Source organism: Acinonyx jubatus, chromosome E2 (genome assembly GCF_027475565.1).
Source record: "Acinonyx jubatus isolate Ajub_Pintada_27869175 chromosome E2, VMU_Ajub_asm_v1.0, whole genome shotgun sequence".
Lineage (NCBI taxonomy): Eukaryota > Metazoa > Chordata > Mammalia > Carnivora > Felidae > Acinonyx > Acinonyx jubatus.
In genome coordinates this window covers 49,367,482-49,481,302 of record NC_069396.1, presented here as the reverse complement: position 1 = coordinate 49,481,302, position 113,821 = coordinate 49,367,482, and the positions used below count along the sequence as shown (strand labels likewise).

The 113,821-nt window shown below is 54.3% G+C and overlaps 4 protein-coding genes, 1 long non-coding RNA gene and 1 other non-coding gene across 15 annotated transcripts; 2 read left to right on the top strand and 4 right to left on the bottom strand.

The window, feature by feature from the left end:
* Positions 1-14,550: 14,550 nt before the first annotated feature.
* Positions 14,551-25,644, bottom strand: CEACAM16 (CEA cell adhesion molecule 16, tectorial membrane component). 9 transcript variants are annotated; one of them, XM_027037744.2, is made up of 9 exons: positions 24,753-25,641; positions 24,434-24,569; positions 23,346-23,555; positions 22,689-22,859; positions 21,134-21,478; positions 20,530-20,805; positions 19,208-19,486; positions 16,706-17,032; positions 14,551-14,965 (listed from the first exon to the last, which is right to left on the bottom strand). In XM_027037744.2, the coding sequence occupies exons 3-9, from the start codon at positions 23,545-23,547 to the stop codon at positions 14,901-14,903; spliced, it is 1,665 nt and encodes a 554-aa protein (XP_026893545.1). In that variant the 5' UTR covers positions 23,548-23,555; positions 24,434-24,569; positions 24,753-25,641; the 3' UTR covers positions 14,551-14,900. The 9 variants fall into 9 exon arrangements, 8 of the variants coding, with proteins under 8 accessions (XP_026893545.1, XP_026893546.1, XP_053066302.1 ...); XM_027037745.2 differs by having other exon boundaries at positions 14,551-14,782; positions 24,753-25,640; XR_008293565.1 differs by having other exon boundaries at positions 14,899-15,794; positions 15,915-17,032; positions 24,753-25,644.
* Positions 25,645-32,082: 6,438 nt separating this feature from the next.
* Positions 32,083-49,394, bottom strand: CEACAM19 (CEA cell adhesion molecule 19). Its single transcript, XM_027037742.2, is given in 9 exon segments — positions 32,083-32,937; positions 33,373-33,405; positions 33,908-33,993; positions 34,635-34,702; positions 34,704-34,745; positions 35,264-35,347; positions 37,758-37,908; positions 47,829-48,197; positions 49,091-49,394. Coding segments are annotated over 9 exon segments (942 nt in total). The 5' UTR covers positions 49,146-49,394; the 3' UTR covers positions 32,083-32,883.
* Positions 48,629-48,815, top strand: LOC113593483 (small Cajal body-specific RNA 16). Its single transcript, XR_003413659.1, has one exon. It is a non-coding gene; the product is annotated as a small Cajal body-specific RNA 16 (non-coding RNA).
* An 8,112-nt stretch (positions 49,395-57,506) lies between the features above and the next one.
* PVR (PVR cell adhesion molecule) lies at positions 57,507-74,063 on the bottom strand. 2 transcript variants are annotated; one of them, XM_053210309.1, is made up of 8 exons: positions 73,833-74,063; positions 70,243-70,602; positions 67,806-68,108; positions 66,422-66,539; positions 63,433-63,581; positions 62,437-62,565; positions 60,096-60,127; positions 57,507-59,571 (listed from the first exon to the last, which is right to left on the bottom strand). In XM_053210309.1, exons 1-8 carry the CDS (start codon positions 73,891-73,893, stop codon positions 59,500-59,502), a joined length of 1,224 nt encoding a protein of 407 aa, XP_053066284.1. In that variant the 5' UTR covers positions 73,894-74,063; the 3' UTR covers positions 57,507-59,499. The 2 variants fall into 2 exon arrangements, with proteins under 2 accessions (XP_053066284.1, XP_053066285.1); XM_053210310.1 differs by having other exon boundaries at positions 62,437-62,562; positions 73,833-74,062.
* Positions 74,064-78,906: 4,843 nt separating this feature from the next.
* LOC128313164 (uncharacterized) lies at positions 78,907-79,685 on the top strand. The gene is made up of 2 exons (XR_008293453.1): positions 78,907-79,142; positions 79,183-79,685. It is a non-coding gene; the product is annotated as an uncharacterized LOC128313164 (long non-coding RNA).
* Positions 79,686-83,020: 3,335 nt separating this feature from the next.
* Positions 83,021-93,315, bottom strand: IGSF23 (immunoglobulin superfamily member 23). The gene is made up of 5 exons (XM_015070754.3): positions 93,175-93,315; positions 89,083-89,412; positions 87,331-87,603; positions 85,188-85,341; positions 83,021-83,375 (listed from the first exon to the last, which is right to left on the bottom strand). Exons 1-5 carry the CDS (start codon positions 93,236-93,238, stop codon positions 83,342-83,344), a joined length of 855 nt encoding a protein of 284 aa, XP_014926240.3. The 5' UTR covers positions 93,239-93,315; the 3' UTR covers positions 83,021-83,341.
* Positions 93,316-113,821: the final 20,506 nt, after the last annotated feature.

Sequence of the window (113,821 nt, the reverse complement as noted above, 5' to 3'; positions counted from 1 at the left end):
CGCTTTTATACCTATGAAGTGTGTCCACATTCTCGTGTCTATTGGCCTTCATTTACATTGCCGCGTACGACTTTCTTGCCCAATACACCACAATTTGTTAATCCATTCTCCTGTTGATGAGCGTGTGTGTGGTTTTGGCTTTTTGGACAATGCCGTATGTATCTCCTGGTGCCAACGAGCACCCGTTTTTCTGCATCACCCAAGAGTGGGATTGTCGTAGGATGGGGTAGATGATGTGTATACGTCCAGCTGGGTGAGATATGGCCAGACGGTTTTCCCGTGTGATTGCCCCAATTTTCACTCCCATCTCCAATGGCTGCTGCGGGTTCCACTCGCCCTACATCCTTGCCAGCACTGGTTTTGGCCAGACTTGTAAAATATGAGTCATCCTGCACGCATGCGTGCGTGTGCGTGTGTGTGTGAAAATCTCATGGTGGTTCTAATTTGCAATTCCTGGCTCAGTAACAAGGTTGAGTACTTTTCCCTGTGTCCATTGTCTACTTGGGTCCAAGCACAACAGAATCTTTAGGACAAAAAATTCTAGAACCCTACAATCTTTTTTTTTTTTTTTTTTTTAAGTAGGCTCCATGCCCAGCGTGGAGCCCGATGCAGGGCTTGAACTCATGACCCTGAGATCAAGATCTGAGCTGAGATCAAGAGTCGGACACTTAACCGGCCAAGCCACCCAGGTGCCCCTAGGACCCTAAAACCTTAAGGGTAAAGAAATCTAGAGTCCCGGACTTTCTGGAACAAGGGCATTCCGGAATCCTGGGCCTCAGTTTCCCCATTCGTGAAATGGGGATGATGGGGGGGGGGGGGTCCTGTAACTCCCAGGGTTGGTTGAAGGATGGGATGAGTTATATGTGTGCACCTAGAATGGAACCTGGCGCCTGGTGATCGCTCAGTAATTGTGGTTTCCCCTGAGGCTGGAATTTTATATGTTTTGTTCTTTTCTGTATCCTCAGCCCCCGACACGCAGAGAGGCTCAATAAATAGTCACTGAATGAATGAGCAACTCCTAGAATCAAAGGTTCAAAGGAGCAGAGAAACTTCAGGAGCCAAGACCAACAGAATCTAGGAAGGGGGAACGCTCGGATCAGAGAGTCTTGGAAAGTAAAGAATGATAGAAATGCATTCTCTGCAAACCTAACACGCACCTGCCTTAAAGGTTCGGGATGGAGGAAGCTCCGCTGGCAAAGGCCCCCCCCCCCCCCACTCTGGCTGGGGAGGGCCTCTCTCCGGCAGGCCTGAGGACCAGGTCTTACTGGCTGCGGGGCTCTTCCCGACTCTTCATTCCCATTGCCTGCCTTCGCCTTCCCCGCAGGTGTGGACGGACCCGGGGGAAGCCACTAGGCTCCTCACTGTTAGCACAGAGGAGCCCGATGCGGGGCTCGCACTCCCCAACCGTAAGATCATGACCTGAGCTCAAATCAAGAGTCGGGTGCTTAAGGGACTCAGCCGTCCAGGCGCCCCTCCCTGCTTTCAATAGCAACCTCTTCCCACCCACCCCCACCCCCACCCCCCCCATCCCCGCAACAGGCCCTTTTCACTTCAGCCTCAAAAATAATGCCTCTTCCTCCAACAGCCAACCCAGGGCATGAGGTAGGTGTTCCAAAAACGCAGTGGGGGACGAACTCCGGCAGCTTCTCCTCCAGGAAGCTCTCCCTGATTTCTCTCGGTAGGCTGGGCCGGGTTCCCCCCTCCCCCACCTCTTGCCTGGGTTGCCTCCGCCCCCCCCCCCCCAGAGCCCCAATGGTTCTGGGGTGTCACGCCCCTGTCTCCCCTGTGTGTGAGGCTGAGAGCAGGCCCCACGCTGTATACACCCAACAAATACCACCCCAAACAGCTGGGACCTCAGGGGATGGGTGTGTCGGGCCCATCTGACTGTTGAAAAAGGCTTTCTTACAATGCTCTGAATTGTGCCTCTTCGTACTGTCCCTCTGGGGCCCAGGGATGGCTCCACTGGCTTTTCTAGGTCAACCAAGGAGTGCGCAGGGACCCAGGTAAGACCTGACGGAGCTGGGTCCAGGACCAGCCCTCCCAAAACACAGGAGCCATTGTGAGCAGCTCATGGATGTGTCGCCAGTTCCTCCCCAAAGGCTCACAAAGACCTTCTGTTTTGTTTATAATGTTTCTTGCGTGTACCTGTGTACCTATGGGTGAGACCTGAGTCCTCACCCTGGATGTGATCGCTTCCTTCCCCATCTCCCTCCTCCTTCACTTGATGCACAGAGAGGTGAGGGGGCTTTGCCTGAGGTCACACAGCCAGGGAAGGTAAAGAGGAGATAAGATTTTAAAAATCGACTTTGTTAAAGAAATCAACTTTATTGAGGTGTAATTTGCATATAGTAAAATGCACGCATTTTAAGCGTCTACGTAGGACGGGTCCTGATAAAAGTTTCTGGTCGTAGAATCATACGCAAGCTGCATACAGGACATTTCCATCATCCCAAAACCCCCTGTTCTCCTTCACAGTCAAACTCTCCCTGCATCCTCAGTCTCTGGCAGCCACTGATCTGTTTTTTATTGCTATAGTTTTTTTTTTTTAATTAGTTAAATTTTTTAAATTAAAAAAAAATTTAAATGTTTATTTCTGAAGGAGAGAGACAGAGTGTGAGTGGGGGAGGGACAGAGAAAGAGAGAGGCACAGAATCCAAAGCAGGCTCCAGGCTCTGACCTGTCAGCACAGAGCCCGATGTGGGGCTCGAACCCACAAGCTGTGAGATCATGACCTGAGCTGAAGTTGGACGCTTAACTGACAGTCACTCAGGTACCCCTAATTAAATTAAAAAAAAAAAATTTTAATGTTTATTTATTTTTGAAGGAGAGACACACAGAGTGTGAGTGCAGGGGTGAGGCAGAGAGAGAGAGGGAGACACAGAATCTGAAACAGGCTCCAGGCTCTGAGCTGTCAGCACAGAGCTTGACGCAGGGCTCGAACCCACAAACCATGAGATCACGACCTGAGCCGAAGTTGGACGCTCAACCGATTGAGCCACCCAGGTGCCCCCCTAATTAAAAATGTTTAAGTTTATTTATTTTGAGAGAGAATGAGAGAGAGAGAGAGAGAGAGAGACCACAGCAGGGGAAGGGCAGAGAGAAGGAGTGAGAGAATCCCAAGCAGGATCCGAGCTGTCAGCAAGGAGCCCAATGTAGGACTCGAACCCATGCACCATGAGACCACACGACCTGAGTGCAAACCAAGAGTCAGATGCTTACCCGACTGAGCCGCCCAGGTGCCCTCGCTATAGTTTTGCTTTTCCAGAATGTTACAGGAATGGGATCACACAGTATTAAAATTATTGAAAAATGTGCATGCAGAAAAATTCACTCTTTGATGTGCGGTTCTGTAAACGTCTCCCCTCCCCCCCCCTCTTTTGCGTTTGTAGAGCCACCACCAGAATCAAAATGCAAATGATTTCCATCGCCTCCCCCAAATCCCCTCCTCCTGGTCTTTTGTAGTCACATCTTTCCCCAGCCCGCCTCTGGCAACCACCCACCAATCTGTTTTCTGTCCCTATCGTTTGGCCCTTTTCGGAATGTCTAACAAACGGAGTAATGTAGCCTTTTGAGTTTGGCTTCTTTCCCACAGCTTGATGCATCTGAGATTCACACATGCGGTGGTGTGTATTGTCAGTGGCTTGCTGATTTTCACTGCCTGGTATCCCACTTCTGGGGGCGTGGCTGGGGGCGCCACAGTTGGCTTATTTATGTACCAGTTGGAGGACATTTGGGTTGTTTCCAGCTACTGGTGATTATGAATAGGGCTGCTATAAACATGTGCGTACAGGTTTTTGTGTGACCCTAGGTTTTTATTTCTCTTGTGTAAATTACCCAGGAATGAAATTGCTGGGTCATATGGGAAGTGTGTATTTAACCTCAGGGGAAATTGGCAAACCGTTTTCCAAGGTGGCTGCACTAGTTTGCGCTCCGGCTAGCGGCGTGCAAGGGTGCTGGTGACAGAACTACCATCTGTTTCTGGGTCTATGAGGTGGATATGAGCTCCTGGCCGCCAAGCCACAACCACTTTTTTTTTTTTTTTAAAGTATAATATATTGTCAAGGTAGCTAACACACATTGTATACAGTGTGCTCTTGGTTTCGGGGGGGGGGGTAGATTCCCGTGATTCATCGCTTACATACAACACCCAGTGCTCATCCCAACAAGTGCCCTTCTCAATGCCCATCACCCATTCCCCCTGCTCCCCTGCCTCCCCAACAGCCACTCTTGGTAAATAATCATTGTGACCAAAGTGGTCTCCACTATGGTCACCATACATGCAGCTGCTTGCAAAAAAAAAAAAAAAGAAAGAAAGAAAAAAAGAAAAAGAAATCAGTTCCTGGCATGATGCAATCGGATCTTCCAGATGTGCTTCTAGAGGAAAAAAATGCAGGGCAGGGTCAAGGTGTGTGCCACTGGCATAAACGGCGGGGGAGAGGGGGGAAGAAACATTTGCATGCATTTTCTTGTCGGTAAACAATCTCTGGAATGAACCACAAGAAACTGGAAAAAGCAGAGGCTGGGAGGGACAGGGTCAGGGTTCATGGTGGATAGGTGGCTTCTCTCTTCCATTTTGTACTTTTTGAAACTAGCGGACGTCTTACTTCTTCCATTCACTCTGCCGACGGGTATTTTAGGCCTTGCTCTGGTAGTGAACAAATAACTTTCCGGCCCTCGGGGAGTCAGAGTCCAGTCCCTGAGACAGATTGTCAATAAGACAAGGAAAATACACACAACGTCTGGTATTTGCCATGGAGAAAAACAAAGCTGGCGAGGGACGGGGGTGGGGAGTGGTTGAAAGTGTTTCTTAAGTTGAGTGGCTAAGGGAGGCCCCTATAAGGAGTGATAGTTGGGGAAAAAACTGAAGGAGGTGAGAGAAAAAGCCATGCGTGAGTCTGGGGGGAAGGGTGTTTAGACCAAGGGAACAAAAAGTGCAGAGGCCCTGAGGCTGAGGCGGGTCCCAGTGGCTGTTAGAGGGCAGTGGGCCGGAGCAGAATGAGCAGGGGGGCAGTGAGCGGAAGTGAGGTGGGGGCGGTGTTGAGCGGGTCAGGGGGGCCACCACAAGGACTTTAGCTTTTACTCAGAGGGAGATGGGAGCCGTGGAGGGTTCTGAGCAGGGGAGGGATGTGATCTGACTTAGGCTTTAACGGGGTGCCTCTGGCTGCATATGGGGGGCAAGGAGGGAGGCAGGGAGCCTGGTGGGGAGACAGTGATGGTCCAGGCTACAGGTGATGTGATGGTGGCTGGGCCGGGATGGGGCCAGCCGAGATGGGAAGACCTGGCAGGATTCAGAGGCTATTTTGACTGTGGCCCCTCAACACTTGTTCCTTCTACCGTGGTGGGGGCTATGAGGGGCAACAGAGAGCCGGGAAAGGGAGGGAAAGCCGGCCATGATCAGGGTGATCAGGGAAGACATTCCTGGAGCGGCGATGTTTTAGCACCCGAACCCCATGGGGGAGTGTTTGAAAGAGGAGAGCACAAGGATGTGTCTGAAGGACAGAAAGGAGGGCAGAGACAACAGTGGTCACTTCGCACAGGCCCTAGTAGGCCCGTGGCCTTGGTGAAGTGCCAGCATTCTTCCCGAGGGCACTGGGGAGCCATAGCAGGTCCGGAGCTGGGGATCAGGTTGAGTTTTGGGAAGACCTCTCTGGCTCTGTAGGGAGATCAGCTGTGCAGGGAGAGAGCAGGTGGCTTGGGTCAGGAAGGTAGGGGAGGGTAGAGTGAAGAGGGTCAGTGCCGAGAAGGGGGAGGGAGGGGTCCATGTTGAAACCCCCGGCCACTGTCAGCCACCGCCCCTAGGATTTCTTTTGCGTGAACTCAGGGAGACTTCACAACCATCCAGAGAAGTATCATGCCCTTTTCACAACTGGGGAAACCGAGGCTTGGAGAGGCTGCAAATTCCCGGTCCAAGGCCACGCAGGTGGGACCAGGACTGGGGAGATTTGAACCCCACCTCACCTCCATTTGCAGGGACATGGTGCCTCCTTGCCCATCCTTAGCCCTACCGGCCCATCCCCTGTCCTCCACAGCTGGGAAGTCTTGTCCTTCTGGGGAGTCCCTCGCGGCTTAGGCCACTGCCCCTCCCTCCCTCCCTGCCCTGAACCCCAGGCCCAGCTGCGGACTTTAACCCCGGGCCTCCAGGCGCCACCCCTATGGGCAAGCAAGCTCAGAGGCCAGCGGGCAAAATTCCCCTATTCCCTGTGCCAGGGGAGTTACCCAGGGTGCGGGGAGGGCGGAGGGCAGGTGTGGGGAAGGGGTGAAGGGGGAACCGAAGCATGCGCAGCTCGATGAAGCAGGGTCATGCTGCATCACTGCTTGGTGCCTCAGTTTCCCATTCCATAAATCGGGCGTATTTCCTTCCAGAAAGAGAGGAAGGACCAGCAAAGCTTTGCAAGGTCGGAAGATTCTTCCCCTTTGGTCTGAGCAGGAGACAAAGGTCTCCTCAATCCGATGGGGGAAACAAAGAGACTCAGCTGGTTGGGGGCATGTGGAGCCCTCGGCAAGTCTGACGAGGGAGGCAGAATCGGATAGAGAGGATGAATCCCAGGTCCCTGGATGAAGACGTAGCTAGTCTGGGTTTCTAGTCTGCTGGGGGAGGTAAGGAGGGTCCATGCTGACATGTAGGATGATGGTTTTCTAATCAGGTGGGGGAGACAGGGAAGCGCCAGTCTTATAGGGGAGGTAAAAGTCCTCCCGTCTGGGAGGGGTGACAAGGTGACCCAGTCTGAGCTTCCAGTGTGATGACAGAGGTGAACCTGTCTGTGGCTCTTTTCCTGGAACCCTGGGGCCCGAGCAGCCTCTGGAAATCTCACTGTTAGCAAGTTCCAGCTCCGGAGGGAGCCGGGACGGGCACAGGGAGAGGCAAAGGGCAGGTGAGATTTGCTCCCCTGACCCAGGGGCCGGGAAGTTCTGCAGGGCTGTGGACTTGACCGCCCCGTGTGGGCTCAGCCCCGGCTAGTGGTTTACTGGCACCACCTAGTGGTTGCTGTGGGCCAGGCTTCCCACCCGGAGCACCCAGAAATGGTGGATCCCCTCCCTCAGACCTGGGCACAAGTCTCCTGGACCTTGCAAAGCCCCGCCTGTGATTCTGTGGCTTCCCTACGTTCATCCTCTGTGGATGCTGGGGAGGTCTTTCTGACTCACGAGCCTACCTTGTTGCCAGTCCGCTCATAACTCTTCCATGGCTCCCCAGTGCCCTGGAAGGAAGCCCGCAAGGCTGGCCTCTCTAGCCTCTCCCAGACCACCCTGTTTCATCTGAGCCATGAGCAGCTTGTTTGACTCAGAACTTACCTTCAGGCCTTTGCATAGGCTGTTCCCTCTGCCTGGGACACCCTTCCCTGCCTCTTTCCCAGCATCCCTCCTACCGCCCTTTCGGGTCTTGGAGTAGATGCCTCCTCCTCCAGGACGCCCTCCCTGCCACCCTGGGTCGGGGTCACGGTCCCAAGGGGCTGCTGTAGTCACCGCTATGTCCCCACGGGGGGCTGGCACTAACGACATACCCCAGGGAAGGTTTGAATGAATGAATGCATGTCAGGCTGAAGGGTTTGCCAGGGTAGGTCATCGGAGAGTTTCATCAGTGGAGGGACATGGTCACTGAGGAGCCCTAAGGTTTCCTCTCAATCCTGGGCCTTTGTGCTGTTCCCTGCCTTGGAACATTGGCACCTGTTAACTCCCGCTTACTTTCTGGGTCTCCTCCTCCTGGAAGCCCTCTGTGGCCCCTGGCTGGGTCAGGTGTTCCCCCACCCAGTCTCCCGGGCTCCCCCATCCCAGCCCCGACCAGGGGCTGGGCTGTCATTGTCCGCGACCGGTCTGTACCCCCACTGCGCCCTGGCAGGACGGGGCTGGGTCCCCCACCGCCTTCTCCTCACAGCTCACAACAGAGCCGCCCCGTCTGTCAGGAGCTGGGTTCACATCCCAACGCTCCCGGTCCGTGCGGCGTCTTGGGTGAGCTCGGGCCTCCCTTGGAGCTCCAGTTTTCTCGTGTGAAACGTGGAGACAAACCTCTGCTTCCTCCCCACCCCGCCTCCCAGGGCTGTGGTGGGGCACCGAGGAGACGGGACCCTGAAGGCCTGAGTTGACCACATGCCGGGTGACTCTGGGCCACCCGCTTCCCCTTTCGGGGCCCATCTGGCCAGATGAACGGGTGGCAGGGGCCTCGTCCTGCAGGGACATTTTCGGAGGCCGGCACGGGGCTTCCCAAGGCGGGAGGGTCAGGGACAGGCAGAGGGAAGAGGCGTCTGCTGGGTTAGGGGAAAACCAGGCTTCCCCATCATAAAACGGATGACGAGAGGGAAACAAACAAAAGGCCGGCTCCACCCGGCGTGAGGGGAAGTTGGGGGAGAGGATAAGGGGCCCCTCGAGGTGGGTGAAAACCACAGTCCGCCGCTTGTGCCAACTTCCTTCATGGAGCCGCCTGTGCGCCTCGGGGTCTGGGCCCGGCTCCCGCTTCGCCGGCCTCTCGAACACCCAGGCCTCCATTCCAGCCCCCGCCCTGCCTCTGCTCAGGCCCTGAGCTCGGAGACCCCTTGACTCCTCTCTTCCCTCCGCCGCGTCCTGCCCATCAGCAAATGTTGTCAGCTTCACGTTCAAAATCTATTCTCCCCCCACTGTGTCCACAGCCTCCCCCGGCCCGCCTGCCATCGCCTCCTGTCTACCTGTTACCTGATCTTTTTCTTATATTTCTTCCAGCCGGAGGGATCCTGTTAGAACCCGAGATGGAGGCTGTCCAGCTCCGCCCACCCCCCCACACTGTGGCTCCCACTCAAGGTGACGGCCAAGGCCAAATTCTTCCCGGTGGCCCGCTACCGTGCCAGCCATATTGGCCGTGAACCTGGTTTCCTGCCTCCTGGACTTTGCATATTCTGTGCCCTCTGTTTGAAATGCTTTTCCCTGCCAACTTTCTACCTAGATCTTCTGTGCTTTCGGGTCTTAGCTTGCGGTAGGCTGGGCAATGCCCTGGAGCATCCAGAAGGAAGCGGGCACTGACACTGACTTAGGTGATAGACACACACTGTAGTGAACAAAAGAGAGAAAATCCCTGCCTCGTGGGGCTCACAGTCTGGTGGAGAAGACAGATAATGAACAGGTGAAGAAAGAAATATATCCTATAAATTTGGGCGTGGGTGTGTCATAAATGCTCAGAAGGACAAAGCTAGACAACACGGGGTATTCGGGGGGCCCCTGTGAGGAGGTGACATTTGAGCAGAGACCTGAATGGATTGATTCAGGGTAAGACCTGAATCGATTGATTGAGGGTAAGACCATTTTTGGCAGGAAGAAAGGCCAGTGCAAAGGTCCTGGGGCAGGAGTTGTGTGGTTTGTTGGAACAATAGTCAGGGGGCCGTTGTTTCCCCTTCTGAGGACTTCAAGGGCTGACACCTGTTTCTGAAGGTCACTGTGGGAACTCAGGGAGCTCTTGCCTGTGGTTGGCGGCTAAGGCGAGACCCTTTGGCTGCCCTGGTCCTGTGCAACCTTAGGGGGCTGGGACATCCTCTCTGGGCTCTGCACTGGGTGTCAGGCCTGGCTGGAGCTGAGCAGACTCCCTGCTTGGTTCCCAAAGTCTGGCCTTGGCACCCTGGTGCCGGGCACCCCGCCCCCCCAACCGCACCCCCCACCCCTTCTCCTCTTTCTTCTCATCCTTCTCCTTCTTCCTTTCTCCTCCCCTCCCTCCTCCCTCCTTCTCTTTTCCCTCCTCCCTCGGCTCGCCCTCCTCTCTCTCTCCATCCTGCATCAACATTCCAGCCCAGGGGAGAAAAACAGGGCATGTTTCCTTCCTCTCACTGGCAGGGCTCCAGACAGTGACTGGGCCATTGTGTGCTCTGGCCTCAAGGTCATTCCTGCCCCCACCCCTGCCCTCCCCACCGCAGGAGGGTTACTTGAGAAAAGGCATCTTAGGTGAGGGGGGAGGAATGGGGGCAAGACAGAGGCCGCGGCTCCCCTGGCCGCCCAGTCTGGGCCCCATCCATAGCTGTAGTGGAATCCGGGGACCCAAGCGCCATCCGGCCTTTGTGGCTTTGTGGGGGGACTTGGGGGGCTGCTCTCAACCTCCTGGGGCAGAGGAGAGCCCCAGTCTCCAGTCCGAAACCTGCTGTGTGATCCTGAGCTGGTTCCTGCCCCTCTCCGGGCCAACTCGGCCCTTCCTGGCTGAGTAGCCTCGGACAAGGTGCCTCCTTCTCTTTGTGCCTCTCTTTCCTTTTTTTGTGAACCAGTCCCTGCATCGAGGCCCTCCAACTTCCCAGGTGACAAAGATCACCCAGACTATTGATGTAAAAAATTCAGCTTCCGGGTCTCTTCCCTGGAAACACAGATTTCCTGGAGCCAGGCAGGGACCTGGGATGCGTATGTTTAATAAACAGCTAAGAGATTGGAAAAACGTGGCCCCATTTCAAAGGGAGGCTGTGAGCAGCAAGTCAGAAAATCTGTGCCGAGAGCACGTTACCCCGGGGCCAGTGATGATCAGCACCGTGATTCTGAGAGCTCACACGTGGGGCACCTGGGTGGCTCAGTCGGTTAAGCATCCGACCCTGGCTCTAGGTCATGATCACGAACTGTGAGTTCAAGCCCCACATCAGGCTCTGTGCTGACAGCCCAGAGCCTGGAGCCTGCTTCAGATTCTGTGTCTCCCTCTCTCTCTGTCCCTTCCCCACTCATGCTCTGTCTCTCTCTCTCTCTCAAAAATAAATAAACATTACCAAAAAAAAAAAGCTCATACACTTTATTATTTTTCCTTGGAAGACATTTTCAGCGATTAACATTTTCAAGAACATACATCTTACATAAAGTGCGGCAAACCTGTGCAGGGTAGGATCAATTAAGTCCCCCCAAGAAGAACGTATGACAGAAAAATTGTGATTTTTGACTTTTCCCTCTGCCTGTTGCCAAAAGCTCACACCTAGGGCCAAACCTTTCCTGCATAGACCCTTTACTCGTAGTTGACTCTTTTTCAACAACTCTAGGGGTGGGCACTATTATCCCGGTTTTATAGGCGAGGAAGAGCAACGTGCCCCCGCCCCCGGCTGCAAGTGGCCAGCTCAGCTCTGTCTGGGCGCTCACCCTCCGCTCTTGACCGGCCTGCCCTGCTGAGGAATGAGGGGGACTTACCAGCTAGCTTCTCCACCCAGCAGCTGTGGGAACTGGGGGACCCAGAGCAAGGTTTTTAAGCTCTCTGTGCCTCAGTTTCTCTTTTTTCTTTCTTTCTTTCTCTTTTAATGTTTATTTTTGAGAGAGAGAGAGAGAGAGAAAGCCAGAAGGGGAGGGGCAGAGAGATGGGGACAGAGGATCCGAAGAGGGCTCTGTGCCGACAGCAGCGAGCCGCATGTGGGGCTCGAACTCACGAACTGTGAGATGGCGGCCTGAGCCGAAGTCCGCCACTCCACCGACTGAGACACCCAGGCGCCCCGTGGCTTCAGTTTCTTCATCTAGAAGATGGACCAAGTGGCAGTAACTACTCTGAAGTGTTGCTGTAGAAATTCATTGAGCACGTGTTCGCAAAAGGACGGTCGATACTCGAGACAGAGGAGCTAGTATTGTTTTGCGGTCACTGTTCTTTCCTCGAACTGCTAACAGAAGGGGATTGGAGCCCAGGGATGCCTAGAGGGACGGGAGCTTTGGTCCTGGGGACATCCGAGCCTCCACACCCTGAGGATATGGGATCTGGAATCCGACTGACCTAGAAACCCAAGCAGCCTCCTCCTTGGCTCCCTCCACCCTGTCCCTCCCGCTGGCCTCATTCTGCATTGCACAAAGCAACCCCCAACTGAACACAACCACTGCCTTTCGCAAACCCTGAATGCTGTGGCTGTGGCAATTTCCCTTCGGGCTTAGATGAGAAAGGCTGTTTTGTCCAGTGTAGGAAGGAGTTCCAAGGTCCCGTGTGGCCCGGCCTGCCAGCTGCCCACCCGGGATCCCTTCTTCCTCTCTTCCTTGCGACGCAGGACCCTGAGGTTCTCTGGGGGCGGCGATATACCCAGGGGAAAGACTACAAGTCCCAGCCTCCCTTGCAGCTAGGGTGGCCATGTGACTAAGAGCTGGCCAATCAGATGTAAGCGGCCGGCGCCGGCCGGGACTTTGGGGAAGTTTCCTTAAAGGGGGCGCAACCTGCGTGGGGTTGCGTTTGCCCTCGGTCCCTTTCTTTCCGCGGCCGGCCTGGAACGTGGACGAGGCTGCGGCGGCTCCAGCAGCCATATTGGACCACGAGGTGACCAAGGGAATGGCAACCCCGCGTCACGAATGATGGGGCAGAAACCCAGAAGGCGCTGTGTCTCTAATGCCCCCGTGGAGCCGCGATTCCAGTTCTGAGCAATCCGCCTCTGGGAAGTCTTTCCGTGAGAGAGAAATTAGTCTTCTTTCCATGTAAGCTGCCCTCACCCGTACCAGTCTCCCTTTCATCGTGTATGTTAGCCTTCTCTCTCTTTGTCTTGTGTTATTATTTCCAGTCCCTTCCTGGCCACCGAAGAGAAATTCTAACTGGTGTCCCTGGGCTCCAGCCCTAGGTACGTTGCTCGCTCGTACGTGAACTTGGTGGAAGGGCGCGCATGCGAGAGCCATTTCCCATTTGGGGGGCTGGATAATATCAGGGTTAAGAGTGTGGACTCAAAGCCATCCACGCTTCCTAGTTGTGCCATTGCCCGGAAACCTAATATTGGAGACCACTGATTTAGGAAATAGCGTTCAAACTCCATGGAGAGCGCTCTTGGCGCCTCCCTCGGGTGGGGGCAGAGGCGTGGACGCGACTTTTGGCTCGCTCCTTCCTTCATTGGCCAGAACTTGGTTACACGGCCATTCGGAGCTGCAAGGCCCTCTGGGAAAGTGAGTATCTGACACTTTGAGTTTCTTTTACCGGAGGCGGCGACTGCCATCATGAGAGAGGAGTGGCTGCTGGGGAGCTATTCCCGGGTATTCCACACCCTCTTCCCTTCGTGTGTTTGGTTATTGTGCATCTAACCAAGAACCAACCCTCTACTGCAACCAGACCAGTCTCTCTTTTTATTGTATTTATTGTTTCCGATTTATATTTTTAACTAAGTTCTACACCCAACGTGGGGCTCAAACTTACAACCCCAAGATGGAGAGTCGTGTGTTCTACCGATAGAGCCAGCCGCCCCCCCTCCCCCCCACGCTTTGATTGTAGATATTGGCCTCCCCTGTGTCTCATCACACTTGCAAAACGTTTGCCTAGTCCGTCAACATTTTCAAAGAAGCACCGTTAGGTTTAGTTGACTCACTCCGTGTTTTGTTTTATCCTTCATCCAGTTCTGCTTTTGCCTTTTTACATTCCTTACCTTTTTTTCCCTTGGTTTATTTTTCTGGACGGCTTATTTTGTTCATCGTCAAGCTCTTTCCGTTTTAGTATTCCCAATGCATTTAAGCATTTAAGACTATCATTCCCCCTCCAAGTGCGGCTTTGGCCCTATACCACAGGTTTCTGGATCTAGTGTTTTCACGGGCATTTGATTTTGGTTGGTATTTTGCATTGTAATTGCCTCTGTAATTCAAGGTTTATTTAATTGACATCTCAGGAATTTTCTAGGTGTAAATAAACTTTGGGGGAGAGAGGGCTGTACCTACTTTTATCGCATTACTATTTTGAGTCCTATATTGACCTACCATGTAAGCTTGCGTTTGAGGAAAGGGCTCTGAGGCTAATAAAATGGTTTGAAAAAATTCTAGCCTGCCCCAAGCCCACACGTTTTTTGCTGATGGACAGACTGAGAGTCTAATGAATCCATGGCAAATGGAGGATCATAATCCAGATTTTATAACCCTCACTGTGGTGTGCGTTCACCACCCACCATCCCATCTCAACGTGGCCACCCCCAGAAAGTCTCTGTCTTGAAACTTTCTAGGAAATCTCTCTACTAGGCCTTTCTATCCCTGCCCAAACCTCTCTTGCTACCCTGAGTCTGTGATCACCACTTCTGACCAACACTGAGAGTCTCTCTCTCTCGGGACATCTTGGCTGAGTGGGGCCTGTGGCTCTGGTCCTAGTAGTCGCAGGTGTTAGAAGACACTCTCTTCCAATCCCTCACTCTCTACCCCTCACCCCCACCCCTACTCCATTTGCATTTAGAGGAGGAGGGAGATATTTTTAGGGTTGTGCAGGTGATATTTGAGACAGACATGGGGTGGGGGACAATCCCAGGACAATGAAGGCCACAAGGGAGCATCTTTGGTTAAATAGACGGCATCCCTCATGCCCCCCAGGGAATTTGGTCATTCCCTGTCCTGGCATGAGCAGCCTTGCTTCAGGGCCCAGGGGGAGTGAGTTGCAGCATAGGGGAGGGCTATGTCCCACAGAACCCTGGTGTTTGGTGTCCCAGGGAGGGGCAGTCTTTGGCCCGTTGGGAAGCAGGACCGTCAGATATAACCTGGGAGACGTGGGAAGAGCCCGAGGCCTTGACGCTGAGCAGGAGGGCCTCATCACGGTCCATTAGGCATCCCTGTGCACGCGTGCACCCACACTGAGAATAACCTCGGGTAGGAAAGGAGGCAAGTGTGGTCACCAGGAGATGGCAGGGTTGACGGTCAGAGAAGGAGAGGCTGACACATGCATGTGTTAACCAGGACATTTATGGCCTCTGTGGCTGTCCGACAACTCAGAGAAGTAGGGCCCTGTCAGTTCTAGCTCTAGCGCGGAAGCAGGAGAACAGCCGACCGTGGTCAGTCCGGCATCCTCCCTGGGAACAAGTGGTCCTCCAATCAGGGGGAGGAGAAGGGGAGGACGGCGTGAAGAGCTCTTCTCTCCGGAGGTCCCCACAGCCACAGCTGTGCTGCTACTCCAGGGCTGAGGAGGGGAGGGGGCAGAAGGGTGGAAGAGGCTGTCAGGGAGGTAGAGGACGAGCTCCCGGTGCCCCCACCCCTCGTGCTCCCCTGCCCACCCCCAGCCTCCCGCGGCCCCACGCTCAGCCTGTGCCAGGTTCAGGTTCAGGAAGGTGGCGTTGGTCCTCATGCAGGGGAGGGAGGTTGACTGTGAGAAGAGAGACAGGGTGAAAAGGATTTCCGAGGCTTCATGGGGTGGGGGGTGGCCTGCTGTCATCGAAGAGCATTCTACCTCCAGCACTGACCCAGGACCAGGGTTTGATGAAGGAAGGGGTGCCTGGCAGTGACTGATTTCCTGACCCCAGGAAGTTCACATCTGAGCTGGGAGATGCCATCCCTGACTCAGGGCTTCCAAAAATGCCTGGTCTGATGGGGGAGAGGAGGCTCCAGACTGTTGAATGACCAAGTTCCCAGTGTCTGAGAGCCTCTGGTCTAATGGGATGAAGCCTGCCTCAGGGACATGGCCTCTTGGACCTCTGGGGATGTCTAGTCTGATGGGGATGGTCCTGGTCCCTGACTCTGGGAGCCCCCAGTCTGATGGAGGAGACCTGGTCCCTGCCTCTGGGAGCTCCCAGTCTGATGGAGGAGACCTGGTCCCTGCCTCTGGGAGCTCCCAGTCTGATGGAGGAGACATGGTCCTTGGCTCTGGGAGCCCCCAGTCTGATGGAGGAGACATGGTCCTTGGTTCTGGGAGCCCCCAGTCTGATGGAGGAGACATGGTCTTTAACCCTGGGAGCTCCGAGTCTGATGTGGGAGACATGGTTCATTGACTCCGAGAACTACCAGTCTGATGGAAGAGACCTGGTCCCTGTTTCTGGGAGCTCCCAGTCTGATGGAGGAGACATGGTCCCTAACTCTGGGAGCTCCCAGTCTGATGGAGGAGACATGGTCTTTAACTCTGGGAGCTCCCAGTCTGATGTGGGAGACATGGTTCATTGACTCCGAGAACTACCAGTCTGATGGAGGAGACCTGGTCCCTGTTTCTGGGAGCTCCCAGTCTGATGGAGGAGACATGGTCTTTAACCCTGGGAGCTCCGAGTCTGATGTGGGAGACATGGTTCATTGACTCCAAGAACTTCCAGTCTGATGGAGGAGACCTGTTTCTGGGAGCTCCCAGTCTGATGGAGGAGACATGGTCCCTGACTCTGGGAGTCCCTACTATGATGGGCAAGACATGGTCTTCAACATCTGGGAATTCCCAGACTGATGGAAGAGACATGGCTCCTGACCACTGGGAATTCCCAGTCTGAGGGAGGAGACAAAATTCCCATCACCTAGAAGCCTCTATCCTAATGGAGGAGATTTTTCCTATTTCACTTTGAGAGAAAAATGTCCCCCTCTGATGGTAGAAATTCTGTCCTCACTCTTACCCTAATGCAGAGGCCGAGACATGATGCCAACTGTCTAGGATCTCCCAGTCTAAAGAGGGAGTTACGATCCACCCTCGTACTATACATCCAGTCTGATAGGGGAGGTACACTCCCATCATTAACCCACTTTCCCAATAAAGTAGCGGAGGCAATAGGTCTACCCACCTGCAGGAAAAAGGGTGCCCTACGCTCAGACTGTGCCTCCTTTCTTGAGACCTTCAGTCTGGTGTACTTATATGAGAGAGGAGGCGTGGAATCCCCCTTTGGTAGCCTTCGGTTCGATGCAGGAGGCCTATCTACCCCTAGTCTAGGCTGTCGGTTTGACAGAAGAGGCCAAAAACTCCGTTTGGAGATCCCCAAGTCAGAGGCAGGAGAGGGAGCCCCTTCTTTCAAGTCTGTTGGGGACGCCGATCCACCCTTCGTCTGTGCTTCCCTCCCCGCCCTGGAGGAGACAAAGCCCCGCTTTGGGAGCGTCTGTCTGGAAAGATACACCCTCTGCCCCCCTCGGACACACTCACGGGCCACCTGCAGCTGCACTTCCAGGGTCTCGGTCTTGCCCTGCAACGTGACGGTCTTGAGGGTGTAGCGGCCGGCATCCGTGAGGTTCAGCTTCTGCACCAGCAGTGAGCAGTTGGCGAAGCCCACCTCCCGGCCTGTGTGCGCGGGGCCTGCGATCCAGTTGCCTGACGGCAGTTGGCTGAGCAGCCGGCCGGGCTCCGAGGCAGGCCCGCGGTACCAGGCGTAGACCAGCAGGTCCTTGGGGTAGCCCTGGACGGTCAGCGTCACATCCTGGCCCTCCATCGGCCTGGTGGGCACGGGCACAATCGTCATGGCGACCGCTGCCGCTGAAGAGAGAGTGGGGGGGGCGGGGGGCTGGGTCACCGGGCCTGCACCTGGCGTGGCGTCCCTCTCCCACCCCCGCGCCCCTGCCTCCCCCGCAACTGACTGGTGCCGCCCCGTGCGGGGCCCCCGGGGAAGGAGACAGAGGAAGGAGCTGACTTGTGTGGCGGTGGAGGTGCGTTTTGTGTCCCGACAGTGCCTGCCAGGGAGCTCTGTCTTCCCTCAGGAGATTGGGGGACCCCAAGGGTGGGGGCCGTCTCTCCCACCTTAGACTAAGAATTTCCAGCCCTCGGGGGGATATCTATCCCGCTTAACTAGAAGACCCTAGAGAGTCAAACCATGTCTCCTCCATCAGATTGGAAATTCCCAAAATATAGGGGCCATGTCTCCCCTATCAGATTGGAAATTCTACAATATGGGGGGGGCATATCTCCCCTATCAGACTGGAAATTCTCGGAACATGGGGGCCCTGTCTCCCCCTCAGATAGTTGGGAGTTGTATACCCCAGGTTGTATCTCTTGTCAAACCAAGAGACCTCAGGATGTGGGGGCCATAGTTTCTTATCAGATTGAAAGATTCCAGAGGGTGGGAGGCCATGTCTCTTCCATCAGATTCGAAATTCCAGATTATTGGGCTGGGTCTCTCCAATCAGGCTGGGGACCCCAGAAGCTGGATGGGGGTATGTCTACCCCATCAGACTGGAAATTCCTAGAAAGTAGGGGGAGGCTTTACTCCCCCATCAGATTGGGAGTAACCCAAAGGTGGGAACTATGTCTCCCCCATCAGACTAGGAATTCTCAAAAAAAAAACAAAACAAAAAAAGGACCATGTCTCCTTAAGACCACATCTCTCCCATCAGAATACAAAGTCTCCCCAAGGTGAACTGACTGTCTCCTCCATCTGACTGGAAGCTCATTGAGGGTGGGTGTCATGTCTCCTCCATCATTGCTTAAAGTCCATGGAGTGTGAGACATTGCCTCTTCTCTCTGACTGGCAGCTCTTCGAATAAGGAAGTCATGCTTCCCTATTCCAGGATCATCTCTCCAAGAGCAGAGACCATGTCTCCTCCATCACATCAGAGTCTCCCCCAGATGGGGATCAGGATAGAGTCTCCCTTTCCTCTGTCTCTCCCTGGCACTTGCCACGGGGTTGCTGACAGTTCGGGAGGCCCTCGGGGGTGCTCTACCCACTCCCTGCACATACCTGCACACTTGGGCACCCCCCATCTTGGCCTGCACAGGCAGGGCTTGGGGCGGCACCTGGGGTCATCTGGTACATCTCCCTGTCTCTGGCCAAGACTAGCTACCCAGGCCCCAGGTGGGGTGGGGCAGGAGGTACACTTACCTTTGGGGATGCCATTTCTGCTTTGGGTGAAAGAGTATCCACCCTTTGGATGAGACCCAGCCTGTTAGTAGGAGGAGGGAGGAGGGAGGGAGGGAAGGACTGTTCCCACCATCCCTGGGGGCATGGTGGCCACTTGGGAAGGAACCAAGGCAGAATTAAGGAGGCCTCAGTGTTCAAAGCCACCATCCCCAGGGGATGAGAAAGTGTCCCCTGAGGATCCTGATAGCTCTGAAAACAACAGCTGTGTCTGCACTACCCCCAGCCCCCAGGTTGTTTAAGGACAGAGGCAAGACAATGCTTCCCTGGCTGTGTTTTTCCACTTGCCATCAACTGGCTGTGACTTTCCGTGTGTGTGTGTGTGTGTGTGTGTGTGTGTGTGTGTGTGTGTGCGCGTGCACGGTCCTCTGGGCCAGATAACTGGGTAATCCAGTTGGCCGCACAGGAGTTCACCTGTCTGTGTGGAGAGAATGGGTCAGCCCCAAAGCATCTGTGACCGGCTGAATTTAGAACAGGGGCACTCACAGGAAGGGACGTCTGAACATTTTCCCACCCTGCCACTGCCCGATGTGGACAGGTACACACTGAGGACTCTCAAGGGAGAGTCTGACTCATTGTTTGTTTTCCAGACGACAAGGCATGGACCGTCTCCAGCTGAAGAGGGGGTCCGCCCGATATGCCACTCTGTGACTTGGCCAAAGAATGGGCTGGGAAGCTCTTAACTCTCCAGTGATCTCCTGGGCACATGGTGCGCTAACTGTTGGTGGAGGGGCCAAACCTTCATAGTGCAACTGGGCCTCCGTGGGGAGGGGGTGGCGGTCAGGCTGGGGGCGACTCACCAGAGAGCTTGACCACCACCGAGGCGGATCCGGAAAGCAGGGTCTTGGGGTTCTTAGCAATACACGTGTACGTGCCCTCCTGGGCCGCCGTCATGCTAGTGATGTTGAGGTGGTCTTGCCCGTTCTTGAGGGCCCGCCCGTTGAAGGCCCACACATACTCGGGCTCTGGGCAGGACTGGGACACGCACCACAGGGTGAGGGACGTGTTGAAGTCCAGTTTGATGGTACAGCCCGTGCGGGTGGTGGAATCTTGGAGGATGGCCACGCGTTCTGGGCCATCTGTGGGGGGCAGGAGGGAGAGAGACGGGGCAGTAGAGCGACAGGGGAGTAGGGATGGGCACCCTGGCTTCCTCTCCACCATGCTGGGCCTCTGGGAGTGTGTGGGCCTAGCGGAGGGAGAAAGCTCTGGCTTTTTCGGATCCCACACACATCTCTAACTTGCTCTAGGATCTCGAGAATCACTTTCCCCTTTCAGGGGACCTGTTTTCTCATCTGTAGAAAGAGGATGTTGGGCCAGACAAAATTTCAAGATATTTTTGAAGTCTATGGCTCCGTTAAAAAAAGAGAAGAAGAAGAAGAAGAAGAAGAAGAAGAAGAAGAAGAAGAAGAAGAAGAAGAAGAAGAAGAAGACGACGACTAGACTATCGGTCTATCAGTTTCTCATAAGCCATTCTAAGAGTCTAGAATTCTAGGGCTCCAAGAGTCAACGTTTCTAGTCAATGCTTCTAGGTTCTAGGATTCTAAGATTCTAGAAGTCTATGTTTCTAAAATTCTAGGATTGGGTGCCTCTAAGATTTTAGAATTAGATTCTAAGATTCTAAGAATCTCTGCTTCTAGAGTTTCTAGGATTCTCAGAGTCTAGAATTCAGTGCTTCTTAAATCCAGAATTCTCTGGTTGTAGGATTCTAGGCTCTAAGTGTTTCTACATCGGCGGCCCTTGCGTACCTCTGTGATTTATTTCCCCCGGATTCCACACTGCGTATCTGCTGCCCCTGGGAATGACTCCATGCTTTGGTTGTGTTTTCTTCTTTTGTCTCCCCTCCCATCGCCACTCACTTCCCACCTCCATCTCACAACCAACCAGCCCTGTGTCTCTTCCCTGCTTGTATTGCTTCAAACTGAAGGATTGGTCCGTTTCAAGGGTGGTTTTTAGTCCTTAGGACATGGGTCAAGTGCATCCCTAAGAAAGGGATCCTTGGTGCCTCATCCCAGCTCACCTACTGACTCACTGTGTGTGCCCTTGGGCACCCTCTCCTGGCCTCGGTTTCCCCATCTATCAGGTTTGGGCGCAGGGTATCTCTAGCGGGGCCAGGAGGACTCACAGTACACGGTCAGGTTGACGGGCTCGCTGCGGCTGACACTGACCGGGTTCCAGACCTCACACTGGTAGGCTCCCGCCTCCTCTCTGCGGACGCCATGCCGGGTCAGTACCCGGCCATCGGGGGACTGGCCGAGGCGGATGGCGATGGGCAGGGCTTCGCCGTTGAAGAACCAGCGGACCTCAGCGGGGCTGGGGCTGCTGCACACCAGGCGCAGGGTGTCTCGGCGCTCGACCAGTGCCGTGTTGTTGGCCGTGACCACAGGCTGGGCCAGGATCTCTGTGGGGCAAGAGACAGAGGGGGAGGGGGCCGGGCACTGCCTGCTCCCCCGGCCACCCCCGCTCTAGGCAAGGGGCATGGCTGGATCCTGGGGGTGTCTCTGTAACCCCCAGCCAGAGGGGCAAAGAATGGGATAGGAGGCAGTCCTGGAAGCCATCCTGAAGGAGGCGAGCATTTTAATGTTATTTTATCTTTTTTTTTTTTTTAACAGTTTTCCATTTTAATTTATTTTCATTTTAATTTTTATCAGAGGGGCCGGGACGCACGTGGGAAGGCTGGCCGTGGTACAGGGGAGGCCGAGGGGGGGGGGGGGGGCGGGGCGTCTCACCATAGACCTGCACGTGTCCGTAGCCTACGTCCGTCTGGAGCTGCCTGTTGAGGGTCTGCAGGATGTAGGTGCCCGAGTGCCCGGGCAGGGCGCCCCGGATGTCCAGGCCGCCGTCGGGGCGCACAGCCTCCCGTCCCGTGTGGGCCGGGCCAGGGGTCTCGTCGCCCGTGCTCACGATGTAGCTGGCTACCAGGTAACTCAGGCTGAGCGTGGGCCCCGCGTACCAGTTGTAGGCAAGCACTTCCCCCGAAAGCCCGTGGACGGTCAGTGTGACGTTGTCCCCCTCGGCTGGCTGGGCAGGCTCGGGGGCGATAGAGATTTCGGCCCCCGCGCTCAGGAAGGCGGCTGCGGAAGAGGAGCCGGAGGGGGCGGGTGAGGCCGCCTGGCCACTGCCCCCACTCAGTGGAGGAGGAGCCGTGGCGATCTCCTGGCACGCGTGTTCCTGGTATACCAGGAGCGCCTGATCAGTGTGAGCCAGGTGTAGGGTCTCAGTCCTGCGGGACTGAGGATTGAATTCGATGGGCTCTGCCTGGGGTCTGGCCCAAAGCCTTGAGCACAAGCTCCTAGCACGTGCTCGGCCTGCCAGAACTTTGGATGTGCTGGGGGCCCAGAGGGTTTTCCTGCTGTGAGAGTCACCAAACCCAGGCTTGCACAATCAGGCTGGCTCGTCTAGGCCCTGGGCCTGGACTCTCAGTCCGGTGCTCTTCCTCCGCCTCGGCAGGTCTGACCGCAGCAGAAAGTAGGGGCGGGACGAATTGACTCCACCCTTTTCCCTCCAACCCAGGAGATAAGCCCCAAACCCGACTAGCTGGTCAGGGCTGCTTGGGTTTGAATTGTATGTGTGGTTGCCCAGAAGGGGCAGCCGTGGCGGGTTCTCGGGGAAGAAGTGCTTGCACGCCTGGCCCCGGTTTCTGGTACTTTCCAGGCTGACACATCCCGGCGAGGGGTGAGGGCTCTGGGTCTAGCACTCAGCCCTGCCACCACTGACAGGCTGAGCCCAGCCAGCGGCTTCCCCTCTCCGAGCCTCGGGTTTCTCGTCTCGGAAGAGGGGTGTCCTGAGCGGACCTCCTTTCTAGGGTGGCTGTTAACACCCAGAAAACATTTAGAGTAAGTGCTAGTGAACGTCGCTTCTTGTGACCTTCGGACGACCCTGGGAGCTTAGCCCATTTCACAGATGAGGAAACTGAGGCTGAGAAAGGGAAGGTGACTGCCCAAAGCCACGTCCGCAGGGAGAGGCAGAGCTGGGGGTCAGGGCTCACCCCAGCCACGCATTTGTAGCTCAGTCAGGGTTTGCCACGCGAGCGAGGGTGGGTCCGTGACCCCCCTGCTTTAGCCTCACACCCCGATCTTAGAAAAATCTCTGAGGTCCACCCTGCAGACTTCTCTGGGTGGCTGGCCCTGGCCGGGGCCTCTTGGAGGAGCAGACGGGGCCCTCCCTACCCAGCACGCTGGACTTCTGGCTCGCACCTTGCCTCTCCCGGACGGGGGTCCCTGCCCTTCCCCGAGGCCCCCCTCCCCGGGGCCTGCGGTTGTGGGGGGCACCGTTCTCGCTCACCGCTGAGGAAGAGCCAGCTGCACCCCGTCAGTGCCATCTTTCGCCCCCAACCCGGACTCGAAGACCGCGGCGTTGGCATCCCGATGCTCCGAGGCCCTTCCTGGTTGGGACCTGGCTCCGTCTGGCGCGGGACCTGGGAGGGTTCGGTGATTTGGAGCCGGGGGAGATCACCTGAATTTGGAGGGATCGAGTCACCGAGGATCTGGGGCCCCGTTTGGGTACCAGAGCGGGTGTGGCAGGCACCGGCCAGGGGTCACGACCCGGCCGGGCCTCCTGGGGCGCTGCCTAACCTCCTTGTGCCGAGGGCCCGGGCCCGGGGTTTGGTACCAGGAGGAGAACCAGGTCGCCAGGGAGGAGGAGGGCGGGGGAAGATTTTAGGGCAGTTCTTACCCGGGCCCTGGTGCACTTGGGGGTCACCAAAGAATAAAACCAATCAGCAGCGACTGCCTTTTTGCAGCCTCTGCGCCGTGGGTGACCTTCCGGTATCTTTTCAGGGGACTTCCTGTGAGGTGGGCACTGTTGGAACCCGCATTTGCAGATGGGGAAACTGAGGCGCCAGGCACGGGCTCTGACTTGCCCAAGTTCCTGCAGCGAGAGGGAGTTCGAACCCTGACCTGTCTCCAAAGCCACCCCGAGGGAAGGAGGCCTGGCGGCTACGCGCTTTCTTTGGGGCCGTGCTGCCGACTGGCTTCCTGCACCGGGTGAGAAGCACGCATTCTGTCTTTCCTTCTGAGGCCTTCTTTCCCGTGTCTGTCCGATGGGTCTGCGGAGCCTCTGGGGCCACAGAGGGCCCTGTTTTGACCCTGGCTCTGCACTTCCCCGAAGTGGGGCCGGAGGCAGTCCCTCGCCGAGTCTCCATGAGCTGCTCTGCAAGACACGGATGGTGGGCGCCTGGGTGGCTGGGTCGGTTGAGCGTCCGACCTCGGCTCAGGTCACGATCTCGCGGTTGGAGAGTTCGAGCCCCGCGTCGGGCTCCGTGCTCTCAGCTCAGAGCCCGGAGCCTGCTTTGGATTCTGCGTCTCCCTCTCTCTGTGTCCCCCCCCCCCCCCCCCCCCCCGCTCATGCTCTGTCTGTCTCTCTCAAAAATAAGTAAACATTAGGAAGAAAAGAAACAGGGATGGTGTAGGCCCTCCTCAGTTTTGTTGGGCGCAATTAGCGTGACGCTCCCTGTCGGGACTTGAACCAGCACCTGGCGGAACTGGGCCCCCAACACAAGGTCTGGTTGGTGTCACCGTTATTCAAAGGGCAAGGCGCTGGACCCTGAGCCTCCACGACCCTGAGCAACTTATAGAGTCCGCCGGGCCTCAGTTTCCTCATCTGTGAAATGGGAACAATGACAGTCCCCATCTCGTAGGGCCATCGTAAAGATTAAGTGAGTAAACCAGTGTGAAATGGTTGTGAAGATGCCCAGCACAGGGCAAAAGGCCAAGAAACCACTCATTGATTCAACAAATATTGAAAGGGCATCTCCTGCCTGCAGGGCACCGTTCTAAGCGCAAGTAGGTAAATTCCCTGCCCCCTTGGGGGTAAACAAATACAATACAAACTGTCCCGTGTCGGATGCACATAAGTGCGGTTGGGGCAAAAATAAAGCCGGGAAGGGGGGGTTGCGATTTTTAAGTTGGGGGTGGGGGAGGGGATCAGGGAAGGTTGTCTCTGGAAAGGTGACGGTGGCGATGCGGGGGCGGGGGGGCGGGGGGGATCTGGGGAAAGGGTGTTGTCGACAGATATGTTATTACTGATACCTTGATGGCTTCTGGGTCCCCGGCCCTTCTCGGGCCCCAGTGGCCTGCCTCCGGGCAGGGGGCCGTCCCTGTGGCTCAGCTGTCCCAGTTTGCTCCTCGGGCACCGTGTCCTGAGCTACCCTTGCAGGGCGGGGCTCTGATGGGGGGGTTGCGAGAGGTGTGGGTGCGCTGGCGCCCTGTCCCCCCCCCCCCCCCCCGCCTGCAGCCTCACCTCACCCTTCTCTGTCCTGACCCAGGCCTCTCCCCTGAGCCCCGGGACCGCGTCTCAGAGTCATTCAGGACGCCTCCCCCGAGCTGTCCCTGGGTGCCGCTCACTCACCTTGTCCCAGACCGACCTTGGCATCAGGCCTGCTTCTGTTCCTCGTCCTCTTATCAAAGGGGTTGGTGACACTGTCCCCCCCGTCACTGGGACAGAGAGACCCAGGCCTCCGTCCCCGACGCTTCCCCGCCAGCATGCCACATCCTGTGGCCCCTGCCTCTTAAATCTCTCTCCCATGTGTGCCTTTCTCTCCCTCCCTGTGGCCCCTGCCCTGGCCCAGGCACCCCTCCTGCCCTTTGTCTGGCTGCCCCCTCCCACGTCCTCCCAGGTTTCTGGCCCTGGTCTCGCCCTCCCTCCTTCCATGGTGCTCAGAACCTGCGTTACTCCCCGGCGCCCTCGGGAGAAAGCCCAGCTCCTTGGCATGGCCCGTGGGGCCCTGCATGGCCTGGCCCCTGCCGGCTCGACTGGCCTCTCGGACACCCCTTCCTCCCGGGAACTCTGTGCTCCGGTTATTCCGCCTCCCTTCTGCCCTCCCGGCCCAGCATATCCCCGCTTCCCTCTGCTCTGTTTCATTGCTTGCCCAACTCCTCCTCCTCCAGAAAGCCCTCCTGGAATCTCGGAGGGGGGGTGGTGGTGGTTAAGAGCACCCTGACCACCCTGGCTGCTCACAGTCGGGGGGTGGGCCTGTCTCCCCATCTGGACTGTGAGTCCTGGGAGGGCAGGACCTGGGTCGTTGTGGTCACCACCGTGTCCCCATTGCCGGACAGCACAGGGTGGGGCGCAGAGCGCTTGTGGAAGTGGACACCAGGGGCGGATGACAGGGAGGCCTGGGTGTCTGGTGATTCGCCATCTGGTTGAGGAGCAGGAGGAGGCCGTGGCTCTGAAAGTACTGGAACAGGTCCAGGCTTTTGTCCAGACTCTGCCATGGCTCCCGACCACTCACAGCGTCTGCTGTCCTTGCCTTTCCGGATCCGCCCCATTCCCCACCTCCCCGCCCCTCCGCTGGTGCTCCCGGACCCGAGCCTGGGTCCTTGGTTCAAGTGAGAGCTGAAGTTTCTCGAGCACCTACTGTGTGTTAGGCGCCGGGCTAGGCAGGAGGTTATGGGCATGAGTAGACAAAAGTCCCTGCCTCGGAGAACTGACCTTCTTTCTGTCTGGCGAGATAATCAGTAGGTGAATAAACACAACCACATAGAGCTTTGTATCAGGTGGGGGTAATGCCATGGGGAAAAAGAAAGCAGGGGAGGGAGTGGAGGGGGCCTGGGCACTGCCTTATGTCGGGCAGTGAGAAGACGTTGTAGGAGGTGACCCTGGAGTAGAGACTGAATAAGGGAGCCGTGCTGAATCCAGGGGAAGAGCATTCCAGGCAGCGGGCACAGCAGTGCCAAGGTCCTGAGGCAGGAGCGTGAGGAAGAGTGAGGGGGCCGCTGAAGGAACAGGGGCGGATCTGGCAGGCCTCATGGGCCGCCGGAGGATTTTGGCTTTTGCTCTGACGCTGGAGCCATGGAAGGGCTTTGAGCAGAGAACGGATGGGGGTTTGACACTTAGATGTTTGTAGAAACTTCTGGCCGCGTGTGGGTAACAGACTGGCGTGGAGGGGGTGGCGGCGGGGCTGGGAGGGGCCGAGGAGGTGACTGAGGTAGTCCAGCCGTGTCCCGTATGGTGGCCACGGGCCGCTAACTTCTCTGAACTGAGATGAGCTATGAGTAAAAGGTACCCGGGCATTTTGTCCTGTGTACGTGGCTCCCATCCTTCCTGCCGGATGGCACCAAAGCGGGCACCCGGGAGGGGGAAACGGCCGGACCGTGGGTACGTTTTACAGAGAGGCTCTTATTCAGGTTGACGGCATTGGCCTTACCCGTTACCTTGTCCCGCAGCCCCCTCCCTCCCCGCTGAGGATCCACTTTGCAGACCGGGAAACTGAGGCTCAAGGCCATTGCCTCAGGAGGCTGGAGTGGGTGCGTCTTATCACAGCAGGCTGGGGACAAGGTTCTCAGGTCTTGTCAGCTCACTTCCATCCCCCCACCCCCACCCCAAGCCCTCTTATCTGACCAGCCACGTCACTAAGTTCCCTAGGGAGCCGGCCCTGGGCCCTGTCCTTCATGGAGACCCCACCCACCGCGGACCTAATCAGTATTTGCTACATGGAAACTAGCCTGGGCCCCTTGTGGCAAGACCCTTGTCCTCTCCTTCCCCTGGCAGAGACCTTGGAGCTGAGGGGCTGGAGCTAATCCCTCAGCGAGAGGCCAAAGCGGGTTTCTGACCCCCTTCCCTCCCCTTATCTGGTGAGAGGAGGCCCAGGGTGCTGCAATATTTACTCAGGGACCTGACCTCAAGGTGTGGCTTCCTGTGCCCGCCTGGCAAGGTCTGGGCTTGGTCCGGGGGAGGCTGTCCTTGGGGAGAAAGGACCCCAGATCCCCTAAAGTCCTCACCCCCGGGGAAGAGCACTGGGGCTACCATGCAGGGGAGGGCCGGCGGGTGGATCTGAGGAGCCTCAGCCCTTTAGCGCGGCTTTGCCCTTTGTCTGGACACCCATCCCCCGCTTCTGTCCTCTCACCTCATTCACCCGGGTTTTTCCTCGTCCCTCAATCATTTCACAAATATTTATCGAGCACCGACTATCTGCCAGGCTGCGCTGGGGATACGGGCAACATCGCTTTCCTTGTTGGGCTTCATCCCATTGGAGGGAGATGAATGCTAATCGAAAAACCGATAAGTCATATCACGTCAGGGACAGACAACTGCTATAAAAAAATAAAGTAGGGCAAGAGGGTAGGGAGTGACCAGGGAGGTCAGGGAGGGCCATGTGAGCTGGGAGCTGAAGGACGTGGTGGGGTCTGTGAAGGAACATAGGGGGAAGGGCGCTTTTGGCAGTTGGCACAGCAGGTGCAAAGGCCCTGAGGCAAGAAGGTCTTTGGTAAGGGTGAGGACAGTGAGGGGGCTGGTGTGGGCGGAGCTGAGGGAGGGAGGGAGGGGGCAGAGGGACGAGGTGGTTACACGGGAAGCAGGGGACATAGGGAGTAAGATTTTGGATGCAAGGTGACCCATTATAGGCTAGTCGGGTGCATTTTATCCATCAGGAATACGGGAGGGGGGCGCGGATTTGGATTTAGAGTTAGGTAAAAACAATTGGATAACTTTTTATTCTGGAACATCTCCAGATTCCACGCACTCATCGAAAGTAGAGGGGAGAGCAATGGCTCCCTGCCCATCCCCCAGCTCCTGCCAGTCACGCTCCCCTTCCCCCACCCACCCACCTCTCGCCCCTGAGTGTTTCCTTCAAATATTCGGTCAGTATTGTTCAGGGTTCCTGTCTCTCATAAACATCATCCCTTCCTTAGCTTCCCTGGGGCATACTTTTCTTTCCTTTTTTACGATTTTATTTTATTAAAGAAATTTTTTAATGTTCATTTTTTTTTTGAGAGAGAGAGAGAGAGAGAGAGAGAACAAGTGGGGGAGGGGCAGAGAGCGGGGGAGACCCAGAATCCGAAGCAGGCCCCGGGCTCCAGAGCTGTCGGCACAGAGCCCGATGCGGGGCTCGAACCCCCCCAACGGTGAGATCGTGACCCGAGCCGGAGTCGGACGCCTTCACCGACCGAGCCAGCCAGGCGCCCCAGGGGTACGATTTTCTATAGCATCAAGTTCACCCGGTGCGGCGGTCCCCAAATCTAGTTGGAGAACGTCTTCGCCGCCCCCAGAAAGCGTCCCCGTCCCAGGAGGCAGAAATGGCCCAATCGTTTGAAATGTCTACTCCAGCGGTGGACTGCTTTCCTCAAAGTCTTCCATAGAATCCCAGCGTGCACCACAGGTGAGGATCCCCGGGTCTAAACTCCCGGGCTCCCCGCGGGCCCCCGGGTTCAGGAAGGGGCCTGCACCCCTACGGGCGGTTCGACCCCCGCGGCCAGCCCGGGGCCACCGGCTGGCCCTGCCAGCCAGTCTTCAGAGGGCGATGCCCTTTGCGTACAAACAGGTTGAGCTCGGGAGGGAAGGGTTTTCCCCATGAATCATAATCAGTCCTGGTCATGGGCCAGCCCGTTTCCTTCCCTAGACGGTCACTTCCTCATCGGTATAACGAGGAGCCACAGCCCTGAGAATGCAGTGGTGACCGGGACTCAGGGGAAGGGAGTTGCGGTCCGCCGGGAGCCCTGGTGGGCAGAGCTCGGGTGGAGAGAGAGGGCCAAGGACCCCAGGGGCTCCTCGTCCCAGCCCAGGACACTGGCTCTTCCAAACCCGACCCAGGGCCTGAAACTCCACCATCGGCATTGGCCTCTCTGCATGCCGCCTCGTGGAAGGCAGATCCCCTCGGCCGGGCCGGGCCGATCCAGGCGGCCCGGGTTACACTGGGTCCTTCTTCACGGGCCGGAATGAGTAGAGGAGAAAGCCGGATGTTAGAAAGACCCTGGTTCTATTTCCAGTGGATCCGTTTTGCGCCCTGTGTGACCTGAACGTCCTCAGCCTCGGTTTTCCCATCTGTAAAATGGGAACGGTCACAGCGCCTCCCTGAGTAAACTTGTGAGGATAAAATGAAGCTAATCAGCGTGAAGGGGTTAGCACAGTGCAGGGCATGTTATGTCGCCTCCCCCCCCCCCCCCCCGCCCCGCCCCAGGCCTGCAAGCTTCCTGAGAGGAGGCACTATGTCTGGTTTCTCTTCTCGTCTCTGCAGCCCGGGTGGGTTCATTCAACACAGCTCGGCGGACAGTAGGTGCCCGGTGAACATTTGTCGATGAATGAGTGGAGGCTGCGGATATGTAGATAACGAGGATCCGCACACATTCCCGTGTGTCACATACGTTCCTTGAGCCCTTGCCCCGTGCCTGTCCTGCTGCCTGGTGCTGGGACCCATCGGTGACCCCGGCGGCCCCGGCCCCGCCCTTCCGGTGCCTACAGTCCAGTGGAGAGACGAGTCTGTCCCTAGACGGTGACCAGCCAGAGTGGGCAGGGCTGAAGCGGATGAACTCAGAAGGAGCTGAACCAGCTGGAGGGTCAGGGAGGGCTTCCTGGAGGAAGAGGTGTCTGAGCTGAGACGTGGGAGATGAGTGGGGGTGGGGCAGGCAGGGTGGAGGCATGCTCCCAGCACAGGGAGCCAAATGAGAAGGGCCTAGAAGCAGTTCGGTCTGGTGGACTGTAGACCGCAGATCTCAGGGTGGGGGTGAGGGTCAGGGGTGCTGAGAGAGGCCGAGGGGCCTCCTGGAGCCAGACCTCCCAGAGATTTGCAGGCTGTGGCGAGAAGCTTGGACTTTAAGGGCACTGGGGAGCCATGGATGGTTCTGAGCAGGGAGAGGCAGTACTGAGTTTGGGATTCAGAAAGATCCCTTGGGCTGTCTTGTGGGGGGGAGGGTAGGAGGGGGCAGGAGACCAGGTAGGAGGTGACGGGGAGAAATATCCTGGCCCAGGGCTGGGCTGTAGAGACCCCAATCTCAGGAGGCCCTAGGAGGCGGGTTCCGGTGCTTGTCCTTCCCTGAGGGTAGAAGGCGCCTATGCTTTGGGCCTGGGCAGCTGGGTGCATTCTCAGGGCACCCAGAAGGGGGAACAAAGGCGCAGAGGCTAAGGACAGGTGCAGGGAGGTGGGGTGCGAGAGACTCCAAGCGGCCTGGGAGCTTGTCTGTGGGTCTGCACGGTCCTCTGCTGCCCCCTGCTGGTTCTGCATTGACACGGGTCCTGCCTGCAAGCCCGGTTTTAGGACGGACCCGATCAACTCACACCCCAACCGGTGATAGAAGATGACATTTCTGGGGCGGCCATGCTGCAGGGTGCACCCACGTGCACTGTCTCCACACCCCTCCCCCCGGGTCGCTGCCTCCTGTGGTCAAGCCAGACACCTGGGGGTCCCCCACTCCAGTCCCCCCCCCCCACCAGCTTTCTCGGTGCCTGCGCATTCTCCTTCGCGACGTCACTCCCCCCCCCCCCCCCCCGGAGATTGTGTTTGACGCCGCGTGTTGTCAGTTTTCTGACGGCAGGGACCTCTGTTTCGTTCTCGGCTGTCTCCTCGGGGGCTACGACCACTGCATACAGCAGGTGGTCAATAAATGTTTGTTGCACTGATGAAGCAACAAGTTATTGTTTTTAAAGGTTTCTGGTGAAATTCTTTTTTCTTAAGTTTATTTTTTAAATTTATTTATTTTTGAGAGAGTGAGAGTGTGAGCAGGGGCGGGGCAGAGAGAGGGGATCCGAAGCAGGCCCTGCACTGTCAGCGCGGAGCCTGACGTGGGGCTCGAACCCACAAACTGCGAGATCATGCCCTGAGCCCAAATCAAGAGTCAGGTGCCCAACTGACTGAGCCACCCAGGCGCCCCTGAAATTCTTTTCTTTTCTTTTTTTTTTAAGTTTATTTATTTAGCTTGAGAGAGAGAGAGAGAGAGAGAGAGAGAAAGAGAGAGGCAGAGAGAGAGAGAGAGAGAGAGCATCCCAAGCAGGCTCCATACTGTCAGCGCAGAGCCCGATGCGGGGCTTGAACTCACAACCCGTGAGATCGTGAGCTGAGCCGAAATCAAGAGTCAGCCACTTAACACACTGGGCCACCCAGGTGCCCCACAAATGAGTTATTGGCGCTTAACCGACGCCACCCAGGGTCCCTCAGGATCCTTAACTTGATCATACCTGCAAAGTCCCTTTTGCCACGTAAGGTAACATTCACAGGACATTAGGACACAGACGACTTTGAGGGGCCATTATCAGCCTACCAGTCTTTTTTCAGCTCCCGGATAAATAAATAAATAAATAAATAAATAAATAAATAAAAGCTACCGTCCGTTACGCTTTATTTGTCCTGTACCATCTACCGCTCCCATCTCCCTCAACTCACCTCCCTCCCTTTCCCTCTTCCTTCCTCTGCTCCCATCACCCTGGCCTCTTTATTGCCTCTTGAACTCCCCAGGCACAGTCCTACCTCAGGGCCCTTGCACTTGCTGCTTCTTTGCCTGGAATGCTCTCCCTCCACATCCCTACATGGCTTCCCCTCCCTCCCCCTTTAGGTCTTGGCTCATTGTCACCTTCTCAGCAGCCTTCTCTGCCCTTCCTATGTTTCAAATCACAATCCCTCGGGGCGCCTGGGTGGTTCAGTCGGTTGAGCATCCAAATCCTGATTTCAGCTCAGGTCATGATCTCACGGCCCTGGGATTGAACACTGAGTGTGGAGCCTGCTTGGGATTCTGTCCCTCGCGCTGCCTCTGCCCCTCCCTCACTTGCACGCACATGCGCGCTCTCTCTCTCTCAAAAAGTAAAATCCCAATCCCTCAATACTCCCAGCCCCGCTTCTCTCTTTATCTCCCCAGTGGCCTCATCACCATCCAACACACCACGTGTGTCAGTTACTTCGCTCGTTGACTCTCTCCCCTGCCACGGCGCCCCTCTAGAACAGAAGGGGTTGTCTGTTTTGTTCCCTCCCAAAGCTGCAAGATCCAGAACTGTGCATAACACGCGGCTTATTTATTGCTGAGTGAGTGAATAAATTAAGGGGCTACAGACTGGGCCCACATTTGGGGCCTGGGGTTGGGTGGGGGCAGAGAGGGCCTTGGTACGATTCGGGCCGGGGTGGGGGCAATGGGCAGGAATTGGCCACAGGTTCTGAAAGACGAGTCTGGAGAGGGGCGGGGTCTGCCCCTGCCTGGGCAGGGAAGGGGTCTTACCCTGTAACTGACCAGGTCTGTCGTCTGGGGTCACAGCCCGTGAGGCCGGCCCTCCCTGCCATGTGCCTTATCCTAGGGGGCCTGTGTGGTGGGGGGCTGCCTTGTCCCAAGGGGCGAGGGGCTCCAAGGACAACCAGGGAGCAGGGGTGGGGCGTCGCGAGCTGACGGTCAGAAGCCCGGCCAAGTAGGCGCCGGTGAGGTCTGGCTAGAGGCAGGCCCAAGCCCCAAGTGTCTCCCCCGCCGCCCCAGTATCCAGTGTGTGGGGGGGTACTTTTGGTTGGGACAAGGAAAGCCTGTCTTTCACAGGCACGTGGCCCAGGCCAGGTTGCTGGGAGGACCAGAAGTGAGTGTGGGTTGTATACTCAGAGGGTCCAAGAGGAACTGGGTCCATCATGATCTCTTGCCCCCTGCCCGGTACACCTGCCCAAGTCTTCGTGGGAGTCCACCTCGTTGGCCCCACGGCCCTGGCGGCCTGGTCCTGTGGGGTCTCTGGTATGGCTTTTCTGCGGGCGCCAGGTCCCAGGGGAGGGCTGAGGCCGTCGCCCTTCCAGGGCCCTGGGACCCCTTCAGGGCCTTGGCACGAGCTGGCAGTAAGGAGCAGGGTCGGGGTTCAGCAGGTCCTGGTGGGGGAGGGAGAGAAGGGGGTTGTGGGTGGGGGGGGTCAGGGTCAGGGGGGAGCCAGGCAGAGGCTGAGAGATACGCGCAGAGAAATGCACACAGACACACGGGGACACAGAGATCCAGGGGCGGACAGGATGGGACAGAGAGGGGCTGGGACGCAGGCCCAGAACGGGCTCCCCGCGGTGGGGTCTGACGCAGGCCCCGACCTGCTGTGTGACCCTGGGCACCGCCCTTGCCTCTCTGGGCTTCATTTCCTCCTGTGCAAACTCACAGCCTTGGAATCCTTCTAAGAGGGAGGAAAGTGCCTCCCCAGGAGGGGAGAGGCTGTACCGTGTACAACTAGGGGCCCTGAGAGCAGGTGGACGGTGGGTGAGGGGGCCCCTCCCGCCCTGCCGTCCTCCCCTCCCCTCCCCTCCCACTTCCCAGCTCCGCACCTGATAGTGGTGGTTCTCGGGCAGGGGCAGGGGCTGCAAGGGAAGAGCACGGGTGAGCCAGGCGCCTCCAACCTTTGACCTTTGCTGTGAGGACAGACCTGGATGCCAAGTCCTCACCGGCACCGGCGGTGGCACGTCCAGTGTTCTGTCCGTGACCCCTTTAGCGCTCGGCCTCCCGTCCACACCTGCCCTTCTGAGCTTCTCCGTTTCAGCTTTTGAAATTGCTGCTCTCGTTCAGTTCACTTTTTCTTATTATCAGCCCTTCCCACCGATAATAAGGGGAGTATCTGCTCCGTGCAGAAACTACAGCCAAGTGGCAGAGAAAATAAAGTCCCCCACCAGCCTCCGTGCCCCAGAGACAAAGGCTCTTTAGGTTGGGTCCCTTCCGGTCTCTTTTCCTGGTGGCTCGAGAGCAGGGAGCATCCCAGAGAGAGTCGCGTTCCCACGCGACTTGTGTGGGACAAGGTGCCGGGCCCCTCAGCGGGCTCCCAGGGGAGGCACCAGGTGGGCTTTGGGGGGAGGGGGCGGGGCTCACCATGGCGGTGTTCGCAGACCCCGGGTCACCGAGGGGGGACACCAGGAGGGTCGGAGATGGCATCACTTCGTAGATGTTCTCGTCACCTGAAGCAGAGGACAAGGGAGGAACCGGCTGACAGGTGGCCCACAGGCCCGTGCTGGCTGCTGTCGGCATTCATTCGTTCGGCCAACATTTGTGCAAAGCCCTCTTCTTGCCCAGCCCGGTGCTGGGGACACAGCGGTGACCGAGGCAGTGCTGGCCCTGCCCTCCTGGGGCTCACAGTCTGGTGGGGGAGCCAGGTCTGTCCCCAGAGTGGGTAGGGTGAGTGGCAGAGCCCAGGGCTCCTGGAGGTGGGTCAAGGTGGGCTTCCTGGAGGAGGGGACGTCTGAGACTGAAGAGAGAGCTACGCAAAAGCAAGAGTGAGTAGGTGCAGAGGCCTGGTGGAAACAGCCTCGTGTTTGAAGGGCGATGATATGTTTGGTCTGTCTGGATTATATATATATATATATATATATATATATATATATATATATATAGTCTGTTTTTTATTGTTTTCTTTTTGAGGCTGGGAATGTTATATGTGGGAGACGAAGCCAGGAAAGATGGTGGGGACCAGCGTATGGGGGTCTTGAGAGCCATGTTAAGGAGGCTGAGCCCGTCCTACAGACACTGGGGAGCCATGGAGGGCCTTTGAGCAGAGAGTGGCAGAGTGAGAGTTTTGGAAGAGGAGGGACTTCCGGCTTACCAGCATTGTGGTTGGGGTGCGCCTCTGGCTCCTCTGTGGTTGTCGTCCTGGGGACACACGGAGGGGGCCTGTGTTAGGGCGCTCGGGTGGGCGGAGAGAGACTCAGAGAAGCTGGAAAGCCCATCAGCCCATCAGAGAGAGAGATGGTCTGGTCCCTGCTTCAGAGTGAGTCAGGACAAGACGTGCCCCATCCCCCCTGCCCCTTCTCCCATAATCTCCAGCCACAGAGCCCTTCCTCAGTTTCCCCAGCCACTACTGTGTGCCAACGACCGATGCCACTATTTATACAGACCATCTAAATCCAGGCGCCCCTGGATACCCTTATTTAAAAAACACACTTGAGGGCGCCTTGGGGGCTCAGTCAGTTAAGCGTCCGGCTCTTGATTTTGGCTCAGGTCATGATCTCACCGATCGTGGGATCGAGCCCTGCCGTCGGGCTCCGCTCTGACCGCATGGAGCCTGCTTGGGATTTTCTCTCTCTCTGCCCCTCTCCCGCTCATTCTCTCTCCCTCCTTCTCTCTTTCTCCCTCAAAATAAATAAATAAGCTTTAGAAAAATTAAAAAAATACACTTGACATCATTGCAGCACATTCATCAACTCACTGAACAAATATTTACAGAACACAGACCGTGGGCTGGGCCCCGTTGAAGCCACTGGGGACACAGCTGGGAACAAGACCGACAAGGACCCCTGGCCTCCTGGAGCAGGCATTCTAGTGGGGAGAGAGAGAGAAGTCATATGAGTGACTGACAGTAGCAGGTCAGGGAGTGAAAAGTGCTATGAAGGAAAATGAAGGTGGAAAGGGGCAGAGGGTAGAGGGGGTGTGTGTGCAGTTTCAAATAGGATGGTGTGGGGAGCCTCACTGAGAGGGTGACATTTGAGAAAAGGCCTGATGCAGGCAAGGGAATCAGCTATGCAGAAATCATGGGAAGAGAGTTCTAACAGCTTGTGCAAAGGCCCTGAGGCAGGAGCAGGAATAGCAAAGGAAGAGCAAAGACGGGTGTGGCTGGGGCAGAGAGTGTAAGGGGGAGAGGGGGAAGAGGGGAGGTTAGAGAGGGTTAGTGGGTCAAGCTAGGTCTTGTGTCGATGGTGAGGACTTTGGCCTTGACTCTGAGGGACCCAAACTGACTGATTTTCACCAGATCTTTCTGGCTGCTGAATGGGGAACAGACTGGGGTGGGGGTAGGGGGGTGGGAGTGGAAGCAGGAGACAGAAGCTGCCATGTTGCAATGAAACTTGACTTAAGTAGAAAGTGAGGAAAATGAAAGCCAATGGTTTAAATTTGTAGCTCGATGGGGCGCCTGCGTGGCTCAGTTGGTTAAGTGTCCGACTTCAGCTCAGGTCATGATCTCATGGTTTGTGAGTTCGAGCCCCGCATTGGGCTCTGTGCTGGCAGCTCGGAGCCTGGAGCCTGCTTCGGATTCTGTGCCTCCCTCTCTCTCTGCCTCTTCCCTGCTTGTGCTCTATCCCTCTGTCTCTCAAAAATAAATAAATGTTATTAAAAAAAAAAAAAAGAAACATGTGATCACCGATTGACCGCTGAGCTGGACACAGGCCCTTGGGGGCTCCTCGCCCCCTTCCCTGTCCTGGGAATGTGGGTTCTACCTGCCTTTTCTGCTCCCAGGACATGGCCTTCAGATGGCATGTGGTGCTGAGGACACCTGCACGGTGGACGTGACTGAGCCCAGTTAGGACCTCCTCCTTAGCTGCTGCCCCAGACAAACCTCGTATCTAAGTTTTCTTTGCTTCATGAAACTGTCCCTACTGACCGGGAGTGACCTCTTTCTTCAGTCTCTCCCTCCGCTCTGTGTTTGGGGGCTGGTTTCAGATTACACCCGGGAAGCCCCCAGGAGCATTAGGGACCCACATCACCTCTTTTTGTGTCAGCTGTGAGCTAAGAAGGAGGCCTGGCAGGGATGGCTTAGGTGCCTTTAATGCCCTCCTTCCGGCCGTGGCAGACATGACTAATCGATCACAGCATCCGTTCCCACGGAACCCAGCGCGGCCTCCAACTCCTTTTCCGCCAAGCTCTCCAGGGCACCCAGTAGGCCCTCAACAGGTGTGTGTTGACTGATTCACTGAGCACAACTGAGCTGGGAGGCAAAAGCTGTTCGCCGCCCCTAAAATGGAGCATGTTGGGAGAAAGACAAGTAGAAGGATCAAGAACCAGAGACCACAGCACCTAAGAGAGAGTAGGACGAGGAGGTAAAGCGGCTGCCTTCATTTTCTGGATATTAGGGAGAGTGGAGAAATTCCTCGTCGGCAAGCAGCTCGGAACCAAGGTCACGAGAGAAAGTTCTCAAGAGACTGATTTCATGAGGAAGGAATTTTTCACAAACAGACAGTCCCCTGGGAAAGCAGGCCCTTCTCCAACCTCCCCCCCCTCCCCGGGGGCAGAGGGAGGCACCGCCTGATGCCTTTGCCTGCCCACCATCCACTCGGCTTCTTTGCCAATAAAGTGTGTTTTTTTCTTGGGGGGGGACCCCCCCCCCCCGAACCCATTTGGTCACGTGGGGCCGGGTCTGTCTCTGGCTCCAGAGCCGCACAAATAGCCCAAGTTTGGCCAATCAGGGTATTTTAGCACCTGGCCACAGCGGCTGGTCTGCACAAGGACATGTGATTTAAGTTAAGCCAGTGAGAAGCAGCCCTGAGGCTTTGGTTGGAAGTGTTAGGGACAAGGTGTGGCCTGCTTGCTGTGGTGGCCCAGTTGGTGGGATGTAAGCCTGGAGCCACTGGGAGCTGTCTCGTCACACTGCGCAAGGGGAGGGCCTGCCTGTGAACGAAGCCACCACGGAGAAAAGCGAAGTTGAGAGGTGTATGGAGAAGTCTCTTGACAAAATCGGGCCCCTGGATCCAGCCATACCTGAAGCTCATGGAGGAAAAAAAAAAAGAAAAACTTTCTAATTTTTTGTAAGCCCATTCAGAGGTAGGGTTTCTGCCCCTGGGAGTGCAGACGCCTATCTCGTACAGGCTAGAAAGATCCTTTCCGCCTCAAGAGTTCCGAGATTTGATGAGATTGTGTATGCGCCAGATGACGTGACTCATGGAAGGATCAACCAGTGGGACCCAAGGGGTGGGGAAGAAGACAGAGGGAAGGAGAGAGAGGCCTGCGGCCCCTGTACCTGTGGCTCTGGCCCCTCCAGCTTCTTGTTAACAGGAGATGGGCAATGCTCCCGATGAAGAGGGCCCCAGCGGCAAGGGATCCAATGATGATGGCAACCATGATCCCAGCGCTCATGGGCAGGTGTGTAATGGGCGGCTCCTTATGCTCTTCTGAGGGGTATGGGAGAGAGCAAGAGGCCTGTGAGATGTCCTGGGAGGGCGTCCCCCCCTCCCCTCACCCCTGCATCAGTGACTGTCTGTAGAGCACCGATACCATTTCATTTTCCCAGCCCAGAGCTTTCTCCTGCTTTCCAGAGCTGAGCATCTGACTCTCTGATTGATTCTGCTGCACATGAAACTCGGCCTCCCCAGATGCAACCCCTCGGCTCTCCCCTCCTCGAAATCTCTGCTTCCCTGAGATTTCCTCCCATCCCCGGCACATCAGAAACCCCCGGACACACTCCCCCCACCTCACCCCACCGACCTGCTTTTTCTTGCCTCAGTTGATGACACCTCCAGGATGAGGTTCTGGGCTATGTTTTGTCGGGGACATAGGGTCTCGACTCACAGGGTTCTCAAACACTAGCTGCCAGGTTTGGGACGAAGCCTACCTGACTTCTGACCCCCCCCCCCCCCCCCAACGAGGACCTCCAGCCTTTAATATCAAGCTGAGCACCTGCTATGTCCCAGCCCTTCTTGGCATCTAAGCTCGCAGACTCTGAGGTCAGAATGCTGGGGTTCAAGCCCCTGGGCAGATTACTCAACCTTCCGTGCCTCTCCCAATCTATGGAATTGGGGATAAGAAGAATATCTACCTTGTGGGGTTGTTGTGAAGACTGAATGAGTTCACACACACACACACACTGCTCTTTCAATTTTCCAACAAAGTAGATTCTGTGCCATTTTCAAGAGGAGGAAACCGAGGCACAGAGAGGCGTACTAACCTGCCTGATGGCTCACAGTAGGTGCAGTGCTGGGATTACCCCTGGGCCACCTGAGCTCCTAACGACCACTCTGTGTGGCTTCCAAAAAGGCGCCTGTGGCCCAGGAGCCCCTGAAGGGTGGGAATTAACCGTTTCAGGCTCTGCGCGAATGAAGACTGTTATTTCCAAACAGACTAGGGTGCCGTTGTATATATTTGCGTAACTAAATCCATCAATATTTGCTGATTTCATCCATTTCCCGGAAAATTGATCTCTTCCAAGTGTCCAAAGCCCATTTTTCAAATGTAATCTTCTCACCGGGAGGAAGAGGATAGTTCCTGTCTGGGCACATATGGTCGTTGCCCCCACAGCCCAGGGAGGTGGCTAAGTCAGGCCCATTTTACAGATGTGCACACCAAGGCCCAGAGGGGTTGCATTTGGGCAGAGGAGAGAAGACAGTCCGTCTTCCAGGCCCTGCGTCCGCAACTTTTGCACCTTCTCCCTTTTTTTAAAAAAATTCTTTTTTTTTTTCAAGTAGGCTCCACACCCAACATGGGGCTTGAACGCACAACCCTGACATCAAGAAGTCCCATGCTCTATGGATTGAGCCAGCCAGGTGCCCCCACCTTCTACCTTTTTGAATCCCCACAACAGCATGTGGAAATTCAGTGGCTCTGCTGAGTGACTAGGGAGGTGGGACCCAGCCCTCCCCTCCCCCCACCATTGGCTGACTCAAGGAGCCTCCCAGTTCCTGTCCTCCCCACCCCCACCCTGTTGCCCAGTCTTCTTGCAGCATCCAGGGCCCCTGCTCCTGGCTCTGCTTGCTCTGGCCTCTGCTGCCCTGTCCACCCACGCAGTCCCGTCACCCCCTGGCTCCTTTCCTCACACTCTGGGCTGTGCAGCCTTTGCCCAGGCTGTTCCCTCCGCTTGGCACACTCTTCTCCATGCTCTATACAGAACTCCTGCTTAATTTACCATTCTCAGCTCCCTCTGGAAGTCTTTTCTGACAATCCCAGGCCAAGGAGACTCTTAATAGGCATTTCCTTCATAGCTTACTTGCTTCATCATGCGACGAGTTGATTCAGGCTGGCAGCCTGGACATGAAAGAGAGCTCCCAGTACCTCCCTTCTGACCTCAGGCTGTGCTTGCTAATAGACGAAGTTCCTCTTTACAGCTTGACTCTTAACTCGGGCAACAGAGCTTGACTCTTAACTCGGGCAACAGACCCTGCATGCGAGGCATCCTGTGATGGGAACCGGAACTACCCCCTCAAGCAGTACGAACTGCCCGAGCCAGCAAGGCCCCTGTGACTGACCCCGAGGCAACGATGGACCTGACCTTGGCTGCCCACCGGCGTGTACCCACTGCCCTTCGCCCACATTTTCCTTATATAAACCTAGAAGTGTTTTCGGCACTTTGGAGACCGTGTCTGAGATGCCAGTCCGCTGTCTCCCCGGTATCGGCCTCACCGAAATCGATTCCTTTCCTGTTTCACCTCCACCTCTGCAGTGCGTTCCCTGGGGATATCCCGTCCCTTGTCGCGCGCGCAAGGGGCAGGAACAGTTCAGCCGTAAGCCAATCAGCGCTCTGCATTCCTTTGGCCTTCGTGATTGGTTCCCGTTGGTCCAATCAGAATGAGGCGAAGGGGTGTGGTTCAGAATAGGGGTGGGGAAGGGATCCCTTCTGGAAGCTGTGGGTCTTGAGGCTTGGGGACCCTGGAGTCATTTTGCTACCTGGAAGGCATCGATCATGTCTCCTCCCTGGGAAAGAGAACCCTGAGCTTTAGCTAGGTGGAGGTCTCCCCCAAACGAAGACATTTTCCAGCCTCCTTTAAAGCCTCCATGCACCGGCAGCTCATTGAAACATGCCTTAGAGCACTGTGTTGATCATTGTTGCTGACGTTGGAACGCTGGGCAATTTCACATGCAAAATTCTGTGTCCGAATTTCTCCATTTTTAAAAAGCCACGCCTCATTGTGGCTTTGCTTTGCCTTAAAAAAAATTAAAAAAACAAACAAACACGTGTATTCACTTTTGAGAGACAGAGAGAGACAGAGCATGAGCAGGGGAGGGGCAGAGAGAGGAGGAGATAGAATCCCAAGCTGGCACCAGGCTCTGAGCTGTCAGCCCAGAGCCTGATGCGGGGCTCGAACCCACGGATCATGAGATCATGACCAGAGCCAAAGTCAAATGCTTAACTGACTGAGCCACCTAGGCACCCCATGAATTTCCCCATTTCATAAGGACACCAGACGTATCCGATTAGGGCGCAGCCTGGTGGCCTCATTTTAACTCAATTACCTCTATAAAGATGCTATTTCTAAATAAGGTTATATTCTGATGTCCTGAGGGTTCGGACTTAGCGTCTTTTTGAGGCGACGTCATTCAACACGCAACATCTCCCAAGCTCCGTTCCCTGCCCTCCTGGAAGATCTTTGAGCTGTTCAGGATCCTTTCATCTATCTCTTTGCTGCTTAAATCAGCTCGAAGCAGTTTCTGTTGCTGTAGCAAGAACCCTGCCTGATTCACGTGACTGAGTGTCCTCTTTTTATAACTTGCTATATTTTCTGCCTTTTACTATAGACGGTGAGCTTGCAAAGAGGGAGGCTGTGAATCCCTGTATTTTTCCAAGTTGATTGCGACAGGATCTCTGCTGTAGTATGAACTTGCCATTCTTTTACGTAGTAGAAGGGTCTAATGCCCCTCCCTCGAATCTTCGCTAATCTTAGTGGCTTGCTTGTAATCAAAAGAATACAATGTAAATGATGCTGTGTGACTCCCCAGGCTAGGTCAGAAGAAGCCATGGAGCCTCTGCCTTGGTCTTTTGGAACACCTGCTCTCTGTTTGTTCTCCCTAAGGACCCAGCCTCCGTGTTGTGAGAGAGCCCGAGCAGTGACACTGGGGACACCACACGACAGTGATCTGGTGGATGATCCCAGCTAAGTTCCCAGCTGACAGCCCGGACGAGTCTCCACACATGTGAGTGAAGACGCTTCTGGATGATTCCAGCCTCCAGCGTTTGAGCCAACCTCTCAGCCTTTGAGTCTTCTCATCCGAGGCCCCAGACATCATGAAGCGGACAGGCTCTCCCTGCCGCGCCTTGTCTGAATTCCTAATCCCCGAAATCGTGAACACAATACAATGGTGGTGGTTCTTATACCACTGGGACAGAGCCCCACATTCTGTTTCTTCTTCCAGGAAGCAACAGTTCCAGGAACTGTTCCAGGAACTTCTTTCCAAAGTTTGCTTTTTGGTTTTTCTCTTTCCTGGTCACTGGGACCATCTATACTCTGTTCTTTAACAGAGAATCATCAGAGCCTTCTTCCACGGATTATATTTCTCCGTGTGTATCTTTTTGAGACAGAGAGAGGGAGAGAGAGAGAGAGAGAGAGAGAGAGAGAGAGAGAGAGAGAGGAGAATCTTAAGCAGGCTCCGTGCCCAGCGAAGAGCCTGACACGGGACTTGATTCCATGACTCTGGGATCATAACCTGAGCTGAAATCAAGAGTCAGATGCTCAACGACTGAGCCATCCAGGCGCCCCTCCATATGTATCTTTGATTAGATACAAATACATCTGAAAAAAGTGCTTTGAGAGGCCATTACACAAGTGGACAACAGCCAGACCGTATATAAAAATAGAATTTTGACCCACAGTCTGCAGTGCGCTGCCTAGAAAACCGACCCTCTTATAAACAGCCCAGGAAGCCAGCCTGCTTTGGGTCAGACTTAAAGGAAACAGGATTGCTATCTCCAGTGACTATCCAGGACCACAAACAGCCACTTCTGCAAGAATGGGCCTTAAATGGCCGGGACTTGATTAACGACCAACAGCTTCCCTAAGGTTCGTCCCTGCTTCTAACTTCGGACCAATCAGAGAAAGCCAAATACGCAGCCTAACCAATCGCCTTCTAGGTTCCCCGGGCCAACGGCCTCCAATCAGGGCACAGCTGAAGCCTTCTCTTTTTTCCACCACGAAGCTTTCCCACCCCCCTCTGCCTGTCTTTGAGCCTCTGCCCAAATGCAAGCGAGAGTGGCTGACCCCCTCGCTAGAGCGAACTCCGAATAAATAGCCTTTGCTTTTCTCATTGGTTTCATTCTTTGCTGATTTCCACAGCCTGGAAAGCAGCAGCTTCGCATGGATTTGCCGACCAGTCCTCACCGCGACCCATGGTGGGAGGTGTAATTGCCCCCGCTTTACAGGCATTTGGGGACCAGAGGCTCTGAAAGGTTCGGCCGTTTGACGAAAGGTGAGTACTGCCGGTGAGTATGAAACCCGTGACACCATCCACTTAGCCCTCGATGGTGGTAGTTAATGATGAGGCAGAATCAAGTCATAAAAGTGTGGGCTCCGGAGCCCGCCAGCCTGGGTTCAAGGCTTGCGTCTGCTGCTCCTTAGCTGGGTGACCTGGGGGAAGTTACTTAAACTCTCTGTGCCTCCGTTTCTCCATCTGTATAATGGGGATCGTCGTGCCGTGGCTGGGAGGACACAAAGGGTAATGCGTGTGAAACACCCTGCGCGTGTTCAGTGAAGGGGAGCTGGGCTCTGTAGTTTACTGCCTCGGGCGTCAGAGGGCCCGGAAGGCTTGGAGGAACCCGTGCAAGGTTGCTTGAAGGTCCCAAGCCCCCACGACTAGATTTACGGGGGAACGGACACCAGCTGTAAACGACCGTGATCCCCCTCTGGCTTTTGAGCCTGGGTTAGGCTGCTTAACGGCTGCTGGATCTCGAGCAACTGACTTCATCTCGCCGAGCCTCTGTTTCCTCATCCGTACACTGGGGACAGCTATAGGACCTCCGTGCCCTGGGCCTTTCTTGTGCTGTCACAGGCTGCCCTGAGCCTGTGAGTCCTCCACTTGGGGAGTTCTGCCCGAGACTCACCTCCTTAGCCTTTTTTAGCTCGTGGGCACGGTCACGTGACCCAGGCTCCCGGCTCAGGGACACGCCCACCCACATATAAACGCTCCCAGCCCCAGCACGGAGCTCTCTGTCCGTTCCTTTTGTACGCTCAGTGCCTGGAGCACAGGAGGGGCCCAATAGATGCTTGTTGAATGCATGAATGAATGCAAGCGTGAGTGAATGAATGCAGCCTGCCAGTTCCCCCCCCCCCCCCCCCCCAGCCCCCCAGACAGGGGTTCTGGGCCCCGGGCTGACACTGCGGGCAATGCTTGCTCTGGCTGGAGAGTTCCCTAAGTAGATTGCACCTTGTTTCTGGTTCTCGGCCTCCTGGGGGTTGTGCAAGCCCGCAGCAGCCTGTGTTAAGCCCCTTTCCAGCCACTAAAGGCACACAAATTCCTTGATGATTAAGAGAGATAAAGCGTGGGGATTGCCCGGGACACAGGAAGAGCTCCCCACCACGTTCCCCACCCAGGGGTTGGATTTAGGGCCACCACTGTCGTCGTATAAAAGCCCCGGCTGCCGAGGAGACCCGTCCTGCCCTGAGGACAGGCCCAAGCCCGTGCCTCATTACCTCCATCTTTTCCTTTGCTCTTCCTTTGGCCTAAGGGCTCTGCTTCCTGTTCCCTGGGCTCAGCCCTCTGGCATTTCCCACAAGGGAGTGGCTTCCACTGGGGCTGAGAAAGAACCAGGTGGCAGAGGGCCTGGGTCGTGAACTCGGACCCAGCTGGGGCCTCGGTTTCCTGCCTTTCCCAGCCGCGTGGGGGGGGGGGGGCGCGTTCGCCTCTCTGTAAAATGAGGATCATGCCAGTTCTTGTGGGAACGGAATGAAGCGAGGTCAGCAAAGGTCTTGGCTTAGATGTACCCGGCATCCAGTAAGTGCTCATAGATGAGAGGCGGAGCTACAAATACTTACGAAGTACCTACTGTGTGCTAAGCACTGCTCTGCCCTAGGGGATTCATGGTGAACAAAACAATAGATTCATATTATGATTCTTATGAGGAGAGCAGGTGTTGAGTCCTTGATCATCTGTGCAGTCCTGATCCCCAGGCCTCTGACTTCCCATCTTGTTTGTTCTCCTTGATCCCAGCCCCTTGGACAAGGGGTAGACCCTTCACTCAAGGGGAAGGAAACCCCAGGCCAGGCTGGATCAGCCAGATTTTGTCTCCGTCTCTCTGTCTCTTCAGCTCTCTCTTTTTTAATGCTTATTTATTTTTGAGAGACAGAGGGCGAGCGGGGGATGGACAGAAAGAGAGGGAGACACAGAATCCGAAGCAGGCTCCAGGCTCTGAGCTGTCCGTACAGAGCACGGTGCGGGGCTCGAACCCACGAACCGTAAGATGATGACCTGAGCCGAAGTCGGACGTTTAACTGACTGAGCCACCCAGGCGCCTCAGCTCTCTTCCTTTCCATCTCTGCCTTTTGGAAGAAGAGATTCAAAATATGCAACGAAGCCTGGGCTGACACCCGGTTTGAGGTCTGGCAGGAATCCCTAGCCATGAAGACGAGATGCGGTCAGAGGTGGCACCCCCTGGAGGAGAAGGGAGCACTTGCCTTTCCGACAACTTCTATTTCCCATCAGCTCTGTGGGGCTCCCCACCCATTCATTTATTCAACAGTGTGTCTGGCCCCGTTCTAGGCTCCCAGGAGACAGCTGTGAACCCAGGCCTCCCAGAGCCGACATTCCAGGGGCTTCCTCCGGGGTTCTACAAGGCTCCCTACACTGTGAGTCATTGGCACAGAGCTTCTGTCCTTACAACCCGCGCCTGGCCTTGAAAACACCCCCCAGCGCTGGCCTAGGGTGTCCCTCCTGCTCTCCTGCCTCAGGCGTGCTGGCCTCCTGCCTGCTCAGTGCATGAATCCCACAGCTTCTTGCCACTGGCCCTTTGCACAGACCAAACCCTCTGCCCGAACATCTCCCAAAGCTCCTTTCCCCTCGACTTAGAATTATCAGTAATGATCAAGCGTTGTCGAAGGAGCACCTTTCCGGGGTAACCTCCATACTACTGCTGTTTATAATTTCATCATCCTCGTGCGTGACTTTTCCTTCACGGTCCCTGCACTGTTCCTGATGACCTGTTTTTTTTTGTGTGTGATTATTAGTTAATATCTGTCTCTCCCGCTGGGCTGTGAGCCCTGGGAGGGCAGGGTCAGGGCTGCCTCAGTCTCCACTGTGTCCTAGCCCTGACCAGGGCAGTCCAGACGCAGAGGCGGCCTTGGGGCAGAGGCTCGTGGGGGAATCTTTGCTGAAGGAACCAGTGAATGAGCAGTTCGGCATCTCCGGAGGCAGCCGTGCATTCGAATCCCAGCCCTGAAGCTAATATTGGGGACATGCCTTAAACCACCTGAGCCTCAGCTTCCTTCTGAATACAATGGAGATTTAACCATGGGTGGGGTAAACTGGGTACCAGATCACTCCTCTGTTTAATACCCTCTAGTGGCTTCTCTCATTCTCCCCGTGGCCAACAAGCCCAGCCCCTGTGTGCCTCTCAGGCCTCGACCCCTAACACCCAACTCGCACACTGCCTTATGGCAACGGCATCCTTCTGTCTATATGCTTTGAACACACCAGGCTAGACTTGCCTCAGGGCCTTTGCACTTGCTGTTGCCTCTTCTGCCCCTCAGAAATCTGCAGGGCTCCTTTCCTTCCTTCTGCTCAAATGTCACTTCTTCAGCAAGCTTACCTGATGACCTCCCGTCCCAGATTACATCATCCTGTTTAATCTTTTTTTTTTTTTTTTTTTTTTTTTACTGGGTAAATCATAATCTCTCTGCCCCTCAATTTCCTCGTCTGTAAAATGAGTCTGATGATATTTCCCACTCACAGGCCTGCAGTGAGGATTCAATGAGTTATACATAAAGCAAGCATGTGATAAGCACCAAATAAAGTTAGCGCTATTATTGTTAATGTCTCTGAAATATGGCCTTCATTTATCATTTCCATGCTCATTATCGCCTCCCACATATGAATGGAGGTGAGGAGGTTTTCTTACTTTCTCTTCTCTGGGAGGAAATGGCTGAGCTCCCAGACTCTGGCGTTATGACTTTGTGGGATCAAGTCCCAATTCTACCGTGCTCTGTGCCTCAGTTTCCTCATCTGTAAAGTGGAAACAAAAATCGTGCCTGCCTCGTGAAGTGTTTGGCCTAGAAAGGTTTCATTCATTTATTTATTCAACAAACATTAACTGAGAATCCATGGTGTCCTCCCCCCCCCCCCCCCCCGCACCGCACTGTGGTAGAATTTGGACAATAAAAGGACCACTACGCTCTCGCTCTCTCTGAAGAAAATTCCATCCTAGTGAGACACGTTTGCAACGTGATAAGTCAGAGGACGTTATGAAAATCACAGAAGTAATGGCGTGATCAGAGTCCTCTGGGGACACAGATGGTTAATGACCAAGTCTGCCTGGGGGGGGCTGCGAAGTTCTCCTCCCCCCCCCCCCCCCCCCCCCCGCTATTGAGATGTTACTGGTATAGGACATTACACGGGGGTTTTAAAGTAAATTAAAATTTAAAGTTGACTTATTTATTTTCAAGGAATCTCTACACCCAACGCGGGGTTCACACTCACAACCCCGAGACCAAGAGTTACATGCTCTTCCAGCTGAGCCAGCCAGGGGGCTGTATCTTTTTTTTTTTAAAGATATAAATGAGTTAATATCGAGCAGTGGTTCTCAATCAGGGGTGACGTTTGGCATTGTCGGCAGGCAATTCTGGTTGTCACAGCTGGAGGAACCCTCCTGGCATCTGGTGGGCAGAGGCCGGGGAAGTCTCTGAATATCCTACAGCGCGCAGAACAGCCCTCTCCTACAAAGACTCAGCGGGTCCGAAATGTTAACAGGGCCCAGGGCGAGAGGCTATGCTCTCGCGTAAGTGTGCCCAAGTGACGAGTGCCCAGGAATTGCTGGCCATCGCCATTGTCCACGGCCCCCTCTCTAGCACTTTGCCCTGAGTGGATTGCTCCCTTAGGACCACGTACACCGTAGGAGCTCAATAAATATCCTATTAGGGAAGGCGTGGGAGCAGTAAAAGAGACAGTGTGTTCCCCAGGGCCCGGCTCAGGCTCTGGCACAAGGCAGGCGGTCAATAGATATTTTATCAGTGAGGATTAAGTGATAGCTTCAGGGCCCGGCACACAGTAGGTGCTCAATCAGTAGGCGTTGAACGGGTGAAGGAGAGAGCCAAACAAGGCGGTATGGGCACAGATCCTGGCCGTGGGAGATGTCAGGGCGCGTGAGCCTCCCCACTTCCTTGCTCGGCGGGGCAACACTCACCCTCCACCTGGACCTTGGTCTTGGCCCTCATGGTCCAGGCAGGATTGATGGTGACAGCGACCTGGTAGGTGCCGCTGTCGGTGGGCTGGGCCCGATGCAGCAGCATGGAGCCATTGGGGAAGCCAACGATGTCACGCTGCCCCATGGCACTGCCGTCCCTCTGGGGCCGCTGAAGCTCGGGGATGTAGGTGAAGAGCATCGTGCCACCGTGGGCCTCCTCCCCCAGGTACCAGTTGAAGTCCTGAAAGGTGTCTGGGATGCCCCGGACAGACAGGAGCAGGTCCTGGTTCTTTTGAGGATGCTCTGGAATCTTCTGGATGCGGAGGGCAGCCCGGGAGCCTTGGGGGACCCAGAGGGCCAGGATTGAGGCTGCGGGGGGGTTACAGGGGTGGCCTGACATCAGAGGTGTTGGGCAGGGATCATAGCATTTTCCTCCCTCTGTGTCCTCATGTGGGGACAAGGATTCTGAATGGTGTTCAGGGGAAGCACGGCTGGGGTTGATTAGTGATGTCTGCCCCGGGGTCAGGAGTGGGAACCCAGATATGAAAGCCACAGGTTTCTTATCCCATTGGCCCAGCAGAGTTTTCTGCCCTAAGGTGCTCTGTGGTCTGCTTCCAAACTCATGGACTCTCTGAATTCATTCATTCATTCATTCATTCATTCATCTAACCAATATTTACGGACATACATATTAGTTATGTTATAGTACCAATTATATATGATATGTCTAAAATTCTCTAGATTTCTAGGCACAGGGGATACAGCACAGAAACAAATACAAATTAATTCCTGTCCCCATGATGGTCCGGGGAAAGGCTCCCGTGTTGCTGAACCTGCCCGGTTGTGGGTACAGCCTTGTACCAGGCAGTCCGATCCTGACCTCAGTAAATTACCAGCAACAGTTTTTTTCTGGGGTTTGAATTTGCAATAATGGGCGTGAACATTCTAGCCGCAGCTTGATGATCACGTATGATACTGCAAATAGGACGAACACACACACACACACACACAACCCCCTCTCGCCAGCCCCCAAACAGACAGACAAAATTCCTGTCCTCGTGGTCCTGACATTCTAGAAAGTTCCATAGTTAAAATTAGGGATGGGGTGTGATTCTACAGCTCCCCATCCTCCCCAGCCCTCCCCGATCTTACTCTTAATAATGTCTTCCCTGACCATCCTTCCCTTCTTCTAAGAGGAAACCTCAGCCCCTGGGCTGAGTCCTGCCTTCCCCCCTCAGCCCTGGGGTGTGCTTCCTCCTTACCTGAGAGCAGGAGGCCCTTTGAGAAGTGGCGTTGGGCCCCCTCAGGAGTTGCCATCTTGGTGACAGGGGCCACTGCGGGCACTCAGGGGGCACTCGGCTGGCAGAAGTGGGCCAACTCAGTGGGGGTCCTGGGCGTGCCTCCCAGACATGGCCGAGGCTGACCAAGCCCCAGCACCCCCTCTCCACAGGCTCCCGAGCCTTCACCCGTGCTCCCTGGGATGGCTGCCGACACTGGTTGAACCAGTTTTCCAGGGTGACTGGGGAGCTTCCTGGGGCTTCCCAGGACTCCTCCCTTAATCCCCTCCAACCTCTCTCTTCTCCCCACCCAGTGTGACTGAGCAATCTCCCTGGGCCAGGCAGCTCCCTGCATGTAGCCCCAACATAACGCCCTCACCCAACATCCCCCATGCATAACGGTGCCCATTTCACAGAGGAGGAAACTGAGGCTCAAGGGAGGAGGCAAGTCTATCAGTAGGTGATGTGACTTCACCTGTGGCTGGCTTACTCTAAAGAAAGCTTTTAGCATGGTTTTTCAAAAGCATCATTCATCCATCCATCCATTCATTCATTCCAACACACGCTCCTTATGCCCAGCCCCATGCTGGGTGGTGCTGAGGACACAGTGGCGACTGAGACAGCTCTTGCTTTGCCCTCCGTCCACAGTCGGGCTCACAGTTCTGTGTCTGTGTTGGGGAGGGGAACAGACCCATCCCCAGACAAAGATGATCCGGAGGGATCAGCGCTGGGACAGAGGAGCCCAGGGGGCTGGGAGAGCCCAAAATGATGCCTCACTCAGCCTGAGGGGCAGGGAGGGCTTCCTGGAGGAGGAGACAACGGAACAGAATAGGAGTAGCAATGAGACAGGTGCAGTGGGGTGGGGTGAGGTTTATACCAAGCATTGTTAACAGCACTTGAAAGGGCGTGGAGGCTGAAGATTCTGGCTGGGGAGGGTCTGAGTAGGAGGGGGTGAGTCTGGAGAAGAAGGAGGGAGGGATCGATTGGAATTCTGAGCTCTGTTAGAACAGGGTCTAGGTGATGGAGGGTCCAGGGCTGTGCTGATACTGTGGCCAGTAGCCGCATATGGCAATTGAAATATGCCCTTAAATTAATTAAAATTAATGCCTCAAAAATTAGTTTCTCAGGGGCGCCTGGGTGGTTCAGTCAGTGAAGCATCTGACTCTTGGTTTCAGCCCAGGTCATGATCTCACGGTTCGGGGGTTCAAGCCCCACCTCGGGCTCCGTGCTGACAGTGTGGAGCCTGCTTGAGATTCTCTCTCTCTCTCTCTCTCTCTCTCTCTGCCCCTACCCCACTCCCTCTCTGTCTCTCTCTCAAAAAAAAATTAATTTCTCAAACTGGCCACTTTCTTTTTTTTCTTAATTTTTTTTTAACGCTTATTTATTTTTGAGACAGAGAGAGACAGAGCATGAATGGGGGAGGGACAGAGAGAGAGAGGGAGACACAGAATCCGAAGCAGGCTCCAGGCTCTGAGCTGTCAGTAGAGAGCCGGATGCGGGGCTTGAACCCCCGAACTGTGACGTCATGACCTGAGATAAAGTCAGACGCTTACCTGACTGAACCACCCACCCAGGTGTCCCTGAAATTTGTTTACTTATTTTGAAAGAGAGTGCACTGGGGGGAGGGGGGCAGGGAGGGAGAGGGAGAGAGAGAGAGAATCCCAAGTACGCTCTTCCATGCCGTGCCCAGCCCGACTTGGGGCTCGATCTCACGAAGCTGAGCTGAAATCAGGAGTCGGACCCTTCACCGACCGAGCCACCCAGACGCCTCCATCACCGGAGTTTCTCCTGCACGGGGCTGGTCTAAGGATCTGAAGGGGGCAGGGCCTCGCGAGGTTTCCGGGTCTGCGGGAAGAACAGTAAGTTGGGGTGCTTGTCGGTAGCAGTTTGCGTGTGTGTATGTGTCGCCAGACTGCCGGAGGTGAGGGCGTCCACCGGAGTCCGCAGCTTGGAGTGACAGAAAAATCTTGACTTTGAACCACCTTAGGGTGGGGTGGCCCAGCCCGGCTAAACAATCGCAGAGTCCCTGTGGCGAGCTGGTGAGCTTGACTCAGCCGGGCTCTGCTATCACTCGGCTATGGGATCTTGGCTGCAGGTGACTTCACCTCTCTGAGCCTTGGCGTCCTCCTCTGGACAGTGGGGACAAGCATCCGCACCTCACGGGGCTGCCGCGAGGGGTAAGGAGACACTCACGCAAAGAGGCCCCCAAAGCACACAACAGACGTCTGGCGGTGGTGGTGGTGGTGTTGACCTTGTCTTTGGACTTGCGCTCCTTCCAGAATTCTCCCTGCCCCTCTGTGACCCCGCTCAAGGGACGTGCATCCCCCCCACCCCCCAGGCGTTTCCAACCCCCCACCTCCCGAAAGCTCCCTGATGCCTTGAAGGCTTTGTGCGTGGTTTAGTGTCCACGGGGATTTACCCTCCGTCCTTCTGGCGGCAATTTTGAAACTTCCTCTCTCTGCTTGAGAGAGAGGTGGTTGCAAACCCGGCCGTCATTTCCAAGTGGGGCCGCCCCCCGGGGGAGACAGCTCCAAGCTTGGGCCCCCACAAGATTGCCCGAACCAGCCTCATTCTGGTAGGAATTTGGTTGCACAGCAGGAGTGGAAGTTAGGGGGTCAGAGGGATTCTGGTACCTTTTCACTGCTGACCTCTTGGAGTGAAGGCTCCGTAAGTAGTGTTGGGCGGTTCGTAAAGCAAAGCCCATTATTCTGGAATTTCCAGGTGCTGAAGCTTCTCTCTGTCTCTGTCTCTCTCTCAAATAATGACGGATTCCTTTTGCATTATGAAAAGAAAAGGTTGACTACAGAAAATTTAGACAGTATGAACGCAAAAAGAAGAGTGTAAAATTAAACCATCGTCTAACTACCCAGAGAGGTTCACCGGTTAAAAAAATACCAGAGGTCCAGATTTCTACTGTCAGCCATTCTGTCATTCTGCAGCCTTCCTCTGGGTTTTTGCCCAGTTTCAGAAGGCAGATCCCGATGGGTCCAAGTCCCCCCAGGCAGTCTCCTTCTTTCGCTGGGGATTGGTTGAGCGGTGGGCGATGCCGGCCAATGAGATCCGAGAGGAGGCTGCTGGGGAAGTTCACCCAGGACACGGTCATCTGTTTTTCCAGATCTGGGTCTGGCTGCGATGGCTGGAATGCAGCAGCCCTCTTGGCGCCAACCGGAGGCCGACGCCTATGCCAATGCGCGGTGGAAAACAGAACCAACCATAGAGAAGCAGAGCTGAGCTCCACACACGGTGCCTGGAGTAGAAACAGACAATCCAGTTCCTTGTGTTTAATCTCAGTCTGGGGAGCGGGGGTGGGGAGGGAGGGCCCTCTCCGCTCTTGGCCCCTGAAGCACCCTCACCATCCCATTTTTATGTACTGATGGAGGTTCTCCCAGTGACTGGAGTCTCCCTAGGCTCCCCTGAGCCCTTCCTACGAGGCCTGACTTTTGGACTTCCGTGTTCTTCTCTCTTTTGTCCAATTTTGGCAAGTATCCTCCTAAGTCAGTTTCACCAGAACCCGTCACCCTTGATAGCTGTTCCGTCCTCCACGTCCGATCAGGTTCCTCGTTTCCCCCCACCCCTCCCCCCAGGTGCTGTCTGATCACCCCTGCCTGCCCTCCGCCAGGCAAGAATCTTGTCGGGTGCTTTAACAGGCATCGTTAAATAATCGTTTTCTTTACAGTTAGAATACTATTTTTTTTTCTTTAACCCATCCTTCTTAATTCACCCATCCTTCACTTCGTGGATTTAATTGGTTCCTAAAAATCCTGCCCCTAAGAGCTGAGGTGTGGAAATATGCATATATATGTTTAAGGTAGAACTCCAGGATATTGAACCGTTCAAATGAAATAACATAAACGTCTGCGACTCGACACACAGTTTACAAAACGTGACATCATCCACTTTGCTTCCAAGGCGTTGCAAAGAGACAAGCGAAAATAAATGTTGAAAGAATTAAAATTCCCTGCATAACCTTCACAGATCAAACCGGGCATTGCTTTAAGACTACGTGCATCGATCAGTTCCATATATTAACTGATGTAATGCTAACGTTTGCATAAAGTAGCTTGATTCAGTATTGTCATTTACAAACAGGGAATCGAAAGTTTATGATGATTAGGTTAAGAAGGATTTGGACCCAGACTATCTGACTGCGAGTGTCATTGTGTGCACAGCTCCCTGGGGTCGGTGTCCCCTAAATTTACCCAACATTGTCCACAGCTGTGGCATCAGTTGACGTTCCCACATCCCACGTATGCGATTTCACGAGTCTCCACCTCCTCGTCCACAGCTGCTGTTTTCAGACATTTGGAGTTTTGCAAATTTCATTATGGTAATTGTTGCATTTCCTGAAATCCGGGTAAAGCTGAACATCTTTTCACATGCCTATTAGCTGCCCAGTGTTTCTCCAGACGTTTCATTATGACAGTTTAATTAACTATATTAAGCTATCGCTGGAAAACAACAGAAATACGTGGTTTGGCCAAATTATGAAATAATTTGCCTGTTTAATCTCAACGAAGCCCGTTTTCTATTGATCTCTTATATGCTCGTGATGAGGGAGGTGGGGCAAGCTGAGGGCAAAATACAGGCTGCCCCCCCCACCCCCCCAGGTGGGATATGGGTGATATTCCCCGGACACCCCCACCCCCCTCCTCCTCCCCTCCACGAACAAAGGAAAGGGGTTTAAGTGCTTGCCACGGTGATTGTGGGAAACTAAGGCAAATGAAAACTTAAATTCCCTTACTGCCTCCAGCCCATTGGCACGTCCTTGAAACGGCAGAGTGACCTCCCTCCAGGAGCTCAGCTGCCTGGATGATGACACTTTGCTGGGGGCAAAAGGGAATCTTGGCTTAACATTATCCTGACCCCCCAGGATCCTGTAAATGTACTTCTTTTATCTCAACTGCCCCAAGATACATGCTGGCAATCCAACTCCAAGTTTATGCCCCCCCCACCCCCATATACATCTGAAGGGTCTCATGACTGAGGTTTTATTGAAAGGTAATAAATGGTGTTTCCCTAGCAACAGCTAGCCCCTCAACGTCCTGGAAACCTTGTTTCCAAAGTTCCTTAGAGACTTACTCTATCCCTGACCTCCTCTCAACCTGAGGGTAAATAATGAATTACCTGTCATGTCCCCATGCAGCAGCTTTTCCTGTCCATGGGTCCTATCCCCCTGCTTTAATAAAATCACCTTTTTGCACCAAAGACGTCTTCAAGAATTCTTTCTTGGCCATTGGCTTCGGACCCCACGAACCCCCCATCACCCCCCAAAACTTCATCATTAGGACTCAGGCAAATACTAACCTGCTTTCTGTCACTTTTTTTTTACTTAAAAATTCTTTTTCTATAAAAATTTAAAGGTCTTTTTTTTTTTTTGTGGTAAAGCGTTATAACACGTCAAATGGATCGTTTTAACTATTTGAAGGTGTGCAGTTTAGTGGCATTTAGCTCGTTCACAGCACTGTGCAGTCGTCACCCCTATTTCCAGAACTTGTTTTGTTCTGCTTTGTTTTTGTCTGGGTGTGTGTGTGTGTGTGTGTGTGTGTGTGTTTTATTTTTAAATCACAACAAAAGGAAACCTTGAACCCATTGAGCAGCCACTCCCCATCACCCCCTTCCCTCCAGGTCCTGGCAACCCCTCACCTCTTTCCTGTCTGTGTGGATTCCCCTACTCTGGACTTTGCCTAGAGAGGGAATCCTCCCCTCTGTAGCCCTCTGTGGCTGACTTCTTTCACTCTTTTGGGGTTCATTCGTGTTGTAGCCAGACAGTGCTTCACCCCTTTTATCTCTGAGTAATATTCCACTCTGTGTGGGTGGATACACCCCATGTTATCAGCTGTTGACGCGCATCTGGGGCGTCTCCACCTTCGGCCATTGCGAATAGTGCGGCTGTGAACACCGATGTACAGGTGTTTGGTGACCTCGTTTCAATTTTTCTGGGTCTCTGCCTGGCAGCGCAATTGCTGGGTCACCTCGTTTCCCACTCAGATTTCGGGAGCACAGGATCGATCGTCGGTGCAAGCCGTCTGCCACCTGGAGGTTTCCAGGACCTTGAGTCCCCTCTAGGTGGGGTAGTATCGGCTTGGAACCCCTCCCTACCCCTTCCTCCCCTGGGAGCAGTGCCCGGGCAGGGCTTGGGGCTGTTTTCGCCTCTCCGTCTGACCCTCTCCCCTTCCTGGCCCAACACGGATGATCGTGGTTTTCTCAATCGTCTGTGATTTGTGCAACTTCCACGCCCAATTTCGGGGTCCACTCTCTCGAGTCCCGGGTGCTTGTGAAATCCACAGTCTGTGCAGGACCGGGTGTCAGTATCCATGGCGACAGCAGGGGGCGCTTAGTCTTTGACTCGCAATTTCACCTCCAGGAGCGTGTCCTACACTCGTGGGTCAATACGAGCTGGGTGACAGTGAGCAAGGCCACTCATTACGACACTGTAATGGGAAAAGGGCGGAAACACTACAAACATCTGTCCAGCGGGGGCTTGGTTGAAAGAGTCCTGGATGTCCCCCTGGGGAGTACTTGCTATGTGGCTGTAAAAAGACTAAAGGCACTTGCTGGGGGCGCCTGGGCGGCTCAGTTGGTTAAGGGTCTGACTTAACCACTCTCGTGGTTCGGTGAGTTCGAGTCCCAGGTCAGGATCTGTGCTGACAGCTCAGAGCCTGGAGCGTGCTTCCGATTCTGTGTCTCCCTCTCTCTCTGCTCCTCCCCCACTCGCGTTCTGTCTCTCAAAAATAAACATTAAAAAAAATAATAATAAAGGTGCTCTCTCAGAATTTCCGGAAATCTTAGTTATAAAAGTATAGTGAAGAACAGTGTGTCTGAGATGTTACTTAGTATGGAAAAAAGGATATATATTTATTCTGTGTGCATTTAAAAAGTTTTTTAAATGTCTATTTTTATTTTTTATTTATTAAAAAAATTTTTTTTAATGTTTTATTTATTTTTGAGACAGAGAGAGACGGAGCATGAGCAGGGGAGGGGCAGAGAGAGAGGGAGACACAGAATCCGAAACAGGCTCCAGGCTCTGAGCTGTCAGCACAGAGCCCTATGTGGGGCTCGAACCCACAAACCATGAGATCATGACCTGAAGTCAGAGGCTTAACCGACTGAGCCACCCAGGTGCCCCTGTTCTGCGTACGTTAATAACCCTCACCTGACAATTGTTCCAGGGTTATCGTGGTGAGAGTGATAGATAAAATATATTCCCTTATATGGCAAAAGGGCTTTGTGGGTGTGATTGATGACCTTGAGATGGGGAGCTTATCCTGGGGGACCTGAGTGCGCCCAATGTGATCACAGGAAAGAGAGAGGCAGGAAGGTCAGAGGAGGAGGTGGGATGTGGGCACCGGGGGAGGAAAGGCCAGGTGATAGTCCTTACGCCAAGGAACATGGGTGGTGCTTCTAGAAGCTGGAGGAAGAGATTCTCCCCTGGAGCCTCCGGAGGAACCCGCCCTGCGGACACCTTGATGTTAGCCCAGAGAGACTCATTTTGGACTTCTGACCGCCAGAGCTCGTAAGAATAATTTTTTGTGTTTCAAACCACGAGGTTTACGGTAATACAGTTCCCCCTTCTAAAATGTACTATTTGGTGGGGTTTGGTGTATCACATTATTAATTTTTAAAACTTGTAGGAAAATAGATGGGCACCTGGGTGGCTCAGTTGGTTAAGCTTCCGACTCTCGACCTCAGCTCAGGTCTTGAGCTCAGGGTCGTGAGTTCAAGCCCCACGTTGGGTTCTATGCTGGTTGTGAAGCCTGCTTAAAAAGAAAATTGGGGGAAAACAGAGATGACAAAAGTTGGCCACTGTAGGCATTTTTAAGTGTTCATTTACATGCTCAGGGTTGTGCAGGACTGAATACCCGTAAGCGAAAGAATGAAGCTGGGTCCTTTCCTTATTCTCTATGTGCAGATGAACTCAAAGTGGACCCCTGATGTTTTTTAATAACTTTTGATTTGGGGATGTTTATACAGGACCTAGTCAAAAAAAAAAAAAAACAAAATAAAAAAACGAGAGGGGCGCCTGGGTGGCTCAGTGGTTAGGCGTCCGACTTCGGCTCAGGTCATGATCTCGTAGTTCGTGGGTTCGAGTCCCGTGTCGGGCTCTGTGCTGACAGCTGGGAGCCCAGAACCTGCTTCGGATTCTGTGTCTCCCTCTCTCTCTGCCCCTCCCCTGCTCACGCTCTGTCTCTCTCTCTCTCAAAAATAACTAACCGTTAAAAAAATTATTAAAAATCAAGAGACGGAAATAAAACGAGCTCTCCCCAGGGCATCTGAGAATCCTGGGGGCTCATCCCTGTGGCCCTCCTGATTCAGGTTCTTGCTCCCGCACCCCTGCTTCTGTCCCACACGGTGACAGTCCACATGAAACTCAGCCACCCCCTTGCACACGGAGAGTCTAAGATGTAATCAATTAACTTTAATGAGGTGTTTGGGGCTAGGGATGGGTAGGGTTTATGTACTAGCAGCTTGACAGATCTCTCACTTGCCTCCCCCCCCACACACACCCCGACACTGTGGAGCCCTGTTGGCCTTGCTGCGTCCCAAGAACTTCTTGTTTTCTCCTGCGAGGCAGCTCGGGCCTCATGCTCTGGGTTAGTTAGCATCTTGGCCAGAGGTCTTGCTTCCTGCAGGTATTTCCTGAATGGAGGGCCTTGCTGTAAAAGGGATTCTGGTGCCCCCCCCACCCCCCCACGATCAGAGACCTTAGGAAGGAAATGCATCAGATGTATCTGGTCGGCTCTGCCTCTGGGACCTCAGGCTGTATCCTCCCTGGTCTGAAGGCCATCCGTGTGTCTTGCCCAAGCATGGCTTCTGCTCCCCCGGGACCTCTTCCTCCTTGTTTTGGACACTTTGCCTTCCTTGCTGGGTGACTGGCTCCCATTCTCTGGGCGGGGGGAGGGGGGACCCATCAACACCAGCACACTGGCTACAGACGATCTCCCGGGACCTGTGTCTTAGCAGAAGGTGCCTGGAACTCACATCCTCCAAGTTCACGTCCACCATCTTCCCAGTCCTCGGACGGCCCCAAGCAGCTGAGTTCCAGCCTCGGGTTCTCTTATGGATTGAGGGTTGGAGGTATTTCTTGTCACCACAGGGATTCCACCGATCCAGGGATTTAGAAGTTCAAGGCCAGAGGTCAAATTCTTACAAAAATTCTCTGGCAGCTGGAACAGTCTGTGTGGCCCCACGATGTAGGAAAGGGTTAACCTTGCCCAAGGATAGGTTTGGCCCTTTGCCCCTGACTCTGGGAGGTAAACCTCTAAGGTGTTGGAGTGTCTTGGCCGATAGTCCTCTTAGTTTGCCTGGGGCTGTGGGCTGCACCAAACAGTCTATGCTAACTGTGATTTACAGTGGGGCCTTAAGATGGGGTGCCTGGGTGGCACGGTCCATTAAGCGTCCCACTTCTACTCAGGGCATGATCTCACGGTTCTTGAGTTCAAGCCCCGCCTCGGGCTCCGCGCTGACAGCACTGAGCCTGCGTGGGATTCTCTCCCTCTACTTCTCTCTCTGCCCCTCCCCCGCTTACACTCTCAAAATAAACTTTGAAAAATAACATAGTGGGAAGGGAAGCAAAAATGACCTAAAAACAGGGAGGGAGACAAACCGTCAGAGACTCTGTAATACGGAGAACAAACTGAGGGTTGATGGGGTGGGGGGGGTGTTGAGGGGTGGGTGGGGGATGGGCTAACGAGGTGAGGGGCATTAAGGAGGACACCTGTTGGGACAAGTGCCAGGCGTTACGTGCAAGTGGCGAATCACTAAAATCTATCCCTGAAATCATTATCACACTCTATGTTAACTTACTTGGATGTAAATTAAAAAAAAAAATAATAATAATAATAATAATAAATAATTAAGAATAGTAACACAGTGGGGCTTTGAGCTACAGAGGTGCTGGAGAGGACGGTCAGCTCCGTGGGTGGTCAGCCGTCCCTACCACGACGGAGCCCCGGAATAAATACTGCAACCAAAACTCTGGCAGCCCAAGGTCCGGCAAGGATGGAGGGACTCTGTTGTGCCATCACACGTCACGTCTGGGAGAAATCGGGGCTGCCCGTGTGGGACGACTGGGACCTGGTGCCTGGTCGGTCCAGCCCGGTGCCCCCCAGGGGCTCTGCATCCACGCTGCTGACCTGAGTCTCATGCTCTCACTGTGATAACCCGAAGCGTGAGCGTAACCGCGTTCTTGGGTTCCGCGAGTCCTTCCGGCGAATGCCTGAGCCAGAGAGTGGTCGTGGGGAACACCCGAACGTGCACCTCCTGCGGCACGGTGAGGCACAGGGGTCATTCTTGAGGTCGGCCTGGCACAAGGGAGGTGGCCAGTCTCTTTGGAGGGAGCCTTCCTCCACTGGGCAGGGTGGCCCCAGTCTCTCTCTCCAGCAGTCCCCACGCAGTCACCTGGTGTTCCCCGCGGGCGGGTCCTGGGAAGAGCTGGCATGAAGGTCCACCGCCGTGTAGGAGATACACTGGAAAGCGGACAGTCAAACTTTAGCCTCCGGGCCCTTCCAAACAAAACCCTCCCGCTGAAGCCCACCTCGCACCTGGCACAGAGCGGCGGGCCTGTCCCCGCCCCTCCCCCTGAAGGCCAAGTGCTTCCTCGCTTGGTCTTAGCCCAAAGGCCAACAGGCGACCGAGGCAGCCCTTCTGAAGGTGCCGTCATGAGTGGGGAGGGAAGGGGCGCCCGTGGGAATGCAGATCCCCAGCGCAGACCCGCCAGACAGGGACGCTCAGGGGGTGAGGGCCCGGGAGCGTGCACGCGGAGTCTGCCCGGCAGGAAAGGTTGGGAACCACTGCTTGAGGCTTCTGGAGGAAGCCTGGCTCCTGACCTCATGCTGGCTTTTAAGCGCTGCAGGTGCCCGGAGACACCCGTCCCCTCCTTGGGAAAGCCCGCGTGGCTGGGCTGCGGTTCCCACACCCCCACACCCTCCCCGGAACCCCCACACCCTCCCCGGAACCCCCACACCCTCCCCGGTGCCACCACCACACTTACGCCATTGGCAGAGGAGCTGTTTGGGGTCCGACCTGGGGAAAGAGGAGGAGAGGTTGTCAGGAACGGACGACAATGCCGGAAGGCCTGGGACGAGGACACACGTGGGTGGCAGTGCCCCTTGAGTTCTCAGTCCCAGCTCTGCCTTTGACACGCGGCGGCCACTCCCCACGGAGGTTTATACATTTGTAAAACCTGGGGGTTTGTGCCTCCCCCAGTTATGCATTCCGTTGTTAAGTATAAACGAATATTTCTTTATTAAAACTATTTTTTCTCTTTAATGTTTAGTTTTGAGAGCGAGCGAGGCAGAGCGCGAGCAGGGGAGGGGCAGAGAGAGAGGAAGACACAGAATCCGAAGCAGGCTCCAGGCTCTGAGCTGTCGGCACAGAGCCCGACGCGGGGCTCGAACTCACGGACCGTGAGATCGTGACCTGAGCCAAAGTCGGACGCCTAACCGACTGAGCCACCCAGGCGCCCCGTAAATGAATATTTATTGAGCATGGGTTCTGGAACCTGATAGGAGGTTCCACATCCTAGCTCTGTCCTTTAGGAGCTGTGTGACCTTGGGTAATTAACTGAACCTCTCTGTGCTTCAAGTTTCCTCAACCATCAAACGGGTTTATTCAGCAAATAAGAAATGTCTACTTTGGGGATATTTGGGTGGCTCAGTTGGCTGAGTGTCTGACTCTTGATTTTGATTTTCTTTCTTTCTTTCTTTCTTTCTTTCTTTCTTTCTTTCTTTCTTTCTTTCCCCTTCCTTCCTTCCTTCCTTCCTTCCTTCCTTCCTTCCTTCCTTCCTTCCTTCCTTCCTTCCTTTTCTTTCCTTCCTTCCTTTCTTCAGGTCATAATCTCACGGTTTGTGGGTTCAAGGCCCGCATTGGGCTCTGTGTTGGCAGTGAGGAGCCTGCTTGAGATTCTCTCTCTCTTTCTTTCTCTGCCTCTCCCCCACTTGAGTGCGCGCGCTCTCTCTCTCTCTCTGAAACATAAATAAATATTAAAAGAAAAGAAATGTCTATTTTATGCCAGGTGCATTCTAGGCTCTGGAGATACAGCCGTGAACAAAAGAGACAAAAGTTTCTGCTCTCATGGAGCTTATGTTAATCAGAGAAATAGCATGACTGCAATAACGATCATAACTTATATACACCCAGCGTGTGGCTTACCGTGTGCCAAGCGCTGTGCTAAGTGTGTTACCCATATGAGCAGGTACGCTTAGTCCCGTTTCACAGATGAGGAAACCGAGGCAAAGAGAGCAGGTCGTTTGCCCACGCCAACACAATAAAGCAGTAGAGTGAGCGGCAGGTGGTGCTGGGGACACAGCCGTGACCATGAATGACAGTTCTAGCTCTGCCCTCCCGGGCATCGCAGGTCACTGGAGAGATCGACAAGTCCCCACCCAGTGGTGTCCCAAAGTGGGCGAGGGCTGGGGTGGGGGAGCCCAGCACAGGTGCTTGGCTCATTCTGGGAGATTGGTGAGGGCAAGGGCGAGGAGGAGGAGGAGGAGGAGGAGGAGGAGGAGGGGAAGGAGGAGGGGGAGGAGGAGGGGAAGGAGGAGGAGGAGGAGGAGGGGGAGCAGGCCGCCTCCAGCTGGGATGTGAGGAGGCAGTTTTGTTTAGTGGTCGAGCAAACAACCTTCGTAGTTAGGAGACTGCTCTCTACTCCCGACTTTCCAGCTGTGTGGCTGTTGGAAAACTTCAGCTCTCTCAGCAAACATTTCCTCATCTGTAAAATGGGGCTCCCAGCACGAGGCACTCTGCAGGCTCCTCTCCCGAAGCCGAAGGACTTCACCAGAAGGGGCCATGGCGAGGGCGCTCCAGGCAGGGGAACAGCCCGCGTGAAGCCCTGGGAGTTAAGAGCATCAGGCCCTTTGGGGGCGCTGGGGTGGCTCAGTCGGTTGAGCAACTGGCTTCCGCTCAGGTCACCATCTCACGGTTTGTGAGTTCGAGCCCCACGTCGGGCTCGCTGCTGTCCGCATGGAGCCCACCTTGGATCCTCTGTACCCTTCTCTGCCCCTCCCTCGTTCCCTCTCTCTCTCAAAAAGAAATAAACATTAAAAAAAACAAACAAAACAGCATAGGGCCCTTTAGAGAGCATCAGGCATCCTTCAGGGCTGCCCTGTTCCCTAGACATTTGTACGCGGAATCAGTGGTCCAAGGAGCCAGATTCCCTGAACCTGGTGTCCTCATGTGTAAAATGGGGGAACCCCAAGGCACTGAGGATTCAGCCGGGAGGTGGCCATGGGCGGGGCTTAGCACGAGTCATAGTAGGCGCCCAAGCCCGGCAGCTGTGGTGACATTCGTTCGTGGCTGACGGGCAGGGGACGTGCCAAAGAGGAAGGACTCACGGGAGCGTCTGAACCAGCAGAAATAAATCAGCAACAGGGCCACTAAGAACACGGTCACCACGATCGCCACGATCACCACGATGATGGTGATGGGCAGGACTGGTTGTGGCTCTTCCTCGTGAGGTTCTGCTGGAAGAGAAGCAGGAGCCAGGGTTGGGTTCCCAGATTTCAGGGGTCTTCACCTGCCCCCCCCCACCCCCCACGTTACTCGGTACCCTTTAGGAAGCTACCACTGCCCCTCCCTTGGTCTATACCGGTCAGCAGGACTTGACCCCACCCTGTGGTTCTTAGGCCGAGACTTTGACCCGGGCCAGGCCGATCAGAGCATTCCGTTCTCCATGGCTGTTGTGACTGATTCTCCGGGCAGGGGAGGGGGCTGGGACCCTGGCTGTGCCAATGAGTGGCAGCCCTGGGACTTGGGCTGGAGCCTTCGAAAGTGGCGTATTCTCTCCCCTGGGGCTACTGAACTAGGGGAGACGCGAGGCTATAGCTGCTGGGGGACATCTCGCCTCTCTGAGCGCACACACAGCCAGCAGAGACGAGAGAGACGTAAAGGAAAGTTCTGGGGTTACACACCTAAAGGTGCATTTTTCAATCAAGTCCCATTTTTCTTGCTTCGACTATTCGGGCTTGGGCTTCTATGAACTGCAATTGACAGAGCCCTGCCTAATTTGCTTGGGAAGGCCCTTCCCAGTCCCTGGGGACAAGCCTCACGCAACCGCCCCGGCCTGGGTCTGCAGAGTGGTGTAGCCAGGAGGCTCGACGATGATTGTTGCAATGGTACAGATGGTGAGTTACCAGAGTAAAGAGGACTCCACTGGTCCTTTCGGGAGGGGGATGAGGGGTAGAATGGGAATCAGAGAGTGGTCTTGTGGCTGAAAACTCCCTAGCCAGGGGACCGATCCACACTTTTCCCTCAGAAGGGATCCTGCTGTCACTTCCTCCTTCTGTCCCTCTGTTCTCTCCACCCAGGGCGGGAGGGGGGGGGCTCCTCACCTCTGATCAGGACGGTCATTTCTGCCTGGCCAGTCCCTAGGGCGTTGGTGACGTGGCAGATGAAAGTCGTGTTGATTGACTCGTCCACGGTACGGATCAGGAGGTGCGAGCCCTGGGCCTCAGCGGAGGGTGGCAGGGGGCCCCTGGTCCTGGGGAGAGGTGAGGACGGGAGGTGTGAGCCCTGACTGTACGAAGCTCATGCCCCCGTTTCTGAGCGAAGCCGACAGAAGCCCCGAAAGTTCCCCGACTCTTCCTCTCGTGCCCACACCCAGCCTATCAGCAGGTGCCGACCGCCCGCCCCACCTTCAAAACCTCTCCAGACTCTGACCACTCCGCCGCCCTCCCTGGCCACCCCCGCCCCCCGCCTGGGCTGACCCCCTGCTCTGGGCTGCTGTGGCCGCCTCCTCACAGGGCTCCCCGCCTCCGCTGCAGTGGCCCAAGGCATCTCGTTAGAACCACCCTCCACTGTTCACAGCCCTCCTGTGGCTGCTGCGTCACTCGGCGTAAACCCCAAGTGCTTACCCGGCCACAGACCCCATGAGCTGGCTGCAGTACCACTGACCCCACTGTCTGTTCCTCTCCCCTTGGCTCTGCATCCACAGTGGCCTCCTTATCTTCAAACGCTCCAGTTATGCCGCCACCTCGGGGGCTTTGCATATGCTGTTCCCTCTGCCAGGAATGCTGTTCCCTCTGCCGGGAGTGCTCATCCCCTGGATGCCAGCACGGCTCATCGTCCCCTTCCTTCAGGCCTCTGCTCCGATGTCACCTCAGTGACACCTTCGCTGGCCACCCTGTTTCAACTGTAGCACCTCCCTCCCCTGCTTTCCCTCTTTCACAGCACTTATCCTCATCGGACACACCGCGCTTTACAGTGTTATTCTGTTTATCCTTTCCCCCCCCACTAGAATGCAAGTGCCAGGAGGGGAGGGGATTTGGCCTGTCTCACTTGCCGAGGTATGTTGGCCAATGGGATCTGGCACACCGTAAACAGTCAAAAAGCTTTGGTTTAATGGATGGAGAAGACGCCAGCATGGAGCTTTGGGCATTCTGCAGAGCCGGGACGGAAACCCGCCATGGGGCTCGTGAGCCTGAATCACGGCTTGTGGTTTGAGGCAGGACAGTAAGGGCGTCTGCCAACACCGTTGGAAAAGCTTTGACCGAGACTCCTTTGACTGGCGGTAGGGACTCGACTGTGGCACAGACACGGACAGGCGGGGACGGTCCCACCGCAGCATCTGCGTGGTGCAAACGGGAAATGAGCCCACGTTCAGGTCTGCTTAAATCAGACCTGATGCCATGCATCAGTGATGGCGTGCATCTAGGACGGAACCCCAGCAGCGCTGCAAAGGGGACCGTGGATGCTTTGAAATGCAGGAAAGGTAAAAGGTTGGTGGGTGGAGGGAGGGGTGGACCGATGGACAGAAACGTGATAGAGCAGGTCCAGCAGAATGTCAGCGGGAGAATCCACGTGGTGGGTTTTTGAGCGTTCGCTGGAAAATTCTTAACATCTTTTGTGTACGTCTAAAACTTCCCCTAAGGAAACGCTGGGGGGAATGGGGATGTGGATCTAGGGGCTGGGACCCAGAAAGGCGTTCATGCAGTAAGGGGAAAGTTTCAAAACTGTACCTATAGCCCAGTTTTTGTTTAGAAGTGTAGAAGGATGGGTTGGCAGTGTTAGAAGCGGGAAGGATGTATAACAAAGGGTAACGGTCGATATTTCTGGAGGTGGCTGTGTCCACTTGACTACGGGTGCTATTCTCTTCTTGCTCATAACTGGATCGTCTCAAGTTTCCATAATGGTCGTAAGTCATCTTGTAACAAGCACGAAAGCCCAATACAAATTATGAAAGGCAATCGGTCCCTCTGCCTTTTTCTTTCCTCACTCTTAACCCTGACCTTGGCATGAACTTGAAGAAATCTGATTGCTCTGTAATGGGGACAGCACCTGCTCCGTCAGAACTGACTTGAGCAGATTACATGAGGTGACCCATGACAGGGTGGGGGTGGGGAGGTGGCACAGCCCAGAGGTTAAGAGGGTCGGTTTGGAGGTACTTCTGTCCCCTTGTGGCTGTGGGTCCCCCCGCAAAGGACTGCGCCTATTGGGGCCCAACTTAACTTTTTTCTTTAAGTTTTAAAAAAATGTTTATTATTTTTGAGAGAGAGACAGAGTGCGAGCAGGGGAGGGGCAGAGAGAGAGGCGGACACAGAGTCCGAAGCAGGCTCCAGGCTCTGAGCTGTCAGCACCGACCCCGACGTGGGGCTCGAACTCACGACCCGTGAGATCGTGACCTGAGTGGAAGTCGGAGGCTTCACCGACTGAGGCGCCCCGGGCCCTGCTTATCTTTAACCCTGGTAATAGTGCTTCCTAGGCCCAGAATGTGGGTGTCACACGGGGTCCATGACCACCGGTGCACAGCAGACAACAGAAAAGAGCAGGTGTAACGGTGAACCTGAACTAAACCCCCTCATACGCTGTGCACACCAGACAGAAAATTTTACTGGGGCCTAAAGTCAACATTTCTCTTTTTACTTTCTTGCGCTTCCCCCCTCCCTCAGACTCAGGAGTTCTGCCCCCAGCCCCTCCTCCCTCAGACCCAGGGGTTCAGGCCCCCATTCCCTCCCCTTTCAGACCCAGGGACCCAGTCACCCCAGCCCACCCCCCCCCCAGACCCTGGAGTCCAGGCCCCAGCCCCTCCACCCTCAGACCCAGCCTCCAGCCCTGCACCCCCTCCTCCCTCAGACCCAGGAGTCCTGCCCCCAGCCCCTCCTCCCTCAGACCCAGGAGTCCTGCCCCCAGCCCCTCCTCTCTCAGACCCAGGAGTCCTGCCCCCAGCCCCTCCTCTTTCAGACCCAGGAATCCAGCCCCCATCCCCCTCCTCCCTCAGGCCCAAGAGTCCTGCCCCCAGCCCATCCTCCCTCAGACCCACGGGCCCAGCCCCCAGCCCCCTCCTCCCTCAGACCCATGGGTCCAGCCCCATCCAGGACTCACGTGCTCCAGTCGTAGCCTGTGGGCTCTGGTTTGCTGCGGACATCACAGTTCAGGGTGGCCTCGCTGCGGCCGAGGTACCAGTTGTCATCATAGCCGGAAATGGAGACCTCAGGGGGGTCTGAGGGAAACAGACGCACGGGCTCAGAGACGGGGACTCTTCAGAGCAGCCTAGGGACATGTGGGATCCTGTCATAACGAGGAAAGGCCTCAGTGGGTTTCAGGCACAGCTCAAGATAGAGAGGCCTGTCAGGAGTCTGGGGCAATGGATTCCCTCAGGGAATAAAAGGCCGGAAGTCCTCGGCAGCATGGGAGCCAACGGGGGTGCTGAGAAGGCTTTTCGGGACCTGCTGCTCTCTACTCGTTTTCCTGGACAAGCCGGGTCCTTGTGTGCCTCGGGTGTCCTGTGAGAAAAGGCCTCCTAGACACTCATAACACACAGGAGCATATTCAAGGCTCTGACAAGTCCTGCTGGAAAGCATCCTGGATGACCCTGCTTCAGCTGCTGTTTTTCCATCCTAAATGTGATGGACCAGGAAGACGTTTCAAAGTCCCCAGGGGGAAGGCCAGCGAGACAGTGTTTTTTTGTGTGGGGCTGAGCCCGTGTCGATCCCCTCCTCCCTTGGACCCAGTGGCCATGTTGAGGGTGCCCCGTGTAGACAGTGCCCGAGGGAATCAGTGTGGCAACTTCTTGGAGGGAGTATTCAGTATAGACAGTGAAGGGAGGACACAGCCCCTTAGATGAGCCAGTGTAGACACCATCGGGGGCCAGTGTGAGAGAGTACCCAGGAGAACCAGCATAGAAAATGTAAGGTCGGGGCGCCTGGGTGGCTCAGTCGGTTAGGCATCCGACTTCGGCTCAGGTCATGATCTCACGGTCTGTGAGTTCGAGCCCCGCGTCGGGCTCTGGGCTGATGGCTCGGAGCCTGGAGCCTGCTTCCAATTCTGTGTCTCCCTCTCTCTCTGCCCCTCCCCCGTTCATGCTCTGTCTCTCTCTGTCTCAAAAATAAATAAAAACGTTAAAAAAAAAAATTAAAAAAAAAAAAAAAGAAAATGTAAGGTCAAAATGTCAATGCAGACAGACGTCACAGGAGCCAGGCTAGACAACCCGGGAAACAGTGACAGCTTCCCAGAGCTGGTGGCCAAGTGACGGGTGTAGACAATGGGGACAGTCGGGTCTGCAGCCCGCATGTCCGGCAGAGATGATGGCGAAACAGTGTAGAAAGCGGACAAGGGGGTTGGCGTAGACAACGCGGGAAACCCTGTAGCAATAGGCAAGGTCAGTGTAGACAGTCGGCTCGGGAAGCGGGTGGAGGCGGCGTGTGTAGACTGTGCTCAAGGGAGCCGGGAGAGACAGAGGCCTTTGCTCACATTTGGGTACACTCACAAGGCACGGCGAGAGTCACAGACAGCAGGACGGCCTCCTTGAAGCTCTCATGCTCCACTTTGCAGGTGACGTTCTGGCCATCTGCCTGGCTGGAGGGTGTTAAGGTTAAGAGGCTGATGACATCGAACGTGCCAGGCAGGTGTCCTGGCACCAGGCTGTCATTGGCCTTCCCGTCCGGGTATGACCAGGAGATCCGGGAGGGCGGGCGGCCCCCACGGGAGACGCAGCGGGCCACGGGCACAGGCTCCAGGCTGAGCGGGCCCGGCGGGACCTCCTCCGTCTCAGCCGCGTTCTCCGGCTGGGCTGTGGAGGGAAGCAAAAGGGACCAGTCAGTCCTCGCCCGCGGTCGTTCAACAGACATCTCAGCAGCAGAGGGGGGGAAGCTAGCTGAGGGCCAGGTTCAAATCCCAACTCTGTCCCCGAGCCACTGGGTGGCTTTGGGCACGTCTGTGCTTCAGTTTCCTTGCTTGTCAACGGGAGATAATGATAGGCTCACAGGCTATGAGATTATGCAGGGAAGGCTCCTAAAATGGTAGTGGGCACATAATAACTGCTTAATAAACAATATTATAATTGGGACGTGAATACCTTGCCTGGCAATATGACGGGCAGTGTTGGGGACCCAGGCATGACTGGGACAGCCCCAGCCCTGCCTTCATGGGCTATACAGTCCAGGGGGAAGACAGAATTCCCCACGTAGTGGCAACCCAGAGTGGGCCAGGCTGGGATGGGGGAGCCCAGAAGGAGTGCCCCAGTCTGGGGTAGCAGTGACGGAGGGTTTCATGGAGGAGAGGAGGGCTGGTAGCGTCCTGGAGGTCGAGAAGGGAAGTGATGGGCTCAAGGTGATACAGTTGTAATGGACAGAGCTAGACTTTCACACAGTTCTGACTCCAAACCCACCTTGACCATCTCTCTCTCTCTCCTTTATTTATTTATAATTTTTTAAACATTTATGTATTTATTTATTTATTTTTATTAAAAAAATTTTTTTTTAACGTTTATTTATTTTTTTTGAGACAGAGAGAGACAGAGCATGAACGGGGGAGGGTCAGAGAGAGAGAGGGAGACACAGAATCCGAAGCAGGCTCCAGGCTCTGAGCTGTCAGCACAGAGCCCATCGTGGGGCTCGAACCCACGAACCGTGAGATCATGACCTGAGCTGAAGCCGGGCGCTTAACCGACTGAGCCACCCAGACGCCCCTTGACCATCTCTTTATCGTCATTCTGGTGATTCCCAAACCTGGGGTTTCACTTGGTTCCTTCCTCATTATTGCCTGTTGCCGTAGTGTTATTATGGACTGGAGATTTCTCTTGAATTTGACTCACTGGTTGGGTTTGTTTTTTTTTTTTTGTAAAATACTGAGAATTTTATGTAAAATACATAAAATTTCCAAAACAACCGTTACCCGGTCTGCTAGGTATCTGCAACGAGTAAATTATTAACGGAAATATTACTTTAAATTAAAACTGGTTTCTATCTCTGCCGGCAGGGAGTTCCGGAGGGACCCATTGCAGGCACAAAAGGCCGGGCTTCTGGTTGTTTCTGATTCACATAAAGAATCACACACAGTACATGCTGCAGAATGGGGTCCACAGCCTGAAGGATACTGAAGTTAGGAGGTGGATTAATTTTTTCTTGATCTGCTGCTCGGTATTGTGAGCCCTACCAACATGGTCCCTGCGATCATCTCCTATCAGGACGGCCTCCTCGGGTTCACGGCCAGCACCTCCCGGAGGCTTCCAAAAAGGACATTTTCTCAGGTTTTCCCACGACAGTGGCTTTGGTGTCTGCGGTCCATTCTAAAGCAGTCACGGCCGGTCTGGGGCGCAGGGACAGACCATCCTTCCTCTTGGAATACTTGGCTTTGGGATTGCTATCAGGGGCGTACCCCATCCAGGAGGAACCGGAAGGCTCAATTCAGAATTTGATAATGAAAATATTCTGATGCCAAGCCTATGACCACAGCATTAAGATCACTTTTTTGGTGGGCGCCTGGGTGGCTCGGTCAGTTAAGCATCTGACTTCCATTCGCTGTTGGTGAGTTCGAGCCCCGCATCAGGCTCGACAGCTCAGAGCCTGGGACCTGCTTCGGATTCTGTGTCTTCCTCTCTCTCTGTCCCTCCCCTGCTCACGCTCTGTGTCTCTCTCTCTCAAAACTAAACAGGGGCGTCTGGTTGGCTCAGTCGGTTAGGTGTCCAAATCTTGGTTTCTGCTCTGCGCATGGTCTCACGGTTGGTGGGTTTGAGCCCCGCATCCGGCTCTGTGCTGACAGCATGGAGCCTTCTTGAGATCCTCACTCTCCCTCTCTCTCTCTGCCTCTCCCCCACTCGTGTGCTCTCTCTCTTTCAAAATAAATAAACTTAAAAAAAATCACTCATTTGTATTCCTTTGAGATCAGGTAGCCCCCCATCATCCCCTCCCGGCTCCTCGGCTCACCCAGCACGCGGAGCCAGGTGCGCGCGCTCTTGCTGCCGTCGGGGAACATGGCGAACCGGCAGGTGTAATTGGCCTCGTCCTCGGCGCGCAACCCTCGCAGGGCCAGCGACGCGTCCCGCAGCTCCTCGCCCGGCCTGGCGGCCACAAACTCCAGCCGCCCGGGCTCGGGGAAGCTGGAGCCCTGTGTGGGGTGGAAGACCGCCACGTTGAGGTCGTCCCCCGCCGCCGTCCGCCGCGTCCACGTGGCCTGCGTCACCTGCACTTTGTGCTCTAGGGGCGGCAGTTTGCACAACAGCTCCACCGTGTCGCCCAGGAAACCGCGCACCTGCGCGGGCGCCTGCACATCGACCGTCCCGGTCCCTGTGGGGAAAGGCGGGGCGGGAGAGGGGGGTTGGGGGGAGGCGGGGGGGGTCAGACCCGGCGCCTGTGGTCTGGACGCTCCATGCGAGGGGCATCCGGGAGGCCGCTCGCTCTGGGTCTCCATCCCGTCCGGGCCACTTCCCTGGGCTGTTATTACCGTATTTCCCCGATCTCAGCATCATCGATGTGTTTAATTGTAGTTAAAAACTGAAATCTGCCATTGAAACCATTTCAAAGGGCACGAGGCCGTGCATTAACTATCACCGATAACTAGTTCCAGAAGGTTTCTGTCAGCTCTGTGTCATCAGTCCCGCGGTGACACTGTCACTTACAGCATGACTCACTGAGGGGTGGGAAAAGGGGCAGAAACTCTTGAGTCTTAGAATCCATGAAATACGGTATTATTATTACTTTTATTGGGCATGGACCCCCCCCCCCCCCATAGGGAGAAGGTTTGTAGGGGATCCTGGCACAAGAAGGCTGGCGATTATAATCCAAGGATTTTGGATCCCTTCCAGTCTGTGCTGTGAGGCTTCAGGCAGGTTACTTAAACCCTCTGATTCTTTTTCCTAATTTGTAACGTGGGGCTAATAACAGTTAACACTCACTGGTTGCTTACACACACCAGGGGCTGTTTCGAGTGCTTCATGTATCTCTCAGCATTGAGTCCCTAAACAGCTCCTTGAGGCCAGCACGGCTGTCAGCCCCACTTTATAGATGGGGAAACCAAGGCAGAGTCGTTTGCTCCAGGTCACGGAGAGGGTAAATGGTTGAAGTGGGCTTTGAACCCTGGGGTCTGACCCACAAGGCTCTGTATTAAAGTCTTCCAGCCTAGGGGCGCCTGGGAGGCTCAGTCGGTTGGGGTTGACGGTTGAGCGTGAGACTTTGGCTCAGGTCATGATCTCGTGCGTTCATGGCTTCAAGCCCTGCATCCAGCTTGCTGCTGTCAGTGGGGGGTCCCTGCTTCAGATCCTCTGTCCCTCTGTCTCTCTGTGTTCCACCCCCCCTGAGCTCTCTTACTCTGCTCTCTCAAAAATAAATACTTAAAAAAAAAAAAAAAACTAAAAATCTTTCGGCCTAGGGCCCCATCACACAGTAGGCCCTCAATATAGGTACTGACTCTTATTTTGTTTTATTATTTTTTAATATGAAATTCATTGTCAAATTGGTTTCTTACTGATTTTAATAAATAAAATCCTATGCATTCTTTTTTTTTTTCCTATGCACTCTTATTATTAATACAGATAATGGAGAAGGTGGGAAAGAGTTAAGTTCTTTGAACCCCAGCACTGCTACTCATTAGCTGTGGGTCTACGTGTGGGTGGTTTCACTGCTCTGAGCCTCAGTTTTCTCATCTGTGAAACGGGCGTGATTATAGCAGCGTAGGGTTGCCGGGCAGATGAGGTGATGAAATCTATGTAAAGGGATTAGCACCTGCCAATGACTCTATCAAGGTGAATAGTACTGTGTTGTGAGGAAGAGGAAGCTGGGAGGTAGCACGCAGAGGCGCGGGGAGCTGGGAGCGTGGAGGAGGGCACAGCTGGAACACAGGGCGCTAATGGGGGGTCCAATGAGCAAGTGAGTCTCCCGCTCTGGTGCTTTCCTCCACCAGAGGGTAGGTCTCCTCCACACTGAGTAGAGTGTACTAACCACACGCAGGTGCCTACTCTGTGCCAGGACCTGCCTACTCTGTGCCAGGCATATGAGCCGCTTCCTTACAGGTGGCCTCCTGCAACCCTGTCCTAATGCCCCATGAGATGTGCATGATTAGTATTTTCATCCCCTCTGGACAGAGAGGGCAAGTGCGTTCCTGAGGGTCAAGCCACTTGCCTAGCCCCGGGGTTGGTCTACCCTGCGTCTAGGCTCCCAGGCACCAGTCTCTCCTGCTGCCCGGGTGGAGGGGGGGGGGCCTGTCCAATTTTGGTTCACTCATTGGGTCTGTTACTTGTTGTTTTTTTTTTTTTTAATTTTTTAAATGTTTATTTGAGTGTGTGAGAGAGAGATGGAGAGTACGAGTGGGGGAGGGTCAGAGAGAGAGGGAGACACAGAATCGGAAGCAGGCTCCAGGCTCCGAGCTGTCAGCACAGAGCCTGAGGTGGGGCTCGAACTCATGGGCCGTGAGATCATGACCTGAGCCGAAGTTGGATGCTTAACTGACTGAGCCACTCAGGCGCCCATGGGTCTGCTGCTTCTTGCTGGTGCCTGGGGCAAGTTACTTCCTCTCTCTGTGCCTCAGTCTCCTCATCTGTAACTGGAGGTCACAGTAGGACCCATACTGGGGATCTCCTTAAGCGGTTTAGGTTGGTAGCCCTACATGAACTCCTCAAGCCTCGGGAGAAGTTCCCTGGGTTCTGGGAATCACCTTCTGGGAAATGCCGAGATGAGGGACTGTGGCTTCCCCAGTATCGTGATTCAACAATTCCCACACTTCCCAAGTCTGTATTCGGTATTAATATTGTTCACACGAATTATGCTTATTGTTCTTACCAAGTGCAACACTGGTCAGCAACCTCCCAAGACACAGTCTTACGAGATAGGTAAGAATCCCTCCCCACCCTCAACGCGTTTTATGGAAACAGAGAGCTTAGGAAACGCTCCTGAGCTCAGGGCCGTCTGACTTCAAGGCTGTATCCCCAGGGCTTGGAACACTGCCTGACACACAGTAAGCGCTCCATAAACGCGTGTGGGGAATGAATGCATGCATGCTTTCATTCTGGACACGAGCCTGGGAGGGCCGGCCGCAGGGTAGACCAGCCCCGGGGCCAGGCCCCGGCTGCCACTTGCTGGCTAGCCTAGGCAAGTGACTTGACCCTCAGGAATGCACTTGCCCTCTCTGTCCAGCGGGGATGAAAATACTAATGCCCTTAGAGCCATACAATAGGGGTCAGAAGCGATTCGGGGGAGTTATGTGCCACCGCCTTCCTGTTCCCCATCAAGATTCTCTGTCCCTGATCGATCGGCGGGCCGCAGGAGTCAGGGAAGCACATCCGGCCACGGTGAATGGCTGGACATGGAGGAGTCATCCTCCGCTGAGATTCTCCCATTGACTGATGGCCCTACGGTGGTGTATCGGTCTATCGAAGTCTGGCCTGAGCCCTTCCCGGGACCCAAGTTCCTCCAGACCCGGGCGGCGGGGGAACCCGGGAGGCCCAGCACCCCGCTGGTGCAGAGGGGGACGGGGGAGGGTGGGGGAATAAGCAGTGGCCGCCAGGTCGAACGCGGTTACTCACCTGCTCTCGTGGGCGCCCAGAGCAGGCACAGCAGTGACAGCAGCAGCGGCGGCCACACCATCCTGGGTTCCTCCGGGTCGCCGCTGGGGCCGAGCCTCCTCCCGGGTTTGCTGAGCCACCGCCCGGGCTTGGAACTGCTACCCAGGAATCCCCAGGACTGCACCGGCGCTCGCGCGGAGCCTGGGTGTGGAGTGGAAGTTCCGCACGGGTGGGGTGTGCAGCCCGGGCTGGGAGGGGCGGGGCTGCCCTGCGCGTCGGTGCTCCTCTGCGCCTGCGCGCGGGGACTGCCGGCGGACTGGGTACGGGTGAGAGGAGTGGCATCTCCCCGGGCTGCGGGCAGAGATTCAGCGGTTGCTTTGTTCTCTTTCATGCCACTGTAATTAACACACGGCGTGGTGTTAATTTCGGGAGTCCAGTATAGTGATTCAATAATTCTCTACACTTCTCCGCGCTCATCATAACAAGCTTACTTTTTAATCCCCTTTACCTAAACCCTCCACCTCCACCCCCCGAACCCTCCCCCCCACCTCCCTACCTCCCCTCTGGCAGCTGCCAGTTCCTTCTCTGTAAGAGTCTTTTTTGGGTACGTCTCTCCTCCCTGTGTCCTGATTCTTAAATTCCACCTAAGTGAAGCTGATGTTTGTCTTTCTCTGACTGACTTATTTCATTAAAAAAAATTTTTTTTAATGTTTATTTATTTTTAAAATTTTTAATGTTTATTTATTTTTGAGAGAAAGGGAGAGACGGAGCACCAGTGTGGGAGGGACAGAGAGAGAGAAAGAGAGGGAGACACAGAATATGAAACAGGCTCCAGGCTCTGAGCTGTCAGCACAGAGCCTGATGCAGGGCTCAAACCCACAAACCACAAGATCACAACCTGAGCTGGGGTTGGACGTTTAACTGAGCCACCCAGGCGCCCCTGATTTATTTCATTTTTTAAAGGTTGAGGTTGCTGTGTGCCAGAGCTGAGATTCCAACCTGAAATTGGCACAGATGCCAAATTCTTAACCCCCCCCCCACCCCCCCGGGTCCCCATCCCTTCCCAAACCCTCTGGACTTTGGAGCCAGACAAGGCCTGGGCTCATATTGGGCCAGCTGCTTCTCCTCCTGGGGCCTCAGTTTCCTCATCTGAAAAATGGACATAACAGTACTCCCCTCACAGGAGGGTTTGTAAGGTTTAAACAAGCAACTATTTATTTAGCCCAATTCCTGGTATTATAGTTTGTACTCAATAAACAGCAGCTATAACAACTATTATCGTTGTTTTATGCTTGTCATGAAATAATAATGTTGGTGAGAATGATGATTCACCCATTCTTCATTCAACCTAGATTTATTTTATAATTTTTAAAAGTTTATTTATTTTGAGAGAGAGAGAGAGTGCATGTCTGTGTGTGTGCGTGAGCAGGGCAGGGGTAGAGAGAGGGAGGGAGAAAATTCCAAGCAGGCTGTGTACCAGCCGCACAGAGAGCCAGATCCGGGCTCGATCTCATGGACTATGAGATTGTGACCTGAGCTGAAATCAAGAGTCGGATGCTTAATTGACTGAGCCACCCAGATGCCCCCCCCCCCCCGCAACATGTATTTATTTATTTTTTTAATTTTTTTTAACGTTTATTTTATTTTTGAGACAGAGAGAGACAGAGCATGAATGGGGGAGGGGCAGAGAGAGAGGGAGACACAGAATCGGAAGCAGGCTCCAGGCTCTGAGCCATCAGCCCAGAGCCCAACGCGGGGCTCGAACTCACGGACCGTGAGATCGTGACCTGAGCTGAAGTCGGACGCTCAACCGACTGAGCCACCCAGGCGCCCCAACATGTATTTATTGAATCAGGCAATATTCCTGGCATAGGAGATGCAGGAGGAAATAATACAGACAAATATCTCTGCCTTCGTGAAGCCCACCTTCTACTGGAGAGAAACAGATGTTAACAGATTAATACATAGGACACCATCACGTCCGCTGGTGATGATGGTTATAGAGCAACATACACAGGGGAAAGGATGAGAAAGAGAGAGGGAGAGAGACACCAAGAGAGACAGAGGCAGAGATGAGAGAAATAGAGACACTCAGGGACTGGGAGGTAGGGAGAGACAAAGGGAGAAACAGATACCAAGAGACAGAAGATGAGATATGAAGGGAGATGAGAGGCCAACACAAGCACAGACAGGGCAAGATGAGAGAGAGTTGAGAGTTGACAGAGAGACCCAGAGAGCCATATACTCAGGCACAGAGCTTGGCAGACCGCCTGGTCCCCAGCTGTGTCCATCCTGGCTCTGGTCCCCCCCAGGCCCCCTAGCAGCTCTGACCCTTGTTTTGTGACACCCTTCTATCTTTCTGGACAATTCCCCTTTTGGGCTTTGGCCAGTTTGGAGGGTTTTGTCTCCCACTGACCTCTTTGGCTTGGACCCGGTGCCCACCCGTGGCGCGTGGATGTGGGCAGGTGCCTCTGGCTCTGGTGTCTCTCACCCTGGCTTGTAGGTGAATTTCTGAATGGGAACATGGAGGCTAGTCTCTGGGAAATCTCTGAATTTTCTGGCACCCTTGTTCGGGGGTGCTGAGTTGTCTCTGAACCTGGAACCTGTGGTTGCCGCTACATTCCTCCTCCGGACCATGCTGTCACCCTCTGGGGTTCCCCCTCCTCCAGGGCTCCCCCGGCCACTGTGGCTCCAGCAGCTGCCCCTCTCAGAGATCTGGCTGGTCAGAGGCTGCCCCCTCCTCCGCGGATGGGAGGTTCAGATTTGGGGTCCGCCTCATCCCATACCTTCCTTCTTCCCCGCCGCAGGACATCTGACTTCTCTTTGACAGGCATGGAGCCTCTGTCTCAAAATAAGCCGTAAGAGCCCTGATCCTAAACCATGTCATGTAAAGAGAATGATACTCAGTCACTGAAGCTTAAAAGTGGGGTCAAGGCAGAGCTGAGAGTTCGGGATGAGGTGAAGGTTAGGGATAGAGTCAGAGACGAGGTCAAGAAGGGGAAGGGTCTCAGGGATGGGGTCCGTGGGAGGGGGAGAGCCTTTGGGGGCTGGTTTTCCTGTCCCTCCCCCTGCCAAAAAAAAAAAAAAAAAGGGTCAATAAATACTTGGGAAGGCCCAAAGCGCCATGCTGTCAAAATCGCCGAATTAAATAAAATATCTTGTTTCAGGTCTGGATGAACCCAGGTGAGGATGTGATGGGGGGAGATTGTTGCCACTTGGAATGGGTGCGTTGAGACAAGAGACAGCCCCTCCCATGACCCCTCCCCACCTCTGAGCCCTGAAGGTGGTCTGGGGTCTCCTTGGAACCCCTCTCCTTGAGTCCTTCCCTTGTGTGAAGGCACCATCAGTTTTGAACCTGTCCTAGCGCCCGGGCCTTGTGGGTGTTTCTAGTGCTTTGCCCAAGCCGAGGGTGCTGTCCTGGGCAACCCAGTCCACGCCATTTCCCGCCTGCGTGGTGGAGTCAGTTCCTTGCTTTCCTAGAAGCGAGTTTGTTGGGTCGAAGGGCATGCACATTTGTGGTTTTGGGAGATGCAGCCCAAATCATTACCAGTGAAAATCTTGCCAGTGAAGGAGAGCCTGGCAGTGAAATGCTTACTATCCAGGGACCCCCCTGGCGGTGAACTGGAGCTTCTAAACTTTCTGATGTGAAGCTTTGTCCTGAAGGGTCTGATGTAGGAACCTGGAGGCTGGGTGGGAGGGAGGGGGGCAGAACGGGTGGGGAGGGGAGAGAAGGATCAGGGGAGGGAGGAGGGGTGAGGGAGAGAGAAAGCGAGGAGAGGGAAGGCAGGGGAGGAGGGAGGAGGGGCTCGGGAACGTGACTCTTTTGGTTCAGATTCTGGTTTCACCAACGAATAGCTGGTGACGGTACACCCGGATCAGTTCTCTTGCCTCCTTTTTCTCATCCCTAAAACAGGGGATCAAAGAAACCCCTGGGGTGATGGTCAAATAAGTTATGTGAAAGTAAGTTAGATGGTTAAAAAAAGCAATTTGTGTAGCGGCCTCGCAAATGGCAGAAGCTATTATTGCTGTCCCGGGGCAGGATTTTCGCCTTCTGTACTCTGAGGCTAGGCAGGAAAACGCTGGAAAGAAACCCCCAAGCAACCGCCACAGGCCCATCCTTCCCCAAGAACGGGCTGGCTACCGGAGCGGGCATTTCCTCTTTATCTTCTCCTGCCAGGCCTCGCCCCCACATCCACCGAGGTGTAGGGGTGTAGTGATGCCTCTCCACGGTTGTTCCCTGTCTCCCCCCTTCCATATCGTGCAGCCCTCTCGCGGCCCAAAGAAGGAAATGAAACCTACCCTCTCCAGCCTGCCTCCTTCTACCACTGGTGACTCATCAGAGCCCTACCCTGTGGCAGGCAGGTCTGGGTCGTGAAGGACAAAGTCCAGACTGTACATGGCCTGGCCTCTGACGACAGCTTGAGGTCACTTCCTCTCCTGCTTTACACATTAGCCAGCAGAAACCCTTGCAGTCCTTCGAATCAAACTGTGTTTGCTCACGTTCGCGCTGGGACACCTCTTCCCTGTGACCCTGGCGGTGGTCACTCACACTTCAGTTCACTGGCCGAGCCAGCCCAGCTCCCCCCACCTCCCGAAAGCCTTCTTGGTTCCCCATGCCGGGCAGTCCCTCCTCTGGTGTCCCTGAGCCCTCCCTAGGCTTCCCCGGCCCGGCCCGGCCCACTCTGGGTTGTCACTACTTGGGGAGGGTTCTGTTTCCCCCACTGGACGGCGAGCCCCGGGAGGGCAGGGCTGCGGCTGCCGTGCTCAGCCCTGGGTCCCCAGTATCGCCCAGCAGAGAGCTCTACACAGACGGGGGGCCGGAGGGAGGCATGTTGAACGAATGAATACAGGAGTGCACGAATGAATGGCTTTGGCAATGAGTTGATCTCTGGTTATCATCTGTTAGGCCCCTTTCCAACAGCAGCACATACACTTCTGTTTTCTGTCGATACTGGAATTCAGAGGAAAATTACTCATTAAGTTCTGCGTGTGTCTGTATCTGTGTGAGAGAGACAGAGAGCGAGCGAGAGAGCTTGAGAGCTTGAAGAGAGTCTGAGGAAGGAGCTGGGGGGGGGAAGTTGTGGGAGGCGGGGAGGGCTGAAGACGCACACAAGGAGTGGGCCGGAGGTTTGGATTTTGGAGATGGAGTCCGTGGACTCTGTGAGGGCAGAGGCCACGTCTGTCCTGTTCCTGCCTCTAGCACGGAGCCCGCCACGCAGGAGGTGCCCAGTGAATATTCGTTGGGCGAACGAAGGAACCAGGTGTTGTTCAAGTCGCCTGGGAATCTCGTGTGCCTCTGTCATTGTGGATCGCAGTGTATCCGGGGCCGGTGTGGAACCAGAAGTAAGTTCTTCTGGTCCCCTTCAGGGAGGAGAGTCTGACTCACTTCTGATGAGCATGGGAAGCAAATATGGGACTACAGTCACCACTCTATTCCGGGCTCCCAGAGACATCAATACTCCCTACAGGTCCTTCACCCTGGAGAGCTCGGGTGGGTCCTCAGAACTCCCGGTTCACCACTTACAGCAGCTGCTGCTGGTCTGGCAAACGTGGGGGTCGAGGAGAAGTGGACGCTGGCGGAATGGAGGTGAAAAACACGAGTTGTGGAGAGGAACTGGGGCCAGAGGTTACAGCTGGAAATCCCATCTCCCCTCGACCCCTTCTTCCTTCTTGTGCTCCTGCCCGTGGTCCTCGAGCACGGGGCAGCAGAGATGGCTGCCCGGATGTCTGGGATGCCTGGATGGAGGAGGAAAATCCCAGGGTTTCTTCGTTGTCAAGTTTTGTTTGGTTTTCGTTTTTGTTTTTGTCTTCCGCCTGGATACAAAACGTGTGATGCCCGCACAGTCACAGAATAAAGCAGAACGGGTTCAGGATTCTCAGCTCTCTCTTTTTAAAAAGAAATTTTTTTTAACGTTCATTTTTTTGAGAGAGAGAGAGAGAGAGCGAGCGCGCGCAAGTCGGGGAGGGACAGAGAGAGAGGGAGACACAGGATCTGAAGCAGGCTCCAGGCTCCGAGCTGTCAGCACAGAGCCCGACGTGGGGCTCGAACCCACGAGCCTTGAGATCGTGACCTGAGCCGAAGTCGGACGGTCAACTGACTGAGCCACCTGGGCGCCCCGGGATGCTCAGTTTTCTTATCCAGCATGTCCTACTTTTGACAACACTCTCCACTTGTGCCCCCACCCAGGGACAGGGAGGGGGGGATGTGGGGAGAGGATTTTGCTTGTTCTTGGCTCATACTTTTCACAGTGGCCCAACGCGTCCAGCCCTCCGTGTGGTCACAGGCTCCCTCCTCGTCGTGCAAGCTTTGTTTCGCCAAATGTCGTCTAAATCTTTGACCTTATGGTTTAAAGCTTAGGGTTAGATGTATCCATTGGTATTAGACCGGCTGCCAGGAAAAACGGGGCTAAAACAACAGTGACGTAAGACAAAGGTGTGTTTCTTCCTTGGTGCACAGAGAATCCAGACACGTTTAAGGCAGGGCCAGTTGGAATAGCTTCCCGCAGTCTCCAGGCACCCACTTTTCAGTGGCGTGTCGGTCACCCGGAGATCTCTGGTTTGTGCTGTTTTCGAGTTTCCATGGTGAGCGTGCTGTGGCCAGGCTCACCGAGCACACACTTGTAACGGCCACAGACCTCGCCATCGTGGATGAGATAAATAGTAAATATTCACACCGGTCACTATTTAACGACACGATGCGGTTACATGGTATACAGCAGAACAGTGACGGGACCACGTTCAACCAGGGGACTGAATTTGTAACAGGGGTGGTCAGGAGGTCTCTTTGAGGACATGTGCGCCGTTTATTTTTGTGGGTGGGGAGGGCCATGACGGTAATTCTCAGCTGTCCTGAAGGGCGAGCAAGCAGCCTTGCCACAGCCTTGGCCAGAGGACAGCTGGCCCCCGGCCGGCGAAGGCGGTGGCTGTGGTGTCACCGCTGAGACCTCGCCAAATTGGGAGCCGCAGGAACCAGCTTCCTCCCCGTCACCACCCAGGCCGGAAAAATAACTCATTTCTCCTTTGACAGGAGGGAACAGGGAGGAGAGAAGGGCCAGAGCAGGATGATTCAGGCAGGAAAGGAGCTGTTTAGATATCAGGGGTTTCTAGGTTTCTCAGCAAATCTGAGCCTTTGCACAGACCAGGGTGGGGACCCCAGAGGCAGTGATCTACACATACGGGTGTTGGGGGATTTATTTATTTTTAACAAATAGGGGCGTGGGTTTGGGAATGGAGTAGACTTGAGTAGGCATCACGCATGGCTGTGGAACCTGGGGCAAGTCACTTGCCGTCTCTGAGCCTCGCTCTTATCCTTTGTACGCAAGCACAGTGACGACTGCCTGACACAGGAGGGGACGGGGCTTATGAAAGAAGGGGGAGGGGGCTCTGGCCCCGAGGAGGGAGCGACAGGAAAGGGGGGTGCTTGGAAACAGGGGTCTCAGAGCCAGGCAGCCAGCCTGGCGTGGGCAACACCTCTACCCTGTGCTGCCCTTGTGGCCCTGGGCAAGTCACTCACCATCTCTCCAAGCCTCCCCTGCTCTGTCAGGAAAAGGGAGGTGGGCTCTCCTTTCCTGTGGACACGGTGAGGATGACATGGCTCATGAGTCACCTACGGCACAGAGTGTAGTGACAGCTACGCAGACAACCCTCCACAGACAGTATTCGAACTCACGTCCGTTCCTCTTCTTGCTAAGCATCACGATGCGGTAGGTGGCTTCGTGCTGGTCACAGAAGCACTAATGCTCCTCGGGTGTTAGATGCATCCGCACATCAGCGTCCTCCAACAGCTCAAAATCAAAGGGTCGATCTTGTTTATAATTCAGCCACGGATTCCCCGGGGGGGGGGGTGGGGGGGGGGCTGTGGCCACCGCCCCCACTTCGCTGCGTTTCAGATGTTTTTCTTTTATGAAAAGGAGCAGAAATCAGCTCCATGTGCAGAAGACGTTTTGGGGTGCCTACCTAGCTTACAAGGCCAAACCTTCCCCCCGTTCTCGGAGCAACGAGCCCCCACTGACACGGCCGGGCCCCTCGACCTCTGCTTGTATGAAGCATCCAGGCCCCCCCCCTGCCCCCCCCCCCCCCCCGCCACAGGAAGGGGCGCAAGGTTGACACGTGACCCGAGTGAGCCAATCAGATGCCTTCTCCAGGGGCTTCGGAAACAAGGCAAAGGGATTCTGTGGATTTGGAAGCTATGGGATTGTGTCTTCCCCCATGTGGATGGGGAAGCATTGAGAACCCATCTGCAGACACAGAGAGAGAACTAGGAGTCTAATGTACCCGGAGAAGAGGATTACAAGGGGTGAGGGCTGGGGGCCGAGAAGGTTCCAGCAACATTCCTGCTTTCTCTGTCTTTTTTTTTAATGTTTGTTTATTTATTTATAAAAAAATTTTAATGTTTTTATTTATTTTTGAGACAGAGAGAGACAGAGCATAAGCAGGGGAGGGGCAGAGAGAGAGGGAGACACAGAATCCGAAGCAGGCTCCAGGCTCTGAGCCGTCAGCTCAGAGCCTGACATGGGGCTCGAACCCACGAGCCTTGAGATCATGACCTGAGCTGAAGTTGGATGCTTAACCGACTGAGCCACCCAGGCGCCCCAATGTTTATTTATTTTTGAGAGAGAGAGGCAGAGGATGAGTGGGGGAGGGGCAGAGAGAGAGACACACACACACACACAGAATCCGAAGCAGGCTCCGAGCTGTCAGCACAAAGCCCAACATGGGGCTCGAACTCACAAACCGTGAGATCATGACCTGAGCGGTTAACCGACCGAGCCACCCCGGTGCCCCAAGGATGTGCCATTCTTCATTTCAGGCCTAAGAGGCATTGTGCCTCTGTCTCCCTCCTGGAATCCTGCCTCTGGCATGTGAACAAGCTTGGGTCTACCTGCTACAGGATGATAGATGATGTGGAGGACAGGTTAGTTGTCCCAGACGACCGTCCTAGTCCAGATAGCCCCTGGGTAACCGCCACCTCATCACAGAAGTGGGAGTGGGCCCAGCAGAGACCAGAAGACCAGCCCAGCTGAGCCCAGCCCAAACTGATAACCTTCAACATTGTAAGCTAAACCCATGGCTGTTGTTTCAAGCCATTAAATTTTAGCGGGGGCGGGGGGGGGGGGGAGTAGTTTGTTACACAGCAAGTGCTAACTGATACACCCTTGGATTTTTTTTGTGTGTGTGCGTGTGTATGTGGAAATCTTGGATCCTTATAGTAAATTCGTCCTTTTGTTTTTATTGAGCCATTTAAGTGAGTATCTTTCGCTGACAGCCCACGAATTTTAGGAAATACAGGCTACTTGTGTAGGTGGCTTCCCGGGGGTTGGTGAGCTGGGCAGATGGGAGGCTGGTAATTGCAGAGAGGGGAGAAAAGCGGTCCCCGGGACTCTCAACGAGACGAGAACATCCCACGGGCAAATGGTCAGGAGGGAGGGGGTCTCGACTGGAGGCCCGGTAACTTCCTCTTTTCCCCAGCTGCGGGATGCTCTTGCCGCCTTCCTGGAATCACCTCTTACGCTGACAGACGGGTGCCCACTTTAGCAGCACATCCGCAGTCTTCGTCGGTGAATCCTACGACGGAGAGCGAGAAGTCGTCACCGTCATCGCCATCAGCGTGGCTGACGTTTATTGAAGGTTTCCCACGCACCAGGCGCGATTTGCAGCGCTTTGGTCCTTCTGCCTCGTGTAATCCACACACTCCCCCTCTGAGGTAGGTATTACCACTGTCCTTGTTTTACAGAGGTGGTTAAAGGACCCGCTCAAAGTTCCGCAAGCTAGCGGACGAATGGCAGAGCTGGGATGCACCCAAGTAGCCTGGCTTTGGGGCCCGCGGCCTTAGCGACAAGTGGCAGGGGTCTCTCTTGCCCTTGGTGGGTGCGGTCGACGTGTGTGGGGCTTCCCCTCAGTCCATACCCCTCTTTTCCGAGGACTGCCCCTCCCCACCGAGAGGGCCAGGACAGCCATGCTTGTCCTCACGACCTCATCTCTAAGGCTGAAGCTGTTTTGGAAGAAGCTGGTTCCTTCTGGCTGGCGTCAGCAGTGGTTTGCCATCATAGGTCTGGGCCAAAATGGTAGGGGGAGGGGAAGTGACTCCTCCCCCCCACTCACGGGGGCGGGGACTGGATCTCTCATCCTTCCCCTCTAAGAACGTGGTTTTGGATTTGGATCTGGGTTTGGTTCAGAGTCAGCCATCTGTCAGCTGTGCGTCCTTGGGCCAGCTGAGGAGTTTCTCTGAGCTTTGGTTTACTCATTTGGAAAATGAGGCCAAGAATGTACCCATCCCTCAGAGTAGCTGGGACTTGAAGGCTCCCGGGGCTTACGCAGGATGAGCTGACGGATGAGCATGATGCAGGGGTTCAGGGAGCAGCCTGGCCCTCCCCCACCCCTGCCTGGGACTCGCGGACTGGAGACCTGGCCCCAGCCTCTCCCAGCTGATCCACAAGGCCTTTGCAAACCACGTCAGCTCGCAGCGCACAAGCTACGGAGGCTTGTACTGTTGTGGCGGAAAAAGAGGCGGTGTAGGGTAGGGCGAGAACTAGGAGTGAGGCAGGGTTCTGGGTTCGAACCCCTCCTCTCCGGCTGCGGGGTCTGGGCCCAGCCACTCCTCCCCGAGCCTGGGTTTCCTCTTTGACACACACAAGTTCTTCTTTCCTATTCGTGACCCCCAACCCCATCCGCCGAGCTCTCGTGGAAATGAAATAGAATCATGTTTAGCAAGCACATAACCGTAAGATATTACAGTATTGGGATCATAGCTAACACATCTAGGATTAGAATGCGAGTCAGACGTAAGTCAGATCCTGTCCCTCTCTGCCCGAGACCCTCCATTGCTCTCAGGTCACTAAGGACAAAAGCCAAGTCCTCACATGGCCCACAAGACCTTATACCGCCTGTCCACCTCCACCCCCCTTCCCCTCTCTGATCTCACGCCTTACTTCTCCTTTCTCACACTACTCCAGCCATGCTGGCCTCTTTGCTGTTGCTAGAACCTGCCGGGCAAGTCCTGCCTCAGGGCCTTTGCACTGGCGGCCGTATGCCCTTCCGCCAGACATCCCCTGAGCCCTCCCTCCTTTGCTCAGTGTCTTTGCTCAGATGTCAGTTTCTCAGGGAGGCCTTCACTTGGTTCAACTGCGCCCCCTCCCCACCCTGGCCTCGCCTCCTGGCCTTACCAAGGCAGACCAGCTCCAGAATCGTCTTCTGTCTCTTTGTTCCCTGGGGGTCATACCTCGGGCAGGTGCATCAGGGCTCAGAATCCTGAGTCTAAAGCTTCTTGGGACGAGGCTATCGGTTGGGCTTCTGTCTGGCCGCAGAGTAAGTCTGTCTGTGTCTCGTGGGGGGCCGAGTGGACATCAGGAGGCAGACGGGGGTGAGGACAGGACATACCTTAGGCTCTGGACGATGGTGAAGCCCACACCTCCTATCAGCATCATCGCCCCCACATTTGCAGCCACCAGGAGGGCGACAGCAGCTCCCCCTGACACGGACAGAACGGGGTCTGGCTCGATGGGCTCAGCGTCTGTGGGTTCCACGTTGTCTTCTGGGGACCAAGAAGGGGTGAGACTGCACACCCCTGCCTCCCACCATGTCACCCCCTGAGTGTGTCTTCAGTCTGCCCCCTCCTCCCCACCCTCCGGTCTCCACCCCGGCCTCCCTCTGGCTCTTCTGCCCCTGTCCCTCCCCCCCCCCCCCCCCGACCTCCCGGCCACACGGGGGCCAGAGGGTCTGTGGAAAGCTCAAATGTGACCCTGTTCCTCCCCTGCTCAGAACCTTGCTGTGGCTTCCCAGGGAGCAAGCGTCTCTCATTTTGGCCTTCGAGGCCGTGCCAGCTGGCGAACCTCATCTCTCTCTCCCCTCCACCTTTATAACCCGGTCTCATTGGACTCTGCCCAATTTTCCGAGCTCACCTCTCTCTCCTACTTCCAGGCCTTTGTGGCCCTAGAATGCTGGTCCACCCACCCACCACCTTGGCCTGGATGATTCCTATGTATCCTAGTACAAGCTCAGTTGTCCCCTCCTCCAGGAAGCCCTCCCTGACCCCCTGGCTGGATCAGGTGCCCCCTTGGGTCCCACATCCCTTGGCTCCCCCACCCCAGCCTTGCCCACTCTGGTCACTACTGTCTGTGGACAGGGCTGCCTCCCACTGGTCTGTCCCCTCCTCCCCCCCACCTCCCCGCGCTCAAACATTACTGTCTGGGGAAAGGGCCAGGGCTGTCTCCATCACCAGAATGTCCCCAGCACCAGCCAGCACGGGCCAGTCACATAGTAGGCGGGCCAATAAACATCTCCTGAAAAGCTGATGAATGACTAAGGGGGTCTTGGAAGTGCCATCATTCTCAGTGAGCATAGCAGAGTCACCGGCTGCTCTAAGATTTAAACTTTTTTTCTCCCAACAAATCACCCCAAAACCAAATCCTGAAGCTCCTACTGGACCCTGGGAAGCTGGGAAGGAAGAGGTGGCTGGGACCCCGCCAAGCCAGGCTTTCCAGCCCCCGCCCTTTCCGTGCTCTGGACCTTTGCTCATGTGGATCCTGATGCCTAAGTGCCTAAGTACCTTCCCTGCTCCTCTGCTGACCAGGTCCTCTGTTTCATTCTCGCTCACCCGGAGCCACGTGTCCTCCGTGCATAAATACATGAAAAAGAATGTTCACGAGGATCGCGGCTATTTAAAGCACCTGCTTTTTTTTTTTTTTTTTTTTTTTTCTTTTTGAAGTGGGCTCCACCCCCAGCTTGGGGCTTGAACTCCTGACTCTTACGATCAGGAGTCACATGCTCCACCGACTGAGCCGGCCAGGCGCTAAACCACCTGTCTCTAACAGATGTTCTGCTGGTCTCGTTCACATGTTATTTCTGGCCCTGAAAACAGTCTTGCAGACAGTTACAAGTCACCCCATCATACACAGGAGCAAAGGGAGACCTGCCCGGGGGATGGGGGTCCACGTACGGTAACAGTCACGAAATTAATAACATGGACAACGCTAGTTGTAGCAATGATATTAGCTCGTGTTTACTGAGCGCCCGCTGTTATTTTGGGCTGTTCACCTGCGTCCTCACTGAAAGCTCACAAGTACGCTTTGGGGCGGGCACTGGCGTTTTCTCAATTTGCAGACGAGGACCCTGAGGCCCAGAGAAGTCAAGGCACTGGTCCAGAGTCACACAGCTGGAAGAGGGGGAGCCAGAATCCAAATGCCAAAGCCCCTGCTCGGGACCACTCATCATCACCTGCATTTTGTCACGGGTGTGTGCTCAGACTCCGAGAGGCCAGGCTCACACAGCCAGCAAAGAGTCGGAGTCGGGACCCAGACGGCTGGCTCCAGATCCTGAGCTGAGCTTTTGCTAAGAGCTCATCTCTTTCTTCTGTAAAATGGGCTAATGATCCCCACTCTGCTGGGCAAGATGACACCTTGGCTACGAAGGGTCTCCGAGTGGACTGCTCTGTGGTTGGCTCCAGGGAGCCAGGACAGCTGGCCACAGACCAGCAAGGGTGCAGAAGTCTGGGGTGGGGATGGGGGGGAGGGGGGGGACTCACGTGGCAGCGAGATCGTCACAGGATTGGAGGGATACTCTCCCTGGCTGTTCTTGGCTGTGCACACATAGGTGCCCAGATGCCCCCAGGACAACCTCCGGATGATCAGCATATTCCCGGTGTCATAGGGCTCCCCATCGAGGGTCCAGTGCAGCACGGGTGTGGGGGTGATGTAAGAGGCCAAACACTCCAGGATCACTGAGTAGTTGAGGTCACTCTGGATAACGCCCTGGACGGCACTGGGGAAGGTCAACAGCATCACCCTGCTGGAGCTGGCTGTGCAAACAGAGAGCAAGGCCACGTGGGTGGAGACCCCTCAGAGAGGCTGAGCATTTCTTTTGTCCACACAGAAGCATCCATTCATTCATTCATTCATTCATCCGTCAATAAATGTGTTTGGAGTTCCTGATCTGTGCCCAGCGTCGCTCCAGACATAGGGAGTAGCAGACCTGTGGGTCCCCACCCTCCAGCCCCTTGCCCTCACCACTTCCCACTGCCAGTAAGGCACCTGTTGCCCAAGCGCTTTCCCTGTGGCTGTCAGGGCCCGCTGTGCCCGAGGAGAAAGCAGGCCAAAGTGTTGGGAAATGGACATACCCGGGGGCAGCCGGTATATAAATATCCCAGCTCCCCCGCCCTCAGCTGGACCGGGGTGAGGCCAGGGAGCTGGGAGGAGTGGCTGGATTCTGGATTCGTTTGAAAGCAGGGCCCACAGGATTTGCTGATGCCTTGGAGAGAGAGAGAGTGAGGAGTTGAGGAGGCCTCCAAGGCCTGGGGCCTGTGCCACTGGCTGCCGCGAATTCCTCTTTGCAGAGATGGGGCGCATGTGATCTTCACAATAGTTTTCTTTCTGTATTTTTTCCAGGTCAAAGACTCGAGGTCCAGGGGTTCTTAGGCCCAGGCTTCACGGTCAGAGAAAGAGAGGCACAGCTAGTGTCTGAACCCGGGAAGTCTGATGTCGTGGTGAGTACTGGGAGCCTCCATGCCGAGCTGCTTTCCAATATCAATGCGATATGATAAAGTGAAAAGAATGTCAGCTCAACCAAAGAACTCATGGAAGGCTTCCTGGAGGAGGTGGTGTCTGAGCTAAGCCTTGCAGGAGGAGAAAGAGCCCATCGGGTGTAGAGACAAGAATCAATGTAACGGCCGCCTGGGTGTGGCTCTTACCAGGAGCCAAGCACCATTCTTTTTTTTTTTTTTTTAATTGTTTAATGTTTATTCACTTTTTGAGAGAGAGAGAGACACAGAGGCTGAACAGGGGAGGGGCCGAGAGAGAGGGAGACACAGGCTCCAGGCTCCGAGCTCTCAGCACGGAGCCTGACGCGGGGCTCGAACTCATGAGCCGCGAGATCGTGACCTGAGCCGAGGTCGGACGCTTAACCAACCGACTGAGCCACCCGGGCACCCCTGCCGTTACGCCACTGCTGGTGCCCAGCATCACCCAGGACAGAGAAGGCACTAAAAAGGGATCAGACGTGTGCGTAACAATCAGCATTGGTAAGTGTTTTGCTGAGTGGAAGGAAGTCCGAGCTTCTGTGTGAGGCCTTACAGGGCCCTGCACGGTCAGCCCCGTGGACCGCCTGCTCTCTCTGCCTCCCCCCTAGCTACACCGAAAAGCCAGCAGCCTCACAGGGCCCATGCCCTCTACGTGGCTCGGCTTATGATTCCGCAGGCTTTCCAGATCTCTCTTTACCCTTCCAGCCTTGCCCAGGCTGTTCTCGCTGCCTGAGAACTCGGTCCCTCTCGGGGCCCACTCACCTTTGCCTAGAAGCTGCTCTGTCGCACGCCTGCGTCCTCTGTCGGCTTCCAGCACTGTGTCCTCAGCTGTCACGTGTCTGATGATCGGGTCGCCTTGGGTGTCCCACGTCTCCTGGCCGCTGGTGTGGCCGGGCCCCGGGAGGCCCTCGCGGGGGAAGAGCGTGGTTTCCGGCCGGGTCTTGTGCTCTCGGAACCAAGAAGTGGAGAGAGCGCCATTGAGGCTTCCGGGGCTGGGCAGGGGGGCACGGGCTCCTGCGGTCAAGGGCTCTGGAGACGCAGAGGAGGGCGGCTCCAAGGAGACAGAGCAGGTGCAGGATGCGATCAGGATACCTTGGAGGAGGGGGGGAAGAGAGAGGAGAGAGCAGAGGGGGCAAATGGGACCAAGGGCGAGATGCTGCCCCAGCGGGTAACCCTTCCTGAGCTGGCGACAGTGAGTGTGGCACGCTGAGAGCTGATAACTGTGATGATGATAGGGACGATGTCGGAACGAAAGGGAACGTTCGCTGAGCACCTCCTATAGGCCAGATACTGTTCTGAGCGCCGAACACATACTATCTCACTTACTCCTTCCGTCGACCCCTGCAAAGTGCACATCACCCAGGGTAACCGTTGCTCTGCTCCCCGAGAGGCTGACTCCCCTGAGCTGCCTCATCGGGTCCCCTTGTCTTTTGGCCTCTGCCGGTGCGAGTGACGGCTCCCTCCCTGCTCCGTGGACGTGGGGCGGCTGTGTCCCTCCACTAAGGCTGCCGTTGTCGTGTGGCCCTGTCTATGCGCCACTCTCTTTGGGTCTTGGGGTCGGCTGGTCTTCTCGCGGCTTCTAGCACACGGGAGCTAACAGCTTCTGCTGTGGCCAGCCTCAGGGTGCTGTGCGATCCCAGGAGGGGTTGCCTCTACCCTGCTTCTACCTCCGCAGATCCTCCCTTTACTAACCTCCTCGCCCATTACTCCTTTTGAGAAGACCATCTTCCCGCCTCAACCCTGAGTAACACAACTGCCACACCCCTGGTAGGAGGGAGGAAATGGAAGCTCAGAGAACTGGAGACCATTGTCCAGGATGTCCTAGGTGGTACACAGCAGGGCTGTGATCCACAGGCAGTCAACAATCTTCTTTTTTAAAAAAAATTTTTTTAATGTTTATCTTTATTTTTTAATTTATTTTTTATTTTTTTTTAAAATTTTTTTTAACGTTTATTTATTTTTGAGCCAGAGAGAGACAGAGCATGAACGGGGGAGGGTCAGAGAGAGAGGGAGACACAGAATCCGAAGCAGGCTCCGGGCTCCGAGCGGTCAGCACAGAGCCCGACGCGGGGCTCGAACTGCACGGACTGCGAGATCACGACCTGAGCCGAAGTTGGACGCTTAACCGACTGAGCCACCCAGGCGCCCCTCAACCTTCTTCTTTTTAATGTTCATTTATTTTTGAGAGAGAGAGAGAGAGAGAGGAAAAAGGGGGGGTAGGGTGAGAGAGAGAGGGAGACATACCGGGAAAAATTATTTGCGACGGATCTCACAGACCAAGAGCTCATTTCACTAATATATAAAAAGCTCCGAGATCTCAATAAGCGAAAATATCAGCAACCCAACAGAAGCTTATACAAAGGATGTGGGCGGGCAAATCCATAGGAAAGAAAATTCAAATGTCTCTTGACCTAGGGAAAACGTTCAGCCGTGCTCATAGTAAGAGAAACGCAAATTAAAACACACGGAGGTAACACTCTTCACCGATCAGGTTGGCAAAGATCCAAAAGGTCAATGATGTGGCATGTTGATGGGGCTGAGGGCAATGGGAAAGAACGTCTTATGCGTGGCTCATACAACCCCATGCGGAGGACATGGGCTTTTCAGATTGAAAATTCCCATATCCTTTGACCCTGAGATTAAAGATCAGGGAATGTGTTCTATGGATTAACCTTCCCCAGTATAAAATGACTTCTGGGCAGGGTCATTTGCCACATCTTAGTTTTAATGGCTAAAGATTGGAAATATCCAAGTGGGCGTCCACGGGGAACCGATTTAATAAATTATGCTCCATTCATACAGTGGAACAAGACAGCTGTACGAAAAGGTGGGGAAGGTCTCCGGAACGCCGTGAACTAAGAGGGAGACATCGCCAAAGTAAGCAGTTAAGATAGAAAGGCAGGCGGCTGGACGGTTCTTACGGTACGCTAACTTGGTGTAAAAACGGGAGAAAAGTCAATCTGTAATATTTGCATTTCTTATAAACATATAAAGAAACTCTGGAGGGATGCACAAAGACAGTGGCTACCTGTGTGTGCCGGCAGGGGGAAGGGGGACCTTTTATATCCCTTTTATATATCTTTGAGATTTGAACCATGGGCGTGTATAAGCCATTCAACAAAATTAAGTAAAATTTGAATAAAGGAAATAAGAGAGCATAAACTATGTTCTCAGTAGTCTTTCACACACACACACACACACACACACACACACACACACCCCAGAATGCAGGCTCCAGAACTGGACTGCCTGCCAGCATGGGGCACCTGGGTGGCTCAGTTGGTTAAGTGACTGACTTTGGCTCAGGTTATGATCTCATGGTCCATGGGTTCGAGCCCCGCATGGGGCTCTGTGCTGACAACTCAGAGCCCGGAGCCTGCTTCAGATTCTGTGTCTCCCTCTCTCTCTGTCCCTCCCCTGCTCATGCTCTGTCTCTCTCTGTCTCTCAAAAATAAATAAATGTTAAAAACAATTTTAAAAAGCAGTATAATGAGTGGGAACCTTTTAAGGATCCGAAATGCCCCCTTACAGAACACAGGTGAAAACATCAGCTCTCTTCCTGAATGAGAAGTGATGGCAAGGGTTGGAACAACTCCTCGGGCAGCATCATGGGAAACAAACAATGCTGTGCTCCGTAAGCGGCTGTGAGAGGTCAGCCGTCCAGGATCAGTCGGCACAGTGCCAGGGCCCGGGCCAGATTCTCTCAGCCATTTCCTCACCGGTCCCCTCAACAGCCCTGAGGTCAGCACGAGTCTGTTTTACCGGCAGGGAAACTGAAGCACCGTGAGTTTCGGTCTCAGACCCAAGGTCATAAGTGGCCAGCCGGGAGTTGTCCCACTATAGCGCCTTCTGGGTGGGTGATGGGCCTACTGCCCGCTTCGTACCTCCACTGATTTCATGTCTGAGTCGGCTGCTGGTAGGACTTTTCTGTTCCCCTGCTCGTAAGCCTTCCATGGCTCCCCAGCGCCCTCAGGACACAGTGCTGATACCCTCGCCTGGCACCCTCCTACACCTCCGTGCCCCTGTCGCCATCTTCCCTTATTCTCTGCATCAGAGAGACTGAACTCCGGGCAGTGGCTCGGGCCTCCGGGCCTTTGCACGTGCTGGTCTCCCTTCCTAGAATGCTGTTCCCCCTAACTCTTTATCTAGCGGTGATTCCAGTTTCTGCTCAGGTACCCCTCTTCTGGGGCCTTCCCTGACCCTCAGGCATGCTTGGTAATAGATACTACAGTGTCTGGGCAGGGACCTCAATAGATGGAGTGAGGCCTTGCTCTTTGCTGCAAAGTGACAGGAATAAAGTGTTCTACCCAAGGACCTAGGTGTCGCTTTTTCTTTCCTTCCTTCCTTCCTTCCTTCCTTCCTTCCTTCCTTCCTTCCTTCCTTCCTTCCTTCCTTCCTCCTTCCTCCCTCCCTCCCTCCCTCCCTCCCTTCCTTCTGTTATTTTTGAGAGAGAAAGATAGCACAAGTGGGGGAGGGGCAGAGAGAGGGAGAGAGAGACCATCTGTGTGGAGCCTGATGGGTGCTCGAACCCAGGAACCTTGAGATCATGACCTGGGCCAAAGTCAGATGCTTAACCTAAGGAGCCACCCAGGCCCCTCAGGGTGCTTTTCTATCTCTAGGGAAACAATTTGCATTCTTCTCCTTTTACGAATCACATGGCACAGGGATGCGATTTGCATAACAGGTGCCCACATTTTTTCTGAGCTCTCATTTTGATTCTGACAGCTTTGGGAGGTCCTTCCCTGGCCACCCCCTCCCCAGCTTCAGGCCTGGGCCCTCGTCTTTGGAGACTCTCCCTGGGAGTGTCCTCTCCCTGTCCCCAACCCTTGGGTGAAGCCACCGTCTCTTTCGCACCTGTTAGAAGCAGCCTCTCCCAGGCAGGGCTGTGGCTGGGGCCGGCGTCCAGAAGACACCGCATGCCGCGTTCGGTCTGGCGGCCGCAGAGGGGAGGTCGCCACGTCTGGAGTGCGGCCTCCCTAGACAGACAGGCGGTTAAGGTCTCAGCCTTGGCCCCGCCCCCGTCCTGGCCACAGCCCCGCCCCCTTCCCCGGGCTCGGGCTCCCGCGTTGGGCTGGAAATTCACCTCCCAGATCCGTGCCCTGTGCCCTTCGCTAGCACTGGGTTAGTGGTGGTGGTGGGTGGGGAGCACGCAGGGGCAGGATTCTGGGAGAAGGGGCTCTGGGGCTTTGTTCCCCTCCCTCTCTGCGCACCTCCCCCCCCCCAACCCTGGGAGAATGATGAAGATGAAGGGTGGGGCAGGATTGTCCCGCCTCTGTTACTTCACATCAGAGGAGAGAAATGGCTAAAGGTCATCAGGTAAGAGGTAGTGGGGAGGAGGAGGGGGGGGGGGCTGTTGCTTGCCTCCTGACTTTGCTCCAGCCTCCGGGACCGTCAGCTCCGAGCGTCCACTTTTCTCCTGTCTGAAATGGGGATGTTGATCGTCGAGGGGCCTCAGAGTCGGTGGGGCCAATGGACATCAGATACCCCGCAGAGTGCCTGGCATATAGTAGGTGTTCAATAAATCGGCAGTAGCTGTTACAATAATGCTAAGTATTGCTGTTGGTATCCAGGATGTCCTGGGGGCATGCTGGGAAGCCCTTTCTCAGGGCCTTGCTCATACTACATCTGGAATTTTGGCTTCTGGAAGGATAAGCCACAAAAGCTCCTTTCTCTCAAGTTTTTGACCCATTCTTTTCTTAATAATTGTATCACTCAAACTAATAGCTGGTGTTTACTGAACATCTACCATATGCCGGGCACAGCACTTGCCCTTTAAGGCTTGTTGTCTGCCTGAATCCTCATTAGCAACCTCGAGGGCTCAGTGTGAGCATCCTCACTTTCCAGGGGTGCACAGAGGCTAAGTAACCCACCCAGCCTAACACAGCTATGCAACATGGCGTCTGTCGGTTCTCAGACCTCAGGGCCTTAGCACTAGCCGCTTCCTTTTCTTAGCGCCTTACACAGATCAGTTCAAGTCTGACTGTATCTTATTGTTCCCATCTCAAATCAAATATGAACCCCTCAAAAGGACCCTCCCACATGCCTGCTGCAAGTCTGGCCTCGCTTCTTGCCAGCAAGGCGCCCTGTTTTCTTTTCTTTCCAGCATTTGCCCGCTCGTTTATCTCCCGTCTCCCCTCTCCCACGCCTTCCGGGTCTAGAATGTCAGGAGGGTAGGGATTTTGTCTGAATTGTGCCTGGCTGTGTCCACAGCGTCTAGAACAGTGCCTGGGATATCATGGGTGCTCACTAATTTTTTCTTTTTTGAGTGAATGAGCGAATGAGTGTAACGGGTGTGTTGGAATTTGAACTCAGATCTGACTCAGCAGCTCGTGCCTTTCCCTCCCCGAGAGGTCCAGATTCTACGCTGGGGCAAAGTTTCACTCCCAGGTCTTTAAAAAGAGTCACTATCAGGTGACTTGGTTATATCTTTATGGGCATTGGCCATACTGCCTTTTTTTTCATGGTTTTTGTGAAGGCCTGCTGGGGTGATTAGCCAGGCCAGGGGACTGCCAGTGTGTGATGAGCATATATTTGCAACACAGGCAATAGCCATCTGTGGATGAGGAGCCTGTGGTTTCAGCTTGTCCAGCTTTCAGGGTAATAGCGCCTGGAGTTTCCTTTGAAAACCAGCCTTCTCCTGGTTCCGGGGAGAGGAAGCCCGGGTGTGGTCAATCAGAGTGCTTCATCCTCCAACCACAGTGACTGGGGGAGGGATGGACACGTGACTGAAGTGTAACCGACAAGGAGGAGGAGAAGAAGGAGAAGACGACGACGACAACGGCAGAGGAGGAGGACGAGAAGAAGGAGAAGGTGGCAATTCACCTTTATGGAATTTCTCTCCCCAAAACCCAGCGCCCCAGTCTAAGTAGGAGAAACACTTAGCCAAGCCTAAATTGAGGGACATTCTACAAAATAGCCTGCATTCCTTCCGGTGGCCACAGCCGAGAACTTGTTCGCAAAGGAGACTCAGGAGATGTGAGAACTAAATGCAGTGTGGGATCCGGGATCGGGGATCCGGGAACAGAAGAAGGACATTAGTGGAAACGTTGGTGAAATCTGAATAATGTCTAGAGTTAAAAAAAAAACAAACAAAAAAACAAGTCCCACTCGGCGGAGACAGTCACGACAATTTCCAGCATTTACCGAGAACTTGACTCTGAGTGGGGCACAGTACGGGCAGGTGTCGCCACTCTCCCGGTACAGAGGAGGAGAGCGAGGCACAGAGAGCGTAGCCGACTTATCCGGGGCCGCGCAGCTCGTAGATGGCTGGGCAGACCCAGGCTCCGGGCTCTGGAGCCCATGATCTTAAACCTTATATACACCTTTGGGCCTCCTAACATCCATAGGTGTTAGATATTCTTTCCGTTTCTTTCCGAAACAGAGATACAACTGATGTGATTAAATACTTTGTCCAAGGCCAGACTCTCCTAAGTCACACTCACCCCAAGCCGGTCTCACTTCCTCCCATCCTTGGACAGTGAGTTCCCTGAGACACAAAGGTCCTGTTTTCCCGGCTTCTTGAGCCCTTGTGACATCATTCGCCTCTCCTGTTGTGTGTTCTGTGTTGTGTGTGCCAAGAGGCCCCCCCCCCCCCCCCCCGTCCTGCCAGGGGCTAGGGCTGGATGGTGGGGGGACGTCTTACTCCACATGTTTTGTGCTTCCATGGAAGGACTGTTCAGAGGCAACCCGAGCTCCCTCCAGGGGGTTTGGAAATATCTGCCTACCTTTGGGTTGTCACAGGGCCTGAGGACAGAAGGGTGTTGACGCGTACCGGACTAAACAGCCTGCGAGAATATGCGGCACTGTCCTTTATGGCAGAGACTCGTGTCGCCTAAAATGCAGTAGAGCCCCAGTTAGAAACCTGGAGTTGGAATAAGGCTCCGGCTTTTGTCCTCCCGTCCCTGTTAGGCTGATGAGCCTGGGAGAGGAAACGGAGCTTTGTGTGGTTCGGACCCAATCCCTCCGTTTTTTATTTTATTTTTAAATGGTTATTTATTTTTGAGAGAGAGAGCACCAACAGGGGAGGGGCATAGAGAGAGAGGGAGACACAGAATCCGAAGCAGGCTCCAGGCTCCGAGCTGTCGGCACAGAGCCCGACGCGGGGCTCGAACCCACGAGCCGGGAGATCATGACCTGAGCCGAAGCCGGACGCTTAACTGATTTTAAGTCTCCCTTCCAGTTGCCGGTAGAAAAAGAGGATGTCTTTTGCAGAGTATCTGCAGCTTTTCCTGCAAGGCAGGCAGGAAGGACCAGATACGGGTTTCCCCCTGGATGTCGGAGGCTGCAGACAAAATGTCTCAGGGGTTTTAGGTTGTGGATTCATTCGCTCAAGCCTTCCTTCTTCCGATCTGCCTTTCCGTGCTACCGAGGCTGGGAAGCTAAAACCACGCTGCCTCCCTGCCCTCGAAGCCAGGGCTCTGCCAGTCTGACCCACTGCGTGGGATCCGGAAAGGGGAAGCGAAATGGTGGCCGTGCTTCTGTTTCTGCCACGGATTTCGACAAGCACCGTCAGGTAGAGGCTGTGTCTTTTTCTGGGGCATCAGCAGGGACTGGCTTCGTGCATTTGCAGGGGCTCTTATCTGCGTGCGTCTAGCAAGCGTGGTCTGGTTCTGGAGCCGACAACTCCGTAGTGGAGCAGAAATGTGAGTTCCCGCATTTCTATGCTGGGGGAGGTAGCAGCTCCTCCAGCGGGTCAGTTCTGTGGCTTCAGAACTGGGGGGAGGCGCTGACGGCATCGGCTTCCTTTTCCTTCCCATCAGAGAGCACCCAGCTGTCTTCCCCTGGGGTGGGTCTGTCTCCTTGAGCCTCTCAGAGTGGGAACCAACCCAATCTGAAATCAGATGCACAAGAAGGTCACAGCGCCAGACCTAGTGTCCCAACATTTAGAAAGTACAGGTTGCGGGGGCATCTGGGGGGCCTCAGTCGGTCGAGCATCTGACTCTTGATTTCGGCTCAGATCGTGATCTGGGGGTTGTGGGATCTGAGCTGCGCGTGGAGCCTGCTCAGGGTGCTCTCCCTCCTCCCCCTGCTCCTCCTCTGCTCTCTCTCTCCAAAATAAAAGAAAAATAAGATGCATTAGCCTTTCCCACGTGAAAGCAATTTTCTCACGTTCCTGTTTCTGTCACAGCCCACAGAAGGGTAGGAGGGAAACACGGGCGCGTCCCGCCCACAGCCACGGGGATGAGCCCTCCTGAAAGTGGGTCTTTTGCCCCCAAACACGCCTTTGGTTGAGGTCGCTGCAGCTTCGCCCCTATCCTCACGAAAACTCACGAGAGGCCCCGAGTCAGCGCTGTCTTGGTAAGCGGCCCCCCAACTGCTGACACACTGGCGTCCTCCTAACTTTGCAAGCCATGGATTTTCCGAGCGGTCTGTGACCCAGCGGTCGATGCACCCCGATACGAGGACACCGGGCAGATTCAACGAGGTGGTGTAGACGTATTGGAGTAGGGGGCACACTTAATTTTAACGCTGTCCGTTACTATTTAAATTTTTACTATGGCTTATCATACTCCGTCCCCCCTCCCCCGCAGAGATTTAAAGTCAGTCCCCTACATGTGCGCTTAGGCTGAACTGAGAGCCACGCGCGGGTCCTTGGGGGGTGGGAAACAACACCCAAATGGAAACGTAATGTGAGCTCTACGTGTTTTAAAATTTGCTAGCAGTGACGTTAAAAAGCAAAAAGAGGGGCGCCTGGGTGGCTTGGTCGGTTAAGCGTCCAACTTCGGCCCAGGTCATGATCTCGCGGTCCGTGAGTTCGAGCCCCGCGTCGGGCTGTGTGCTGACGGCTCAGAGCCTGGAGCCTGTTTCCGATTCTGTGTCTCCCTCTCTCTCTGCCCCTCCCCTGTTCATGCTCTGTCTCTCTCTGTCTCAAAAATAAAAATAAACGTTAAAAATAATAATAAAAAAAAAAGCAGAAAGACAGGATAACAGGTTATTTTCACCTGTTTGGCACTGCTGACTTAATACTGATTTCAGGTGGCCGTCGTTTGGTGGCTTTGGATTAGTAGCTGTATTGAAACCAGATGTAACCAATATATATTGAGTTGTGAGAATCCTTGAAAATTGTTCCTTGAAACTTGGGCATTATGAGCTATTCACTAAAGAGAAACGAGGCGAGACTACAATATCCTTACATATCTGGAGAGTCACTGATTTTAGTGTTCCTTACCAAAAGTGGATTGCCTTGACACAGTTTTTTTTTAAGTTTTTACTTAAGTTCACGTTAGTTACCATACAGTGTCATGTTAGTTTCAGGTGTGCAATATAGTGATTCAACAATTCCATACATCACCTGGCACTGATCGTGACAAGTGCCCTCCTTAATCTCCATCACCAATCTCACCCATCCCCCCCCCCTTCTGGTAACCGTCGGTTTTCTATAGTTGAGTCTGTTTCTTGTTTCGTCTCTTTCTTTTTATTTCCCTTTGCTAGTTGTTCTCTTAAGTTCCACGTCGGAGTGAAACAGTATGGTATTTGTCTTTTTCTGACTTAGCATAATACTCTCTAGCTCCGTCCACGTGGTCGCAAATGGCAAGATTTCATTCTTTTTTATGGCTGACTTATCCTGCATATATGCATACTTATATATATACACATATATATGTGTGTATACATACACATATATATAAATATATAAATATGAGTATATATTTATTTTTTTTAACTTGGAATTTATTGTGAAATGGGTTTCCATATATATGTGTATATATACATATATATATAAATATATAAATATGAGTATATATATTTGTTTTTATTTTTTTAACTTGGAATTTATTGTGAAATGGGTTTCCATGTATATATGTGTATATTGTGAAATTTATTGTGAAATTGGTTTCCATATATATGTGTATACATACATATATATAAATATGAGTATATATTTTTATTTTTTTAACTTGGAATTTATTGTGAAATTAGTTTCCATACAACACCCAGTGCTCATCCCAACAGGTGCCCTCCTCAGTGCCCATCAGCCATCTTCCCCTCCCTTCCACCCCCTATCAACCCTGTTTATTCTCAGTTTTTAAGAGTCTCTTATGGTTTGCCTCCCTCCCTCCCTCTCTTTTTTTTATATTTACATACATGTGTATATATATACGAACACACACACACCACATCATCTTCCCCTGTCTTTTCTAGGGTTAGAGTTAGGGTTAAGAGAAGGGTATTTGCCTGGCATCTGCAGTTTGAGCCCTCTCCAGTGCTCCGATGTACAAAACCTCAGACTTCTGCTGGGGTGAGCCTGCGCCTGGCAGGCATCCACCAAGATGAAGTAAGGAGGGGATTGGGGGCTCTAAATGCTTTTAAAATAGATATTCAGTTGGTTCTTGTGTTTTTATCTCTACTCTCACACCATTTTCAGAACTATTACCAATTCATTTTTTTTGTTTTCAAGTTTATTTTGAGAGAGGGGAGTGCGGGAGGGGCAGAGACAGCGCATGCGAAGCAGGCTCTGAGTTGTCAGCGTGGAGCCGGATCCAGGGCTTGATCTCATCAACCGCAAGATCATGACCTGAGCTGAAACCAAGTGTCGGCCGCTTAACCGACTGAGCCACCCAGGTGCCCCAGAAATATTACCAATTTTCAAATATTTGGGGTTTTCAGAATAACTAGGCTTCTCGTGTGTGTGTGTGTGTGTGTGTATTTTTTATCGTGTGTTTAGGAACCCACTTTCTCAGATCTAGGGTGAGGGTTAGGGTGACTGGTATGTGCTTGATATAGTGCAGTTCAAAGACCTCTCCAGAGGGTTAGGGTTTAGGGCTTAGGGGGTAGATTGGGGTTACCGTTAGGATATGTGACACACTTCAGAAAAATGTACGGGTGCTCACAGAGATTCATACTCCTAGAGACTCCTAGCCTATGAGTCAATGCTAGAAAACAACAACTCCATTGACCGCTTCTTCCTTGAACTATTTTCTATTGTCCAGAGGAAACGGGTGACATCTTTTGCCTGGTATTTGAAGTCCTTTGTATTCTGACTTTTGTTGACCTTTCCATGGTGACTTTCTGCCAGGGTACGTGGAGGCGTGTGCTCCATATGTGGCCACGCCCACAACCCCCAATTATTTAGCAGGCAAAATCTACCTCAACTTCCTCTACAGCCCCTTTGATAAGGCTCCACTGACCCCCCCCCCCCCAACCTCGGGCGCTGTATTTCTGCTTTCGTGGTGCCCATCACGTTTAGTTGAGGGAATGCCTCCGCAGCTACTCTGGACGACCAAGAGTAAGGGTACTGCTGTGTTCAGCCGTGCATCCCAAAGCCCCAGGCAAGGACCCACAGGAAGCCCTGAGCACATATCTAATTGATTGGTATAAGCAGTGTATTATACGTCAGAGAGCTAATTTTCACTCCTGGGTATCAGAATCATCAGAGCTTTGTGAACGTACAGGTAGCTGGGCTCCATACTAGACCCACTAAATCATCTTTCAAGGGTGGGTCTAAGGTTTGTGCATTTGGGGGGCAGAAGCCCCAAGGATGATTTTTTTTAATGTTTATTTTTGAAAGAGAGAATCAGAGAATGAGCAGGGGAGGGGCAGAGAGAGAGGGAGACACAGAATCTGAAACAGGCTCCAGGCTCTGAGCTGTCAGCACAGAGCCCGACGCGGGGCTCGAACTCACGAACCGCGAGATCATGACCTGAGCCGAAGTCAGATGTCCAACTGGCTGAGCCACCTGGACACCCCTCCACTGATGATTCTAAAGTGATAATAATTGGGGCACCTGGGTGGCTCAGTCGGTTAAGCATCCAACTTCGGCTCAGATCATGATCTCACGGTTCATGGGTCCGAGCCCCACCTCGGGTTCTGTGCTGACAGCTCAGAGCCTGGAGCCTGCTTGGGATTCTGTGTCTCCCTCTCTCTCTGCCCCTTCCCCACTCATGCTGTTTCTCTCTGTCTCAAAAATAAGTAAAACATTAAAAAAGTAAATAATAAAATGGACTGGGGTGCCTGGGTGGCTCAGTCGGTTAAGGTTCCGACTTCGGCTCAGGTCATGATCTCACGGTTCATGAGTTCGAGCCCCGCGTCGGGCTCTGTGCTGACTGCTCAGAGCCTGGAGCCTGCTTCAGATTCTGTGTCTCCGTCGCTCTCTGCCCCACCTCTGCTCACACTCTATCCCTCAAAAGTAAATAAATTAAAAAAAAATCATGAAGTGGGAACAATGGAGTTTGTAAAAAGATCGGAGTAGACCAGAACTGCCAGGGAAAGTTGGTAGAAGGGCCACGTACCAAACTTTGAAGTTCGGGGAAAGATAGATAAAATTAAAAACAAAACAAAACAAAAAAACAGAGCTGAAGTACAGGCATAAACGTAAAGATGACAGTATGGAGACCAGTTTTTTGAAAAGAACAGGCCCTGATCACGGGGACTTTGAAAATCTGCGCACACTTGGGCAGTCAGCAGAGCCCGACAGTCTTAGAGGCGGGCACATCGCCAAATCACGTTGTCATGGCAAGCGCATGCTCGGAAAGAGGGAAGCTTGCTTCTGAAAAAGAACGAGGAAAGCCTCGTTGGTAAGAGACTATTTCCGTGAAGGGCTTGCCTCAGAAATTTACGAATTGAATCATGGAGTTTTTACAACTAAAAATACATCTCGATCCTCTGTGCCGAAGTGGAATTCCGTGGAGTACGAGTTCCCCCTTGAAGAAAAGAAACGGTTCCGTAGTTAAATGTATTTGGGATCAAAACCACAGAAGAAACAGGCAGACTTAATTTTAATAGTCTGTTTTATTTAAGGCGCTGTATCCCAAACATTGTCATTTCAATACGTAATCAACGTAAAAATTACTGAGATGCTTTATTTTCTTTTCAAGTTTGTTTGTTGATTGATTGATTGAGGAAGAGAGTGCAAGTAGGAAAGGGGCCGAGAGAAGAGAGGGAGAGAGAGAGAGAGCTCTCTTTCATAATCTTTTACAGAGACGCCTTCCAAAAGGCATTTCTAGCCGTGTGCCTGCCTGATGCTTTAGGGACACCACGAGAGGGGCACAGCCCTGCCTTTGCCCCTGCTGTTCCCTTGGCCTGGAACACCCTTCCCCTTTTGTCTGGGTGTCCGAAAGCTACCTGATGATTTCCACTCTCTACCCACCCCCCCCCCCCGCCCATTCCTCTTCCGTAGAGAACTGGTCAGAACACTAACAAATGTGGCCAAGGGACCGGTTAGTGCTCGTAGTCCCGGGAGTGCCCCACGGGTCAGGACCCCCTCTGTTCTTCTCCCGGAAGCTCAGGCCCCCAGCTCGTCCTCCTATCCCTGCGTCTCCAGTCCATCCTCCCATTGCCACCAGATTCTTCCTGTCGCTTGGCCGTGACCCTGATGCCGCCCCGTCCTGTGCCACCTCACCGCGCTCTTCTCCGGAAGCCGATGCGGGACACACGTTCTCAATCTAGTTCTTATACTCCCTCTCTTCTCACCCCGTGAAGGGGTGGACCGGGATGGCCCTGCCTTGCAGAGCTCCATTGGATGTGCTCTGCGTGAGCCCTGGACGTTGCGGGTGAGGGCATGGGCGCTCATCCACGCAGGTTGGGGGCTGGGCCTTCCATCTCTGGGGGGCTGCTGCAGATCAGGGCGCCACCTCACGTACAGCTCCTGGCGATCACGGGTAAACCCTCACTGTGGCTGCCACATGGCGAGACCGGATTATAGATTAGTTGCCGGCTCCCAGCCAGTCAGGAAGGGACTTTGCCCCTGGGTGGGACTGGGGTGGTTTCTCTCTCTCTCTCTCTCTCTCTCTCTCTCTCTCTCTCTCTCTCTCTCTCTCTCGGAACTGACAAGGCTGGCCTCTAGCAGAAGATTAACAAGACAGGAGAGAAGGACCTAGCAGGGGATCCTTGGCCTTGTGCGAGCTCCCCAGCTGCCACCTGCCCCAGGTGAGCTACATCCACTGGCCCACTGCTGGTGGTTTCTTTTTGGTGGAATCCGTTCTCCAAACATCTGTCGGGAAACTTCTCAATTTAGAGGGCCTCAGGGGCTGACGGTTCCGGATGCCCTCCACCTCTGCAGAAGGAATACGGTTTTGGAAGAGAGTCCTCTGATATTCGTGCCTCGTCCTTCCTCAGTAACACAAATTGTAACTGGACACGTTTGGAGCCCAGCAAGAAGGACGTTGTCTGTGTTCCGCTGAGCTGTGGCCCTGTGATTACATTTTGACCAATAGAAGTAAAAGTGGTGTATGGGACTTCCAGGCGTTGCCCTTAAAAAACAGTTTTCCCAACCCCTTCTTCCTTTTCACTACTGACTGGAATGTAGATATGATGGCTGGAGCTCCAGCAGCCATCTTGGGCCACAAGTTATATACTGAAGATGATAGCAATAGTATGAAAGGAGGCTGGGTCCCCGGGATTATGAAGTGTCACATTAGCCCTGGGCACCCTATCTCCAGACCCCGTTTATGTAAAAGCGAATTAAATTTCTGTCTGGTCTAGGCTATCTGACTTGGGGGTTTTCTGGTATTTACAGCTGAGTCTAGTCATGACAAAGCACTCTGTCAGGAGGGGCGGTCCAGGCTGCATCCTGTCAAGGCAGGTCTCTGGAGATTCTCTTGGGTCCACAGGGCGGGAAGCCAACTTGAAGTAGTTTAAGGAAACAGAGAAATTTGCTCAGATTCCAAGATAGCAGTGGGGCTGTGGCTCGGGGGCACCCAGCACCAGAGGCTCCAGCCTCGCAGGAATTTTTTTTTTCCTCTCTGCCTCGATTCATTCTTGTCTCTTACAGACTGGCTGCCTCCACAGAGGCCAGAGCATGGCTGCTCCAAGCCCTCAGGTCGTCTGCTTACAGTTTTGGCCACTGGGACGGAGATGAACTCCCTGAGGCTCACCCGACTGGGAATCCCGAGCGAGCTCAGGACAGGTGCCGACCCTGGTTTCGGCAGGGCCAGGGTGTGCTGGAGGGGTCCTGACCGGGGAAGGTCTGAGCTGCCCTGCCTTGAGGGCTCTGGAGCCACACCCAGACCCCCATTCCTTTTTGCTAGTGTCCCTTGTCTTGCCGGTGTCCCTTGTCCTGATCGTCCCCACTGGAATAGTCATCCCGCCAGCAAGATCTGGGGCTCCTGGACGAGTTGAATAGTGTGAGGAAATGTTGGTGACCTAATAGGGACTGGAATAAAAGCCCGATAAAACTGGTTATTCGTGAAACCACTGAGCTCAGCAGGGCATCTGTCTGCCTGGGTTTGAATCCCGGCCTCTCCACCTGCTGGTTGGTGGCTGTGGCCTTGAGCAAAGCACCCCTTTGAGTCTTCCCTTTCTCCTTTGAGAGGAGGAGAGCCTGTTTTGAGGTGTGAATGCGACCAGGCACGTGGTGCCCTGGGGCACCCAGTAGGTGCTTGTGAATTACTGGGGTGGTCGTGGACCCGCCCCTTCCAGTGGCAACCGACCTGCTTCCACCGGCTTGGTGAGCTGTTACTTATTCATACAATGAGCCAGCCGTTTGTAGGTTGACCTTGGCCATGGTGGAAGCATGCAGTGATCGACAGAAATGATGAATGAGGGCTTTTACTTTTCTTCAGGGAACTACCGTTGAGCCTTCAACGACGGGGGCTCGAACTGTGCGGGTGCACCTTGTAAGTGAATTTTTTTTTTTTTTACAGTCCGTAGTTCACCGGCACACCCCTGTCCTCCGTCTTTCCCGGGTGTTCTTCTCCCGTGCCCACCTCCCCTCTGAGACCCAGAACAATCCACTCGGCTGCCTCCTGCAGGTTGTCACCTGCAGACCCAGCAGGCCCGTGGAGACCCCGTGTCACCTCCACAACGTGCACCTCTGCAGTGACCCCTGTCTCTGCCGTGTGCCCCGGCCCCCCTCAGCCCGCCCCACACGGTGGGGTTGAAGGGAAGGAAACATTCTCTATCCTCAAGATCTTCCAGTGGGCTAAGAATTAAATTGACGTGAGACAGATTAACAGGAGACAAAAACAAAAAGCCTGGTGTTGTATTATGAGCCCACAGAGGCCCCGTGATGAAGTTGAGACCTGAAGAAATGACCAAGGCAGACAGTTGTTATATTTTTTAGACAAAGAGGCAATCAATCTGTAAGGAATTGGCAGGATAAATAAAGCTTAACTTTGGGGGGGGGGGTGCCTGGGTGGCTCAGTTGGTTGAGTATCAGACTTTTTTTTTTAATGTTTATTTTTTTGAGAGAAAGAGAGAGACAGAGTGTGAGTGGGGGAGGGGCAGAGAGAGAGAGAGAGAGAGAATCTAAAGCAGGCTCCAGGCTCTGAGCTGTCAGCATAGAGCCCGACGCGGGGCTCGAACCCACGAACCGCGAGATCATGACCTGAGCCGAAGTCGGACGCTCAACCGACTGAGCCACCCGGGGGCCCCCATATTTTTCACACTGTCAAGAGGCGGGTGGCGAAGCCGCCTTCCCAGGTAACCCAGGGTCTAGAAGGTACACAGACTTCCATGCCCTGGCTTCACCCCTCCACCTGCGCGCTCTCGCCGTCCCAGCTGTGGGCAGGTCGCTTCGTGTGAATGCGCTGGCTTCTTCCTCCAGGGAGCCGTGGTGATGCCTCCTTCCTCGCCACGTTGTAAGATGACTCAAGGCACATAAAGGCCCTGGCACGGGGAAGACATTTAATAAAAGTCCATTCCCTCTGTGCTGGGGGATGTGTCAGGCCTGGTAGCTGTGTTTGGGGGAGTTTATGGTCCAATCGGGGAGATAAGGTCAGTGCTGTCAGGGCCATAAGGGAGGGGAGACAGTGTTCTGGGACTCCGGATGTGGGTGCCTCCTGCTTGGTGCGGAAAGGTGGGTCTCCGTTCGTTCGTTCATTCATTCATTCATTCATTCATTCATTCATTCATTCCCCATTCAACCATGAAGTGTCAGCTAAATTCCAACTGGCAGGTGTGGGCAGGGAGTGGCGTTGGGAGGGAGCGGCCTCCTAGGGGAGGAGCAGGGTGGGCCCAGGGCCAGCGTCAGAGCCATTTCGGGAGGGATAGTATCAGGTGGGTCTCCACGAGGAGGCCTGGCTCCCTCACTGCCACGGCGCAGAACCCCTTGTCCCGTTTTTCTCATTAAAATCCGTCAGTGGCCCATCTGTGCTACGGAATCAGAAGCAGGTCTGTCTGTCGCTGTGTGGGCTCTGCGACCGCCCACCACCCTCTCTCGTTCCCCTGTGCTTGGCGCGCCAAATCGCCCGCATTCCAGAGCCTGGAGCCTGCCTTGGATTCTGCGTCTCCCTCCCACCCTGCCCCTCCCCTGCTCACGCTCTGTCTCTCTCAAAAAAACGAATAAACATTAAAAAACTAAAAAAAACCCAAAAAACAAAAAAAACCGCGCCCATCGTAAGTGTAAAGCTTATACTTGCGAAAGCGAATTTTCGCAAACTGCACGCGCAGGTTTAACCGGGCCCGCCTCAAAGTCAGAACATCGGCCCCATTCCCAGCCCCCTGGGTCCCCTCCCCGTCATTACCCCCCAAAGGCAACCACCGTCCGTCCAGGTTTCTGGGGACACAGGTTTGCCTGCCTGCGATCACACTTCATATAGAAGCGGAGTCACCCGTCGGGCACCCCGCGTCTCACCCCTTCAGCCCAACAGCGTGTTGGCAACGCTCACGCCCACGGTTGCCTGAATCGCGTCGTCGAACCCCTTGACGAACGTCCTTGGTTTGGACAGAGGATTTGCGACCTCTGCTTCTCTGACCTTTGAGTGCTGCTGCTGCTTTTTTTTTTGTTTTTTTTAATGTTTATTTTTGTGAGAGTGCGAGGGGGGGGGAGGGGCAGAGAGAGAGGGAGACACAGAGTCTGAAGCAGGCTCCGGGCTGAGGGGGTGGGGGACAGTCTGTTCCAGGCCCGTGTCTGGGCTTCTGGTGACCTCAGGAGTTCCTGGTAAGTGCCGCTCCCCCTGTGTCTTCGCTTCATCTTCCCTCTTGGCGTGTCTGGGGCCTGTGCCTAAATTTCCGCTTTCTGGAAGGGCACGGTCATATCGGATCAGGCCTTGCCCTTAACTGACCTCATCTGCACTTGATCATCCGCAAAGACCGTATTCCCAAGAAATAATGTCAGGTTTGCAGGTCCTGGGAGTTAGAACTTCATCTTTTTTGGGGGCCACATTTGAACTCCTAGTAACCCCTTTGCCGCAGTTTGGGCCAGCCCAACGGCAGGACTCCCCAGGGGATGGGCTCAGAGCGGCCAGGGGCCTCACTTCCTGTCCCTCGGCAGATCAGCTTCCTCCCCACCAGGCCTGCCTTCCTCACCACCTCACAGGCCTGCACCCAGGAGCCCTCCCAGGCCACCTCCTGCCACGGCTCCCTGTTTCGCTGCTTGTTTGGGGCAGGTGCAGGGACACGGAAACTGCCAGGGTCGGCTTGGCTCGCAGCGAAGGCTGGTGACGCCCTCCGAAGGGCTGTCGATCTCGAAGGTAAAAATCCTGCCAGTTATGTTACCAGCAAAAGATAGACTTAGCCGGGACTAAAAGAGAATCACGATCTCGGACAAATGGCGCTGTGGCAAAACCGTTGGGAAGCCCCAGGAGCAAAGGGAAGGCGCGCTTTTTAAAAGAGGGCAGGAGTCCGTGGGGAAGGCTGTTCTGAGCTAAAGTTCATCGCCATATACTGGGAGTTGGAAGTGTGGTGGCTTCTCACTGGCTGAGCTGTCGCTGGCGGGGTGGGGGAGAGGAGGAAAGACTTCCTTCCTCCCTCAGGCTGCAGTAGTATCCATGTACAAGGTCACGTCTGTGTAAGGTCAAGTCCGTCTCTTCCTGTTGGGTCTGCAGTGGACTCCAGGTGGGAGCTCGCGAGAGCTCCCCTCTGCCCAAGCCTCCCGACGACATTTTAGTGATTTTCCGATGTTAATTTTCAGAAGGCCCGCCCGTTGTGCCCATCACCCGAGGACAGGCCTGTGTCACGCTCTGCTTCTGTAGCAGGAGGTGAAGACCTCATGCTGGATGGCCGGGGCTCAGATTCCCATCTTGCCACACGCGGGCTGTGTGATCTTGTGAGATTACTGACCCTCTCTGGGCTCAGTTTCTTCACGTCTGATGGGGATAATACTAATAATACGTTCTTCCCAACGTTGATGGGAAGACTAAGTGAGCTCATCCGATAAAGCTCTCATAACTGTGCCTGGCACACAGTAAGCACTCCATAAATGCTCACTTTCATTATCCCAGGTTTAGGTTGAGCTGGTCTGCAGACAGTGCCTCCAGACTCCCAAAGGTGGTAGGCTTCTGGCTGCTGAATTTCTGCTTCCAAGTCTGATGTGACTTCTCCTAATGACCAAATTATGCTCCGTGCGTCCCCTCTGGGGGTGTGTTTTGGATCTGTCCAAGTGTCGTAAAATTCCAATCACCTCGAGTTGACTGTGAAAGCGAATTTTTGTTTTAGAAAGAAAAGGTGCCTAAGCACCTAAATTGCCTCAAAAGTCCACGGAGTCTTGCCACCGTTGATAAATTAGAACAAGGAATTCACAATAATCCTTTCCTTTGAAAGACTCTGCAAATTTTGAAGAAACAAATGTTTATTATAAATGCAGAATTAAATCCAAGTGCCCTTCGCGTTGTTTTTTAAATTTATCTTATTTTTTTTAAGCTTGTGTGTGTGTGTGTGTGTGAAAGAGAGAGAGTGAGCACTTGAGTGGGGCAGGGGCAAAGAGAGAGAGAGAGAGAGGGAGGGAGGGAGGGAGAGAGAGAGGATCCTAAGCAGGCTCCGTGCTGTCAGCACAGAGCCTGACAGGGGACTTGATCCCACGAACTGTGAGATCAGGACCTGAGCTGAAATCCAGAGTTGGATGCTTAACCAAGACACCCAGGCGTCCCTTTTTTTTTTTAAAACAAGATTACAATTTTTCCATTTTGAGTTTAACACCCAAAAGAAGTTACATAAGTAGGACTGGGAGTTCCCGTGTATACTGAGTGTGATGTTTTTACTTCCAGCACTTCTGACACCAAACGTGTGGGTGTCTTTCCTCACATCAACAACCAATTCTCTGACGGACACTCTAACGGACGGTCCTGCCATTCAGTTCTGGCACGAACCACCCAGAGTTAGCATCAGACCCCACAGGTGAAGGGCTCAGCCCCAGCAGACTGCCCTCACATCGGATGCCGGTCCCAAGCGTCGGGTCCCCAGGTTACCCACGCTTGCGTCTGACTTGGCTACGAAGTTGGGGGGTTTTCACCACCCTCCTCCCTTACAGCTTCAATAGTTTGCTAGAGCGGCCCTCAAAACTCAGGGAAGCACCTAACTTGCATTTTCTGGGTGGTTATGAGGGATACGACTCAGGAACAGCCAGATGCAAGAGAGATGCAAAGGACAAGGGACGGGGGCGGGTGGTGCACAGAGCTTGCGTGACCCCTGAGGGTGCCGCCCGTCTAGCCCTCCGTGTGCTCTTCAGCCTGGAAGCTCTCTGAGCCCCTCTGTTCAGAGTTTTTACGTAGGTTTCACTATGTAGGTGCAATTGATTAAACCACTGGGCACTGATGAGTAACTCAACCTCTAGCCCCTGTCTCCTCCTCAGGTGTCCAGGGAGGGGCGCGGCCGGGGCTGAAAGTCCCAACCCACTAACCACATCCTGGTCTCTTTGGCAACCGGTCCCCCCCCCCCAACCCCCCGCCCCGGCATCCTGAAGCCATCTAGGGGCCCCCAGTCACATTATTGGCATACAGAAGACACTCTAAACTCTGGAGATCCCCAAAGGTTTTAGGACTGTGCACCAGGAACCCAGAACAAAGACCCGTATTTAGTTTTTATTGTATCACATCCAGCTTTGCCCAGTGATTATATTTTATATAACTATATTACTTTGTCAAAATCAGGAAGTGGAGGGGCGCCTGGGTGGCTCAGTCGGTTAAGCGTCCGACTTCAGCCCGGGTCACAATCTCGCGGTCCGTGAGTTCGAGCCCCGCGTCAGGCTCTGGGCTGATGGCTCAGAGCCTGGAGCCTGCTTCGGATTCTGTGTCTCCCTCTCTCTCTGCCCCTCCCCCGTTCATGCTCTGTCTCTCTCTGTCCCAAAAATAAATAAACGTTGGAAAAAAAATCAGGAAGTGGATGTTGGGACAATACTCCTAATTCAGGACAAACCTTATCATGCTGGTTTTTTTTTTCTTTTTAAGTCTTTAAAATACTTAGAAAAACACAAAAATTAAAGAATGAAAAATCCCTTTCACGATGGGGTGAGTTTGAGGTAAGCTGTGCAGGGATAGGGGGTGGATTTTTGGTTACCCCATCTGGTAGGCTGTGGCTTTAGCCACACTCCCCAGCAGCTGTGGGCTGCTTGACTTTAGTCCGGGTCCCAGATGGATGACTGTCAAATTCTAGACCCCTGGGACCAGCCAATCTGTCCCACCCTCAGTCGCCTCTGAGAAACAGAACATTGTGTCTGCAGATTGAGATGTAAGCCCAGTGCGTGTTTCGTGTCTCTGCCCCCTGGAGAAATGTATGAACCCCTGCCAGAGGGGCCCCTTCTGCCTCGTACACCCCCCACTGGGGGACCCAACTGGGTAGGAGCGGTCAGGGCCTAGGCAGAGACTGGCTCTCATCAATCCCACTGCCTCAGCGTCATTGGTCTGTGGTTTGTTTCTCAGACGCTGGTTGTTATCTCTGATTAAAGCCTCTGCCCAAATGACCCAAAGAAGTGCCCAGAACAGGGAGCTGTTTTTTTTTTAAGTTTTTTTTTTATTTATTATGAGAGAGATAACAAGCAGGGAGGAACAGAGAGAGAGGGAGACAGAATCCCAAGCAGGCTGCATAGAGCCCAACGCGGGACTCAAACCCACGAACAAGGAGATCATGACCTGAGCCGAAATCAAGAGTTGGACGCTTAACCGACTGAGCCACCCAGGAGCCCGGAAGCCTTTTTTTTTTTTTTTAATGTTTTATTTATTTTTGAGAGAGCGTGTGTGAGCTGGGGGAAGGGCAGAGAGAGAGGGGGACAGAGAATCCAAAGCGGGCTCCGTGCTGACAACAGAGAGCCCAATGCGGGCCTTGAACTCACGAACTGCGAGATCGTGACCTGAGCCGAAGTCGGACGCTCAACTGACTGAACCACCCAGGTGCCCTGAGCGGGAAGCTTTTATACCCTATTGACAAAACAGCTTTGTTTTGTACAGATTTCTGAGCCCCAAATTCCCTGACTCTGGTGACGAGAAGGTCTTTCTTCCTGGTACAGGGAGAGAATCTTACATGTCGGAGTTTTACGAGCTGTTTCAGGGAAGAAGGGCGAGAGGGACCTTCTCTTTCTGCCATTTCTTAAAATTCCTTCACTTTGAGATCTTTCATATGCCAAGGTGCCCCATTTTGGGGTGGCACATCCTGAACCCCGTCAATGGGGAGACAGCCTCGATTTCCAGCCCAGGTTCAGAGCTTCCTCTAAGGCACTTCTGGACTCAATCTTGTGCGCTCAGCCTAATTTCATAGCTTCCAAGAAAATGGGGCTTCATGGGCCGGGCCTTACGAACCCCCTTCCTCGCAGCCCTGCTTTTTTCCCTGTGCCGATCGCAACACGGTGTCCTTTCAGCATCACCTGCCCTCTGCCCGTCTTCACATCTCCTAGAACCCTGTGTCTCTCCTCCAAATTTGGTCATGGGGACTGAAAGGGCTAGTCCATAGTAGGTGCATAGGAGAGTCTTTGGCTCACGAACTGTATGAGCCACATGATTTGTTTTTCAGTATCATGAAGCATCCGGGGCCTTGCTGATCCTGGAGGGGTCTGTCTCCCAGGGTTAACCGATCGCTAGAGGTGGCGAAAGGCTCCCCTCTCCTGTGCAGACTGATCAACCCAGGGCTCAGGTCCCTGACCAGTTTCTTTATGAGGTGGGGGTCTCCTGTTTTGGGGCATTCTCCCTGTGAACCATCCCAGGGCCAGATACCTGGCAACTAGGGACAGACCCTGCCCCCCAAAGCCTGCTGAAATTACTCAAGGCAGCCAGTTGTAAATGGCAGTTTATACCCTACTTTGTCCATTTCCCCCTGCAAAAAACACAATGTGTATACTCTCTCTCTCTCCCCTTCCCTCCCCCGGAGACCAACTTTAGTGTTCTCTCCGATGGCCCTTCGTGGTGGGGTGTACTCCTTCATCATGGGAACTGTATGTCTTCAGTGGCAAGCTGCCGATCTGTTGGCCACGCCCTGCCTGAATGAAAATTAAATCTGTGCTTTAAAACGTCCCACGAGGGCTCACAGTCTCATCTGTCAGCGCGCGGTCTATGGCTTGCTCACCGCTGACAAAGCCCTGGAGACAAAGCGGGCATTCATGCAAGCTCCCGTGGGGGCTTGCAGAGAGGAGCTGGATCCCGATCGAGTCTGGCCCTTCCTCGTCCCCGGGGCCCACATGCAGAGCTGCCTGAGCCCGGAGTCTCCCGGCAACCCCCTTCCCCCACCTCCAACCCGCGTCTGCCCTTACCCAGATGAACTTCAGGGCTGGCAGTGCCTTCAAACTGAGTGCCAAACATGGTGTGTGCCTGCATTTTCGTCTTGGAGAGAGGCCTGAAGGTTTCTGTCCCGACTCTCCAGGGAATCTTTGACTCGTCCCCAAAGATGAGCAATCTCATCCCTAACTTGCGTCATCTATATGGTGTGATTGCACCGATAACTGCCTTTGGGGAGGAGGATGGGGTGGTGACTGGGAGGGACACAGGCAGCCTCTGTCGCTGGCAGGGTTCTAGCTCGTACTCCTGTGGGTGTTTGCTAGAATTTGAGCTGCATATTTGGGTCTTGCATACTTTTCTCTAAAATTTTTTTTTTTACTGTTTATTTTTGCGAGGAGGGGAGGGGCAGAGAGAGAGGGAGACACAGAGTCCGAAGCAGACTCCAGGCTCCGAGCTGTCAGCACAGAGCCCGACGCGGGGCTCGAACCCACGAACCGTGAGATCATGAGCTCAGCCGAAGTCAGATACTTAACCAACTGAGCCACCCAGGCGCCCCTTTTTCTCTAAACGCGTTAGGAAAATTTGGGAGTGTGGTAAAGCAGATGTGGCACAATGTTATCATTTGGGAATTTACAAAGTAAAGGGATATAGATGTTAGTTTTGCTATTCTCGTCAGTAGGTTTGAGATTTTTCGTAATTTAAAGTTGGGTAGAATTACAAAGAAACCACACACACACACACACACACACACACACACACGCATGTGCGCATATTAATACTAAACTAAAAAGCTTTCCCAAAGAAGTAGGCGGGAGTCAGACTACCGTTTACACCCTTGCATGTTGTCCGTCTGTCGTGTTTCTGTGTTGCAGGCTTGTTCCCAAACCTGTCATCCTCCTCTCTCAGGAAATCATGAAATCTGCCTCCCTACAACCCTCGCCTCCTGTAACACCCACCCCCTCAAAGTCTTCCCAGCCCTTCCCCGGGGCTGGAGCTTCCAGGTACTCTAAGGAAGAAAACACCAATCGTAGACTCAGCTCAATCCAAGTCCCAGCTCTGCCGCTTTCCAGGTTGTGTAGGTTACCTATCGCTGTGTAACAAGTTGTCCCCAAGTGCAGTGGCTTAAACAACAGAGCATCATCTCACCTGCCCACAGGACCCTGAGCCAGAGCAACCCCACTGGGCCCTTCCTGAATTCCTCACCCGTA

Bases quoted from the DNA above. Each gene is read 5' to 3' on its own strand.
- IGSF23 (XM_015070754.3), bottom strand. From the start codon at position 93,238: ATGCGGTGTCTTCTGGACGCCGGCCCCAGCCACAGCCCTGCCTGGGAG. The intron at 87,604-89,082 runs GTGAGTGGGCCC...CTGTTTGCACAG, and splicing joins AGAGCAGCTTCTAGGCAAAG to CCAGCTCCAGCAGGGTGATG. The intron at 83,376-85,187 runs GTATGTCCTGTC...TCTCCGTCGTAG, and splicing joins ACCATCGTCCAGAGCCTAAG to GATTCACCGACGAAGACTGC.
- PVR (XM_053210309.1), bottom strand. From the start codon at position 73,893: ATGGTGTGGCCGCCGCTGCTGCTGTCACTGCTGTGCCTGCTCTGGGCG. The intron at 70,603-73,832 runs GTGAGTAACCGC...CTTTCCCCACAG, and splicing joins CTGGGCGCCCACGAGAGCAG to GGACCGGGACGGTCGATGTG. The intron at 66,540-67,805 runs GTGAGTGTACCC...TGTTTCCCTCAG, and splicing joins TGTGACTCTCGCCGTGCCTT to ACCCCCCTGAGGTCTCCATT.
- CEACAM16 (XM_053210327.1), bottom strand. From the start codon at position 23,547: ATGGAGACTCGGCGAGGGACTGCCTCCGGCCCCACTTCGGGGAAGTGC. The intron at 21,479-22,688 runs GTGAGCGAGAAC...CCTCTTCCGCAG, and splicing joins CAGCTGGCTCTTCCTCAGCG to CCGCCTTCCTGAGCGCGGGG. The intron at 17,033-19,207 runs GTGAGTCGCCCC...CTCTCTCTTCAG, and splicing joins GGTGGTGGTCAAGCTCTCTG to CGGCAGCGGTCGCCATGACG.